Below are 123,741 nucleotides of genomic sequence, written 5' to 3'. Positions count from 1 at the left end.
GCGTCTTCCCAACACTTTCCTTGCTGCAAGAAGCATCATTTAGAGGGAGGAGGTTTTGTTGCAGAAGAGTGCCAAATACACTTTAAATTTCGCAACCCGAATTTGCTACATGCAATCGAATTTCCCCTGCAAAATAGCAAGTCAGGAAGTAAAATACCTTACATGCGACCATGCCAACAGATTTTTTGCATTTTTCTACCAATATTACAATAGTACAATGCATATGTACTTCTTGCTTTTTCTTTGCACAGAAATGCTAGTCTCTCATTAAAGAACACAGGAAGAGCCTGCTGGATGAGGCCAATGGCCCATTTAGTCCAGCATACTGTTTTCACAGAGGCCAACCAGATATCTGCAGGAAGCACGCAAGCAGGATACAAGCCCAAGAGCCATCTCTCCTCCTGCAGTTTCCAGCAACGGGTATTCAAAATAATACTGCTTCTGAACATATAGACAGAGCACAAGTCTATTCTCCATTTGTTCAATTGTCTTTTAAAGGCTTCCAAGTTTGTGGCTATCACTGCCTTTTAAGGGAGAGAGCTCCAGAGCTTAACTATGCGTGAGGTACTTCAATGAGCATCTTTGGATGCCCAGGACTTCTAGTGTTATGAGGGAGAAATTGTTTTCTCAATCCACACTTTCTCCATGCCATGCCTAGTTTTATAAAATTCTATCATGTCACTACTTACTTGCCTTTTCTCTAAACAAAAAAGTCCAAAATGCTTTCCTCACAGGAAAGCTGCTGCAGTTCTTTGATCATTCTAATTGCCTTTTCTGAACCTTCTCCCAACTCTCATCTAGCGCATCATCATTTTTTTTCTGCTCTTCTAAACAAGTTTCAAAAAGGTGTGAAATTATATCACTGCGCCTGTGCACTTAGGCTGCTTTCAGATAGGTGTTTATTGTGGGATGGGTGTTCCTCACGCAGTTTTTTGCACAATGTCACTGGCATCAAAATGCTAGACTGTATGTTCTCCTCCCCTTTTAACCTGCATTTACCCTTCTGGGGGGAGGGCCTCCTTATTTTAAAAAAAATTAAAACTGTTGACAACAACCCAATTGCACCCACACCCTTGCATGCACCTTGGATCAATATGAAAATGGCAGTGTTGTGAGTCTTCCCCTCCATGCCATCTGGTACACCTTATCCTGTATTTTGATGTCATTAAGCTGTGCCTTTCCTTGCTTCACAGGATTGGCTGGTGTGGGCCAGGAAGCACACAGTGTAACAATGTGAGGACGCTGGGCAAATTGTATTATGTACAGTGGTACCTTGGGTTAAGGTCCGTTCTGGAGGTCCGTTCTTAAACTGAAACTGTTCTTAACCTGAAGTACCGGTACCACTTTAGCTAATGCGGCCTCCCGCTGCTGCCGCACCACGGGAGCATGATTTCTGTTCTCATCCTGAAGCAAAGTTCTTAACCCGAGGTAATATTTCTGGGTTAGCGGAGTCTGTAACCTGAAGCATCTGTAACCTGAAGCGCCTGTAACCCGAGGTACCACTGTATTATAAAGCTGGAAGAAAGAGATTCTGATTGGCGGCACCTCCCTTTTTTTGTTTGTAAGATTTAGTTCTGCTTTAGGTGAACAGAGGGCTTCTGGGCGGGGACTTAATGTTGTAAGTAGGTTGTTCAGAAATCACAATTGCACATACACAGCATTGGTTAAGTGAAATGCAAAACCCAGGCCTGAAGTTTCACCAGAAAAAAGAATGTGAGGAACAAGGACTGTGAGTGACAGCAGAGATGGAGAACCTGGGGTCTCCAAGATATGGTTGGACTTCCAACCGTATGGTATGGGGGCATTTGGAGTCCCAATAATATTTGGAGGGGTACCAACCCTGGATCTCTGGGAGTCCCAGTAACGGCTATTCTCTTAGCCGGAATGAGTGCAACTAGAGTCTTCTTCCTCTTCCTCCTCCTCCCATTAAATTCTTTGCCACTCTATCACCCATGAGCACGGCAGGGATTTATTTATTTACATTGCACATCGCTAATTAAACTTGTTGAGAAACTTCTGAAAAGAAATCAAAGTTCGGTGAAGTGCAAGCCAAGTGATTCAGTCTTCCTGGCAAAGCTACACAAGAGAGCAACAGCGTAAGTGTGAAGCAATATCACTTGTAGGCTTCATTACTGGTGCACCTGCATACTTAAATCAATTTTAATCCATGCTATAGTTAAAAAAGGTGTGATAACAAGGCACATAATCAAACAACAGATGACTCCTCAAATTATTTCCTTCACCTTTCAAGAAATAATCTGCATGCTAGCCTTAGGAAGTGGCATATGCATCTTTTAAATGTGCATGATTTTTATTGCCTAGTGCTTGATATTCTGGAAAGACAGCTTATCTTACACAACACAACCGTCACAGGAGATAATGCATGCGCCAGACATCTAAGATGCACAAAGGGACTCTTCCTCGCATGCACCTTGTACCTTTTAACAGTCAGCAGTCATTAAACAATGCTTTCTCACACCCTGAGGATGTTGTCTGATGCCCCGAGCAATCTATCGTGCACACCACTGCACAGTAGATTTCCTAAAGCCAAAACCAGCTCATGATTTATTTTACCACAGACCTTGTTCAAAGTAAATAAAATGGATCAATTTGAGATTCTCACTTCACAGACGACAGTAGCAGTAAGCAGATGCTCAGTGGCAGCCAATCCTGGCATGTGGGAACAGGGAAACACACACAGCATAATGAGATGTGGAGGATGCAAGGCAAGTTCGGCTATCATCAGCCTTCGCCAACCCAGATGTTGTTGGACTCCCAAGTCCCTTCAACTCCAGCCATTATAGCCAACGGTCAGGAATGATGGGAGATGTATTCCAAAGCATCTCAGGCTCACTGTGTCGGGGAAGGCTGAATTAGATATTGCCTGAGGTTGGGGGAACTCTGTACATGGTTGCTGTGTCTAGTAGCCGGCACATGTTTTTCTGTAACATTTAGTAATACCTTGAAAAACTGAGGGAAAGAGGTGTGAAAGAGGCAGAAGACTAATGGAAAGGTGGCTAGAGGTTGTAGGAAACTTAGTAGCCAGAAAAAAAGGAGGAGGTGGTGAAAAAGGACCCTGGGAGAGGAGGGAGAGTAGACAGGCTAATGAGTTAGGGAGGCAGGAGACCCCTGGATCTGCTGAAAGGGGCTCCAGGAAGGAAAAAGAGTATGTTAGCACTAGGAACCTAGAAAGGCAGATAGAAACAACCACCAAATGGTTAGGCCTTTAACTGTAGCTGCCTAGTACCAAAAAGTGTGAAAATGGTAGGAGACTCTCATGTAAATGAATATGAAGCCTGCAATATAATTCCCCACAAGAAAGCAACTACTGAACTAAAATGAAATGCATTTGTTGATAAAGCACTGGAAGATGTTGACTTGAAGCAGTTAGCACCTCATGGCACTTTCTGCACATTCCTGGTTCTTCTTCAAAGGGAGATGTCCCACGAAACAGTGGACTTACTTTTTTCATCCTTTGGGATCTAGAAAAATGAATAAATAGTAAACGGAACGATCAGTCTCAAAGAGTCATTGCTAGGACTTGTTGCTAAATCAGTTTGGATTTCTGTGAAACTGATTCAACAATACCTGAAGGCAACAAGAGGAAGCCACTGGAGGCACAAAAGATTTAGGGTGCCATTAAAGACAGACCAGAAGATGCTACGCTCTGATTTTTAATTTAAGAGTAACCTATTCCTCATCCTGACAGTCACCAGAGAAAGAAGAATTAGGCACCAGATGCATTAAAAATCTTTACCATCTCAGTAAATTGGTCATCACAGGCCATTCGCACTCGTTCAGGAGTCAAGGGGCTGTTCAACACAAAGTCTGCTGACAATCCTCTTTCTTTTCTGGCAGCAGCCACTGCATCCCATATTGCAAAAAAAACAGAGCTCCCCAAGAAAAGTGCCGCTTCACCAAGGCCCTGCCAAAAGCAGAGACAAAAGCAGTGAAATCATGTTGAGGCATTAGCAAATATTTCACATCAAGAATCTTTCAGGGAGCATCTCTGTCTGCACATGAAATGAGTTTTGTTTTCTCATTGTGTGGGAACAAGGTCCAGCATCTGACGCACTCTTAAGAGCTCGGTGGCACCAGCCTTTGTGAACTCACTTGGGCCAGCAGGCAGACCTCACATGAGCCAGCACCTTCGTGTGGTTGATGTGAGAAGCTACAGGAACCTACTGCACAACACCCATGATGAATAATACACTCCTTGCTCTCCCTGTGCTCAGGGCTGGCTCCAAGCTTGAGGGGGCCTTCACGATGGGGTGACTAGCGGGCTTCCTGATTCAATATGTGATGAGTGGATGTTCCAGTCTCATTCTCTGTCCTTCCACTTATTTCCCACTAAGCTCCAAGGGTGGTAGGTGGCCCTGCCTTACTGAGAAGGAGGAGGGGTAGTGATGGTAGCAGAAGCAGCAGCACTCCTCAAATCAGTACTGGGTGGCTTATCAATGTCCACAGTGTTACAATTGCAACGGTGCCCACCTTTCACTTCCTTAGGAGCCTGCCATGCCCTGTCTGTGACTTTTTGTCTGCTTTCGATTAAACCTTGTTCAAGGGGAAAGTGATGCTGTGGAAACAGGTACCGAAATAACTTGGTGTCATCCCGTGACCTCGTGGTTGGAGGATGTGTAAAGGGCACTGTCCAAAATGTATCTGACGGGTTCTGCATATTCTGCCAATAGAAAGAGCCTCTGCCAAGCTCGCCCTCAGCTTGCTTCCGGCACAGCTCACCTGCAACCAGCTCCCGACTATGTGTCCTTCACTTCAATTTAGGCCTTATAGTCACATTCCGTCAAGCTACGTAACTGGCCTAATCTCCCATTAGGCTTTTTGGCCTTGTTTCGCTAGAAGTTTGACATAACTTGTGTTCTGTTTGGCTGCAAGTAGAAAACTGTGCTATGATTGTTTTCAGCTAGTTGGCACAGTTTTTCTAGCTACCACTGCCTCGCTGGGTAGTTAAGAGAGAGGGCTAGGCCACTGTAAAAATTGCATTCCTTATTTCTGATTGTTTGATAGCCTGTTCTGGTATCATGCCTCCAAAAAGGGCTTGGAATGCCTCAAAGTTGACTACTCTTCTCCCGTTAGGGGGACATACTACAGTGAAACAATTGCCTAGCAAGGGTCCCCACTGGAGTATGTCATGTATTTTTCTTTTGGCTCTGCTGCACTGTGGTCTGCAATCAATATTCCAATGTGAAGTTGAGGATTTCAGTCTTAGGGGAGACAACTTGCTCAATAACATGTCACAAAACTGAATGAAACACTCCTGACATTATATCCATGTGGGCAAAAACCCAACCGCTGTTAAGCACATTTAATCACTGTTTATTTCAATTGCACTTATGCCTGAATGGCTGTGGGATGGGTTATAGCCGCATGATTAATAATCCAGTAACAATATATTCATAGTGAAAACAACTTATTATCTCATATCATTTCCATCCCACCCTCAAAGTCTGCAGTTTTTCCTTCAGTAATATGGGTCACTTAGGTTTAGCAGGAGAAAGATGGAAGAACTGCACCTTGGATTTCAATCTTCTTACCTTGGATGAGTAGATTGCTGTTGGGTTTTGGGAAGATGCCAACAAGGAGACACTTATCTGTTCTGGAATGTCACAAACAGCAGGGATTTTATACTGATCTGGGCCCCGTGTGTAGAGGACCCCCTCTGGGGAATATTTGAGTTCCTCTGTTGTGTAAAGTCCAAGGCCCTGGACAAAGGCACCTTCAATCTGCCAAGAGGAAGTATAGCTTACAGTGAGATTTCCACATGCTTTGTTGTGTTAAAGTAATACATACGAGCTCTCATTACATTGTCTGAAAGCGATGCTAGCTTTAAAATTATAATTATTTATTATTAAAATTGAACAAATGAACCATAAAAGCATAAAGATCTAACACCTGAAAGACAACTAGACACCTTACAATTAATATTGTAATTAGACTTTCAGAATTCTATGAATAATGCTGCCCTTCCACAAATATTTCAATTCTTTGCTTTCCTTCTCTTAAATTTCACCATCTAACAAAGCTGAAATGGGTGGGGCATTTTTGCAAGATGCTACGTTTTAATTAACCATTTCTATCACAAGGGTTGGAAGGAGGTCCAACCCCATGCTCAGTGAATTTCTGTATTGTTGGGTTTTGTATCTGTCACTGAACAGGGTGTTGGATCTCCTTCCAAATCTTACGATTCTAATTGAAGTGAATTTAGTACCTCATAGCACAATGAAGAAATTCTCAGGACTTACCTGACCTATATCCATTGCCGGATTGATGCTGCATCCAATATCCATAACAATATCTGTTTTGACATTCTGTTAATGAAAAACAGGTTGTAACTTGGTATTACATTCGGAGGACTGAAGCATGAGGAGATGAGCCAAATATTATGGATAGGATATTGAGAATTTGTACCCAGTGAGATATGACCTATTTGTGGCTCATTTTGGGAAATAAGTCCCAATGAATTTAACAATACTTTATTTGTTATAAGTATCCTTAGGACTACAGTCCTTATCTTGTAATACTTTCTTATACAGTGTCAATGATGCTACTTTCATTTTTAGAAGTAGGTAGAGTGGACATCCCTGTAATGGAAAAATAACAGTAGCCAGGAAAGCTGATGCATTGTATTGGCTAAGAAACCAACAAATACCAGCTTTTGAAACTTCCCAATATATTGATTGAAAATATATTGTATTGTAACTGTACTGTAACTTATAAATAAATGTTTCTGGTTTTTTTAAATAAAATTTTCCTTCAACTATAAATGTACTCGGCAGCCTTTCAGCCTCAAAGCCAGAATCCCATATACCCAAAAGTAATAATACTGCAGGAATCCTGTAAAAATTAGATACACAATATATATTGTATCCCTAATTTTTACAGGATTCCTGCAGTATTATTACTTTTTGGTATATGGGTACCCCCCGCGACCGGGTGAGCTCCCGTTGCTCGGTCCCAGCTCCTGCCCACCTAGCAGTTCGAAAGCATGCCAAAGTGCAAGTAGATACATAGGTACTGCTCCAGTGGGAAGGTAAACGGCGTTTCTGTGCGCTGCTCTGGTTCACTAGAAGCGGCTTAGTCATGCTGGCCACATGACCCGGAAGCTGTACGCCAGCTCCCTTGGCCAGTAACGCGAGATGAGCGCTGCAACCCCAGAGTCAGACACAACTGGAACTAATGGTCAGGGGTCCCTTTACCTTTACCTTTACCATATGGCTATATTGGTGCATAGCATTTATATAGGCTATGTATTCTTATTATCTTTCTGTGGCAATAAACACTATACCACTTCTCTGGGAAAATTCATGTGCAAATGGAATTCATAAATTGTAAAAGTTAAATAAAAAGCTGTCTGGTTCTGCACAAGACTGCCCGTTTTTGCCCAGTCAGCTTTGCTCCTGCTTTGGAAGAAAACAGCTGGGAAAAGGGCAAAGTGGAGGCTGTTGGCTACTTCAACACAAGTGCCAGGATGAATTCACGTTCAAAGTTGCCATGCATGTGCACAGCTCATGGATTTCTGAAGTCACATGAGGAAGGAGGAGAGGTTAAACTCGATCCACACAAGAAACCACTATGTATCCTGCACCCATTTCCAATCAGCTGTGCTTTGTAGAAACCAGCAGGATTTATTGCTGTCCACTGCAAACAGCTGTTAAGACTGAATACAACAAAGAAAACACAAGAGCCTTTCATTAGTTGCACAGGAACTTGACTGTGCTTTTTGCACTAGCTGTTAAGTGACACCTGACAGTTTACCTTGTGGTCTCCAGTCAGGCAGTCTATTTCAACCTCTGTGCAGGCAGCTCCAAAAACAAAATATTCAAATGGGTGGCCTTCCCCTTTCTCCCAGTCCATGTATGCTTCATAACCCCTGCAAGAAGCAACGAAGTATGTTGGGGAGTAAGGGATGCTTGCAGGCATGGGAACGACAATAAAAGAGACAAGGGGAAACATAGCAATAAAGAGCCTCACAATCACAATGATATGCTGGACCCTCAGTTCAGTCAAGACAATCAGTCATGACAGTGGAGCTATGTGAGATTTGCTCTGATGATGCATTATGTTGTTTAAGAACCTAGTAGCAGGCCTGCTGATCAGATCAAATGTTCATCTAATTCAGCATTCTGTTTCTGGAAGTGGCCAAGCCTCCAGGAACCCCACCAACAGGAGATGTAGGTAAAAGCCCCCAACATTCTTCTTCCCCAAAGCCAGTCAATACTGCTTCTGTTACCAACAATGGCTAATACCCATCAATAGATCTATGGTTATGGCTTTTCCTCATTTAAAGCTGTATCATCATTGCCACATTATATTCTCTCTTGATGCAGTCAGAATGCAGTGCTGACCTGAGTTCTCTGATTCGGACTTTTCCTTTACAGAAATATAAAAAACCCTCCAGACTCACTGACAGAACTTTTAACCAACTGTACCAATTTCTAAATGCAACCAATAATTCCTTCCACTTGATCAGTGGGTTGGATCCAACGTTACTGTGAGCAGAATGCAGAAAGCCCGTGGGGTGGGGGAGAACAGGTGAGTTTTGCCCGAAAAAGTTGCTCTGGAGAGTTGGGAGTGTCTCTGGAACCATTTGGGAAGCAGCACAGGGCGGCCTTCCTCTTTCTCCAACTGGTTTTAAAAAATGCATCTTTCTCCAGCAGGATGATCTGCTGGATCTTAGTGCCTTTCACTCCCAGAAGGATCCTCTGGATCCTCCCTGTAATATTTATCGATTTAATGCCATCAGTGTGCATGGTTCATTATAGAGTGCAAAACAGTAGGCCACACTCTGCTGCCAACATTCTCCTTCAGGACCTTCATGTGCAAGACTAGACATGATATGCCCTTTTCTCTGTAAGCTTATGTCTAAGCAGTATATGCAACTACTAAAAGTATCAGCTCAAATCATTCATGATCCCTGCAGTAGCTACCTCGTTAGGCAAGTCATTACAGTAATTCTCTTTTGACAATCACTTCTTGAAGTCATGAGTTAATATCTAGTACCTGAAATAACCTATAGCTGACAGATTGATACTCTGCTCAAAAGCTTCTTTGGCCTGTAAAACAAGCAAGCATAGTAAGTTTATTCCTTCAAAAAGCAATCTTATATTAAAAAAGATACCATGGCCAAGCTAAAACCAAGACATTCCTATTAATATTTCCAGTTGGACGATCAACTCACAAGCAGGATTTGAGCTATGAGTAACAGAAGTAATTAGGCAATAATACTGTGGTTATTATTTAATAGATAGAATATAGGGGGCAGCAGAAGGGGAGAAACTCCTCCATAGAAAATGGGGTGGAAAATCAACAAAAAGACGAAATTGTGTTTTGATTGTATATGTTAAAAATGTTGAAACTTAATAAAATATAATTGAAAATATATATATTTCCAGTTGACTGAATGATGAAATGGAATGTTGCATATACTCTGAGAACTGTGACGAAGGGGCTTTCACTGAGGAAGTAAGACTGCTGGGAGGAGCTCAGGTGGCTGAATACTCCTCTCCAAATAAAACAATCCCATCCATCCAGAAAACTAGTGTTTCAGGGAGAAGAAGTTTGGCCTAGCCTTCTTCCTGACATGATAGTTACAAGCAGTTGTTTTTTTTCTATGCAGAAGCATCCCAGTACATGAGCTCTCACTAACACCACACACAGGTTTACTAGCTCAGCTAAGAGTCAAACTGTACCTGATTCTTAGTCCCCGTATCTTTTCCTCCAGCAAAACAGAAGCTGGTGGTGGCAAAAAGCTGCTTTCTTTATTAGCAGTGTGCACCATAAAGCAGTACCAAGCTTCTGCAAATGTGTCTACTACAGTACTTCATTTCATCTCCTCACTGCTCTTAATTTAAATGTTAATTCATCCGTTCAAACCTTGGACTAATTCCCCCCCTGGAATGTGTCCTTCAGCTGTGGTAACACCCCGTGCTTGCCTAGATGAAGAACAGAGAAATGTGCATGAAATCTGCAGAAATCTGCAGAAATCTGTGCATTTTGTGCGGCTGCAATGTAGTTTCCTTTACAAAGGTAAGAGTCACATCAATTGCTGTGGTGCACACCACTTCCCACAGGGGAAAGCAGTTCTTGGTGTGAAAAAGATTCCTCTCCTCTGCATTAATTTAAGGAACAGTGGGAAAGAAAGAAAGCCCCTTTATGAAAGTGTGAATAACAAATTTGAATGAAGCAACTTGCCAAAGGCAGGGGCAAAGCCCTGCATAAGCGCAAATTCTTCACACTCCATTTTCCTTCTTTAATCATGTTGCGGTAAGCTAGGCAAGTTAAAACAAGAGGTTATGCCTTGGGCTCTAAAGTCATGTAACATTTAATACAAGTCAAATTGTTTGTTGTGGTGCTTCATCCCTTTGTTATGGTCGATAGCGAGTGTTCAAAACAGAAATGTCCAAATATATAAAATGATCCCCGACAAAACAAAGCAAAGACTGATAACACCAAAATTACTAGTAACTGTATCATACTATAGAATACCAGGAATAGAGAGCAGAATTACAAGCTGCTGAAGTTTTACATACAGCAGAACTATAATTAGCCATGCTGCAATAAATGGATGCTTTCTGATCTGAAAGGAGTAAAAAAAAAACACCATAAAATGTGTCCTGGGAATTTCCACATAAAGGGTAATCCATGGAAACCAAAGAACTACTCTTACCCACTCTTTCCATGTGCCCTTAGGGTTCTGTCTAATGATGGGCTCAAGATGTTTCCGGAGGGTCTGGCAGGCATCCTGATGACATTGGGAGGAGCACAAAGAAGAAAAGTTTCTATGTAAGACATTTAAAGGGTTCCATTTTTGCCATACCGCTGCGTTGTTGCTTACACCACAGGAGTCATTAAACACTAGTCTATGGCATTGCCAAGAGGTTATTTCAACAAAAAATCAAGAGCCTTCAGTCCTGAGAAGCTTAAATTTTGCAGCTCAGAAGGGGAAGGGCACCGGTTAAACCTCATTAAGGCTTCCTCCTTTGTTCTACAACCAATTGGGCAAATTTGCACTAACCAGATATTGCATGCTCTGTGCTGTAGCTCACCAGGTAAGGACCATAGCTCAGTGGCGGAGCATCTGCTTTGCATGCAGAACATCCCAGGTTCAATCCCTGGCATTGCCAGGTAGGTCTTACAAAGAGCCTTGCCTGAAAAACCGGAGAACCACTGCCGGTCAGTGTAGACAAATCTAAGTTAAATGGGCCAGATGTCTTACTAGGTATAAGGCAGTTTCCTATGCTGTTCCTGTGCTTCCTACATTCCCACCTAGCTGTTTGAAATCCATTGCAGGATGGCTCAGTCGGTAGAGCATGAGACTCTTAACCTCAGGGTCATGGGTCCAACCCCCACATTGGGTGAAATATTATTGCATTGCAGTGGGTTGGGCTAGATGAACCTCATGATTCCTTCCAGCTTTACAACACATTTCATCATCATCTAACAGAAGTAAGCTCCTATGAATATATTTCAAGAAGCCGGAACCTTGGAATTTTGCATTAATTAGAAGATTAATATCGTATTTTACCTTCACTGCCATTCCATTGACATCCGTTCCCATTGATCCAACTGAAGCACATGCATTAGGGACTGTCTGCGTACTTGTTTCACAGAAGTGAATATTTGACATTGGCATCTTTAATTCTCGGCTTGCAACCTAGAATGAGAAATGAATACGTACGATATTCTGTTTTAAGTACAGCAACCTAGACCTTTACACGCACACACAAAAGGGTTACACTTCATAGTTCTGCTTGAAAAGGTCTTTTTGGGTTCAGTGGCATTCACAAAGATAGTCAACAAATGCTATTGACCCAATTTCCCCCACTTTCAGGAGCTGAATACTGTATGGAAGAATTATATGGTCATGAAGGGGGTATAGCTGAAGAAATCAAATCAAGGTTTAGCTCCTCCACAATGTCTACCATATATAGACCATACAAAGAAGCCAGAGCCTATTTTATGGTGTACATGTATCAGGAGCTGATAACTATTTAATCTGCTTGTGCATAATCACAGCTGTTCTGCATATTAACCAGAGTAAAGCTGAAGATTAATGCTGCAGACAGTCAAAGGAGTCTTCACAAACTTTCACATGTTGGCACCATCTACTTTGACTAACCTTATTGCCCAATGCAGATTAATGTTGAAGCAGAATTAAATTATGGATAAAAGCATGTGAAAGCGATACGGACCAGAAACGGCCAGGTTTGTCTATCCTTTCATCAAGCGTAACTGGCTCATTGTTCCCAATGTGGCTTCCCAACTACAAATAAAAGGGAGTACAGTGGACCCTATGGATACGACTATAATTCATTCCGGGGGTCTATACGCACCCTGAAATTCCGTAAGCAGAGGTGCTGCTTTTGCGCATGTGCGCGCAGCAAAACCCAGAAGAATACACTTCTGGGTTTGCCGCATTCGCAACCCGAAAGTTACATTACCTGAAGGTAATGTAACCTGAGGGTCCACTGTATTATTAGCCACAGCTAGAGGCAGTAATGCATCTGAATGCCAGTTCCTAGAAACCACAGGGGGTTGGGTCCTCAATTAAAACTGGAGTTTGTAATTACCCTTATCTTGAGATCAGACCACTATATTTCATCTGGCATAACTTCACTGGCACTAATAAATAGATGCCAAGAAGTAACATGGATTGCTGCCATCTTTTTAAAGCAGAAAATTAAAGAAGTAAATCAGCAGAAGACAGATCTCATTAAAACAATTTGTTATTCACACACATAAGCAAGAGGTAAGCAATTCCTAGTACCTGGATCATTTTGGTGTGGAGCCCTTGCCCCATTTCTACACCACCGTAAGTCAGAAGCACGGACCCATCGGTATACAAATGAACCAGAGCAGCGCCCTACATTAAAAAAGAACACAAGGTTTGGCTCTGCACTTTGCATGAAATGAGCAGAAATGTTTTCAGTTGGGCTATCTTTATCAATCTAAAAGTGAAGAGCTATATATATTTTAAGGAAACGCTCTGCAGTGAAAGGTTAGGATTGCTGCTACAATCTGCTGCACTAGTGTTAGCAGCAGGACCAGCCCTATTATTAGGTCAGGGATGGGCAACCTCAGGCCAAGGAGTCAAATGCATCCCTCCAGGACTCCAAGTCCAGCCCTCCTGACTCTTCCCAAGCCACACCCAAACACAAGCTCCTAGCTGTCCATGTTTCACACCCTCCATGAGTGCTTCTCCCTTGCTGGAATAGGAATAGGAATAATTTTATTGGCCAAGTATCAATCGTACTTGGAATTTTGCTTCGACTACATTGCATTGTAAAGAAAATGTACCTCATACAAACACTATTCCCCTCACGATACAACAGCCCAACAAAGGAACCCCATACCACCAACTCGCACACAACTACAAATTCAACAGTTTGATGGCACAAGGGGAAAAACTATTCCTGTGCCTAGACGTTTTTGTGTATAGAGTCTTGTAACGACGTCTGGATGGAAGCAAATCAAACAGGTAATGATGACCAGGATGCGAAGGGTCTGCGACAATTCTCTCTGCTCTCTTCCTGGTTCGAGCAGCATAAAGTGTCTCTGTTGGAGGCAAACTAACACCAGTTACCCTCTCTGCAATTCTTACTGCTCGTTGGAGCCTCCTCTTATCCAGCTTAGAGGCTGTGCCATACCAGGCAGTAATAGAATTACAGAGAACAGTTGCAATGGTACCTCTGTAAAATTGGATCAACAATTCTTGGGGCAAATTAAATTTTCTTAGTTGTCGCAAGAAATACAATCTCTGGTGGGCCTTTTTAATAATAATATTGATGTTGCCTGACCAATTTAAGTTTTGAGAAATTATAGAGCCCAGGAAATTAAAGGACTCTACCACTACAACCATGTTACCAAGAATGGAAAGTGGCAGCGAGATGGGAGGGTGCTTTCTAAAATCGAATTATCATTTTCACTGTCTTTTGGGCATTTAGCACCAAGTTATTCCTACTGCACCTCGAAACAACATGGTTTACTTCCCGCCTATATGCAGATTCATCGTCCTCCCGGATAAGCCCAATGACTGCCGTATCACCTGCAAATTTCAAGATCTTAACTGATGGGTCAGTTGAGGTGCAGTCATTTGTGTATAAAGAATATGCCCTTGAATACTGATAACTCCTCTTGCTTGTTTGGATGGAAGATAGAAAAGGGTGTGTAGAAACTAGCCAATGGTCCAAAGATGAAATTCACATTTGTTGCTCTGTCAGCTTCTGCCTTTGGCCCTCCTCACCCGTGAAGGTTGACACAAGGGCTAAAAATTATTTCCTCATCCTTGCATCAGGCAGAGGGAAACAGCTCCCCCAGCCAGCAAATGCTGCAGTGGCAGAGAGAAGTGGTATAGGAGGACAGAGATACACGCAGCCTACCCTGCACCCCTAAACCAGTCTGCGGTCCTCATGTGTGATGGTGGACATTGCCTGCTCAGAAGTGCTGAAGTGAGCTTCCACTGCCAAATTTCTGTATGTGGAATTGGAAACGCACTGTCCTTGTGGACAGCAAAATGTCTCATGGCAGTCTTGAGCATGGTGTTGCTAGTCTGCTGGTGGTACACAGTGCTAGTAAAACTGCCATGTTGATGGTTCACCAGCAATGCAAGGATGATGATGATGATGATAGGAATGTCAAGTTTGCAGTGGGGGAAGAATGGAGCTTAGTGGGAATTCCATGCCTTCTAGGGGGTCAGTTGTAACTTGATAATACACAACTGAAAGCTGCAAAGGAGGCGGCATAAATAAAAAACCACTCCCATTTATGGTCCCCTCCCTGATAATTTATCTCCCTCCTTCCTACCTGCTCCTACAGTCAAAGCACAGGAAAGGATTACCAACTAACGCTGCTGCCAACCATGGCACACCTATCAGGAGCATGTCTGCCCTTGTAAAAGAACGTAGCTCACATTTCAAGTTGTGTGGCCAGGGGGATGCAAGTGGGAACTTGGGTGAAAGGGAGCACTTTTCAAAAACAAAACGGAAAACAAACAGCCAAAAATAATGATAAAATAGAATAAAAACAAGAAAGGCAGGTGAACAATGCTTGTCTTCTAGTACAGTGTCCAGAGAAACTGACCTGACCTAGGGAGCGTAAGCCAAATCCAACAGGAAACGTCATGGGAATAATGGCAATCCCTTTTTTCTTCCAGTAATTTTCCTTATTGAATTTATTCACAGCTTCTTTCCTGGTGTGATACATAGACTTCTCCATGCACTCATCCCAGCATCTGAGGAGGTTCTCCGGCTTGAGCTCTTGTTTATAAGCTGTCTGTCCGGTTTCTTTGTACATGTTTATTTCTCTAATCTGGAAGACAAGTATCTCAACAAACTGCAATACAGTGCCACATTCATAATGAGCTTTGGGAGTTAAGATGTATTTACCCAAAGCCAAACCTTATATAGATTTTTCTCAGCCTAGAGGTAGAATTGGGCCTATTTATATTTTACACCCACACACACTATTACCAGATCATAAAGAAAGTATTGTTAATGCTAGCATCAATACAAGCAAGGAACAATAATATTCAGGACACCTCAAAAACAGGATTCAGTCACACAAGGGTACTTAATTATATGACCAGGATCAATATATTTGAGAAAGCAAATTTTTCAACAGTGGGTTTCATCTACAGAAACCAAACAAGCCCATTTCTTATGCTACATTACAGCTGAAAGGGTCCCAAGAGTGGGGAGCAGGGGGTTGATAGCCTACCCCCCGCTAGAAAGCAAGAGGGCAATTAACCTATTCTGGGTAGTGAAACCAATGTTAGATGCCATGTTCTTATCTTCTACTGACACAGCTACATTTCTCTCAGCCTAACACTCCTTTCTGATAGGCTTTCTGAAAGTTCAGTCTCCCCAAAGTCCTGTGAAAAGTATCTTACAGTCCCTGGTTTATCTGAAATCTTCAAAAGTTAACCCTTTCTCCTCTGTGTACTCACGTCTCGTCTTTCTGGGAGTGCATAAGCTACTTACATCCAGCCTTCACTCTCACACCTCTTCCCAGAATGCCCTTTGCAACCATGTGCACTTTTTCATTCACTCTTAAAATTTCAGAACCATAGGCATGCAATTTCTCTTTCTCCCCACCCCCAATCTACCTGCTCTGGTAATAATCCACATCTGGCTGCAACACACGTTATCCAGGCTTCTGTAATGAGTCCTCCTTGCGGGAAGCCGAAGCCACGGAAAGCAGTGTTCGCTGGCATGTTTGTCTTGCAAGCACGAGCACAAGCTCGGATATTTGGGATCTTGTAAGAATGATTCAGTTTCAGCAGCATTATCTCTGAAACCTTCATTAAGGGAACATTAATAGCTGAGCATGAGAACAACAACAATAAGCGAGATCACTGGGGCCGTTTGCAACATAGGATGACCTTCTTCTAACACGGGCATTGCCCGCTCCCCCTCCCCTCATCAGGAACTCCTGAAGCTGTTGCCTCCATTTCTGCATATTGTTTTTGCAAGGAGAACCTAGCTGAGAAACTAGGATGGTTAGTGCTGTGCTGCTACTAGGTCTCTTGCTGAAACAAGTTCAGCAGAGGTTAAAACAGGCACAAGGAGAAGGACTGAATATAATGCGCAGAAATAAGAATGGGATCAAACAGGCAAGAAAGCAGCTAAGGTGCCACAATCAACTGAAGCAAATCAAAGCTAATGCCTATTGCTAAAGGGAGCCAGCGTATTGCTCCCCAGAGGTTGTTTGGTTGCAACACCCGCCATCTCCGAGAATGTGGAGGGCACCATGTTGACTTCCCCTGGCCTATTGACACTAGCCTCTTTTCACAAATGGGGGATGGGGACCGCACCAGCCATGCCCCAATGATGGCACATGTCTCGGGCCATGCCCCTCCACATGCCTTCAGGTGTATGCACGCTGGAGCTTCTGTTATGAAGATCAGGTAGTGTGTGACTGTAGCTAATGTGTATTCTGGAAAACGCACATTGCCAAAATATCCCAAGTCTGTCTGCACTCAGCTATTTATGGTGAGTGCCATGCCATACATTTATATTAAAAAGCCACTGGGCGAGTTGAACATTTTCACTGGTTTGTATGTGTGTGTATATTTGTTTTGGATTTAATTGTTGACCTTTCTTGTTTTATCTAACCTAATTTACTTGTTGAAACATTGTAAACTGAACTCCTGCAACTGGATGGGTCATAATGTAACATATAGCAACTAAGGAAACAGAGGCTTTTTTTAAAATCACCCTAGATAAGTAAATTGCATTCATCCTCATAAGAGCTGCCCTTTCCCCCACTGTTCTCATAGAAAGGGGGTGTTTTGTTCATTTTCCTATTGTACAACATGAAAAATCATTCCGGTGAAAACATACTCACCAGAACAGAATCATCAGTGGTGCATCCTCCATTCATGTACAAATTGATATCCAAAGCCATGATTCTGCCATCACTCATGAAGCCAACCTAAATTGGATCAATGAAAGGACAGGCTACTTGGAGCTTAATGTCCCGGTACTTTCCACTTATCTATTATTTAAATGGAACTGCAGCAAAATATAGTCTCTTGTGGGAGGGGTGTTGTTCAGGGTTTTTTTTTGGGGGGGGGCTGCTGCACATTTTTTCTATCTTTATTTTAGATCTTGTGATTTACCGTATTTTTCTGTGTATAAGACTGTATTTCCCCCCTATTTTTTCAAGTTTAAAATCGGGGGTCTTCTTATACATGGATAGTGCATATGGGGGATTTCTTTATTTGGAGTCCCAAAAAATAGGGGTCGTGTTATACACAGGGGCGTGTTACATGGAAAAATACGGTATTTTGGTTGTTTTTTTAGTTATGTATTTTTTCATGTTGTAAGCCACCTTGAGCATGGATTGAACTGTGGAAAGGCAGCATACAAATAAAATTATGTATGAACAAAAAAAAACATTCAGTTAAAAGGATAGCTTTCCCTGCAATAAACACAGAAGGTGAGGCCAAATCTCTTCCTATTTTCACTGCAATGTTGACCACAGGCAGATCCAGTTATTTCATTATAATTATATCCTTTTGAAAGTCGCATTGAGAGGTGAGAAGAGGAATATAACATTTTAAAATAGGGCAATATTTAAAGCATTTACATAGCACTTCACAAGGTTCAGAGTGCTTCAAATACATTGAAAGAGTTTGGATGATTAGACTGAGATATGAAACAGCCTTTCGCTGATCCTTCATAGAAGCCACCGAATAAACCTAGAGGTCTTAATTGTCCTCTTTGCAAACACTCTTTGAACACTCCTCATCATACCATTTCAAAAACTGAGTCACATTGAATGTTTGAGCTGAATGTAGCAGCAGCAGCAGAGTCCATCTCTGCCATATGTGGATCATTCACACATCTCCAATGTGACTATGCTTGTAGATGTGCAGTCCCTTCTCCAGGCAACTGGCAAGCATGCCTTTGCAGTTTCTTGTCCGCATGGGAGATATGCTATTTGCAGATGTTGCAAATGAGTGGCAGAACACATGTGGGTAGATACGTTTTCCATAACCGCGTTCCTTGAGTGCAACGAAGAATGCCAACAAAGTTTGAAGAGGACTGAAGGACATCTAGTAATGTGAGCCTGTGACTTTCTACTTTCACAGCTCAGCCTCTGAGGCACTATGCTACATGTGTGGCATTCACAATTGATGCAAGTGCGTTGTTCTATGTACACATTATTTGCAAGATGAGAAGCAGGAAAAATTTCCGGCACACAGGTTAATTCTGCTGCTTACTTTATATTTGCCGATGGTTGGGTGACGGCCTCCGGTGATTAACATGTCAGTGCTTCTGTCTAGAACACAGCGAACTGCATGGCCTGTCCTGAAAACCAAAGAAGAAGAAGAAGAAGAAGAAGAAGAAGAAGAAGAAGAAGAAGAAGAAGAAGAAGAAGAAGAAGAAGAAGAAGCAAAGTAGAGAGTGACAATAGGCACCTCCTGTCTGTTACAAAGAGAGCTGCCCTGACCTGTTAGGCAATTCAAACTACTGCCTCGGGCGGTAAAACTCAATGAGTGCCACTGCAATACTTATGTAATCATCAAACAGATTTCAGGTTTCTGCTAAATGCGGGAGATATCAGAGGAAAGAAGCACAACACTCAGTAGTTTAAAAAGTTAAGCACTTTAACACTCTAGGCTATGGTTACCAGATTTTTTTCAAGGAATCCGGGGACACTTAAAAAAAATAATCTGGTAACCATAGCCTAGAGTGTTCAAGTGCTTAACTTTTTAAATTGCTGAGTGTTGTGCTTTTAAGCTACTGTGCTCCTTTGAGGTTGTATTCACTGGAGTCTGCTGCTGTTTTCACTGTGCTGTTCTTTTTAATCTGGCAAAGTTCCTATCATATTGAATTACACTGCATTTTTTATTTAAATTGTAAACTGCCCTAGGAACTCTATAGTGCTTCTGGTGTGGAATATAAATGCAGCAAATAAATTTATCAGTAATCCTTTGGATGCTTGTCTTTCCAACTTGGAGCATGTTTCAGCATTTTATTCACATGCTACCATCTAAGGAAATAGTTCCAGTACAGATCTTGCACATACCAAGCGCAAACGCACAGAGAATAGCTATTATCATGGCTGCAATCCAGAGGAGATAAAACTTTTAAATTAAATGTGCTTAATAAGTACATTATCTTTTTTAATAAAATGAAAAACTTAATCAGGTAGCAAGCCCCAGTCCCTTAATGTGGCTTCCTTCTCAGTAAACATGAACAGGCTTGCAATGTGAATTCCCAACATTAGCATGCAATGTGAAATCCCAACATTAACTATCATTTATGGTGATGGGAATGGTAGTCCAAAACCTCTGGAAGGTGTACACTGGCTACCCCTGGCCTATGCAGTTAGCAGGCATGGCAAAAAGTATAAATCCCTTTGCTTAAAAAAAGAATAAGGGCAATTGATCTCACCTTGGTAACACGGCTATATTTTATGAGGTACAAAAAAAGTAATCACAACAAAAACGCTAAACATACACAGCTTTTTGAAATTTAATTTTGATCATTAGCTGAGTATGTCCAGTACCAGTGAAATACATCTCTTGCCACTAAAATCTGAAATGGTGGCTTTGTATCCAAAACACAGCCTTTCTTCGAGATATGCACCACTTGCACAACAGCCCATTGCTTTGGGCTACAACAGACATCCTGTCATTACCTATTTCAGTGAGTCACGGTGCTACTGTCTCAACAGAGGCGCTGTTGGTCTCAGCACAGTATGGCAAATCATATATACCTCCTCTACATTTGCCAAGAGTTTTATGACAATTCCTTCCTGGCATTTAAATCCATCCAATGCTACTTTAAGTATCAAAATAGATAAAGTTCAGTTTCTAAAAGCTTGTTGACTGTGTTTCAATTAGCAGCTGAAAATGGGATGGATGTTTCACCCGCCTAATTCATTATTTCATTTCCCATCCCCTCCAATTCCACTGCTTTGACAGACAACTTCATGAGCTATCGTATACACACACACGCACACGCACACGCACACACACACACACACACACACACTTACTTCTTAGCTGCCACAGCTGCAACACACGACAGAATACTTGTTTTCAACAGTTTTCCACCAAAAGCGCCTCCAATTCGTTTCACATGACACATGATCCTATTGCCTGAGATGCCTAAACAGGAGGCCACCATTTCCTGCACAAAACCAAATATTTTATTATGCCGGTACAATCAGAGGTGTCTCAAATTCAGAACAACACATAGGTTAAAAAAGTAAAAGGGGGGAAAAACACCTTTCTAAATCTTGGACCAACAGAAATACTTCAGAGGCTGCTTGTTTTTCTCCTAAATCTTCTCCAAAAGTGACTGAACATTAGCAGAATCAGGCAAGGCACCAGCTTTGGTATAAATGCAAATCAATCATAGCTGAAGGCTTACGTGAGTCTATTGTTTCCTACCTGCGGAAAGCAATTTACCAACCATGATCCAGAAGTCCCAGAGCTTTTAAGAGTCAGGGTTTTGGGGCTTGTTTGGAATTCAATAAATTACTGTGGGTGCCACAAAATACCCATTTCACAGTAGAAAAATCGGCAGTGCTCAGAACACCCCAAAGGCAAAACAACTACCCCTCCAATAAAACATAGGCAAAAGAAGAAGCAAGCAGGCAACCAACAGTTCCTTCCCACCAACAAAAACACGTCTCAAACCCTCAATCAAACAGTACAGTAGTAAACAAACTGGGAGGGCCAGGAGGCCTTAGAAGGTGCCAAGGAGGATGTCTGAGGGTAATATAGTGGCCATGTGCACCACAATGGGGGCCTCAACAGTAACCCTTTGAGCCACCATGGAAAGTAGGCCAGTGTTATTATCTCACAATTACTGTGAGGCAGGCGGGGGGCTGAGAGTGGGTGTGAGAGACTTGCCTAAAGCCACAAAGCGAGTTCATGAGTAAGGCAAGTCCTGAGCAGGCTCACAGCTTGTTCTCGTAACCACTACTCTGTGCTGCAGAATAGCTAAGCTCAGATAAAATGTCAAATCCTCAAGCCCAGCCCTCCCGTATCTATAATAATCATCAGGTGCCAATCTTAACTGGGGAAGGGGGGGGCGGGAAGCTGAAAGTTTCTCAGGCTTAGCCTTTTGCAACTCTCCGGGGGCAAAAGCTGTTGCAGAGTAATGGGGTGCTATCAAGTATGCCTTTCTCAATTCCAGCCTTGATCTGATTTGATCCTTTAGGGTTTCATGATGAAAAAGGCAGTGGCACAACAGCGTTTTCTTTGCTGCTTTGGACTGGTGATGCAGAAATTGCTCTTCCTTCACAAAATGTTAGAAGCCCAGAACCAGGCATAAGAAAGAACCCATTCTGCAGCTCCTCTCCAGGGTAGCATCCTGATTTCCAGGTAGCAGCAAAATATCAGTAGGAGCCCATAAGAGAGGAAGTGATATGCTGAGCCCAATAAATGTAGGGCTTTAAGACACAGAGAACGTAGCTGTCACTTGTGCAACATGTTATGAGATAGCTCTCTTAACCTGTACAAATGCTGGGTGCTGGGTGGACACAAACAAGTTCATTTCTTTATCCTCTCCTGTTGGAACAGCAAGAATGCTCTGAGTCTCCATATAAAAGTGCTCCTGTCCACCAACATGGATCTCGCCTGTTTCAAAAAGAGAACACCTTAAATCAGTACATCCAAAAGTGTGCAGCCTGGCTTTCTTGAGACTGGGAAGAAAGTGGATGAAAAGCCACACTGCATTGTGCATAATTGTAGACAAATGTTCATTTTTGCAATCTTAGAAATGCCAAGCCTAAAACCGCCTAGTATCAAGGGCACCAGTAAGAAAGGATGCAGATGTTGCACTTCTCTATGGCAGAAATTATGAGGCACAGCTAATCAGGTGTGCCTTTAAAAGTTTGCCTGTACGCAGAAGTTAGAAATTAATGCCTGTGTGAGAATTAGCGTTAAGCACCTGCATTCCTAGGAGGTATATATTCAAATCAAACAAATAGCTGTTTCTGACATTATATGGTGCATTAACTATATTTGCAAGTTTGGGAGGCATGGATTTGTATTGTGTTCAGTCCAAGTGCACTGACGAGTGGGGTGTAATAATAATAATAATAATAATAATAATAATAATAATAATAATAATAATAATAATTTATTATTTATACCCCGCCCATCTGGCCGGGTCTCCCCAGCCACTCTGGGCGGCCTCCAACAAATACCAAAATACAATACAAAGTCACCATTTAAAAACTTCCCTAAACAGGGCTGCCTTTAGGTATTTTCTGAATGTCAGGTAGTTGTTTATTCCCTTGACTTCTGAAGGGAGGGCGTTCCACAGGGCGGGCGCCACTACCGAGAAGGCCCTCTGCCTGGTTCCCTGTAGTTTTGCTTCTCACAGTGAGGGAACCGACAGAAGGCCCTCGGCGCTGGATCTCAGTGTCCGGGCTGAATCAGGTACAAGGAGCCTTTAGATTTACAGGTGTTGCTGAACTTCCAGCTCCCATCATCATTGGTAATGCTTGCTGTGGCTGATGGGAGTCTCAGTTCAGCCACATCTGGAGGGCCAAATGTTCCCCACACCTGCTGCAAATGGTGGGGTGTCTGTTCTGTGGCTTTCACAGTAAGGTTTTGAATCAGCAGGCTGCGATTTACCTTCAAGTACATGGTCGACGACTTTAAATGCTTCATCCACATTTCCCCGTTCTAGTTTTCTCTGTGGTTCAAAGAATGAATTGTGCTCTATTGCCTCCTGCAGCAACAGAAGAGACATACACCTAAGCTCAGCACCATACCTGTTTATTTTGAACAAACTACCAGCATCCCTTGATATTTAAACTTTTATGTGTTGTAAATATTTAATATAGACATGCCTGAATAGACAATTTACAGGGCACGCTGTGGTGCAGTAAAATCAGGAGCAACAATGAGTATTGTGACACCTGAAAGATTAACCAAGTCAATTGTGGCATAAGCTTTTGTTTACTAGAGTCTGCTCCATAAAATGCAATCAAGCTTATGGCACAAAACAGGATGTCTCAGTTTTTAAAGTGCCACAGTGTTATAACAGACTGACTACCAATATGGAAATCAGTAAAATCCAAATATCTGGTTGTAAGCCTACTAGGCCCTACAATGGGACTAGATTATCTTAAATCAATGTAATTTGAATTAACTGGGTTGTGGACTGAATCAGACACCTGGAATTTTAATAGAAATAACTAGTAGTACAAATAAATAGCTTTTATCACAGCAGCAATTAAGAAAAGGCTGTTCTTTACCTCTATGGTCAGGATCACAGGTTCTTGAAGTTCATACTGTATTTTCACTTTTGCAGCTGCTTGTTTAGCATGAACATCTGAATCTGCTACCACTGCACAGACAATCTGACCCACACAAGTCACCTGAAAACCAGAGAAAACCAGTGTCTTAACTTTTGGACACGCATATACCACAGAAAGCTGATGAAACTGCAGTAAGCCCACAACTTACACACATTTAACTTGTGTGCATTCAGCTTTACACATGTGGTAATTTTAAAAATAAAAAAGAGGCAGAAATCTGGGGGAAATGACTCTGGCGATCCCACCTGCCACTGAACCCAGGTGGAATCCACACACCCATAAAAATCATTCTGAAAATGCTTTTTAAAAAAGCATTTTTAAAAATACAGTCGTACCTCTGGTTACGATCGCTTCAGGTTGCGTTTGTCACGGGATATGAACACGCTGAACCCAGAAGTACCGGAACGGGTTACTTCCGGGTTCGGCAATTCGTGCATGCGCAGACACACAAAATGACACCACGCACATGCGCAGAAGCGCCAAATCGCACCACACACATGCGCAGATTCAGGTTGCAGACCTTTCAGGTTGCGAACAGGGCTCTGGAACGGAACCCGTTCGCAACCAGAGGTACCACTGTATATTGATTTTTCCACAAGGCTCACCATCGCAATCTAGTGTCACATTTTATATTGCACTTAAGACCATTTTATTTGCAGCTGTATAGCTGAGGCTCCAGTGTGTTAGACTATACATTGTGATTTTGGTTTTAGTCATTATCACCAGAATGTAACCCCTGCATAAGTAGTGGGCTTACTGTACATACATATACAAAGTTATCTCTTTTTATATAAAAAGTGTGTATTCTAAACCTCAGCACAAATATTTAAGTTGGTTCAATATTGGCTCCACAATGATGCACAACTAACTTGTATAATTAACATAGCAAGTCAGTGGTTTGCTGGTTGCACATTGGTGCACAAACCAAACTGTGGGATCTGCATAATTTCAGGAGCTAGTTGAAAGCTGAACTTTCCCCAGCTGTCCCACACTTTATTTTCATTAGCCAGGCATGAAGTGAGAGACAGTGTGAAAATGTACTCTGTGAATGAAGCCCAGTCAAGAAACTGTCACACACTGTCCCTGGCAGGGGAATATTATAGACAAACGAAGATAAAAAGTGAGACAAATCAGTGAACACTTAAATAATAATGAAATAGAAACAAATATTCAAACAAAAAACAAAGTATATATACAATGGAGAATGAGTCAATTCTTATTTAGATAAAGAAAATTAAATTCAATAGTTAAAAAAGAACTGTTGATGATTAAACGTGGCATACCTTTTCTCTGGCAAACACAATATCTGGGACATCATAGTTATAGAACTCATTAGTTGCTGGGACATCCTGAACTGAAACGATATCAACTACACCTGACACCTTGAGAGCTTCTGAAGGATCAATTGATCTGCAAGAAGCAGTGCAAGCAAGTTAACTAACAATAAGAGCAGAAACAATTATTCACAGATTGCTGGGACAAGGGGGGTGGGGAGAAAATGAGGATGAGATGGGCCAAGGGGACATTGGGCTGGCGAAGACTAAAGGGGCTAGGGGACTGGGGTTGGGAAGCAGTGGGATGTGTCACTTCGACACTGAAATGGAGATGGGGCTGGTAAGGAAACTGGGGGGGGGGAGGGAAGGGGGGAGCGTACTCTGTATGTCCCTCATATTTGAGTTACATGCAGCTATTCCACATCATGGTTATTTTGTATTGTTTTTACAGTGTTTTCCGTTTTATTGTACTTGAATTTATTGTTATACACCACACCTTCTTATCTTATAAGACCAGGTGGCATATTGTTGTTGTTTAGTTGTCTTAGTTGTGTTCGACTCTCCATGACCCCATGAACCAGAGCATGCCTTGGAAACTCTCACTTTCTTCTCAAGGCTTCTCCTTTTTTATCTCCATGGAGTTTTCTTGGCAAAATACTGGAGTGGTTTGCCAGTTCCTTCTCCAGGTGGATCACATTTAGTCTAAACTCTCGGCTATGACCTGTCCGTCTTGGGTGGCTCTGTACGGCATAGCTCATAGCTTCTTGGAGTTATTCAAGTCCCTTTGCCACGACAAAGCAGTGATTCAAGAAGGGGCAGGTGGCATACACACACACACACACACACACACACACACACACAACATAGTTTTCTATATTGCAGCACATACAGAATCTTTGCATGGGGTTTAGAACTGGTTACTAAAGCCAAGAAGAGTTCTTCATCAACGGCACGAATGTCATCACAATAAATAGCTTCCCCTGTGGCGTGTTTAGTACCGGCCTGGTGCATGATTGGACGTCCTACGGGATCTTGAGGAAGCTGTCCTGTCTCCACATCCTTTTTAATTAAAAAAAGAAAGAAAAGGAAACCACAAATCAAATACAAAAAAGTCAAGACGACCCTTTGCTTTAGCTTCTTTTTCTTTTTAATGCCAACTACTTCTCCTTTCTGGATCCAGGTGGCACTCTGGGTTAAACCACGGGGTGAGCTCCTGTTGCTCGGTCCCATCTCCTGCCCACCTAGCAGTTTGAAAGTACGTCAAAGTGCAAGTAGATAAATAGGGACTGCTCCAGTGGGAAGGTAAATGGCGTTTCCGTGCGCTGCTCTGGCTCGCCAGAAGCGGCTTTGTCATGCTGGCCACATGACCTAGAAGCTGTCTGCGGACAAACGCCGGCTCCCTTGGCCTATAGAACGAGATGAGCGCCGCAACCCCAGAGTCGGACACGACTGGACCTAATGGTCAGGAGTACCTTTACCTTTTATTTCTCTTTTCTACAATCCAACCCCCCCCCCTCAATTGCAACCACAATGAGATAAACTGCATCCTAAACTGTAAGGAAGAGAAATCAGGGCTTATGCACACTATGTTTTAGTTCAACTCTTTCAGTCAAGCTAGCGCCAAACTTTTACCTAATACTTTTACCATAACATGCAAGTGAATGAGACTTCTACCTAGCACGAAAGTAGACTTGTGTTTCCCTTGGCTTCCATAGTCCTTCAATATATAGACTAAAAAAGCTGAAATCAATGACTCTCTGGAACACCTCTCATTCCACCTTGGAAATAGCTCACTAATCTAACAAAGCTCACTGACCTGACAAAGAAAGCTAAGATAACAAGGATCGAATTCTAAGCAGGCAGAAACAGCTTAACACTTAGAGAAGTCAAAGCCTGGTATTACAAAAACCCCTCAAAATCATTGTTTTGAAATAATGTGTTCTGTGTAATAGAGCAGTACTAAAGTAATTCTACTCACCTGATACTTTTGCATACTCTGTGGCATTTTTGTATGGAAACTTTCAAGGGCACTTGCATAATTTTCTGGGATATCAGGATACTGAGTAGGATACTGTAAGAAGATGATTTGTCACATATTATTTTTTAAAAAGGAGACATTTAATTAAAACCCATTTCTCAAGTTAACATGCACACAGACACGTACCTCCCCACACACATTTACATGTAATTCAGTTAAATAAGTTTTTGAACGTTTAAAAATAAACTATACCACGTTCCTTGTAAAAAGGGACAGAATCCAAAAATGAGGATATGTGCAAGCGTGTGTGGAAGAATAGTGGATTTTCTCTTTTTATAGGCACTTCATTGGTCATTGTGAGAAGATGATGTCAGACTTAGAGGGGCCTTTGGTCTGATCTAGTAGCAGAGACATAGAAATGTAACCTGGGGCAAAACAAAGTCTCAAGACTTCCCCTTCCTCCAAATGCTATCAGAAGAAAATGCAGCATGGAATATCCACAAACTAAATGCCTTATATAGTTTAGTGAATTCCAGGCTCAACATCTATTACATTCACCTTCCAACCTCTAGAAATTATAATTATAAATAAAAAATACTCCCAAGACAACAACAACTAGGCAGATTGGGACGCAACTTCTAAAATAACTTGGCAGGCTGCCCACCCTGAGACTGCTCCCTTCAAATTCCACACAGAAACGGAACTGAATTATGTAAGCATGTAGGCATGCTAATGTCATTTACCTAACACTTTGACTTTATGAATCAGGTTTATGAATCAGGCTGGTCACATATAAACTGCAAAACAGAAATCAATACAAATCAAAATTACCATTATCTTCAGTGACTGCAACACCTCCAAGTAGAATTTGAAGATGAAACTAACAATGAGAGTTCTTCTGTACTCCACTTTACCACCTGGAGCTGAACTTGGGAGAATAATTTCTTGGAGGACCGCTCTGCAAGCTTCATCCAGCATCTGCCCATCCCAAGGTCTGGAAAAATAAATAATTATATATACTCAGTAAGCAGGCAAACTAAACAGTAGTTGTATATCTACTATTAGAACAACAGTAGTTGTATCCTTACTATTCATTTCCTATAGGATCACAGCTCAAATGCACAGGACTGTATTCAGCATAGCACAGTGGTACAATCTCCCACTCTCCATAACTCTGTCCGGGGGGGGGGGGCGTTCACTCAACCCCACAGAGCAGATTTGGAGACAGAGCAAAGCATACATGGGAGGAATAATCGCCTTGCACTAGCACAAAAATAGTGCCCAGGGTTTTGAACATGAAGTTTTTATTCCAATGGGCTATCTCAGTAAAACATAAATTAGATTCTTAATGGGTGGAAGACTTAAAACATGCATCCTGCAGCACACTGTTATTGTACATCAAGGGGAAAAAGCAGATTCACTATTCCAATGGGGATTGATATTTTGGGGTGCTTTAGTTATGAGTATCTTCCTTTGCTATGAAGTAAGTGGATTTGATTTCTGTAATTTGGTGTGTACAATATACAGCTTACAAAAAGGACCCCCATACCAAGTTTCAAACCGTATGAACTCCAGTTTATTTTTTAAAAGACTTTATGTAGCTAGCTCTCCTAAGTACTGTGGTAAATTTGGAGGTCAGAACAATCCTAGAGGGCTAGAACCAAGGAGTCAGGCTGCATATGTTTTTCAACTCTTTTAATTACTGTTTCTTCAGTTCCACTTCAAAATAAGACTAGACTAGAGTAAGTATAGCCTGTCCACCAAATCTAGTTAACGCAAACAGTGACAACTTCATTAACTAAGGATGGTATTCAACTAAGTTTTATTCAGTGTAGACCCACTGAAATTAACGAACTTGACTAGTTAGGTCCATTAATTTCCATGAGTCTACCCCCTAAGAGTGCAGGAAGTAATGGCATATGCTAACTTATATGCACAGATGCAAATTTAGAAATAACTGCTAAGATACTCAAGGCAACTGACAATCATTAAACATTGCATGCATGCATGCATATTTTTTAAAAAAATACATCATAAATTTAAAATGCTTAAAATATGCAGAAAATACAAAATGATTTCACAAGATGGCAGAACTTGTTTAACTCTTGGTACTGAACTGCTTGCCCACTTGTGAGCTTGTGTGATCAAACACGAACAGAATGGAAAAGTAAAGATAGTTCCATTGTGTTGCTTAATCCAAAAGGAATTCTGAAGAACAATAAGGTCTGAAATATTCTTACAACCTATTTTATATAGAGAGTAATTTGTCTATTTAATTGCTGCATGTCAAGCATTTATCCGGCAACAATATGATTTTAGTTTTTGAGAACTCACAGCTTATCTAGACGCATCTTCCTTAGGAAATTGCTACCACTGAGGTGAGCTTTCAGTCTAAAAGGTGTCAATGCTACAGGAAATCATAATAGTACCTTCCAATGAGCGCCTGGCATGTTTGCTTGGCAGCAACTGTAGTGAAGCCAACACCTCCATAACAGATGCGGAAGTCCCTAATGATGTTGCCGTCTTCTTCAAAGACAACCCTCATCCCTGCTGTAACAATAGGTAAAGCATTTTCCCGCCTCGGAGCTTGTCGAAACGCTGCTACAAACTCACCCTGAAAAGGGATAGGAATCAGAATAAAAAAGAGAGATTAAACAAAATAGAAAATTCTTTCCAGTAGCACCTTAGAGACCAGCTGAGTTTGTTCTTGGTATGAGCTTTCGTGTGCATGGAACAAACTCAGCTGGTCTTTAAGGTGCTACTGGAAAGAATTTTCTATTTTGTTTCGACTATGGCAGACCAGCATGGCTACCCACCTGTAAAGAGAGATTAGTTGGGCTACAACATTTTGAAATGCCACCTTTTATTACAGGACATTCCACAGCAGCACTCACAACCTGACCACTGAAAACTGGGAGAAAGGTTTTTCCTAATTCTCCCCTGGATCATATTCAAATCTAAGTTTACAAGGTTGTATTCCTCTTATAGCAGTTGCAGATCGCCTTCGTGCCTTAGATTAAATTTGGAGGCTACTACTATATATTCTCCCCTACATGCTGCAGTCAGTTTGATTCCAATTTTTCACAGCAATCTGGATAGAGTATGGGGAGAGCAGGGTCCACACTACAGATGGTTCAAAGCCCTGGAGCTCTTGAAGCAAGAGGCATAGCCTCTGGGCAAGGATTGGCAAGTCCCATTAAGAAAGCAATTTGCCCTTGCGGTCCCCTTTTAAGACTGTTCACGTATTTATGAATGTATCATGTTCCAGTCCCAAACAAATCTGAATGTTGCAAAGACATTGACATTTGCCAAAATATGCACGTTGTGGATTGTCATCTAATGTGCCCCCCCCCATTACCAATCTTAAAGCAAAATGAAAGTTTGCTGACCTTCCTGGAATGTGGGATTTTAACAGACACTAGGATCTCCTCTGGTTGCAGGGTATTGTTTCCAAGTCCATCAGCAAAAAGGTCACTGAAAGGAACTTGTCGCAGCCTCCCTAACAGAGAACATTAACATCCATATAAATGGAAAATAAATACTAAGCACTTTAAAGAGATTACAGAGTGATCATTTTGGCTTGGCTGGCATGGAAATTTTTGGACTAGTTATGCATGCAGACTGCAGAAACTCAAAGCAATTCCGTTGGGTTTCTTGCTTGGGTGGCAGGAGTGATCACTTTCTCATCACCCCCTATAATTATTAAAGAAGTGTGCCAGAGCTAAGTCAGAATGCTTTTGGGAGTCTCACACCTTTGCATTTTAATATATCTACCTAAACTTGTAAGGGTGCAAAGATGTTACACAGTTAGGGCCGTAGCTCAGTAGTAGAGCATCTGCTTTGCATACAGAAGGCCCCAGATTCTGTCTCTGGCATCTCCTGGTAGAGCTGCAAATGAGCCCTGTCCAAACCCTGAGGAGTCGCTGCCTGTCAGTATTAGCAACATTGAGCTAGCTGGACCAATGTCCTGATTCCGTATAAGGCAACTTCCAATGTTCCCCAGCTGCTTTGCAAATAACATATGCAAAGTACCAGAAACATGTGTGCATACTTGCCACACGTCTTCTCATCATAACAGAAGTGTGCCTTGCCCATGAGATTTTGCAGTCAACCAACTAAGCCTGGTTCGTGAGATAGCACACCTCGGGTTATGTACCGTCCTCCTTACAAACGCTTCAGGTAATGAGCTCTGCTAACCAGGAGGTAGATGGTCCTAGTAGCGAACTTTACCCTGGGATGCAAGCGGAAGTCATACGCCAGTGGCGTGACGGCAGCAGGAGGCCCCATTAGCGAAAGCGCGCCTCAAGAACGGTTTCAGGTTAAGAATGGACCTCTGGAATGAATTAAGTCCGTAACCAGAGGTACCACTGTAATAAGATCTTCATTCCAGTCCTCACTGAGATATCTGCTTATTTGTAAAAAGAATACACTGGCACCTTAGAGTTCCTTATTGAGAAAGGGATTAGAGTGAAAAGAACAAAAATATGATGAAGGCTGCAACTCCATACACATTCACCTGGGGAAAGTCCCATTGAATTCAAAGGGCCTTACTTTTGAGTAGACATGTATAGGATTGCACTACATAGCTTACACTCCCTGTGCCGATTAAAGGAAGAAATATCCTCACAAGCAACTATCATGGCCACAGCCTTATCCCTAGCTCCCTCAAGGGCACAGGCCTGCAGTTGGCTTCCCAGGGACCTACAATGTGTTGCAAATACATAAAAGAGATTTGGAAGGTTTGGATAATACCGAGTGTGATGGTAAATTGAGAATGCATTTGGTCCTACCTTGTGATGCCACAATGAGGATACAGTTGCTAACTGCTAGAATAGGATTGATGTCAGATGTTGAACTTCTGTTTATGATATTTCCTCCAAAGGACTAAAAACAAAAAAGGGGGGGGGGAGGAAAAATGCAGTTTCAAAACAGAAAACCGCAACACTTACAAAATCAACGTTAACAAATTAAACTGGAAAATATTTGTTTCTCAGTTAACAGTAATCCAAGGTAAAATTTGTAAAAATGTTTCAATTAAGGAAACATACAGCCACGTTTCGGATCTGCTGTCCACCCAGAGTTTTTAATTGTTGCAAAAGAGCAGAGAATATCTTGGTTTTCTCTGCTGGAAGTTTTGAGACCGCATCTGTCAGGATGTTTTTCACTGCAGTCAGGCTACAGGCAGCTCCTAGTATTAGTCCTGAAAAGAGTAAAACACAAGAGCAAAACACATGCTGGAACTGCTTTTTCAGAGCTTATCAAGGGACAAAAAAATAACTGTTTAATGGAGCACAGTGTGCACTTTCAAACTGATCCCACTGCTCTTAAAACCATTAGCAGGGCCCAAAGATAGAAAACAAAGTTTACTGACCATCTTCTGTGCGTTCCACAACATACAGATCCAATATTCTAGTGGGCGAGATGATAAGTGGATGAAATACACCTTTAAACTTCATATCAAGTCCTAAAGGGTAGACGATAACAGTGAAAATCAGGAGGAAGGGGAATGTTGCTTGATTGCAATTTAAACCTTTGAAAATATTTGTTTATAAAAATTGTGAACCGCTTTTCCTACTCACAGATTGGATATGCAGTACTCTAAAGCTAGTAACAATCTAGAAAATGTTTTAAAAGTAGAGAAAATCCAGTAACGTAAAAATGCTGCACTTAAAAATATGCCACCGTAAGATTAAAATGTACCACAGTAATCAGAGACTAAACTTGCTTACTGCTGGTAAAAGGTGTTGTGTATGTATAGGTGTGGGTGTATTATGGGCCAAACTGAGTTTCATTGGCACCGTATTTTAAATGAAAAGCTGTCCTCACGAGGGGAAAAATCCCACCATGTGAGTTCGCAGATTTGATCACTGCAAATGAAGGGCCACAAAGCAAAGCTCCTTTGGGGACCTCAAGGTGCGCAGTTATACATATACTGGTATTACAGTAACAGGATATGCCGGTATTCTACAGAAAGAATAAATCACAGCAGCTCCATGAAATCACGGCCTACAGACAGATCACCTGCAAATCATCTAACTTTAACCGAGAGCTGACTTTCAATAGCTCATAGCGGGGGAGCTGCTCCCTTATGTATGGAATCTACATACCCACAGCAGTATTGCCTACTACAAGAGGTGCCTGGGGGTGCTTGGCTTTCAGTTCCAGAAGTTCATTTAGATTTACAGGAGAAATCCATGCAGTCCTTTCTCCATGGTAAACAAGAGTTTGTGGTGTCTGATCTTCAGCCATTTTCTGTAGGGAAAACAGTATCAGATTCAGAGGTCTGATATGCTTTGGAGGAGTGTGTTTGAACTGCACTGACGTTGCCCCTCTCTTTCCCAGGACACTACAGCAACATGGATGGTGGGAGGCCAGTTAAGCACTGCTGCCCTACCGCACAGGTAGCCTTAGGACAACTTTTAGGTATGGGGAGTTGTAGATAAGCTACTGGATGGCCAACCCCAATGTTGGAAAAGCGTTTGGCCAGCTGCTCCAACTCAGGTCAAACGGATGGCTCAGCAGTTGCTAAGTTCAGCCTATCTTCAGAACCTTTATATTAGTAAGGAATTCTACAATCAGGGCACACAGTAAAGCTATCAGAGCTGGTTGTGTATAGAACCAAATGTCCCTGAAGGCCCGTAAACACAATCTTGGTAGTAAATGGTGTGAGCTGTAAAATGAAATCATACATGATTTTCTGTTTGTTATGAAGCTCTGGAACCTTAGTATTGGTTCAGTTAGTTGGGAGAGGGGAGACCCCTCACTCTGCCTGCCTGTCAGCCACCCCCATATCAGAGATGGATGGAAGTCGGGGAATGGGTCTCTAAGCCAGGGATGGTTAATTGGGCTATTGCTGCCAGCTTACATAGCTTGCTTTTTGTATAAGTAACCCATATACAAATGGCCCTTCATGGACAAAGCCATGGTGTTTGCCCCTACAACATCTGCCCTGAGGTGCAGTGGCAAGGAATCTTGCATTGCACTGCTGCAAGTCTCTTGATTTATCTCTATTATAAAACATTAGAGCCGATCGCTCTGGCCTTTTGTGTATCTTTCTTTGGAATCCCTGCAACAGGGTCCTGCGGGGCATCAGTCAAACTTTCGCCCTGGTCTGTATTTGGACCCGTGGGACAGAACTAGGTTGCTTCTTCACAAATTCAGTGTTCACAACTAACCCAGTAGCCCAAATATCACCACATTAAAATGATAGTGGAAATTGGCTCTAAGCTGTAAGACAGCATGCTGTATGTATGCTAATTTTTCTTACTATGAGTTCTGGCGGAAATATTAGTTCTTGGGTGGGATCCAAGGGCTGGAATTCTTCTGCAGAAAACAGTGCTGTACAAATCTTTTAAATAAAAAAAGAGAAAGACAGTACACACATGTGAATTTCCATTGAAATCAACAAGAGTGTGTATTTTAAAAACTGAATATTAGGTTGGGTAGATTTCAGACTTTGCCCCGAAGTCACTGTGATTGTGTTATGCTATCATCTCATATTGTTATTGGCCTTTATTGGCATAAGGCTATCATCTCATATTAGGGTGGCTATGGTTCATTCAATTATACAGTGGCAGGAAAAAAATGCTATGGGTCTTTGCATATTCCATCTACTTACTTTCTCTGGGTCTTGGGTTTAACCTCAACCATTCTCTTCCACGTGAACAGTGGCCTTTGTTTAGCTCCGTCCACCTGAAAAGCTTGTGAAGAGGCTAACAATTGCTGCAGCTTAGCCACATGGTTCTAACAAGCCTGTGTTCCTATACCAATAATTCAGGAACTTTCACCACTGTAACTAAGCCAAGTTTCACTGCCTGTGATTTCTGACAGATGTATGAAAAAGTCATGGCTACTAGCCAGGGTGGCTGTGCTCTGCCCCCACTGTCAGAAGCGCTATGCTTCTGAGTACCAGTTGCTTTTAAAAATATTTATAATTTATTGAGTGAAAGATAGGTGTGCCCGGCGTGCTGTGGTCCATGGGGTCACGAAAAAGTACATGAACCTGATCTTTGGAGAGTTTGTAAGTAAACCATTTAACTTACCAAATTTGTAGTCTTTTTATATGATGGGGAAGAGGGCAACTATGGAAGGAACTCACAAGGGCATATTTTAAAGGTCTAACAACATATATTTCCCTGCTTTGCTACATATTTTGTGATTTTCAATCTCTGCTGGGGTTCTGTCTCCAAATAGTACCTGCCTCAAACGTGAATCTTGGCATCCAGAAATTCTCTTTTTATACCGATTTTGTTCTTGCCACCAACAATTGTTATAATCAAACAAACAAAAATAGGAAAGGGGGAGTGCATTAATCAGGTAACTTACCTTTCTTTCATTACTTGGTGAAGATAAATAATCTTTTTGATTCAGGCAACAATCCCCATAAACTTTATTTTGGCAACAAGAAGATTCCTAAATACAAAATTCAGTAAAGAGAAATATGGATATTAACAAAAAGTGGAATGGCTTCCATTGATCCAAAAAGGCCATAGACTGAACTTTTATTTTAGCTAATAATGGAACTGCCCCCCCAAATTGTATTCACATATCTATGTACAGGTATATATTAATATTTCTGCAATTGAACTGCCAGAAACAATTTTGGTATTGGGCAAGGAATTCAGCACCACAACCACCTCAATTCTCTTTTCTTTTTATAAAGAAAAAAGAAAAGGCACAATACATTTTCAGTTAAAACCTTTTAAATCCCACTGGTGTCAATGGGAGCAATTTAAGCATGTACAATGAAACCACTGAGAGAGGGTCAGAACCATGCCCAAGGTCAGTTTGAATCCCAGGTTGAATTCAAAAGCAAGACTTTCTTGAAGTGTAATGCTGGGAGCCCCTCCATTGTAACCTCAAGGTTGCATATATGTGTCAATATGCCATATGTCATAAAGACCCCACAGTCTACACCGTGCCTAATTTCCAAAAGCAAACATGGATCCAGGGTAAGTGCCTGGAACCCTTGGAATCTTGCACCACTAGGAAATTGGGGTGGCATGTAACAATACATTCGTTTTATAATCAGCAATCCATCTCATAGTTGTGCATGGCATTTTTTTATGTAGATCATAGGAAGCTGTGTCAGATCATTGTTCCATCTAGACTACACTAATTGGCAGCATCTCTCCAGGATTTTGAACAAGAGTCCTTCCTAGCACAACCTAGAAATGCTGAGGATTGAACCTGATACCTTCTGCATAAAATGCAACTGCTTTACCACTAAGCTAGGCCCTTTATCCCAAAATCTGTGAATGCAGAATTATGTCACAGACACACACACACCCTTACCTTACAGAAGGTTTTACAACAGTCAATAATAGGTCTGTAACCTGTGCAGCGACATAAATTACCTAATTAAACAATAAAACAGATAAGGTTATTTCTTCAAGATAAGAAGACCCAAACCACGAATGTAGTTTTTTTTAAAAAAATCACTATTTTCTATGTACTTAACAGATTTTTATGCTACCCTTAAAAAAAAAATCTACAGGGCAACTTACACATGAAACAGCAGCAATGAAATGTTGAGATTTTTTTTTTAATCCAGTATAAATACAAGTTAAGAAGCAGTGGATAAAAGCAGCATAAAACAATTCAGACTTTAAAATTATCTTCGAACTATTTACCAGCTAGAGCTTCCATCATTTCATCCGATGTGGGTTCCATCTGGTTGCGCAGTAAGGAGTAGATCGACATCACCATTCCAGGTGTGCAGAAGCCACACTGAGAGCCATGACTTTTAGCAATCCGTTCCTGGGACAATGGAAAACCTGCTGCAGGGTTACCACATTCTCTTATTCAGATATTTTAAATGAAAGCCTGCTCATGATTCATGCAGGAGCTGAACCTGAAATGTTATAAAGGTCACCATAGCTTGGCTTATTGCTTATGGAACTGCATGTGTTGCTGCGACAGCAAATGAGTCGATTACTGTGTAAAACACGAGTAGGCGATGTGGTACCTTCCAGACCTTATTGGACTACAGCTCCCATCATTCCTGACTACTGGCCAAGCTGGCCTGGGCTAATGGGAGTTGGGAGTTTCAACGATATCTGGAAGGCACCATGTTGGCTTTGTTTATTCTAAAACAGGGAGCCAACCTGCAACACGAGTGGCCTCAAGTGGCAGATGCAGTGGGAAAAAAGGGGAAAGCACAGGAGGGCTGCATATGTATTGGACATGAGAGTAGTCATGTCTGATACTTGGGCCTGGCTTACTTATAGTTTGCCACATCAGACCCATGAATCCCCTCAAGGCAGCCTACGTCAGAAAAGCAATTTGAAACAGGCAACATGAGTTTAAATCCCACATTAAAAAAACTACAACCCCATAATAAAATCACAAAGCTAGAGATAAAATACAGAAATTGTAGTCGTCCACCATTGGTCTTATGAATGTCCCTGGGCATGGTTTGAGGGGGGAAGATTGCAGCCACCTTACTTCATTTAAGTAGGTCAGTTCAGAGCCTGTAGAGCAGGCTGCCTGGATAAACTTTATGTATGCTGCCTTGAGCTTAATGATGGAAAAAAGGTTCTCGAAGCGACTGGCATGAGTTTGGCCAAACTGCGGGAGGCAGTGGAGGATAGGGGTGCCTGGCGTGCTCTGGTCTATGGGGTCACGAAGAGTCGGACACGACTGAACGACTGAACAACAACAAAAAGTTACTGATTAAACAAAATTAAAGTAAAATAAAACAAAAACATTTTTACCCATCTCTGGAAGGACAAAAAGTTCAGCCACAAGTTATTTTAAATTAGCAAAATGACCATTATTTTGTGTGTGTGTACACACACATGTGTGTACACATGAATGCACTCTCAGGGGAGACTTGTATATTGTGAGGATCTCTCAATGGTATGTTTGCCTTCACTGCAACATTGTAATAAAACACAATGTTTTCTTTTTCTTCTTTTTCTTCGTGAATGAATGGCCAGAGCTTCTGTAACCTACAAAGCTGGATGTTTTTCTGGATTGGTGCCATGGCCTGATGTATTAAAATGTACTTAGCTATGATACAACTGGAATGGCTGTAGCCATTTTCACATGTGCATGTGCTCTTATAGTCTGGATGCAGGTTTCAACTGCACCATACTCAGCCCTCTGCAACTGTGTTCATGGATTGGACAGTTCCCAATACATATTCACAGCACTGCTGGTTGCTGAAATGTACAAGGATTAAATAAAAAATCTTGCACAAGTTACAGCATGCATTTACCTGAACTGGATGAATCCTGGTTTCTGTATTTCCAATTCCTTCTACAGTGATGACCGCACTGCCATGCAACAAACATATGGGAATCAAGCAAGCATTGGCTGAATAATGACTTGGATCGTAAAGGAAAATATATTTAGCATTTATTATAAGTACTGGTATAATATTTGCCTCTATTATTTGCGTGCATTATAAATATATTTAAATATATTTAAAATTAAACACTTCAGTTGGAACTGCCTAAAATGGTCACCGCCTGTATTTATGCACTAAGCTACTGTAGCTCAATTGTTTCTGGGTTTTTTGTTTCGTATTATGCTTTTGTCACTTTACCATAAACAGCCTCCAGCCTCCAGCAATACGGAAAAGTAGTATGTAAATAACACTGAAGTTGAAACTGACGGTCACCTATATAGAGTCATGAGCTTTCACTTTCCATTGACAATACTGGCCTGGGGCTGATGGGAGTTGGGAGCCCAATGACACCAGGAGGGCTACAGGTTTCAAGTCCCTGACATGGAGATCATGGCACAGTTATAAACATGCTTAACCAACAATATCCCTCATCCGAGGAAGAGAGTTACAGTGTGCAATTTACCAGTCTCTTGGCTAAAAAGGATACACAATCTTCTTAGTGACAGGCTCATATCTTGAGATCATCACAGTGCATGCACCACATCCGCCTCCACCACAGCCATACTTGGTACCTGTAAGACGGACTGGAAAAGTTGCAGTTAAGGAGGAAAAGTTTCATGCTGGAGCACAACTACACATATTTTCTGTCTGCTTTAACCTGGAACACCATTGCTCCTGGGACAAGCTTGTTTTGCCCCATCCACATATAACAAGACATGGACAGGGACCCATTGGTCCTCCAGATGTTCCTGGACTACACAACACTCATCAGCCCTGAACACTGGCAATGCTGGCTGGTGCTGATGTGACTTGTAGTCCACCAACATCCTGAGGGTCACAGTTTCCCCACCCCTGTCCTATGGCAATACACATTAAAAGGTACAAGCATATTATCTGGGAATCCTTATGGCTATGAAGGGAGGTTGCTTGAAAAAATGGGGGCAATAGCCAGTTAACTATCCAAAGTTGGGATGTGGGACTCAGTAGGACTGTAGTCAGTAGCGAGGGACTTTAGTGTTCTCTATTTCCCCACTACTAGAGCAGAATAAATAACACAATAAAAGTAATTATAAGTTTCATTTGTGCAACTGCATAATTTAGCTTTCATTGGTGCAGAAATTCTGCCTTGAAGCAGAATTTCAAAAATCCAGATTACATACATCCCCACCCATAGATTATTTCAAGATTAGAAGCCTGGGGGCACACTCTCAGATTGCAATACTGACCTTTACTAGGCCTAAACAGGGTATCTGTTTTGGGTTGGTTGATTGCACTTTTATTTCGCCATTCCTCCCAGAAGCTCAGGGTGTCATATGACCCAGTCCTAATGCTATTTTCTCACAACAAACTTGCCACATAGGCTAGGTTGAGAGATGATGATGAGTCCAAAGGAACTCTCTGAGATTCATGGGTTACTTTTGTGACAAGCAGAAGTTTATGTTTTCCAAACTAAGGATGTAATATCATGCACTTACTTGGAAGTAAACGTCACAGAACTAAGAAAAACTTACTGCAGAGTAAACATGCACTTCATGGACTGCAAGGTTTTCAAACTGTGTTGGATAGGGGAAAATCACTCCTGAAAACAAGTGTTTCCAAAGTGATGATTCAATGGATTCCTCCCTCAAGTTTATTCTGTGCAAGTCAGTGCTAAAGAGTTAAATGAGGTACCAATTAAAATAATAGAAGTGCAAAAGTTGATTTGTTGCAGGAAAGATTATCGGTAGGCTACAAACTAATGAGCGCTACAGAACAAAAAGAAGCAGTTCCATTTTCATAACAGAGGCTTATATGTTGTTCAAAATCATTAATCCAAGCATAAAATCCTATTACCGGTATCATCAGACTTAAGAAAATGACTAGCAGTCCAAAACAGATGCAACATCTCCAGCACTAAAAACAAACGGAAAGTTTATGTTAAATATCACTGGCCTTCCTAGCATAAACCGTGCATAATTTGAAGCAGTCTAAATCAATTTGAAGTGACTGAGCAATGTTATAACATGGAAATTTTCACATTTATATAACTGACAAAAATTCTGAAGGCACTTTAATTACTACTGCGCATTGCTCAGTGCTTCATGTTCTTGACTTGTGATATAGTAAGGACTTCATGTAATGCACAAAGCATCCTCCCCTCCGTTTCCTTTCTATGCTTATTGTGTGGTTCACAGGCTGGTCACAAACTAGCCACAAAACTTTACAGACAGACAGTACAAAACCGCATAAATTTAATGCCACATCAACAACTGAATTAAGCCAAAGAACTGGGATACAAAATTATCTAAATGCATGTACAGTAATCTTCCATTATTCTTTCAAGCTGCTAAATGATAGACCCTCAGAAAACTGAATTAACCCATTTTCTCCCCTCCCCTTTTAAATATGGTACTACAAAATATATAGGCGGATGCAGTTGACAGTGTTCAAATGAAGCTAGTTCCAGTAGCCCTGTGCAGCCAATGCAATAGTCCTATGTGAGTATGTTTTGCTCACTTGTCTCATGCCTCCAAGGAAGGAACCTTTTGTGTTTACAGTTGTGTGCACAGGGTGCTCAGAGTTCCAGATCATGTCTCCATGTTCTGCCTGTAGGCACAGAGGACAAGGTGTTCCTTGGCACATGTGATGCGGGGAAGCAAGATTACTTGGTATAGTGCCGATCCCTTCGCATGCACTGGAACATGTGACTAGAACACCTGCATTGGCTGGGCTCTCTAACCACCGGAATGTCTTTTAAATGTGAACATTCAACAACGCCAATAGATCTTCCCTTGGGAGAGAAAGCAGCACCAGGGAGCGGGATTCTGAGCCCCCAAACAGCCAGTGAGGAAGAGGTTAACCACCCCCCTTTCTCAGCCTTGCTTTGGAAAGCAAATATGCAGACTCCTTTCCCTGAGCCTGCATTTTGGTTTTAAAAAAAAGCAAGCACTGGGAGACTTAATGACAGATTTGTTTGGTGTGTGTGAAGAAGTGTGAGAGAGTGAGAAAGAACAGGAGATGAGTGAGAATCGGGGTAGAAACAGTTGACTTGATTCCGGGCTGCCACAAGTGAAGAAAGGATACGAATCTTCCTTAGATAAGGCAGCAGTGTCTGCTCAGGTTCAGCATTCTTCTCCACTATCTGCAGGGGGGGGGGAATGAAAACCAGATCGTCATACCCACAGCACACATTTAAAGCATTCCTGTACCACATTTAATAGTCAAGGCTACTCCAAAAGAATCCTGGGAACTGTAGTTAAGTTAAGGCTTCTGGGAAATGTAGGCATATAGGTAAGCTCAGGTCTGGACCAAGGTTGGAGAACCTATGGCCCTCCAGATGTTGCTGAACTACAACTCCCATCAGCCCCAGGAAGCACCATCAATGAGTCAGGGATGATGCGAATCGTAGTTCAGCGTCAAAGGTTCCCTGACACAGAGGATAGGTTTTTTTGTTTTTGTTTTGTTTTCCATATGGGGTAGCTAAACTGCTTTTTTAAATTTTTTGTAAAGGAAATCAGATGAGTAGTGATGGCTTGAGAGAACAGCACTGGCAGTGAGGAAATGCTTTTAAAAATCAAGATCGAAAGGCAGTGCTTTTAAAATTAAAACCAGCAAACTAGTCCACACTGTGGTAGTACGTTGCAGAAGTGTACAGAAGGGTCTTTTTTAAAAAAGAAATTAAAATGACAAAGTTAATAAAATGGAAGGAAGATATAGGGGTGAAACTAGTATGAGCACTATCCAAGAATGCCCTTGAAACTTAAGAGCCTTTTGGATCAGGCCAATGGCCCATTTAAGTCACAGGGGCTGAGCAGATGCCCGTGGGAAGCCTGTAATCTGAACATGAGCACAATAGCACTCTCCCCTCCCAAGAGTCCAAAAATCTCGGATGTAGTCCAAAAATCTGGGATTTAGAGGCAGCGGAGTTGTAATATTTATTTATTGAACTCCCACCAGCCAGTATGTTAAAAGTCTCCATATCTAAATGCCCTTATTTGCTTCCAGCGAGTAAATATGCACACCCTTGGCACTGTGTTTATTGTGCTGGAGAATGTGTGTATGTGTGTGTGTGAATTTCCTGCAATATTCCAACACTCGAAAGGATATATGTACAGTATAGCTATTATACCCTACACATTATAACCTGGCATTTTATAAATAGGATTGACTGCCGAGAGTTTTGACTTGCTTTTCTTCATATCAACGAGACTCTTATGGCTGCAATTGTCTGCACACTTGCTTAGCAGTAACTTCTACCGTAGCCAGGGGAATTTACTTCTGAGCAAAGGTGTCTAGTTTCAACCTGCAAAGCACGGGAAATGCAAACCTTCCAGGGTTTTTAATTTGCCGCTGCGTTTTTCGCTAGGGCCGCAGGCAGGGAAGCAATTCTGCAGTTTGCGTAATACGCAAACACCTTGTTGGAAGAGGAGTAAGGGAGGGCTATCTACTATACTGGGACCCTCTAATCGGAAGCAGAGGGCAGTACAGTACAGGCAGTTTCCTTTTGCTACACTTCAAGCTGCGCTGTGAGAGCAAAAAAAATACCCCCAAGCCCCTCTTCCTGCGTCCTCGGGGAGCTCGATTCCCACTTACCCTTTTGCCGTTCACGTAGAAAATCAGATCGTCTGAAGCCCTTCCTGCTGTTGCTGCTGCTGGGACAGACATCGCAGCACGAAGGGATACCAACTGGGCGAGAAAACAGCAGCAGCAGCAGGTTGTGAAGGAGAGTTAAGGACTTATCGTGAATTCAACAACATGAAACATGAGTGTGAGGCGTGGCTTTGAGGCTTCAGCCCTAGCCTCCTCCTTCCGCCTTAGAGGGGGGCGTGTAGGACATTTTTCTCTTGCAGAGGAAAAGTTTTGTGGTCGCTGCTTAGCCATCCAGTTAATCCAGTCCAGGACACTTCGTTTCGAAAGAAAAATCGAGCGAAGCTCAAATTCCTGAAATTAAATTCCTAACAACCCTTCTCCTTAACTCTGGATGTGGGACGACATCGTCTTTGCTTTTTCACAGACCACAGTAGATAAACGCATGCTTCGTGGCACTTCCTTGCTAATTAGTTGCATGCCCCAATCCTCCAAATTGCAGCCTGATAAATTTAGCCATCGAAGAAGCCTCATGCAATTCTATCTGGGATATGATATTCCTAATATCTGTCTTCAAGATAGTGGGTGATATTCAACTTTCGTCATCCTACAGTAGACCCAATGAAATCCATAGAATTAAATTATTTTAACTGAAGGCCAACCCACACTAAGTTTTTTAAAACCAGTATGATCATGAGCAACGCATGTGATGATACTCACTCCCACGTGTGATATGGCTGACCCCTTAATCCTAGGATTTCTAGGACTAGTTTATGCTGATTTATTGGTTACTGTGTTTTGCTATCACCGTCACATGTGCACTGCTCCTCTAACATGCCTTCTCTGTGTTTCTCAGCCACTTTCACACACATCTCTTCCCTACCCCATCCAGGACTGTATATTTCTCTGGACAAATTAAGATGGTGGATGGGTGGGTATCCCCAGCTATGTGGTTTCCAGTGTGTCCAGCTGCCCTGTCATCAAAGTTTTTTGGGTTTTTTTAAATAAGTTTTTTAACGGGACAGGAGATCTAGGGTCTGGCAGAAAAGGCTCAGAAAAGCTTTCTCAGAAAACAACTGTGTTATTAACACCTATTGCATAGTGCCTGAAACATCAGTATGATGAGCACTACATTTTCCTCCTGATACCTATGTTATTTTGAGACACTTAAGGCACACTTTTTGGCCTTCTTACTCTTTTTTTGTGGTGCTGTGGTCTAAACCACTGAGCCTCTTGGGCTTCCGATCAGAAGGTTGGCGGTTTGAATCTCTGCGACAGGGTGAGCTCCCGTTGCTCGGTCCTGCTCCTGCCAACCTAGCAGTTCAAAAGCATGCCCAAAAGTGCAAGTAGATAAATAGATACCACTCTGGCGGGAAGGTAAACGGCGTTTCCGTGCGCTGCTCTGGTTTCGGTGTTCCGTTGTCCAGAAGCGGCTTAGTCATGCTGGCCATATGACCCAGGAAAACTCTCTGCGGACAAACGCCGGCTCCCTTGGCCTGTAAAGCAAGATGAGCGCCGCAATCCCAGAGTTGTCTGCGAGTGGACTTAACTGTCAGGTGTCCTTTACCTTTACCTAGTGGCACCTGCTATTATGTAGGGGACAGGAATACAGGATTATTGGTACTTGATGATGATGATGATGATGATGATTTTATTATTTATACCCTGTTGTTGTTGTTGCTGTTGTTGTTGTTGTTGTACTTGGGGATTGCCCTTAATATTAAGATAATGTTTCAAATGAATTGGAAGCACAGCGAATCACAGGAGTGATTAGAAAACAAGGTTAATTAAATGTAAAGACAAAAGTAGACAATATGAAGTTGACCAACCTGGCTCCTCCATTATTGTCACATTTTATTTATATACTTTTCGATGGCTAAGTATTTCTCCAGGTAGAAGGTTCTCTTGAGTATTTTCTCATTGTCATGGAGGGTGGACATATTTTGTGAGAAGCCAAAAGTGTTCTTGCTTGTTGTGCCATATCCAAATATTGTTAATGCTAGGGGAAACGTTGAATGGATATAAAATGTATGTTACTGTCAATGTAGGTTTCACATTTCTTGATAAAGGAAAATTTAAACCTCGCAAGCAGCTCAGTCTTACATATGCACAGGAATAGGCTTGGGTTCCCAGTCTATACAACGAATCCTCTGCCTGCTTGCTTTGTCATCAGGAGCTAACTCAACTTCTTGCAGAAGTGCTTTTGTGCAAAGGAAAATTCATGAGGAACACTCACCTCATGGTGCAATCACAAGGCTTTTGTACAGTAGAATAAAGAGAGAGCAGACAGATGGTAAGAAGGGGAGAACACAATCCATTTAGGAAGAGATCCCAAACTCCTAGCAAAATCATATCAATGCAGGGAACTGTATGTAGCAGAGGGTTTTCTTCTTTTTGGAAGCAAGCAAGAGGAAGGCATCTATTCTACACCAACATTCCTTATCTTGGATAAGAACCCTGTCCTCACTTGCCATTTGGTCACCCCATGTTTTTATATAGGCCTCTACATACAAGACACAACAGCTATAACTCAGAATTGGTTCAGGTTGTGAGAATGGCTATTTTCCCAAGTAAAATGGAAAACTTGTAATCCTCTGAAATAATTATATTCACTTTACATTGTGTGCAAAACTTTGAAACTTTAATTCAACAGTTTTAAAGTAGAATATGCTATGCAAAGATGCTACGAAATGCTTAAACTTACTGACATAAATTATCAACACTAAAGTTTTGTCTGTGTAGATATACTTTTGCTCACCTCATTCATTCTGATTAAAAAGAGAGTGGAAGAAAGCAATCTAGTTCAAATCAAAATTGAGTCAGTGGAATTTAGTAAAGAAGAAATAATAAAATTTGTTTAAAAAGTAGATACAACATACTCGTAGGCACTTTTCTGTATATCCTCTTTAGAGTAATCTTGGTTTACTTTTAAAGCTTTGTTTATTTCTGACTTTGAAGACTGGAACATTAAGAAACTCTGTATCTGTGAATTTATCTCCTCTCCTCAATTTGCTGAAAGACAAAAATAATTAAATCACTAGTGGCACTGAGAATAGAACTAGTGAGCTTTTCTGGCAAATATCATTCATAAATTTTACTTAGTATAAACATTTGTACAGAATAGTCATTCCTCTAATTAAGACACTTTGGCTGCAATCCTAACTCTACTTACCTGGGAGTAAAAAACCCATGCTCCCCCTTTAAAGCCCTAAAAATATGTAAGTAAATTCCTTGTATTTTGTAATAATCTGCAGTTGATTGAAAGATTGTATTGAACTTTTTTCTAATGGGGTACACTGTACTTGAAATTATGTGATATAGTCACTATACTAGATTATCTTAGATTCACACAAGAAGCCCTTCAAAATTGTGTACATTTAGAAAAGTCAGCAGCTGTTTGATTCCAGAAAGATGTACTAATTGTGCTCGTGCTCCACTTGCAAAACATCAGCACCCATGTTTCTTTTTATGAGGCAATGAAATGACTAATACAGATCTATCTCCTTCATGTTTACTCAAAAATATGGGTTTAATAGGATTTAGGTGGGATCACACACATAAAAAATGCTGTGAAAATGCTTTTAATTTTTTTTTGGGGGGGGAAATACCTCGAATTTGGAATAGCTTACTGTTGCCATCTAGTGTCACATTTGTATATTACACTTTACAACACATTTAAAACATTATTTATTTGCAGCTGTATAGCTGAGTCCCAAGTCCTAGGAAGTGTGAGGATAGGATTGCACTATTAGACTAGTTTGAGTATGGATTGTAGCTTTGCCTCTGTGTGTATGTGTTTATCCTTAAAATCAAACCTAAATTTTAGGTATTATTAGTATCAACTATCATGATTATGGAAATTGTTTCAATAAACAATCACAAAGTAATTATTCTACTCTCCTAAAATGTTTCTGGGTCACTTTTGGATTCTTTTTTGTACAACTGTATGTTTCCATAAAGTATGTGCTTGATAAATGCCAACTGCAGAATAAGGTGTCAAGCATACTTTGAAAAATATTTAAATATAACAAAACAAAAAGAAGCCATCTGTCCAAAACTAACCTGTTGATTTTGGGTTCTTTGTAGCAAACTGTAGCTCGCCTGCGTCTAACAGGTGATGTGGAATTTTCTTCTAAGTCTTTATTGGGTTTTGGAAGGGAAGGTGCTTTGATATTTGTCAGTTCTTGGAGAGGCTTACGCCCTGAAATTACAGCTATTATTGAATCAAAAATATCTGGAACGTTAATAAACTTGAAAAAAATATTAAATATATATTTTTGGAGACACAGTACAGGTAGTGTGGTTGATTGCATGCCAAACTTAAATTGGGGAGACCTGAGTTCAGATTTTGTTCAACCATGATACTTGGTGGCTTTGGGACAGTCACTCTCTCTAAAACTAATTTATCTCACAGAATTGTTGTGAGGATAAAATATTGGTCGGCAACATAGCTCTCTCTGGAAGACCAATAGGATGAAACTGTAATTAAATAATCAAACAAATACAAGTTAAGCCATGGTATTTGAAATGAACTTCATGATTTGTAAAAAGTAAATGCTGTAATATTCCCAGTTTTAGCAACTGAAACATAGCTGAAGTGAGAACTCTAAATGTTATTTCCTCACCTACCGCATCAGGCAATACAACTGGTAGCACAGAAGTACAATTCTCATTACACTAAAGACAAACTTACGGTATATAGAGAGTGAAGGGGTGTTGCACATTTGTGAACACGGAGGGACAGATACTTGTGAGCTGTAATCAATCGCATAACTGTAGTGCATGTTCACCATATTTTACCACTATGTCTCCCTTTAATTATTATTATTAAAGTTTATCAGTCAACTGGATAGCTCACTTGGTTACAGCATGGTGCTGATAACACCAAGGTTGCAGGTTCAATCCCTGTATGGGATAGCTGCATATTCCTGCATTGCAGGGGGTTTGACTAGATGATTCTTAGGGTCTCTTCCAACTCCCCAATTCTATGATTAATTTTTTGCCACAGCAACTTAAAATGACTTACAATATTTTAAGCAAGCCCTGTATACATACATTAAAACCAACACTTTCTTTAAAAAACAACAACAACCTATACACTAAAACATCCCACCCATGTAAAAAAGAAGCCATAGATGATTAAAAGCCAAAGAGCTGATTAAAAATGAAATATTTTGCCTGGTATAAATATATGTAAAAAAATGTGCCAGGCAAGCTTCCCTAGGGAAAACATTCTACAAGTGGGGAGCCACCACTGAAAAGACCTGTTCTTGTGTTGCTACCCTCCAGACCTCTCATGGAGGTGGGCATACAAAGAAGGGCCTCAGATGACAGTTGCAAGGTCTGAAGGGGAGAGGTGGTCCTTGAGGTATTAGGTAATGATATGTGTAAGGCTTTATAGGTCAAAACCAGCACTTTAAATTGGACCTGAAAACTAACTGGTATCCAGTGCAATCAGACCAGGATTGGCTGAGACCGTCTTGCTCCAGTGAGCAACCTGGCCACTGAATCAGCTGCAGTTTTCAAATCATCTTTAAAGGGAGCCCCACGTATAATGTATTGTAGTAATCTAACCTAGAGGTTACTAGAGCGTAGACAACAAAATTTAGGCTAACCTATAATTTAGGGGTGTAACTGGGCCACCTATTTTAGCTGATGGAAGGCACTCCGTGTTACTGAGGCCACTTGAACTTCAAAGAACAGCAATAGATCCAGAAGTACCGCCAACCTATGTATCTTCTCCTTCAGAGGAAGTGTAACTCCATAAAGAGCAGTCAGCTTTCTGTCATCAGGTCTAGGGAACCACCCATTAACAAATTTATTCTATGGGATAAATGTTCAAGGACTATTATAGCTCACTTTATCAGATATATGAAGCGGGCTAGAAGGCCATGAATAAGAGGCAACAATCATTAGATTTTTAAATATAGCTCAAAAGTTTCTGCATACCCTTGTAGGATACCACTGATGGACATATAAGCATCACTTCATACCAGAAAAGCAGTTAGTACCACATGCAGTGGCATAGGAAGGGGGGATGGAGAGGGCAGGCCGCCCTGGGTGCTACTCTGGGAGGGGCGACAAGATGGCCCCTGCCCCCCCCAGCTACAGAGCGGCCGAGGGTGCGGCGTCCGTATGGGCTGCCACTCTTGCACACTGTCCGTACGGGATGCCACTTGCTGCACATGCGCAGTCTGTGCGGGCTGCCGCACATGTGCACTCCGTACAGGATGCCGCCACACGCGAGTGGCAGCCTGTATGGACTGCGCACATGCGGGATGCCACACATGCACAGTCCATACGGGCTGCACCACCCCAGGTGCCGGAGAGGGTTCCTCCGCCAATGGCTACATGCGCTTCCAGGTACTAACTAGAGCATAGTACATGATCCCTAATCACCCAGAGCACACTACCTGATCCATAATTGCTATGGTCCAGGTCTATTCAATTGCATATACTGTATTCTAGTTTTTTCGTACAGGGATGTATATCTGAAGAATTTAAATCAAGTATTATTAAAATCACAATACCCACCCAATTAAATTGGGGAATGGGGGCAGAAATTGACAGAGTCAAACTAATACCTAGGGTGCCTTTCCTAACATCCAAAGTAAGGCTACACATACCAAAGTTTGATTCTGATCTTTTGCTGTAAGACTCTTCACAAATTATGTTCACATTCTCTGTGGAAGCATGGTAATTTTCTTCTTGGTAAATTCTTGAGAATTGCAATGTTTCAGGGTTTTTCAGAACTGGAATGTTTTTTGGAATTTTATGGAACTCAGTAGCTATTTCAGTATTGTTAGAAATTACTTTCTCTACACTTTTACCTTGATCACATGAACAAACACTATAGGTCTTCTTGCTTGGGTTTGGTGTAGAATCTACCCTTTCTTCGGATGTTTCAACACAACATTCAGCTGCTTTCTTTGGGTAACATGAAATTGTAACATGCTGAACAGTGGAATTTCTTTGAATGTTTTCATTTCCTTCATGGATATTATCAGTATACACATTTTCATCATGTAATTTTTGTTTCACAAAAGTTTTTTTCTGAGAGCTTGGGTATATAATGTATGTCTTCCTACTAGCTTTTGCAAAAATTATTCTTTTATCACCATGTGAAAACTGTTCATTAATTTGATCTGTTTTAAGAATACCTAAAGCATGAGCAGATCTCTCTGTTGTTGTTCCGAAATTGGAAGACACTTCTCTCTTATTAAAGCCACTTTTTATATTAGTCTTTTCATCGTGTATAGTCTGGCTATTAGAATTGCATCCCTTTGATCTAGGCCCTTTCAAAAACTGCCCATTTTCCATTTCACTGTAATCTGATTTTTTTATTTTGGAAACAACAGGATAGGTCTCGTTTATGTCTAAATCCTGTATTGAAACCACAGAGCTTTGTACTGGTGGCAAGCTTTCACTAGAATAACCGTTTAATGGTACTTCACTACCAGGTACATTAAAATCATGTTCTAGGACGTGGTTGTCTGAATTCTGAGCTGTTTCAAAAATTGTATCTTTCATTTTTTCTGTTTCTAAAACATGAGTTGTTTGCCGTAGGTCTACAAGTCTGTCATTCTTGCTACTGTTCTTGAAATCTTCTCCAGGTTTATTGGTTTTCTTCAGTTTCGTTTTCTGATTTTTTCTCATTTGAAACAATCCTTTTTCTGGTGGTAGAACATTTTTAGATTCAACAATATTAATATCTTTAACTTTTCCATTACTAGGAACTTTCTCGTTACATTTTTTAGGTTTAATGTTATATTTGTCCTCAATCTGTTTTTCTGTACTTTTAGTTTTCACTTTTCTCAAATTTGCTGAAATTTTATCAGTTTTTACTATTTTAGCATTCTCAACCCTAGCTTTTGATTTGATTAAGAGTATCTCACCTAGTTCACTAGCAGTCAATTCCATGTCAGCATCATATACAGTTTCTTCTGGCTTTTTACCATTTATAAAACATAGTTTATCGGTGTGATCAGGCTCCTTTCTAGGTTGAGATGATTTAGTGCATGAAACATCTTTTGGGGCCATCTGACCAATAGTGTGGACTTTGTCAGTGTCACAATGCAATATGCTATTTTGCTCTGTTTTACTCTCAAAATTGTTTATAGTAGACTGAATATTTGATGTGCAGGACAGTCCTCGTTTCTTCCGTTCAGTCACATATCTATGGATTAGAAAAGGACTATTGTGTGCTTTTGATTGTCTTTCATATTTTTCTACAGAAGATGCATTATCCAGATCCGGATTAAAGGTCCTACTAGACATCTGATCCATACATGATGGATTTTCTGCAAACAAAGCAAAACCAGGTTCATTTACACTGCATAAACAGGAAAAGTTTGTTTTTCCATTTAGAACATGCTTTATTCTAATCTTCAAAAACAATTTCAGCTTGCCAGATGGAACATTCTCCCCTTGCCTACACCTGTGCTGTTCTGATGGATCTCCAGACACCCAAGAGCCATTTGGAGAGAAGCATGTAGGAGGCACACAAGGAGAAGAGAAAACAGGGCTTCAGCTGACAGGGCTCGTCAGGGGAATCCCACCCATTATTATTAACAATTTATATACCAGTATCAACAACATGCATCTGTTTAACTGAAACTGTTAACAGTGTTTTTATAAATATCAGATGGAGACCTGAACAAACCTAGTGATACTGGAGCTATTTTAGTCAAATTGGTCTGTAACCTACGATAGTGTTTTAAATAGCTTACATAAAAGCATCTTATGTGCCTGTTTAAAATATAATGAAAAAACATTTGGAGTAACATTATGCATTTCTGTGTTGGTGTGTCCCAACATAAATGTTAATTTATTTTCTAAGACTCGAAAGAGACATGAGTCATACATATAGCCCTATTGTCCCTGATTTTATAAACATAGATTGCCAGCATGAAACACACACACATACACCCACACCCAAACTGAATTAAGACCCTGGCATGGAGTGGGAAGTAAGGGGGTTTAGTCCTTTGTCCCCTGCGGACCTGATGCAATGTGCACTGGGGTGAAATTCCTCCAGTGGGTGTATTTTTCCTTTACAAATTGCATGCAACAGAGACCCAATATGGACAGGAACTACAATGAAGAGAAAGGGCTGAAGACATCTACCCACCATGCCGGGGTCCAATCCATACCTCTCCTGCTGACAATTTATATTTTACAAGTCCTGTATTGAGACTCCTGCTTTCTGCAACATTTGGTGGGGGGAAAGGACCCTAGAAAATGAAGTGAATGCAATAAAATATGCTGTATACCTTTTGTAAATTTATTTGTGATAAATACTGTTTCTATTTTATTTGTTTCACTTGATTTTGATATATTTTTTTCAGACACAAATAACTCTGCATTGATTTGAGCTGCTGCAGTTTCCTTTGATGTAACAAGATCATCAGCTATGCAGACCGATATGTTACTTTGCTGATTTCCATCATGTTCTTCAGTCTGAGTGCTCACATGTTTCCTGATAGTTCTGAAAGAACAATTTATTATGAAAGAGAGTTAATAAAGTGGGATTCACTTCAGCATTTAACTCATAAGTAAACTTCACTTTGTTCAGTGGGACACTACCAGATAACAACGCACAGATTTGTAATCTAATAATGAATCACATTCTGTGTTATTAAAAAAACAAAAATAAGTAGGAAACAAGATCTAACTGTAAAACAGAAGTGTATGAAATTACATCTAAAGAGAAATGGAGAAAAGACTGCTAGCACATGTAGTATTATAAACTACCTTAACCTAAGGTATAAATAGCTATTGCTAATAGCCTGCAAACAATAATTACCATGTATAGGTATAAATTATGTTTTTTGTTGGCAGAATACACATAAATGACAGTTCATAAAAGACCAGAGTCTTTGTCATGTATTTTTCCAGCAAAGACTATAATCCTGCATGTATACTAGTAAAATCCTATTAACCTCAGCAGGATTAGCAGTGCAATCCTATACATGTCTACTCAAAAGTAAATCCTGCTGACATTATTGAAGTTTACTTCTGGGTGTGAGTATAGAGTTGCAGCCTCAAGCAGTCAAACTGTACATATGATTGCAGCCTAAAACACAGTTTATGCATGACACTATTAATGAATTGTGTTTAATTATATCTAGTTCTTTTTATTTATAAGTACAAAAACTAAACTCTAAATAAGTCTTTAAAGCAGCCCTTAGGAACCTGTGGATTGTAGCCCTGATTGATACAATCTTTCAGCAGGTTTTATTTAAGTTTCACATTTTGATTTCCATCTAGATTAATAAATCAATTCAAATATTACCTAATTGGTTGATCAGAAAACTCAGGCTGTTGACCAGAACTGTTGCAGTGGTCTGTTTCCAGTTCTAAGGGTTTTTGAATGTGCTATTTAAAAAGAGGAAAACGCTCAGAACACTTAAAGATAAATTTTATGTATGTCTATAGAGAAATAATTCCCAGTTGAAGGGGGCTTGCTCCCAGTTTTGTGAGTATAGAATTGCATCCATACCAATATATTAAGATTTTGAGTATTAAACTATTTCAATGGGAACATTAATTAAAGAACAACTTTAATACAGTAAAGTGTAAAGATTAGCAGCTGTAAACTAGGAATATATGTATAAAGCACGAATATGCAGGTCAAGAAAATATTTGCTCCCATAATATAGTTATTTCATTGAAATGCCGCTCTTCTTGTGCACATATTGAGCATTTATAACAGAAAGAGTTTATTAATACACCATTGGTTTTGTACATGGGTACAATTTTACTGCTAGAAAGTACAGCAATATTGTGTATTATGTTAGTTGAAGTCATCTAGTTGTATGTTTAAATCTATATGAATGTCAACAATACAATTGGATTTCCATTGTTTTGATCAACATGTTTGTTCTGCTGTACCTGTACTTTAATCAAACCTCAAAAGTAAATCCACAACTAACTTCTGAAAAACCAAAGGAATATTGATCACCAAATCAGTTTTTATACTGATTTTCTAAACATGAAGGGATACAGTAGCAATTCCCTCTTCACCCTATAATATGGGTCACAAAGCAGAAGCATACCTCTGAAAGAGTGCTCATTTCAATTGCAGTTGAAATGTTATTATTCATGAATGCTTCCAGTTCTATGAGAATTTTATTCTGCATACAAAAAATTAAATATAAACATAATCAAAACTTTTTGTTTAATGCAGTTAGAAAGTTAGAGAAAAACAATGATAAAAAGATTTATATTTCTCCTCTGCTCTTCTATATATATAAAACCAAGTGTCTCTGCATCCAGTCCCTGTGTCTCTGGGTTTGTGCTACTGAGCATGTGCCCCACGGACACAAGGATTGGAGCAGAGATCGGGCCGGGAGCAGCGGCGGCAGTTGAAATGGAACGCTGGGTTTTGTGTCAGAAATGTTCTAGCGCCCGTTATTTTAACGGGTTTAAACCACTAGTTTACACATAAAGCAATGTACCTTATACAGAACAGATTAAGGTTCAGCAGTATACCAGTGTTTACCTGATGAAGAAGATGTGTGACACAAATGGCTGATTGTGTGATTGTTCATTGTTTAAGAGGAACTTTGAGTGCACAGCTCCAGTTGCTGGGTGTGCATGTACACACAGGGTCTGAGTGTGACCAAGAGCTAATAAACATTTTGCCCTGATATAACAGGAAATATATGTGTATACTCATGGACATAGCCGGGGCGGGGGAGGCAGGGAGGCAACTACCCCCCCCCCCCCCCGTAAATCAAGTAAATAAATAAAAGTAGTGAACTAACTGATCAATCACATTGCAGATAGCTCAGTTCAGCCCGCCTCCTGCAAAATCCTGGCTATGCCCATGTGCATACCGCTGGTGTAATTCCCATTATGATATATCATTTGCATCATAATGCTGATGAAAATCCCACTGAATAGGATCTTTGAAACAGATGGATGCTACTAGCTGCTTACACTGCACTAAGGTGAGCATTCCACCAGGACAAGCATTCCCTCTCCTCCCACATGCACTCTTCTGGGGGTTATTCCAACCTGATCCACCCCCAGCCAATTTGGGGAGTATGGTGGTTGTGGGGATGCCCTGTTGCATTAGCTGAAGTCCTATTGCAGGGCTTCCACCGATGGGACTCATTAGGTGAATCCCTCCCCATAAGTTTTATTTTCACAATATAGGAATAATGTAATAGCTCAAATAGTATTTTTCAGAACATACCAGACGATTCAGCTTTTGGCGCAGTAAGACATTCTGCAAATGCAGCTCATCCACTTCTTTCTGCAAAAAGAGCTTTTCATTTTTTAGCTTCCTAGAATTTTCTTTCTCTGAACTGAGGGCCATGGCCAGAGCCTTATTATTGTGTTTCAAAGAAATCTTAAAAAGTGAGGAGTTGCCTGCATAAAATATGAAATAATAATTTGGGATTTTAAAAAACATCTATGTATCAGTGTGTTTAAAAATGTATCTATTCTATTTCTGTATGTTTAAAAAAATGTTTTGTATTTATTTTAAACCTGCATCCAGACTCATATCCACAACCTTGGAATAGTTATACAGAAGACAAACAAACAAACAAACAAACAAATATTGATATTGCTGATACTCTTGCACTTTACACAAAACATTAATTTGGAGGTGCCAAAACTTCTGTTTCTTCACTATTAAAAATTGATTGAAAGGAATTGTTTTTATTTATTTAAAACCTTTCAATATCACATATTCAAATATAGTAAAAAATAATAATAAATCATTCTGGCCTATATACTTGGGGGTAGCTAATATGGTGCCCCCCAAATGTTATTGGACTACTTGTTGGGCTTATACTTACATGGGAGTGAATGCTATTGCATTCAAAGGAACTTACATCTGAGTAAACATATTGAAGACTGCACAGTTAAACAATTACAATTTTCTAGTTAAAATGCTTGGATGACAAAGATTGTGCTCTTTTCTTGTGTACAGTTCTTGTAATCTTGCCTCACCAGATTTTCTAATTTCTATAAAAAAAAAATCTGTAATTTCTAATTTCAGTCAGAATGCAAGCACCACCCCTCATATACTATATTACTGAGTGATAAGGGAATATTTATTATCAGGATTTGATACTGAATTAAATTCTACAGTATACCAAAATGGCCTTGCCTTAAGGCACGGCAGTTGCCTGCCCCTTTGCATTTCACAGTGCTTTCCCCACTAGCTGTTCACATCAGCGACAGCAAGGTCAGATTTGTTTACCTTTCTGCACATATTAGGAGACATTTACGGGGAAGGGTTGTCTTTACCCTGTGCAAAGATGTCCACAACTTGGCTAGAGACAACTTAGAAATGGCTTAAGAATTCCACTCAGTGTGAAGCTGGTTTGAGAAGCAATGCTTTTAGGACAGTGTTTTTCAACCACTGTTCCGCGGCACACTAGTGTGCCGCGAGATGTTGCCTGGTGTGCCGTGGGAAAAATCGAAAAATTACTTTATATATAGTCAATATAGGCACAGAGTTAATTTTTTTCACATTTTCTAATGGTGGTGTGCCTCGTGATTTTTTTCATGAAACAAGTGTGCCTTTGCCCAAAAAAGGTTGAAAAACACTGTTTTAGGATATGTGAACACAGATTAGAAACCTAGCACTGGAAACTGTGAGTACACAATAAACAGCTGTGTGGATACAGGTCTGAGAGACAGTAATATCACAGGGGATGCCAACCATTTGGGGTCCCTGAGTGAAACTGAACCTTTGAGGAACACCAGCCACTCTGGTGGCCAATCTCCTAACCTCCTCCCTGTTTCCTTCTCCCCTCTTGCTTGCTCCATTTTCTGTCAGCTGCCAATCTGAATCTTGACAACCACATAAAGCTGAAAGAGGGAGGAAATGGGAAGTACAGTGGTACCTTGGTTCTCAAGCGCCTTGGGACTTAAACAACTTGGAACCCAAACACTGCCAACCTGGAAGTAAGTGTTCCGGTTTGCAAACTTTTTCAGAAGCCGAATGTGCTCCGTTTTGAGTGTTACGCTTCTGTGCTCCATTTTGAGTGTTACGCTTCCAGTTTGAGTGCCACACTTCCATTTTGAGTGTTAGGCTGAGGTCTGTTTTTGCTATTTATTTTGCGTTTTTGTTTCTGCGGCTCTTTTTGTTTTGTTTTTGTGACTGTGTGGAACCCAGTTCAGCTACTGATTGATTGTGTGACTGCAGTACTGTACATTGTTTATTGCTTTCATTTTATGGATCAATAGTCTTGTTAGATAGTAAAATTCATGTTAAATTGCTGTTTTAGGGGTTGTTTTTAAAAGTCTGGAATGGATTAATCTATTTTGCATTAGTTTCTATGGGAAAGCACGCCTTGGTTTTGGAATGCTTTTGTTTTGGAACTGACTTCTGGGACGGATTAAGTTTGAGAACCAAGGTACCACTGTATGCTACTTTTCCAGTTTCCTCCCCTTCAGTTCCATGCACTTTTTGGGGGAGCCACCCTTGCCAGCCCATGAAGAAAAGGACAGTAAGGAGTAGCAGTAGGAGGGGCAGATCCTCAAGGTCATTGTGCCCACATGCATAACATTATTAAGTTTATCCTAGTGGTTTATTTATTTAGAAGCATTTATAAACCACTTAATATTTTAAAATCAAGAACTGTACAATATAAAAACAATAAACAGTATCTTTTTAAAAAACAGCAACATAAACACCAGTAAAAAAAAAAGTATAATTATGCTAAGGGGGTTTGACTGGCCCAAAATTGCTGGATATAATTTGAATAAAGCTTTCATGAAACATTGGCTCTTTTTTCATTTTGGATGAACTTATTTTTGTAGACATATTACACTGGATATTTTAAAAAATGCTATTACTAAGGAGGTCTACAAGTATTTTATTTTTCTGAGAGTTACATATATTACCAAAATTTTAGTTGACACTCACTTCTTATCTTAGTTTTGATTTTACATGCAAGAGAAGCATTCAGCTTCCCAGCTTTTAGAGATCCGTTCTTCTTCCCCCCAACACGTCTTTTAATATCTCCAAAGATCAACGAGGAAGAAGCTTCTGGAAATGGATTGCTTTCCATTTTAAAGGATTCAGTTCATTACCCAGTAGAAATCTAACAATGGATAACACAGAGAAAGATATATTAATGTTTTGTGGATATTTTTAGTTCCATAGTTTCAGTTAAGGGTTATCATACTCTATTATTCATCATTTGGGCCTTGTATTCATTCTTAAACAAACAAACAAATTTTAATATATCTTTAACCAACTCTCTCTCCAGAATCCCAAGTTATTCCACACATTCCCAAAGTATGTAAAGAACATAAGAAAAAAAGTAGGAGCCATATACTGAAATTACTATTTAACAGTCTCCAGAGCTGGCCATGTGCGAGACTCCTTTTGGTCAGAACTATTAACATATTGAATAAAAGAAATCAGTCAGTAAGGAAACGACTCTTGTTGGACTGTCCTTAAGTCTTTTTTGAACACACTAGTTAAATAATCTACTTCAGATTTTGCTAACAGCACTTCCTTAATTATTCAATTCACACATCAAATTCAAAGCTGCATGTGAGCTACTATTATTACATCCCATTTGTATCCCGTTCTTCCCCTGCAGAGAGCTCAGGGCAGCGTTTCTAGGCCACAAACAGGAATTACAGTATTGGGGGAATTATTTTCGAGCCCTTGCTGTTGGGAAAAATGTGTGTAAACCACAGTAGAAAGATGCAGAGGAAGCCCTGTTTTTTTATGTGACTGAGGTAAATGATCAGGGCCGGATTTAAGTTTGTTGAGGCCCTAAGCTGCTGTAGGCAATGGGACCCTTTATATGGCCAGCTGGCATTTGTCAACAACAAATTGTCACTTTTTTGTGTTGAATATATGCTATATGGTAATTTATGGACCTAACAGGTATCTAAAGCCATTTGCACATAATAAATAGGAGCCTACACAACACAAAACACTGTTGCTGTAGGTTTTATTTGTGTTTTTTTTAATCTTATATTTTGGAAATGTACATAGGTTTTTCTCCCCTATACATTTTTTGCGGGGGCCCAAGAGAGTGGGGCCCTAAGCTATAGCTTGTTAAGCTTATATGTAAATCCTGCACTGTAAATGATATTTCCCGTTTATTATTTACATGAGGAAAGGGACTCGAGCTCACAGGCTGCCCATTCCCCGGGGTCGGTTTTAAAAAGCGACCCCTTTTTTTAAAGCAAAGTTTGAGGTAAAAGGACGCAACACTGGGTCGTTTCTCCACACAGCTCCCCGACCGCTCTAGTTCCCATCAAAGCAGCGGCTGGCGGGGCGCTGATTGGATAGCCCGTCCCTCGCGCCTGAGCTGTTGAAACCGTTGAAGGAGGGCACGCGCGCAGCTGCGGCGTTCCCGCCATCAGCTGCACGCAACCCAGCCGAGGGCGACCCGGACGGCTTTGCCTCTCGCGAGCCACGTGGGCGCGCGCGGGGCGCGTTGCATAGCTTTGTAGCCCGGATCCATTCTTACCTACGTGTTTGCTGAAAAACCAAGTCCCATGGGGTTCAATGGGTAAACGCTGCGTGGGAGCCTTGGTGTTTGCTCTCTCACGCTCAGCAGTGCATACCCAAGTTCAAATTAAGCCCTGGAAAAACGGAAGGATGTCGCTGTCCTTGCTCTGCCCGTGTGTCTTAAAAACCGAACAGAACCAGAATTTGGAAACGTTTTGGGAGAGCTGCTTTCTCCCCAAACGGTAGAATAGTTTTACTAGTTGAGGCTGCACTCCTATACTGTATACATGCTTACCTGGGGGCAAATCATATTGCTGACCAATTGTTTTTGTAGGATTGCGCTGCCATTTCTTTTCCAGTTACAGGCAGGTAGCCCTGTTGGTCTGCCATAGTCAAAACAATATAAAATAAAAAATTCCTTCCAGTAGCACCTTAGAGACCAACTAAGAGTGCATGCACACGAAAGCTCATACAAAGAACAAACTTAGTTGGTCTCTTAAGGTGCTACTGGAAGGAATTTTTTATTTTATTTTATTTCTTTTCCATTTTTTTTTTACTGATTTTCCAAATTATTACAAATCAACCCAAATTAAATAAATCTAATACAGTTTCTTAAAATCAGGTTCCCCGCTCCTGCTCCGATCATATGATCATCGTTTCCTCACGTTGCTGCATCGTTTCTTATTTAGGGTTCAGTTGACATCCTTCACTGTACTGCCATTTCTAAACAGAAGCTGGTACTTGAGAGTAGTCCTGAACCTCTCACTTTGAGACTACTGCTCCAGCTTCCTAACTATCCAGCACAAATTATATATGCTTGTAAAGTGTGTCCCACCTATTGTAAAAACAATTTACAGCCCAATTCCATGCATCTTTGCTTGGAAGTTCATGCTTAGTCTTATGCATGCATAGGATCGTAGCTTTAGACATAGATTTTGAACATAAATGGAGGTATTAGGGCAAGTAGGATTCCAAAAGGATGGTCATTTGCTTCTGTGGGAGAATATCTGCTAGCAGAAGGTTCCTAGTTCAATTTCTGGCATCTCCTGACGGATGGAAAATACTTTTACCTGACGCCCTGGAGAACTGCCAGTCACAGCAGACAAGACTGGGCTAGATGGGCACATAGTTTTATCTATGCTCCTCTGTTCCCAACAACAAATGTAATTATATTCCAGGTTTCACCATGAGGTTCTTAGTTAACGTTTACCTCTTAGTTAATCTCTAAACAGTTGTTACCACTACCACAGATAATTGACCAGGCATAAAACCCATGTTGCAATGAGTTACTGTGTGTAGCTAATGCGTAACTGGTGGTCTTGTACAATCACTGTGAAAAAAATGTACCGGTAATTGAAACACTCAGAGCTACTTTATTTACTTACCGTTATATATTTGCTGCGTCATAGCAATCTCTTTTGCTGAGCCTTTCTAATTTATGTCAAAGTTTATGCCATCTTAGTATTCTATTGGGGGGGAAATTATTATAGGGCCAGTCATGGCCTCGTGTTATTGGTGTGATAGAAGGCTTGCCTAGTGCCTGGAGCCACACCAATTGTTGGGACCAACAACGTGAGGATCACGATGAATCATCTGAACAGTGATTTGAACCCTAGTCAGCATGAGCAGTGTAAGGGATCAAACATGCCACGCCAGGCACTCACTGGAAGGAATTATAAGATTTCCTGTTAAATTATGGGGCTTGTCAACCTGGGAACATAGCCCATCTAAGAGAAGGAAAACTGATCCTAAACCCCTGCTTCCTTGTGGGATATCTTCAGGAGAAAAATGGCTAAGGAGTAAGCCCTACACAAATCTGAAGCAGAGTCCCTAAGTTGGATGGATTGTGCCTTGCACGCACAGTACACCTCTTCTCCGGCAACTCCTGCAGCCAAGCTGGTGCCAAACATGTTGCTCTGCTTTCCTTTGGGCCACATCAACGAGACCAAGGGCAGCCCAGAACCTCCCAGAACCTCCATGCACGCTGCCCAGGCTTGCACCCTGAGGAGGTCACTTCAGTGCTGCTAACACAGTGGTTTCACTTCACCCTTCGAGGTGCATTCCATTGTCTCTTGAGACAAACGGAGGCCAACAATATATAATTACCGTCGTTCCTTGGAAGTCGAACAGCCTAGTTCTCAAACTTTTTGGTTCCCAAACAATCAAAACCTGGAAGTGACTGTTCCGGTTTTCGAACGTTCTTTTGGAAACCGGACGTCTGACAGGGCTTCCACAGCTTCTGATTGGCTGATTATTCTTGCCTGAACATGTGACAGTAGTAGTCAGGATACATTATTATATCAACAATGTATTTTAAAAAAATGTCTCAGGAAAGGTTAAGCTTGAGAGACAGACTATGATCCTATCTATTCAAAATGACATGTAAATTCACTGGGAAATGATTTATAATGAAATGAAAAGGATGAAATGAAAAGGATTTATAATGAAATGAAATAATGTTTGTAAAAAAAAAAAAACCCAGAAGCTTTTCTTTGGGGAATTATAGGGACAGAACTACCTAAACTGTATAGAAACTTACTCATGTACAGTATGCCACTACAGCGGCAAGAATGTTACTTGCCCACAAATGGAAAGAAGCAGAAGTCTCGGCAAAGGAAGAATGGATACAAAAACTTATGGAATATGCAGAAATTGCAAAACCTACCGGAAGAAAAAGAAATCAAGATAACAAACTTTTGATAAAAGAATGGTTTATTGAATATTTACAGATAAATTGTAAACAGATAAGAACATTGGCAGGATCATTGTAATGACCTGCAGTTTTATGAGTATATATTTAAAATAGATGAATAAATGAGCAAATTAAGTTAATTTGGATATGCAGAAGATATTAAAAATAAATTTAAGGAACTGCAGAAAGGGGGAAAGAAGTCAAGTTTTGAAATATTAAAACGATTGCAAAGTTAGTGAAATGTATAAACCCAATAACCATAAATAAAATTAAAAAACAAAACAAAATCACATGTAAATGCCTCCTTAAGAAGGGATTCCCTCAGAGTCTATAGAACAATAAATACTTCCAGCAAGAAATAAAAAGAACCGTTGAGCTTACCTGTAAAAGGTTTCTTTCTGAGAGTGAAAAGATGCTCCCAGGTGGGTTGTGGGCTCCTTCTAGTGCTTGCAGGCAGGATCGCAGCATTTTTATCCTCGCTTGTTTACACGGCTGTCAAAACTTCAGCCATCGATCCTCAACACAAGAACATTATTTTTAACACACCTCCTGCATCTGGGCTGGACCGATCTGCCTGCGTGGTCCCAGGTGCCTCTCTGGCCGGGCACAGCCTTCTCTTCAAAAGCCCCAGGGTGGTGCAGCCCCTTTGTGGGGCAGGGATTCCCTCCCTCCTGGACGCATGCCTTTGCCATTTGTCTTGGAATCAGAGCAAATGAATTACGTTTATACAAATCCACACAGAAGAACCCATCCGGTTCTGGAGATCTACCCTCGGGGTCCCCGCCGACTCTACAATAAATAGCCTCGAAACTAGGAATTAGCTTTCAAATGCAATCCTATCCTATCCGAGGAGCTGAGCAGCCTGCAAACCCTTCATCCCTGGTGCTTGGCGGGAGTTTAGGGCAGCCTTTCTCCACCTTGCGTCTCCAAGCGGTAGTTGGACTACAACTCCCATCACCCAAGACCGCTGGTCTTGCTAGCTAGGGAATGATGGGAGTTGTAGTCCCAACATGGGGAGAAGGGACCCAATGTTTAGAAAAGAAGGCAACATCTTGGAGGGCTGCAAGTTTCGCCGCCTCTGCGAATAGGTTGGCTAGTTATTTGTGTGCTTGTTTCGGATACTGCTGGCCTTTTAACCCCGTGGTGGTGGTGGTGTCTTGCTTCAACGATCGGGCTACATCTAGTCCAGCCCCCTGCAGCGGACGAATCTCAACGTCAGCGTCACTGACAGATTCATTCGTTATTCCGTTCACTCCATCGCGCTGTTTCCCTCAGTGTCCGTCTCCCCGCCCCTCCCAGAGGATGATGGGAGTTGTAGTCCAACAACCTTCCCTCCCCTTGACGCAGGCGCCTCTGCGCGCGCGCCGCAGAGTCTCTCTCTCTCTCTCTCCCTCCCCCCCCCCGCTCCCGCGACGCCACAGAAAATGGCGGGACCCGCTCGGAACGCGACTGGTGGGCCGTGACGACAGCGGTGACGAAGAAGTGGGCGGAGCCGGCGGCTTCGAACTGGGAAAGGTAATGTCGCCGTCGGGGCTGCGCGGTTGTCCCCCCCCCCTTCTCTCCCGGCTCCCCACTCGCGCCTCTATCCCCACACGCCCCACACCCGGCTCTTCCACGGCGAGGGGCTGGGCGGGGAAGCAACCGGAGGCGTAGGCCCCTCCTCTCCTCCACCCCCTTGCTGCGGCCTGGCTGCTTTGCTTCGACCCCTTTGCCTCTGGCGGCTCAAGAACCTTGGCGGTGTCGGGGCCACGAAGTCGTTTGGAAAGGGAGCGGAGGAGGCGCGTTCCTCTGACTCAAAAGAGTCTTGAGATGCCTTCATTGCACGGGGTTGGGCTAGATCAGGCATAGGCAAACTCGGCCCTTCCAGATGTTTTGGGACTACAACTCCCATCATCCCTAGTTTACAGGACCAGTGGTCAGGGATGATGGGAGTTGTAGTCCCAAAACATCTGGAGGGCCGAGTTTGCCTATGCCTGGGCTAGATGACCCCTGGGCTCCCTTGCAATTCTGTTGCAGGGCTGAGGAGCCTGCAACCCCCTAGGTGTTTATGGGTTCCTGACCCCCATCATCCCTGGGGCTGGTGGGATTTGGGGGTCCATGGGCATAGGCAGGGGGGAGATAGCTGCCTCCCAAGTGAATAAAAATCAATTAAAATACTTATCTGAGTTTCTCCGCCACCTAACAAAAGCCTCCCCCCGAAAAAAAATACTGGCTACACCCATATGGGGGTCCCGGCAACATCTGGAGGGTTGCAAGATTAGCCACCTCTGCTGCAGTGGGTATATATGTTGGTTAGTTGTCTGCTTGTTTCGGATGCTGGTGGCTTTTTAACCCAGTGGTGGTGGTGGGGTCTTGCTTCTATGATTGGGCTGCATATTGGTTCAGTGCTTCAGTTCAGTCTAGATCCGTGGTTCTCAAACTTTTTTTCTCCTGGCCACAGTTTCAGAAAAACGATTTCCTTGTGTCACAACGAATTTTTTTTTTTTTGATAAGAAATACATTGATGAATACAACTAGGAATGTCCTCAAGTATCACTTGATGGCCTTGGCTCTCATTTTGAAAATATATCCATATTCTGCAAATAAAAAAGATTATTTTGATACTAGACTAGACTACCCTGAAATGCTTAAATGTTTCTTTGTCCTTGAATCTTCCTGCCACACACTGGCAGAGGAAGAGGAGTGCAGGGGGAGTGCACCACACCTGGCAGCGCGATCCTGGCAGGGTGCCATCGCGGCTGCCCCCGTGCTGGGCGCCCTGCCCCCGCAGACAGCGCTCCCTGCCCCCACGGACAGTGCACTCTGCCCACGCCTGCTCTCCGCCTCCCCGGTGCCGGAGCATGAAGCTCCACCACTGCTGCCACACTTCCCATCCTCTCCTGCCACCAGTGTGGATGCAGGTGGTGCTGTGGTCTAAACCACTGAGCCTCTTGGGCTTGCCGATCAGAAGGTCGGTGGTTCAAATCCATTCGTCGGTGGTGAGCCTCTGTTGCTCTGTCCCAGTTTCTGCCAACCTAGCAGTTCAAAAGTACACCAGTGCAAGTAGATAAATAGATACTGCTGTGGCGGGAAGGTACCCGGCATTTCCGTGCGCTCTGGTTTCCATCATGGTGTTCCGTTGCACCAGAAGCGGTTTCGTAATGCTGGCCACATGACCCAGAAAGCTGCCAGTGGACAAACGCCGGCTCCCTCAGCCTGAAGCCAGATGAGCGCCACAACCACGTAGTTGCCTTTGACTGGACTTAACCGTCCAGGGGTCCTTTACCTTTTTTACCTTTACACCAGTGTGGCATGCCACACCCTTTGAGAACCACTGATCTAGACAGCCTTCACCATGTGAGGCAATAGTTGTTTCTCCTCTTCTTTTTGTTTGATTGACACCCAGCAATACGCTTAGCGTGGCAGAGACAGGAAGGGTTTTCATCAGCTCCAAAGTGCTCTTGCTGCTTTGTTGGTTGTCTGTATAGTCCAGACACTGGAGTTATTCAGCTGGTGGTTTTACTTTGAGACTGGTTCTGTGTCGTGGCACCTAACTGTGTTTCACTCAGAAGTGACTCTCACCAAACTTAGTGGGCCTCATTCCCAACTGTGCATGGTATTCCAGCCTTAAATTCTGGCAGCTGTGTTTTGGATTGTAAACAGTGCTGTTACTTCACAGGTTCCTTCCAGAGAACATTGGAGAAAGAAACAAGTTTGTGGGCTAGCATGATAAGCACTGGCACGGTTTCTGGTTGCGTGCACAGTCCTGTTTACTTTGTGTCCAATGAAGCTTTCTGCACATGATGTTAGCCACGATTCACATCTATCCTGCAGTTTATTGAGAAATGCTCAATTTTGATGTGGTCCTCCCCACCAGCTAACTTTGGTCCAATTTGAAAACGTAAGCTGTATGAAGACATCCACACACTTTCTCTGCCCCACTGTGGTAGGTGGCTTGGTAACACATCCAAACATACTGTTTGAGTTGTGTGCCTGTATTACAAAGCTGACAGGCAACATAATCCAGTGCAGCGTTCACCAGCCTGATCTTTTCCAGTTATTTTGGACTACAACTCCCATCAGCCCTAGCCAGCATGGTCAGTTATGATGGGAGTTGTAGTTGAAATATCTGAGGGAGGGGCACTAAGTTAGTGAAGGCTGGTCTAGTGGTTTGACTATTGGACTGGTTAAACGGGTGGCATGTGGTCACATAGTTGCTGTTCCTCCACTTGACATTTTTCAGAAGTCGAGGTGATGCCATCCAGTTCTGTCCTGCTTACTTGCAAAAACAATGCAGATGTTCTTATAGAGGAGACGCATTAGCCTAGCAGTGCCCTTTCATGTTCCATTGCCGATATAACTGGGTCATTTACATCCAGTCCTTTTGAGTGGTTGTGTAAACTGATCCTGGGAGACTCTGGATTGCCCTGGGCAAGATAAAGCGACTAAGAAATTAAATAAATAAATAAACCCACCTCTGTCCTTATGCTGGGCTTCAAATATATGCTGCCTTTAATGGAGGAAAGGCAACTTAAAAATGTTATAAATGCTTTTTATCTGCCTTTTCAGGAGCATAAATTATTGATCTTCATGGAGAAGCCAAGTTATTCACTAAGTACAATTTTTACTCTTTTTACAGCTTTGAAAGCACACCACCCAGCCTGCAACGTTGGCTTCAAATGCGATGGAAGATAGCAAGAGCGAAAAGGTGGCAGATATTATTCGGCTTAATGTTGGTGGATGCATGTATGCTGCTAGGCGTAAATCTTTATGCCGCTTTAAGGACTCAATGCTAGCATCTATGTTCAGTGGGCGATTTCCTCTGAAAATGGATGACTCAGGTAAAAAAAAGTTGATTGTAAAGTAATTACGAATTCAGTTTTCTAATATTCTTCCAGCTTCGGCCAAGGGATAATGAACGTGGGTCAACTGTAATTTTTATTATGTACAGTGTAATGAGCAACTTATTTAATACTTTAAAGGTTAGCGATTTCCAATAAAGGGTGGTAGAAGAGAAACATCAAGTATCATAGGGTGTGTTATAGGGCTGGAAAGAGCTAAAATGTCACCAAATCTCTGTGCTTGAAAATAGGATTGGCAACATCATAAATCATTTGGTTCATCTGGGTTATAATGTTGCACGAGATATTTGTGTGGTATACAGGTATAGTTTGAAGAATATTTTGTTTTGCTCTCAGTATATTTAGAATTTGACAGATTTCCCTCAGGCAAAAATTACAGTGTGACACCAGCCGTTTTGTCTGACTGGTCCCAAATTAAGTAGAAAGAGAGATAATTTTGAACAATAAAGGAGAATATTATAATAGAGGAAAGGGCTGAAAAATTCCTACCTGAAACCCTGGAAAGTGTATTCTCCCTCAAGGCTTATGGCAAGAAAGAACTTAGCATATGAAGTTGAATGTATGTAATTATAACAAAACCTTGAGGGAGAATGCTCTGAAGAAGAAAATTAAATGTTGTAGCTTAAGCCAAGATGAGATGTAACATATGAATTTGAATGTTTGTAAATACTTTAAAACCTTGAAAGAGAATTTACTGAAGAAGCCCAAAACTCTTCATGGGCGAAACAGGTGACAAATGCCAGCACCCTGTCTAACTTTTGTACGTAACATCCTTGACATTTCATCTGATCGGACTTCATTGATATCCACAGGAGCCTGGCTAAAGGAACTTTAAAGACTGAAATTGTCCCTTTGTACTAATTTGAATGAGTTTTCTGTTTGTGGCTTCTGTACAAGATTTTGCACATAGTTCTCTCAATTCTTGGATTACAAATAGAAGATTTAGAACGTGGAATGGTCTGGTAGATTTCCGTGTGCCGTTTTTGTGCTGCTTACTGTATACCGGTCTACTACGAGTATTGGCAGCATAGGTTTATTTTTCCAACACTGGGTGATCTTGGGCCATCTTTATCAGCCAAACCTACTTTTCAGGGTTGCTTGGAAGAATAAAAGAGGGTGAAGAAGCCTATGTGTTGCCTTCAACTCCTTGGAGGATAGGCTCGTTATAAATGTTGTACATATTTTTATTTGCCTTTACAGGAGCTTGCCTTATTGATCGAGATGGCAGTCTCTTTAAATACCTCTTGGATTATCTTCACGGAGAGGTTCAGCTACCAGAAGATGAGCAGACGCGAATTGCATTGCACGAAGAAGCTGATTACTTCGGCATTCCTTACCCTTACAATATTGCTGACCATTTGGCCAATGAAATGGAGACCTATTCTTTAAGATCAAACACAGAACTCAAAAAGGTACGGGAATTTTCCTGTGCCTTTAAATTAAAATTAAATTAAAAACGTCATTAGCAGTTGAAGCACAGGGGTGGCATTGTTCTGAACCTGGGATACCCAGGATTGCCCTGGGCAAGGTAAAGTTGACTCAGAAATTGAAAAAAATAAAAACCCAAACACAGTGAAACCAGGGTGCCATAAGGGTGCCCTTGAGGCTTATTAAAAACCACAAGGCTCACATTCATTCATTCATGAATGCGTGGATGAATGGACCAGGTAGATGCAAAGCAAGTGGCTTATATGGGTGGGAGATAGGGGGCAGGAGACATTTGTGAGGCCAATGGGCTCTAATGGGGCAACAGCCCACTGTCCTAAAAGAAAATGTCTCCATTGTTTATTAGTCAGAGTAAAAGTAAGGCTGCAGTCCTTTGCACACTTGCAAGTAAGTACAATTGAACTTACTGGGATTTATAAGTAAACATGTACAGGTTTAGTCTGAACACATTTTTTGTGCTCTCTTATAGTCCCTCAGACACAGAGAAAATAATAAAATTGTTTGTATGTATTTGTATATTTCCTCCCCAGGCACTTCTAGATTTTTGTGAGTCTTACGGCTTGATATGCACTAAGCCTACAGTGTGGGTCTTACACTACCTCAGCACTTCCGGTGCAAGTTGTGAGAGTAGAATAATGGGTGTGTATGCCACAAGAGCGGATGGAGAAGCAGCAATTGAAAAGAAGCTGGAAGGAAGAAAACACAACAGAAATATTTACAAGAGGTAAGAATCTTTATAGTCATGTGATTACATCAAAGTGTGCTTGTAAAATTATATTGAGAATCTTGTACAGTCAAACCTCGGTTGTCAATCGTAATCCATTCAGGAAGACCGTTCGGCTTGCAAAATGTTCAAAAACTGAGGCGCAGCGTCCAGTTGGCTGCAGGAGCTTCCTGCACTCAAGCGGAAGCCACATCGAACGTTCGGCTCCCGAAAAACATTCGAAAACCGGAACACTTCAGGAGCCAAAACGTTCCAAAACGGAGGCGTTTGGGAACTCAGGTTTGACTGTATCTACAGTGGTGCCCCGCTAGACGAAAATAATTCGTTCTGCGAAAATTTTCGTCTAGCGGGTTTTTCGTCTTGCGGAGCGGCAATGACAGCCGCGCTCCGCAAAACGAAAAAAAAAAAAGACGAAAATTTTTCGTCTTGCGAGGCAGCCCCATAGACTTTTTCGTCTTGCGGGGCAGCCTTCCGCTAGACAAATGCCTTCGTCTAGCGAGTTTTTCGTCTTGCGAGGCATTCGTCTAGCGGGGTACCACTGTACTTTAGAGATGGCAGTATCAGATGTGTAAAGACATGCACATCTCTTCCATGCCTATGGAATTTAAAGAGATGCTTAGTTGCACAAATTGCCTTCATTATATTAATATTGGTGGATTACTGTTAAATACTTTGGACCCCAACTGATCATAAACAGAAGCAAAGGCTGGAAAATCTAAATGCTTCTCCTCCAGATATAAACAAATAATAGTCAACCTGAATGTGGGAAACGCTAGACCAGTGTTTTTCAACCTTTTTGGGGCAAAGGCACACTTGTTTCATGAAAAAAATCACGAGGCACACCACCATTAGAAAATGTTAAAAAATTTAACTCTGTGCCTATATTGACTATATATAAAGTAATTTTCCCACGGCACACCAGGCAACATCTCGCGGCACACTAGTGTGCCGCGGAACAGTGGTTGAAAAACACTGCGCTAGACTTACTAGAATATTCATAAGACAATACTCAAGAGAGTTGTTTCTGAGTATCAGAAGAGGTCAGCGGTACCTGTTGTTTATTTTGTGTATTCCCCCCCCCCCCTAGACAGTTAGGTGAGAGTGTTGCTTTAATCTTGGTGCAGTGAAAGCAAGAAAAGGAGAATCTTGCAATCTGCAAACCATTTGATCAGGAGTCTTGTTTAAAGCCAGTTGCTGCAAGCCGTTGTCCAAATGGCAACACTGAAGCTTGATGGACCCATTAAGACTAACCTTAGTGCCATTGGTTGAGTGATTCAGTAATTGCTGTCAACATTCCCATTTGTTGCGGGGGAAAGTTGTCATTAGTATTTTTTAAGTTTGCATACCACCATTCATCAGAAGATCCCAGGGCAGTTCACAACATAAAAATACAACATGAGAACACATAATAAAACAAAAACGAACCAGTAACTCCTCTCAAAAGCACATTTAAAAGGCCATAGAATGTTAATCAGCCAAAGGCTTCACTTGGCACCTCAAGATGTGTAATGAAGGTGCCAGGCAAGCCTCCCTGGGGAGAGCGTTCCACAAATGGGCAGTCGCCACAGAAATGGAAACCATTTACAGTCGTGAGAATTCAAAAGAATTGTGGTTTTTGACAATGAAGGTATATTACAAAATTGGGGAAACTGCATTTTTATGGCATCATTTTTAAACATCTTTGCTCTTAAACTTTAGCCATTTTTTTTAAATTCAGCTTGTAAAGCAGCATAATTTTTTCTCTTTTCCTACATTTTTTTCTCCAGGGAAGCCGGAAATAATGTCCAATATATCTGGAGCTATTATTCAGGGTCCGAATTGGAAAAGATGTTGGATGCATTTAAGGCTTGGGAAGGGAGAGGTATCTCATTTTTCTGACAGGATTTTCCGTAAAGAATAAATGTTTATCCTGCAACTGTTTGTCCTGAATTAGTGTTGATTTGTGAAGGGCAGGCAGAGTATATTTTCAACTATCCTTTAATAAGGAAAGGGAATAATTGAATTGGCTGTGTTTGGTGGGGAAACCTTGTGATTGGCAGAATGCTAGGTTATGAATGTGTTAATGTATTTAAAAGTCTGTGCTTGGCTCTCAAAACAGCCAATTTATTTTTCATTGCAGTTGTGCACTGCTTTAAGTTTTAAGCGTTAAGTTTACAGACATGCTTTTGGAATATCAGTAGAAGATTGTGTGGACAACCTCTCCTGGTGGTTGGTTGTTTTTGATTAACCTGGGTGAAAATTCGTAGACATCTAGCTCGTAGCCTAGATAAATTCATGTTTCTTGGACATTAATGTCACTTGGCTTCAAATACTTGTCCACTACTTTGATTAATAATGCCGAAGGCAAATGTGAAATACGTGGAAGTATCAGATATTTTGGGAGAGCTTTCAGCCTTCTGTACATGATGTATGTTAGCTTAAATTGGAGTGTTTGCTCTGTCTGAAGAATACACCTGTGAGTTCTGAACACTTGCACATTCTTACAAGCAGGATTTAACTCCACCGAGTATCAGATTCTCCCTCCCCTCTCTTTTCTGGAACCAACATGACAGCACTGTCACAGTTTTTTGAGAGAAGGAAAAAAGACTGTAAATAAAACATTTAGCTTTGTAAATAGGGGAAAAAAACACGATTGAAGGTGGGAGTACATTGTGCCGAGTTCCCCAAAGAGAGCATTATAGTTGAGCACTCGGGAGATATATTGTGTCTGAGTTGCCAGTGATCCCTGGTTGCCTATCATTGGGCATATCACTTGACAGATCTTGAATATTGTTTTAAAACTGCATTTGAAATTACAGGTGTCAGTTATTGGCGAGTCCCGCAGGAACTGATAGAATGTTGGACTCTTGAAGAACGCCCTTTGAAAGGAAGTCTCGAAAGCATGCCTCCAATTCATAGACGGTACGTCTTACTAATCATGCTTCATTTTATTGAAGAATGCTTCATATGGAACAGGGACTTTTTCAAAAATAGCGTTATCTCCATGTTAATGCTTGTGTATCCCCTGGTTATAAGGGTGTAAAATCAAAAGATGATGATGTAGGAAGGTTTCATATAGAGTCTGTTAATAGTCAGTGTATTACAAAAGCTGGTATGATGCTAATTACATAACTAAATTAATGTAACAAAACTATAATTGTACACATTTTAAGGACTGCATCTGCAAATGCATACCCTAAAACAGGAAAATATGTAATTGTAAGTTACGCATTCCACAGATATCTGTGTGGTGGGCCATTCGCTATATATTACAAACCCAGCCACTAGCCCGTGCCATAATAATTTAATCAGGAGCATAAGACTCAGTACTTAGAAATATCCTGCAATCCATGTTAGATAATAAAATAATATTATTTCCCTGTTATTTGTGTTGAATCCAACTGGTTCATTCCAGTATGTTGGCCTAGTTATTTTTGGCTGAATATACATGTGTATTGTTTTGTATACTTGTTTTATACTTTTATATTTTTTCTTGCTGTAGCCTGCTCTGGGTAAGTCCAATATAAAAAATAAATTTGAATGCATACACCTACTGCAGTTTTAAACAGCTCCTGGAATAAGGAATATTGTATCCAGAGGTGAATGTACGAAGCACCCTTAGTTGCATCTGAGTTATGATCTGCGCATAATTTCCCAAAGCAATAGAGTCAGTAATTTTATTCTCTGTGTTTACAGACAATTAATAGATCTTTCTGAAGAAGAAGAAGAGGAAGAAAGTCACTTGAGCAGTAGAACAGGCCGAAAGCCAATTCAGTTTTCTGGTCCATCAACAAGTACTCACATCACAATTAAGAATTCTGCTTTTGTAAAGGTAGCAGTAGGCCCTACATCTTCCTGTTCCCAGAAGACTCTTAAGCGACCTAGCGGAGACAGTTCATTACTGTGCAAAGATGTACCAAAACCGGCAGCACCCACACCATTGACTAAAAATTCTCAGGAATCTGTTAGGAGCACCGAAAATGGGGCAGACTGCTGCAGGATGCTAAATGCCCCGTTCTCGAAGAAGCCTGCAACCAGTCGTGCGGTAAAACTCAAGCGGACTCCACTCTGTAACGACCGGTTAACTCAACACACTTCCCAGGTGCTAAGTACAGTAGCTGAGCACCAAGTTCCATCTGTTGCAGTTGACTCCGCTCCCGGTTCCCAAAACTTCGGCCAGGAGGAATTTGGACACTCCGGGGAAAACGTTACTGCTGAAAATAATTTACAGGAAGACCAACTGAACGATGTAGGATCTTTTGGGAGTCCAAATAAATGTGATGCATTTGGTAGGGGGGAACATTCGCATTTATAATCAGATTTAGAATGATTTTTCTCTTTGTGTGGCGAAAGAGGTATATGGATGCTTGTTCAGAAATATTATGTGCTTTTTTGTCGTTCACTCATTCTAGAATAGAGATTGTACCAGGCTTTGTGTAACACCTCACCCTTCCCCCCCAAAAAACCCAATTTTTCCACTCCATATAATTTTTGTGTAACTTATTCTGCATCTCTTTCCATATTGTGTGTAGCTTATTCTACTTCTGCTCCTCCTGAACAGCATCAAGGGCCTACAGAGGTCAGTGAAAACTCTGTCCCCCCGGAATTTTGTACTCCGCAATTCTTCTAGCTTCTCAGCAGGCATTGCCCGCATTTTTTCCAAGCGCATCTTTGTAGCTCTTTGGGCTATATGGCATACTTTATAATCCGCACCACGGGATCTTTCAGTAGACCTTGAAAATTAGGCTACATTTTTAGAACAAGCCTTTGGCTTACATACTGTCCCCCTTCTCTGGCACATCTAAGAGGAGACTGGAAACTCTCTGCTTGTATGTGAGTGTCTGTTGAACTCTAAAAACAGTAGCTAATGTTAGCTAGACTTGGTTGAAACATGCCAGTTAAATAAACTAGGATTTGAAATTGGGTCCATTGTTACAATGAACTAGTGTGCTTGAAGAGCATGACTAGTTGTAGTTAATATAAAACAGAAGTGAGATTTTCGAGTATTTAGAAGAGTGTCAGAAGAGGAAGGAGGAATGCGTCGGCCCAGGGCTTGGCGTAGCTTGTATTTGTAATAATACTGTTATGACCAATGTTTTGGTGTAGATTAGGAGCTCAGAGCTATGAACCATGGTGTCTGGTTTGAATTTCCACTCTTCTCTCATCCTTAGTCCTCCACCTGCGATATGGGGATAATAATGTAGCCATTCCTTGCAAGCTCAACGTGTAAAGATTATTGACAAATCAGGAGCTGCTACATTATTAAAATCAACTTGAAGTTTTGTGCCATGCATACTGGTTTGAAATCAGTGCGTTCAGTCAGATGAGAATATGCCTGCTGGATTTTTTTTAGTTTATTTTTTTTAAATCTGTGTTAAGAAAACTCTTGTCTACAGTAGCAGGAGAAATCGACTTTCACAAATTGGAAAATGCTGAACCCTGGAAAAGTGATTAATGTGATGAAATTTCTATTGAGCCATTAACTTGATTGAGAGTAGCTCATCAGTCTTCTAGTGCTTAGTGTTTGATTTGAATTGAGTGCTCTGGCCTCATTTGTAACATTAAAATCCGTTTTAAGTGGATCTCTGTTTATTATTAACTTTTGTCAATGACATCACAAGAAACATGTTTCTGCAAAGCTTGGTAAAAAAAAAACTTCTACAAAAGCGATAAGCTTATGTTAACTAAAAGAGATCATTAACTAAAAGAAACCAAGGGTTGTAGAACAAAGCTTTGTCCTTTGTTCTGTTTTATTAAATTTATTGCCTTTCCTCCCAAAAGAACTTTTAAGCCTGCAAATATATTTGGTGTGCTGTGTTCTTTCCACTATAATACTTTTATAAGTACTCCTACATTTCACATAATCTATAATATGACTTTACTTAATGATTATTTATTACAAAGTGCATTCTGAGCCTAAAATGACATTTTAAAAAAATACCGTTTATACCTAGAGTTGGCAATAGAGCTGGGTAGGTAAGGAAGAAGAATACAGGACACCCAGTTTCTTTTTCTAGTTTCTTATATGAGAAACACGGTGGAGTAATTCCCCGCCCCAGCCCTCCACTTGAGAGGATTTGCAATACAGTACAAGGAGTCCAGATGTAAAATTCAGTATGACAAAATCATTTGCATGTGACAGAGCATGGGTTAGTCAGCCTGTTAACTGTCCTTAGGAGATGCCGTTCATATGGCTTTCATTAAAATAGCTGTAGGGTGGAATGTGAAAACTAATGATCATTTCATATGACAAGCACATGGTTGTTTTAGAATCCTTTTGAACAATGAATCCGGGGAGATGCAAAGCTGTCATAAATTAAGTGAAAACATAATGTTAAGAATTTGTAGGATTCTCCAAGGGGAGGGAATGTGGGGGTGTCTTTATTGAATCTTTACTGCTTGCCATTTTGGACTTACCCCCCTGACTATCATTTGGAACTTGGAAGGGTCAGTAGATCTCCTCTTCCTAAGGAAGGCCATTTGCTTCCCAACCAAGGAAGACATTCCCTGTCATGCAAGGCAGAAAAAGAACAACAACTCTCAGATTTTATTCCCAGATCTAATAAAAGTGATTGATTGATGACAAGACTTTTCAGGAGTATGTCAAATGGCATGCACTCAGTACTTCCATGGTACTTCCAGTCTCAGACGCATGGACCAATGATGGCAGAGCATTTCTCAGCAAGCTTGGATCCATCACAGGCATAGCCGACTGAGGCATGAAGAACACTGCTGGCATGTTGAATTTCCTCAAATTGGTGACTGCTCATTATTAACTTCATGTCTACAGTGTTCCACCCCTGTCTCCTTTCATTACCACTTGCTGTCCTTAGGGCAAGTTGTTGCCAAGTTATTTTTTCAGTGATTGTGATAAAGCTCGGGTGAGTATGTTACTCCCAACAAATGGAGGCAGATGTAGAAGCTTAAAAATGGAAAACAGAAATTGCCTTCATTTCAGAGGCTCATATTCCAAAGGTGGATGCAGAATAGTGCAACACCTTTTTCTAGTGACGGTACCTCCTTTCCCTGCTCTACCCCCCTAAAAAAATATTCTCAGCTGAATGAACAGAATTTAGGGAAGAAGAGGAATCTTTCGCTTTGCATTAGGATTTTGAAAGGTAAAAAGCAGGACGGCTTGGGAAGCTTCAAATACTAGTTACTAATGCAGGCCAACATTTGTGGACCCCTGTCATAGAACAGTGAGCCCAACGTCTTCCTTTTTGTCACTAGGGACGGCTGATTTTGGGAAAAGGTAATAAGGTAACAACAGAATCCAGATGGTTTGGTTGTTGCAAAATAAAACACTGCATTTTGTAAAATGGTTTGGTTTTTTTAATAAAAAGGAAATAATTTTTCTGAAGTACAGTCTTGGGCTATTTAAAGCTGTGAGCTTTTTTTAAAATATAAGCCTGGGATTTTGCATGTGCTCAGGTATTATATACCGTACATGGTAATCCTGTCAGATTTGCAAGACACAGGACATAATTCAACAATCAGTTGTATAAGATGAAACCCAAAGAAATCAAGTGCATACAACTCCGTACAGGTTTGTGGCCAATAGTGCTTAAATAATGAAGGGATGTCTACAGTGATGAACAAGGAAATAAAATAATCCCAGACTGAAACATGTCTGATCTTTAGTCTGCAAAGATAATCGAAAAGGATTTAAGAGGCTGGAAAACTTACTCTTACTTTTTCAGTTCAAAATTTATATCCTACCCAATCTTGTACGAGTGGCACAGCACAGAAAAATATTAATATGCCCTTTGTTAGCTAGTATTTGTGACTCATCTTGACAATCATTCAGGCTATGAAATTTAGTTACATCAAACCGAACCATGAGGTTTGTTCTGCACCAACAATTTGGGGTCCATATAAAATGGAAATAGCTAAGAGCAATTTTATATGAACACAAGTATCTTGATTGCAGACCAACAATAGGAATGCCAGGATTACCCTAATTCCAACCTTTGGGACAGTAACAAACACATCTATATTGACATCCTCCTGCCAGGGGCGTAGCAAGGTAAATTGGTACCCGGGGGCAAAAAAAAAATTGTCACACACCCCCAGGCATGGGAAGGTCAGTTGGTACCCTGTGCGGAAAATTTCTTGTCAACCCCCCCATTGATTCCCCCCCCCCCCGGCAAAAATAGTTTTACGTTATTTCATATTTTCTTACAAAGGAATAATAAGTAATAATAAAAAACTTTTATTTATATCCCACCCTCCCCGGCCGAAGTCGCGCTCAGGGTGGCTAACATCAGATACATAACATTGGTATAAAAATCAAACAATAATTAAATTACCTCCTAAAAACATCTCAGAATCAAATTAAAGTCTAATTAGATGGCTCAAATTAAAGTCTAATTAGATGGCTTTCCACAGGGTTAGGGTTGGGAACAGTAAGTGCTCCACTGAACTGAAATTTCAGCCTTCGTGACATAGGAAAACAGCCAAGTGAACAGCTATTTTGGTGGAGGAGGGTCAAGATATTAACCGATATGCATGAAATTTCATATATAGCTATATAATCCCTAGTATAGTAAGATAAGACCTTCGGAGCAGGCATTTAAAAAAAAAAAATTCAAAATGTTTTTTTCCCCAAATTTGTCACCACCTCCATTACGGAACCCGGGGCGACCCACCCCCTCGCCCCCCTTGCTACGCCCCTGCCTCCTGCCATTTATTTTTAACAACAATTTCATTGTTTTACTAGGCACTGGGCTAGCTAAAAGCTGCATTGTTATGAGAAAAAACAATATTGAGTATACTGAGCGAAGCCTTTATAGTATGAAATGAGATATGGCAGATTACTGTGATTTAGGGGGGAAAAACCACAGCAAGTTTGGTTAACCACAATTGTAGTATTCTACACAAGCTAATTTTTTTTTTTTGGGACAGTATTTGGAATAAAAAGAAAGCACCTTTAGTGAGAAACTTAAATATGAAAATGCATTACATTTGCTAGTCGCCTGTCTTTCCAACCTCATGCCACCAGTGTCACAGCTGGCACCGAAAGGACAGGGGCCTCTGTGGAGGTTACTATTCTTGCAGGACTTAAGTTGCACTGAGAAACCCTTGTAATATTGCTGCATAAAGGCCTGGGCTCCGTGGGGCCTGGCATAGGATGCTTTCGTCTTGTTTTCTCTGGATACATTAGAGTTTCCATGCTTTTCACTGCTGCAGAATGCTCTTGGGTTTTAAAAGTGCCTTTGTTTTTTGACCGAAAACTATTATGCTGCTGTCTTCTGTATTCATGTCGAGAGCTGCCTTTTGTGCTGTTCTGGTCTGACTCATTAACGGCACTTTGAGACTTAAGCGGTCCATTGAGCCGAATTCCATGATACTGCGTGTGAAATCTCCGCCTGTGGCTAGAAGCTGCATTCTGTCAAGGAACAAAACGAAGGGTTATGGCAATGGTGGATTTTGGGCTCTCAAGCTTCAGAGACGCCCTGTGCAATGCTAAAATGTGGTGTTTGGTTTCCCCCTCCCTTGCGCTCCATTTTACAGCAATGTTGTGGCACCCCCTGCAGCACGGCCACACCAGTTGCGCTTTTTAAAAATGCCTCTGCCAATGGATGTGGTTGCATCTTTCCTGTGGCCATTTTTGGTGAAAGCTGAGTAGAATCATTTTCATTATACCTGTATACCTGAAGGAGCGTCCCCACCCCCGTCGTTCAGCCCAGACACTGAGGTCCAGCTCCGAGGGCCTTCTGGTGGTTCCCTCCCTGCAAGAAGTGAGGTTACAGGGAACCAAGCAGAGGGCCTTCTCAGTAGTGGCTCCCGCCCTGTGGAACGCCCTCCCATCAGATGTCAAGGAAATAAACAACTATCTGACTTTTAGAAGACACTTGAAGGCAGCCCTGTTTAGGGAAGTTTTTAATGTTTGATGTTTTATCATGTTTTTAATATTCTGTCGGCAGCCGCCCAGGGTGGCTGGCAAAACACAGCCAGATGGGCAGGATATAAATAAATTATTATTATTATTATTATTATTATTATTATTATTATTATTATTACATTTCCATTCATACTTATTAAACATACAGTTATGGTCAAGACCATTGCTGGCTACTGTGGCCTGTGTGCAATTAAACATGGGAAGGCTGGAAGAAGAGCACCAGGGTGTTTGGGTGTCTGACGCTCTCTTGCTGCCCCCGCCCGCATCCAAACAAAGAGGAGATTGGAGAACAATGAAGGAGACACTGCAGGAGCACTTTCTCAGAGTAGACAGGAATGTTATTGGCAGAACCAAGAAGGAGGGATAACTGAGATTCAGGTGGTGAGTTGTGGCAAGAGGGGAATAAGGAGTTGCTAAAGAGGCCTGAGAATTAGTGTGAAAGCCTCCTCATTGTGTGCTTATAGTTTTCTGGAGGACCCCTTTGTCGAGCTGACTACTGGACTATGTTGAAAGGGATAAAGAGCTGCCATGCCTTCTCCAAAGAGTTTGGTTGGTGCTTTCCTATTCACCATGAACCATATCTTCCCAGGTACTTTTGACCGTGGAACATGTGAGGAGTGAGCTGAAAGGGTTACACTCAGCTCGCAGCTGCGTCCAGCTCACAGGAAGTGATGCTCTGTTATTCTGTGTATGTGTTAGAACTGTTGCTTTTCCCAGTTCTCCGTTGCTGTTTCACCGAAGGCAGACATGCCTGCTCTTTCTCCGGGAATGTGATTTATGCTTTGCTGTAATAAAACTGCTTTGATAAAAGAAGCAGGAGTCGTTTGAGTTCGTTACAGACTGTTTTCGCCAGACGCTTTTTGCAGGAGGTTTTAGCTTCCAGGAAGGCTGCAACTCTGCTGAATCAAAAGGAATTTTCGAACTGCGCAACAGAAGCCTACCGGGCCGAGATTTATGGTTTCTGGATGCGGGGGTTTTACTGCTATGAACCCCTCGCAACTTCAAAGAACAACAACAGCGATGACAACAACATTACAAGGTCCTTTCTCTGAAATAATCAAGAGTACAATTTGCAAGACCAAATCAAATTAATTCTAGTGGGTGTTGTGCTGCAGGAATGAAAGGAGAGTGTTTCTAGGTAAGGTAAAAATAAAAAAGGTAAAGGACCCCTGGATGGTTAAGTCCAGTCAAAGGCAACAATGGGGTTGCAGTGCTCATCTCACTTTCAGGCAGAAGGAGCCAGCATTTGTCCACAGATCCAGCTTTCTGGATCATGTGGCCAGCAGGAATAAACCGCTTCTGGCGCAATGGAACACCATGACGGAAACCAGAGGGAACGGAAACGCAGGGATTCGAACCGCTGACCTTCTGATCAGCAAGCCCAAGAGACTCAGTGGTTTAGACCACAGCGCCACCCATGTCCCTGTTTCTACCCAGTGCAGGACTGATAATGTGAAAGTAGGAGATAGCCTGATATTACTGAGTTTCTGATTCCAGGGTAGTTAAGGGCAGTGGATAATAAATTACAAACTATGAGAAACGTTTTGGTTTTTTCTTAAAACAAAAACAAGATATGAGATATTGGTAGGGATTGAAAGCCACTATTATTTTCTGTACCTTACCTGTTTGTTTGTTGGAATCGCCTGAGGAGAGGATTCTGTGGTGTTTGTGCTAACTTGGCTGGAGACTTTAGGTGTTGCTGCTTTCCCATCAGGAGTCTTGGCACGAATTCGATTTGAAGATTTTTGGATGTATGCGCTTGGTATGTTGGTTGCCGTGCGCAAAGATGTCGACTGCAGCAGTGGGCCGGACGGCGTTCTTGAGGAATAATTGTTCTTTGGGTGGGAAACTACAAGGAAGAAAAATGCCCAACGCTCACAATCACAAAAGAGAGCTTTTGGTTCCAAAATGGCAACAGTTTAACTGAGGGCAGAAAGGAGTCCGTTTTTTTGTTGCTGTGCGCTGTGATTTGGCAGCAAACAGTCGTCCAAGATAATAAAAATAATATTTGAGTAAAGTTTTGGATATGTTTAAATACAACACTTAAAACCATATTAACTGTGCTTTATTGAATGTTTCCAATTGGATACTTCAGTGTCGATATAAAACTAACATGGCTCACTTTTAAAAGTTTTGTTTCCTAAATATAAGCCAAATAAGTCAGATCTCAATCAATTTAAGAGAATTTATTTCAGGAAACCAGTAGTGAGTGACATCTGCTGGCCCTCGGACTTGATTTTTACCACATATTTTTCTGTTCAGTTTCATTTGGACTTAAATACAGGTTCATATTCCTTTGGGTTATTCAGGCATGGCGTTTACCAGCCTCTGTAATAGGTGCAATGCACAGAATAAAAGAACAGCTGGATTCCTTCAATCATATTTTCAAATTATCCATTCTGTTTTAGAAGCAGGTCATTTGGTCATCTTCTACCTTGCCAAGTGACCAACCATCAAGGCAGAAGCTTGTGAAATGAATGAAAGCCTTGATAGTTGAATGAGGAAGAGACTATAGTGTGCACAAACTCTGTCCACCTAGCTTCCCAAGAAGAAATGAAGTCAGAAAGGTACAAGCTGTACAAGGCAATCTAAAATATCCGCTTGATGAAGTTAAACAACAGATCAACAGAGCCAGACTGATACCCAGAGAGAACTTGCTGCAAGACAGACCCAAAAAAGAAAGCAACAAAACACCACTAGTAATCACATACAGCTCACAAGTTAAAACAGTACAACGCATCATCAGAGAGCTACAACCTCTCCTAGACAATGACAGTTCTCTTTCTCAAGCTCTGGGAGGAAGACCTTTCATCGCCTACAGACAGATACCCAATCTTAAACAACTCCTTACCCACAATAATACAACAACAGGACTCAACATGGACACTGGTACCAGAGCCTGCAATAAACCCAGATGCCAACTTTGCTGCCACATAAACCCGGACAACACCATCACTGGCCCCAACAACATCAAACATACCATCTCAGGACTATTTAATTGCTCATCTTCTAACATTGTGTATGCAATCAAATGCCAACAGTGCCCTTCAGCTCTCTATATTGGACAAACAGGCCAAACCCTACGCCAAAGGATAAATGGACATAAATCTGATATCAGGAATCACAAGACAGAGAAACCAGTAGGAGAACACTTCAATCTCCCAGGACATTCTATACATTCTATTCTATATCTCAAAGTAGCTGTCTTAATATAAAGGAACTTCAGAAATAGACTGGAAAGAGAAGTTGCTGAATCGCAACTCATTACCAAACTTAAAACCATGGAGAGACCTGGTCTGAACAAAGACATTGGATTCTTATCTCATTATACATGACAAAGCTATCTTTAGCCATCTCACCCCTTGCTTTTTCCTTTAAGACTAATTGCAGTCGTTAACAGTCACCAACAGGTTTTCCACACCCATCAGCCAATCACCCGTTCCCACCACCCTTCTGAGTAATACCCCTCCCCACCCTCTCACTATATATAAGGGTCTGGTGACTTCTGTTTCAGTGTATCTGAAGAAGTGTGCATGCACACGAAAGCTCATACCAAGAACAAACTTACTTGGTCTCTAAGGTGCTACTGGAAGGATTTTTTTATTTTTTATTTTGTTAAGGCAATCAAGAATCTACACGAGGCTTGGCCAGAAGCACCATGACTTACGCTCTCCGCACTGCAGAATCTCAGTCTTCAGCTGTTCTATGTCACAGGAAAAGCGGGCAGATCTTCCCAATTCTTCATCATATTTACGTTCGCTTACAAAGTGCTGCAAGGTAGTGGGGGGGGGTGACTTAAGTTATAAACTGCACCAGGTAATAGGAATAGGAATAGGAATAGGAATAATTTATTATTGGCCAAGTACATTTTCCAACATACTTGGAATTTGTTTCGGCTACATTGCAATGTAAACATACAGACACTGTTCCTCTCACAATACAAAGAAGCAAAGAAACCCCACCCATAATTTACCTCCCCTTCAGCTATACAACTACGAATTTAACAATTTAACAGCACAAGGGGAAAAAACTATTCTTGTGCCTGGCCGATTTTGTATATGAAGTCCTGTGGCGACGTCCAGATGGAAGTAAATCAAGCAGAAGATGACCGGGATGTAAAGGATCTGCTACAATTCTCTCTGCTCTCTTCCTAACTCGGGTACCATAAATTGTCTCTATTGAAGGCAAGCTAACACCAGTTACCCTTTCTGCAATTCTTACAGCTCGTTGGAGCCTTTTCTTGTCTCTCTTGGAGACTGTGCCGTACCAAGCTGTTACAGAATTACAGAGAACAGTTTCAATGATGCCTCTGTACAATTGGATCAACACTTCCTGGGACAATTTAAATTTCCTTAGTTGACGCAGGAAAGGATAATAAAGGAGATATCAAAGAAGCCTGTCCAATACAAAATAATTATAAAGCCTCATCTGCTGAATCTCGAGCATTTTGGAGAGTTGCACACTCCGGTCTTAAAGCGTCGGGGTACATTTTAGGCTTTGTGAAATGTCCCCATACCTATTGATGCGGCACGAAAAGAACACCAACCACCCTTTCATCTCATGATCTGGGAAATGCTTGTCAGTTATTAAAAGAAAAAAAAAGTGGATTGAAGGCAGGGCTGGATTTAGGTCTGATGAGGCCCTAAGCTACTGAAGGTAACGGGGCCCTTTATATGTGATATTTTAGGGAGCAGGTGAACAAGCGGGGCCCATCCTAGGAGCCTACACAACACAAAACACTGTTGCTGTATGTAGGTTTTATTTTATTTGTTTCTTTATCTTATATTTTGGAAATGTACATTTAGGTTTTTTCCCCTTTAAATATTTTGGGGGACCCCAAGAGAGTGGGGCCCTAAGCTATAGTTTGTTTAGCTTATACGTAAATCCGGCACTGATTGAAGGATTATCCTGTGCTCTAGCACAGAGAAGGTTGAGCACAAACCTCAAAAGAATATCCAAAACTTTCACAACACTGGGAGGGAAACTATGAATGGCATTTTGTTGTTGTTGCTCATCACTAATGTATTCACAAGCAGTATCCAATGTCTGTGATGTGATGGTCCTGCAATCCCACTCCACATGTCTTGTTCTGATTAGCACTCCATGCTCATACACACATCAGAATGTGTGCATCTATCTATATCCATATCCACATCCACATGCATTTCAATAGCCAGCATAATAACAATTCTAATTCCAGTAGGCAATCTGTAAACAGCAGCATAGATGCATAATTAGGGACAGATAATTAGGGACCGGAAATAAAATGAAATTTTAAGAACTGCAGCGGAGTTATTGCAGTACATGCACAGTTCAGGGAATATTTCTCTAAGGGCAAAAGACCAGAAGGAAGAGTTTAAATCTTGCTTTTAAATTCTCTGGGTTCAATAGAGACCAACCTTTTAATTTCATGACATTAAGTGAAATTCAGGGATGCTTTAGCTGAGTTTCCTGCATTGCAGGGGGTTGGACTTGACTCTTAGAGTCCCTTCCAGCTCTACAATTCAATGACTCTATGACCTACCTAGGAAGTCAGAAATGCACTTTGTTTTGGGGGGAGAAACCAGCCCCGAATTTGAGGAATGAATTATTGTCTGGTTCGTATGCTACAAGAAAGGAGGCACGGACTACCTCAAAAGAAATGGCCACACTAACCTTAATTTCAGCCCTCAGTTCAGCCAACTGAGTCTCTGCCATTTGGCTAGCCAAATCTGTTAACCTCTTCAATTCTTCAGCTTTTTTCTGACGAGCGGTTAAGATTTCCACTGCCAAACAAGAAGGTGATGCCAACAAAAGTTTAACGTGCATTTAATGTCAGAACAGGAACTTTATCTTGCCTGCAGGCCAGATCTACAATCTCTGCACCCTCCACAGGCCAACTTCGACAGTTTGGTGAGAATACCCACTTCTCGGTCACTTGCTTTCCTTGTGGCACCTGCAGCACCTGCAAGTTCCTTGAAAAAGCTCTCCTGGAGGCAACAACACTCTCAGGAAAAACCTGAGATGCGGTGTGAGGAAGATTGCCCAAATCCACTTGTGTGATACTGGGTGCAATCTTACGCAAAGGGGTGTGCAAGACAACCCTGGCTTTGAACACTACAAATCCCACTGTGACCCCACCCTTCTCTGTCTGTGCCTTTGGCTTGTGAGAATTCACCCAATTCCATTAAAGCGATTGTAAAGACGCTTAGTGGTTGCTCATGAGTAACAGTCCAAGGCAAAGAACTTCTAAAAACTAAGTTCTTTATTGTGCCAGCTATGTACAGAAATGCAAAGTCTCAAGCGTCCTCTCCATACTCATCAGTGTCCAGGAATGAACTCTTTCGGTTTCTCTTCCAGCAGAGAAGCCTCGGAAGCCTGAAACCCCTCCTTCTTCCCTCCTGTGACCGGCCACGTAGCCTGGGAACCTGACCTCTATCTCTGCTTTCCCTGTGGTGTTTATGCTCTCCGACCCCTTCTAAGCCTTTGCATCGCCTTCTGGTCTCCCCCTCTCCTTCCCCGCCTGAGGAATGCGAAGCATGAGAGCTCCTACTGGAAGAGGGGGAGGAGGAGCTCGTAAACAGCGGACGGACGTGGATCCCTGTACTCTAAATGCTCCTGCAACGCCGGCCGTAGTGGGGAGGGGGCTTTCCTGACAGCGCTACTTTCATAGTTAGAAACTTGCTTTTTTTGGAGAGAGGGGGGTTAACATTTCAAACCTTACTCTCAATCCAATAACCATTTGTAGCCTTATGATGGTTGAATGCACAGCGCCCCTCATTACTCTTAAAAGTGCAATTTCAGGCCAGAACATCCGGCAGAAAACCTAGGTGCGATTCTATCTGCAATCCAAAAACTCTATGTGGTGAAACACACAACGCTGCTTCTGAATTGATGAATGATTGCTTTTATTTCTGCAAAAGCAGCTATAAACACGCCTTCCCAATTGTTTCAAAGCATACAACATTCCCCATTTACTTTCATCTCTACTTACTGGCTTCCTCTTTAACTTTGTCAACTTCTGCCATTAAAGAGACTTCTTTGTCTATGATACTGAAAATTGAAAACATGAGATTTAAAATAATTATATTCTTTCGAAGGACATACGGACAGTACCTTGGCAGTTTTGGCACATGTTATAAGCGATTCCTGGGAAGATATATAAAGCATGGGCAAATTTCTGAGTGCCGTGATAGTAATTCATCATATGTCTTTACTTTATTAAATTCAAGCCTGTGCAATTAATCTTAAGAGAATTACTTGGCTTTAACCAACAGAATACAGTGATTACAAATGCCACAATTTGGCTAGCGGTGATGGTATTTTGCCCCGTTTCCCATGCAAGTCCTACATATATCAACTCAGAAGCAAGCATCACTGAACACACAGGAAAGTGTGTCCAGGACTGCAGCCTTACAGAGCAAGCTACAGCCACATCATACCAGGAATGGTTAGATTTTGATGCTATGGCTGCTGTAACCAATGTGGGGTTAGCTCAGAGGGAGGGGATACTGATATGGATTGGTGTGTGTTTCAGCATGAAACCTTGAGGTCACTCCATCTAAAGGAGGAATACAAATAATCAGAAACATGGAATATGCACACCCCATAGTCACCTTTGACTGGACTTAACCATCCAGAGGTCATTTACCTTTACCTGTTAATTTTAATCAGCTTCTTCACCAAATAAATATTTTAAGAATGGCTAAAGAAGAAGAGTTTGGAAGAAGAGTTTGGATTTGATATCCCGCTTTTCACTACCCGAAGGAGTCTCAAAGCGGCTAACATTCTCCTTTCCCTTCCTCCCCCACAACAAACACTCTGTGAGGTGAGTGGGGCTGAGAGACTTCAAAGAAGTGTGACTAGCCCAAGGTCACCCGGCAGCTGCATGTGGAGGAGCGGAGACGCGAACCCGGTTCACCAGATTACGAGTCTACCACTCTTAACCACTACACCACGCTGGCTAAATCACAAAGGAGATGTTCCAAATAGGTGTAGGAAACAGTCTCATTAAACATCCCCCAATGCATTTTGACAAAAGATGTTCCTCGTGGGCAGCATCTTAGAATTCTTCTCTTGTAAAGGAGCTTCGAATTTGAGCTCCTGCAGAGCTTTCATGTCTTGGTACTTGAAGAACGTTTCTATGCATGGGGCCGTACAACCCAAATGTGGAATGTGCAATATGGAGCGGCCTATCCAGACAATAAGGCAGTTCATTCTACCCTATATATATGTGTTTGCTTCTGTCCTCCTATTTCAGCAACGCAGTTCTATTCTGCTTTTTTGAGAATCTGCAAAACTTGGGGTTACAGAGAGCCTGCCAATACCTTTCCCTTCTGTGTGGGTGGTGCAATTTTTGCCGCCCCCCTCCTGGTTCTGCAAGCATGACTCAAATTAGGATTAGTGCATATTATTTCCTGCACCTATTGGGAAAATCGTTTTGTGGTCTGGATTTGATTTAGGAATTCTGTTTTGGGCGCAGCTGAGATTGCAATTCCCAGCAGATGGCGCCCTATGCATAGATTCTCTTGGTGCTGCTGCTCAGAATGTTGGTCCAGTATCAGGAAGGAACATCTGTAAAAATGAAGAGGTCTGGCAGCTGGGGCAGCACCAATTCCCCCCTCCCCATGTTACTTGCCCACGACGGATCCCAGTGACCCAGTTACAAACACCCCCATCTTCCTGTTGACGACTCTTAACGGCTGTAATTAGTCTTGCAGGGAAAGGCAAGTGGTGAGATGGCTAAAGATAGCTTTGTTATGTATAATGAGATAAGAATCCAATGTCTTTGTTCAGACCAGGTTTCTCCGTGGTTTTAAGTTTGGTGATTAGTTGTAAGAGTCGTCAACAGGTTTTCCACACCTATCAGCTGATCACCCATTCCCACCACCCTTCTGAGCAATACCCCTCCCCACTCCCTCACTATATTTAAGGATCTGGTGACTTCTGTTTCAGTGTATCTGAAGAAGTGTGCATGCACACGAAAGCTCATACCAGGAACAAACTCAGTTGGTCTCTAAGGTGCTACTAGAAAGAATTTTCGATTTTGTTTTGACTATGGCAGACCAACACGGCTACCCACCTGTAACTGAACTCAAAATTAGTTTCTTACAGACCTGACTTCTGAACTGCAGACCTCTGTCCTATCAGAAACAGCAAGAAGCGTCTCAAGAGGCCCAATCGGGCTTGAATAATTTCCCTTGTATGTTTGTTTGTTGATGGCGCAGTTAGTCTTCGCTCTGACACTATGTGGTATTAATATTGACAGAGCCTGAGCAAAATGTTGGACTGAAAGCAAACATTAGCCACCCCATTTTCCTTACCCAGCAGAACTAAGCGGTTCTGGTGTTTATACAGCTAATACCACACCCCTTGCCTCATGTATGTAAGTACCGGTAAAAGAATGCTATCAGTGCTGACTTTGGCTTTCCACCCACTTCCTGCTTTTTATTGCTCATGGATTCATTCTATATAAGTTTTCTTAGGATTGATAATAATGTCTGGAGTTCCCGGTACTCCTCTCTCTGCCTCCCTCCTGTACCCACAGCGTTACTCTGGAACCAATTTCTAGAAAGCATCTGGTGAAGCTGTGAAAGCACTCTCTGCACATTTCCAAATATTTAAACACGCTGAACTTAATGCTTGGCCTAAGCCACTTGGCGCATGGAAACGTTTGAGAGGCAAAAGGAGGCGAGCTGTTTCTCTGGTCAGCTCCGCGCATAACACAATGACATCTAGGTAATTTCTTTCCCCCAGTTTGCTTTGACAATAAGAACTCCAACTTCTTTTACGATTGCTTTGCAGCGGTGGCAAACGACAGACCAAACGGTCCTAGGAACAGATGTTTACTTTTCATCGGTAGCAAAGCAGTAATTTGGGGCAGAACTGTCTTCTTGATTCCTGTGTTGCTGCGGCTTACCTGAAAGGCACTTGGCAGGTGAGCTCAGGGCTGTGCTGATACACTCATGCGAGCGCATGTTTAACTCTGAAACTACCGGTAAGCCCTGCTGTGTCCAATGGGACCACTCCAGATCGTGCAATGAATCTCTTGGACCCTCGTACTTATGGGACCGCCTCTCCTGAGATGTCCCGCAAAGGACTCTTAAGGTCCATGAATAATAATAGCTTAAAGATCCCGGGCCCCAAAGAAGCCAGACTATCCTCCACCAGGGCCAGGGCTTTTTCAGTGATGGCTCCGACCTGGTGGAATGCTCTGTCCCACGAGACTAGGGCCCTACAGGACTCGATCTCCTTCCGCAGGGCCTGTAAGACAAGAGCTATTCCGCCTGGCCTTCAATTTGAATTAGCCTGATCCTCCATTCCCTCTTCCCTTTCCTTTTCCTATGAAGAAACCCTTCGGGGACCCCACATTTAAATTCTACAGAGAGGCTTTTCACTGCTAAACACAACACACTTGATCCTTCCGACAGAGTCGCTGAAGGGTCCTACTAGTCAGCAGAGCAAACATCTGCATCGCATCCGTATGCAATCATCCAGGGACAGCAGAGAGCAGAGGGACAGCTTCCATGTTGCAGGTGCGGTGAAAACTCTATCGCATGCAAATATGTGTGTGTGTGTGTGTACACATATGCATATCCCATCCTGGCATATTTAGACCAGTGTTTTTCAACCACTGTTCCGCGGCACACTAGTGTGCCGCGAGATGTTGCCTGGTGTGCCGTGGGAAAAATTGAAAAATTCGAATATCAGCTTTGTGTTCAGCCAAACAGACCCAGGTTGCGCACCGAATAAAGTATTTTATAATTTTTCATATTTCTGTTTACTTACTATTTCATAATAAAGTAATTATAAAATACTTTCTTTGTGTTTATTTGATTCCTATTCAAGAGAATTACCTCTTTATATATAGTCAAGATAGGCACAGAGTTAAATTTTTAAACATTTTCTAATGGTGGTGTGCCTCGTGATTTTTTTCATGAAACAAGTGTGCCTTTGCCCCAAAAAGGTTGAAAAACACTGATTTAGACAACATTTTCTCTCTCTCTCTCTCTCTTTAATATATCTGGCTCCTTTAAAGCTATATTAGGAAATAAGTCCTCCCCAACTTCTGTTTCATTACTGCAGTACATGCCACCCAAGTGTTCTACACACGTATGCTAAAAGGACAGGAAGAGCATCGTTTCTTGATTAGGTGACTATTTGGAGCAGGGAAGAGGAGGGAGGCAGCAGTGGGAATCTGCTCATTCCGAATCAGTGTCCTCCTATTTATTAGAAGCATGGTGAGAATTAGAAAGTCAGGCGTAGATAGAAGACTTCCTTTTGGAGCTGCTATCATTGGCCTTGTGCCCTCTGCTGCTAAAGATGAAACTAGATAGCAGGGCGTTGTGTGTTTCTTCGCCTGGAACATTTCTATAAGCAAAAGCAGCTGCGGGAGTCTGCAACCTTGTAAAAATGGCTGGAGTGAGAAAGGGTTCAGCAGCTCCCATTCTCTGTACTTACTGCTTTGCTTAAAAAAACACAACAAAAACCTGCAGCCCCCCCTCCCCAACTGCTCTTGATCTCTCTCAGGAGAGACATCATCATCATCATCATTCTCATTTGCTAGTTGTTTTCTACAAAAAATAAATAAATAAATCTGAAAGCAATTGAACAAGTTGAAATACAGAGAAAATAAATTAAAAGTCATGTACAGTACAAATTGGCGTGGGTGGCGCTGTGGGTTAAACCACAGAGCCTAGGGCTTGGTGATCAGAAGGTTGGCGGTTCGAATCCCCGCGACAGGGTGAGCTCCCGTTGCTCGGTCCCTGCTCCTGCCAACCTAGCAGTTCGAAAGCACATCAAAGTGCAAGTAGATAAATAGGTACCGCTCTGACGGGAAGCTAAACGGCGTTTCCGTGCACTGCTCTGGTTCGCCAGAAGCGGCTCAAGTCATGCTGGCCACATGACCCGGAAGCTGTACACCGGCTCCCTCAGCCAGTAACGCGAGATGAGCGCTGCAACCCCAGAGCTGGACATGACTGGACCTAATGGTCAGGGGTCCCTTTACCTTTACCTTACAGTATAAATTAGGTGTGTCAGGTGTAGTTTCAGCCTCAAAATACTTGTGACACTTGGGATTATTATTACCCACCCTGGGACCGGTTGGTGAAAGGAAAGCAATAAATTATTAATTACAATCCCTTTTATTCTAGTGATGAAATTGGCCCACCACCCACAATGTAGTACCGTAGTTACATGGGGTAGGGGGCTAGCCAGGTTTTTTTTTTTGCCCTGGGTGAAACCTCCAGAGGGGTGCCAATGAGGCTCCCAGCCTGTGTGTGTTTGTATGCGTGTGTGTGTGTGTGTGTGTGTGTGTGCCAAACTGGGTCTTTGACCCAGATGAAATAAAGACTAGTTTTGCCACTGCACAATGGCAAGGGGTAAGGTTCAGAAGAAAAAAATATTTGTACATCAGGTTAGACAGGACAGTAGAAGTTACCGGTACATATTTATAAAACAGAACTGCCCTAGTTACATAGAAAGAATGGGTGCGATCTGATTTTGGCAGCAAAAGGGGAAAAGAGGGCAGAATCATCTCCCCACCCCCATATGTGGTTTATCTCCCCAAATGCTTTTCACGGCTTCATTAACTATCAACCCCATAATCTGGCAACACCTCCAAATCTGCACCAGAATTTTGCAGTGTACACCTGCTATGTTGCAAAACTTTGACACAGGTTCGGATGGGATCCCAAATTTGTTTCGTTGCTGCTGTGCTACAGGAAAACATTTCAGAAATAACAAGAACATAATTTATATTGACAGAGATGCCTTTCCCCCAATGTGGCATGAAAAATAACTAAGCTGCATTCACCTGCTTGGGTAAAATCTTGGTTAATAGGTCCTTGCGGTTCTTACCTCTGACACCAGCAACCAAAGAACATAAAATGTGCTAAGGTGTCTCAAGTGCTCTTATTTTCTTTGTGGAGTAAGTCCAGTGAGACTGGAAGGATCCTCTAACGGAATGGACTTCTGAAATATCTCACCTGACTTCCTTGTCCCTCACCTACTTACCAGCTGTGTAGTTCTGCAAAGGCAGCTTTGATCTTCTTCACAGAATTATCCACCTCCTCTTTAATCATCATGCGGTATCTTGTCAGTGAAACGGTGCATCGCTGAAGATCTTTTACAGATTTTTCAATGTTCGGACCTGGAACAGCAAACAAACGTCAGCTATCTTTCTGCTGTCAAATTTAATCTGAAGGTGAGAAAAAATTGTACTAAGCAGCACCAGATGTGTTGGGCTGCAATTCGACGTAGTGCCAACGAGAGCTTTGTGCAAGCAGAACGACACACGCTTGTAAAGAAACCGTCATTTGCAAAATGTCAATTCCATTATAAAATAGACAGGGCTTCCCTGCTGCAACTTGTGGAGGAGGATAGAAGAAGGCAGAGACTGTGAACTCTCTCTCACCCTCATTATGCCATACTGACCTGATTATCGCATCACTTTAAACCACAGCCAAACAAAACTATAGTTTTGTATGTGTGCACCAGCATGCTGCTGAAATCACAGGTGCTTTGCCCCTTCTCATCTCCTGCTGAGCTGCTGCAAGCGAAACCATGGTTTGGCCTAATATTACATCAGAACATGGACTCACGGGTTCCCCTACCACTCCAAACAACCATGAGCAGTAAGCAAAGAGCAAACCTTGGTTGCATCTCAACAGTTTATTTGCACTTGATACGTTCCATGAAATACCAGAGTGATAATGCATAGCACAGTTCGTAACATACATTTCTGTCTGAGCTGTGAAAATGGTGGTCTTCATGGATAAAGAGGCGGAATGAAGTTAATCACCAAGGACACTTGGGCTGCCTTAAGGCAGGTCTGGGGAACCTGTGGCTCTCTAGTTATCGCTGGACCCCAAATCTCACTACACCCAGTGCAACCCGGTCAGACCCCTCAACTGTCCCGATTTAAATGGAACATCCTGTTTTGGGTGTTGTGCTCTTGTGCGAGTCACCTGGCTCCTATGAGCTCACAGCCCTGAAAGACGCATGTGTTCACACAGGAGCAGCAGCAGAGCATGTTGTCATGGCGCCCAGGGAGCACATGTGTGCATACCAGGTGGGCGAATGAAGCCCGCTGCACACCAACCCAGCCCTTGTCGCCACTTGAGCAACACTTCGCAAGGCTGGAATGCAAGGCTGCTTTGCAAGGCTGGGATCTGATCAGATCCCAGCCTTGCAAAACGGCTCGGGGAGGGTGGCATGAGAAGGATGCAACAGCCATGCGCCCTTCGATCCCAAGGGCAAGGCTGGGATCGAAGGGCGCATGGCATCCTTCTCATGCCGCCTTCCCTGAGCTGCTTTGCAAGGCTGAGATCTGATCAGATTCCAGCCTTGCCAAGCAGCGCAGGGCTGACTTGGGGTGGGCAGCGTTAACAGTGCCCCCCCCAAAAAATGTGCCTGGGGCGATTGTCCTGGCAGCCTCCCAATGCTACAGCCCTGCACAGGAACACGGCCCCAAAAGACATTCATTTCGGTTTTGCCCTGGGGCATGTTGGAGTGCATGTCAGCATGGCCAATGATCAGGATGTTTTGAGATGTAGTCTAACCACATCTGGAGGGCCACAGGTTCCCCAGTCCTACTTTACAGAGTAGACAAAAACAGCACTGACATACGATGCTTCTTTTAAAGATTACTAAAACTGAATGGCTACACAGAATTTTTGGGAAGGTTAATAAAAGCTTTGGAAATAAGAAAAAAAATGCATTGGATTGCACTTCAGAGCAAACAAATCTCTTGTACCTCTTTTCTTGACTGAATCCTCTGGTTTTATTTCAAGATGGGCTGTGGGGACAGACGGCTTAACCGTGGATGTCTTTGACTTCGTCCTACCAGCACTGCACTGAGATGGGTGGGAGGACTGGAAAGGATCAGGCAGCTGTGTGCTATTTACATATTTTCGGCCTGCTTCTATAGGTATGGTTTTTTGGTCTGCCTTTTGGTCTGCAAAAACCCAAAAACAACAAGTTGGAAGATCAATGGCGGAGTTTCAGAGGCTCTTTCTCATGGGGGAAAAATTCTAAAGCTACAGAGGAGAGGAATTACAAAAGGTCCATGATTAGAAATGGCACCCTCCTGCTTACTTTTCCCATACTCTCTTACAACTTCTAGTGCTGGGGTCACCAACTCAGTGCCCCCGGGGCCACATGATGCCCATAAAGACTTTTACTGGGCAGGTGCCTCAGACTTTGAGCTTTCGTTCAAAATAAGTAAGTCTCTAGCCCTCCTAGAAGCAAGTTATGGGGCAAATGATGCAGGTTCTAAGTTATTTCTGTGAAATCAGAGGCAGTGTGGTATGACCACCTTGTATGTTTTCCCTGGTGCTGAGGCATAAAGGTAAAGGCAAAGGGACCCCTGACCATTAGGTCCAGTCACGGACGACTCTGGGGTTGCGGTGCTCATCTCGCTTTACTGGCTGAGGGAGTCGGCGTACAGCTTCCGGGTCATGTGGCCAGCATGACTAAGCTGCTTCTGGCAAACCAGAGCAGCACACGGAAATGCCATTTACCTTCCCGCCGGATCAGTACCTATTTATCTACTTGCACGTTGACATGCTTTCAAACTGCTAGGTTGGCAGGAGCCGGGACCGAGCAACAGGAGCTCACCCCGTCATGGGGATTCGAACCGCCGACCTTCTGGTTGGCAAGCCCTAGGCTCCGTGGTTTAGACCACAGCGCCACCTGCATCCCTTGAGGTGCTGAGGATTACTCTCTGCTATTAGACAGCAACAGTGTGTGTGTACAATCAATATTGTGTGATCTCCACAGTCAGGACCATCAGGACATAGCTGGCTTCCCATGGTGAGCATAAGGTTGCCAGGCACTGCAGCTTATCTAATTTTGTGTTATGCCATTCTCCCCATTGCAGCCATATTGTGTGTGTGCCACACAAACCCCAGCACTTATTTTGTGCCTGGCATCTCCAGCACTCTCAAAATTCCAAGAAGTTTGGCAATCCCTGTTCTAGTGAGATGTATCTCATCACGACAGAATTTCACCATGAGCTTTCAAACATCTCCCTACGTCAGTCAATGATGCTGAATGGAGGTGGCCTGTTGGCATGATCGGATGCACCAAGATTCATTAGAACCAGATACAGGGAGATGCCACTTTTTGACAGCAGTGATGTCTAAGGTTTCCAAGGCAGTTTTTTCTGTTTTCATGACATTTCCCTGTTAGTTTCCCTGTTATTTTTCACATTGAGCTTTTGTATGACATACAAGGCACTTCTGGAAATATAGTGCATGCTTAGCATAGCTGTCAACTTTCCCTTTTTTGCGGGAAATTCCCTTATTCCAGCGCCGTTTCCCATTGCAAAAAAGAGGGAAAGTTGACAGCTGTGATGCTTAGTGCTAATTTCCATGTTATTTGCAAACAGACCTTTTCTGTTTGCAAAGAAAAGGGGTGCTAAACTTGAGCAGCAGTCTACTATATTCGAAGAGCATTCAAACATAATGCAGAAGTTAACTGTTATAAAAACATTGGGAAAACAGAACTGCCACTGTACACACAGCAAACAGCACATCACTCCTGGCAGTCATGATAGCTCCTGCCTGCATTCTAGACAGGTTGCAACCCAAGACAGATCAAAGAACAGATGTGCAGTGCACTGTCTTGCCTCCAGCACAGATCTGCTTTAAAAGTGGTGGCTGGAGGAGATGCACCTATATTCACTTCCTGTTGGTGTGAGGACTTCCATCCTTGGGGGGGGGGGGGCTGAAAAGGAAGCTGTTTATACATCTTGCAAAAGCCACCTTGCGTACAGTGCACTGACCTTCAGTTTCTGGTTTTGCTTCTCCCCTGTCCTTGCCTTCAAAGCTCTTTGCTTCTTGAGGAATTCCTTTTGATTTTTCACTGGCAGGTTCGCTGGGGGAAATCTCCTTATTACAGCCATTCGGGTGGCAGCCATATAATCCTTGGGATTCCAGAGATGGCAACTTTTCTCTCCCATCCTCTTTACCTTTCATATCTCTGCTATGGAAGTGCTGCTTAGAGTTGCTTCTTTTCCTTTTGCTATTCTGCAGGGCGGGAGGAAATAACTCAAAGATAACAATGCCATGAAATATACATCACATTGTCCCAATGTTTTCGTTTTCCAAAGCGTGGCATAAATTTTACTAATTGTACTAGAATTTGACTAACTGCGATGAACTACATCATAAGCTTTGTCTTTGCTCCTTAAAATGCAAAAATTGTGAGAGACAAATATATACAGGTATATATTGGATCTGGACAAATATATACGGATCTGGACAAATATATACAGGTATATATTGGATATGGTGCTGGAGGAGACTCTTAAGAGTCCCATGGACTGCAAAAAGATCAAACTTATCCATCCTTAAAGAAATCAGCCCTGAGTGCTCACTGGCAGGGCAGATCCTGAAGTTGAGGCTCCAGGACTTTGGCCACCTCATGAGAAGAGAAGACTCCCTAGAAAAGACCCTGATGTCGGGAAAGATGGAGGGCACAAGTAGGAGGGGACGACAGAGGACGAGATGGTTGGACAGTGTTCTCGAAGCGACTGGCATGAGTTTGGCCAAACTGCGGGAGGCAGTGGAGGATAGGGGTGCCTGGTGTGCTCTGGTCCATGGGGTCACGAAGAGTCAGACACGACTGAACAACTGAACAATAACAACAACATATTGGATCTTGGATCTACAGAAGCTGTTCAATCTAAGTTCCTAGGGCAATTCCCCCCCCCCCCCCGGTCCATCCTGTGTTCCAAATGCTTCATTGCGCTTGGAGGCTAATCTCCCCTCTGTTGAATTACAGATTTGGTGCAGGAAATTTAATTATTGGCTTCGGCTAAATTTAAACCCCCCTGGTCTACTACCCTTAGAATCGCAAGGTTGTCATGGGAGTGCTTAGACTAAAATTGTCAACCAAAAGATTTACTTTTCTGGTTCATCACCACAACAGTTATTAACACTGGGCTTCAGTAAAGCAAATAATTTAATTAGACAGCGCCTATATGATACTGAGCGACAGAACAATTTGGCCACGATAAGAATTTTTTCCCCATGGTATGATTCTTTTCCACCTAGTCATTTTGACACCCTCTTTGCAAAATTTAACAATTCCAAAATACAGACATGCTTTCACTTTCACAAGATTGACTATACTTTGGCTGTATTTGGGGGTCAATTTCGAGAAATTTCACTGGAAAAACATGTGGAGATGGCAGTATTGAGACAGTGGCTGGTGTGCTTCTGGCTTGCACTCTTTATAAGGATTTGAGGAGTGAAATTATTATTACCCCTCTATCATTCTCCATGCCGGGTCCCTCAACCATTGCTACTGTGTCCTTCCTTTTAGCATATCAAGATGATCAAGTGACAGCAAAAACTGCACGGTTATTTTAGCATTATTGATGTAAACTTCTAAAATGTATTTTGTATAGTTAAACTTTTACCTCTGTCTTCAGTACATTTTATTTTATTTTATTGCTATGGCTAGTGGCTGATGCAAATAAAGATTCTTCTGATTATATATATTCTCTCTCTCTCTCTCTCTCTCTAATATACCATAATATCTGGCTTCTTTCTGAGTTGCTATTTTGAACATGAATGTCTGCTCATTTAAACCACAGTAGCTCATAAGTATCAAGTATGCATAAAAAAGGGAATTTGAGGACAACATTCATTCACAGCAAGGGGGGGGGGGAAATACTGGCACCCAAAGAATTCCAGAACACATATTTCTTTTGGTGCCATCTGAAGATCACGTGGGATGGAAGTAGAACCCGTGTTTCCTATATTTTTTCAAAAGTATACAATCTGTTCTTTTCGGAGCAGCAATCAACATCCATAGCAACTGAATTTTGGACTCCGTTGGATGCTATATTCAGATGGGTTTTATTTCTTTCTGCCAAACACCTGCCATTTGGCACAGTCAGGATAATTCGTAGGACAGTAATTTAAAGTGCTTTCCATAGCTGAAAATTATATATTATGTTTGCCCTGGCAGTAATTGCTTGTAGATTCTCTCTAATTCTTCCTTGTTTCACAGAAGATATCTGTGAGCTGGCACTAGGAGTCTGGCATAATGTTTCTGAAGAACAGAATTTATTTATTTTTATAATTATTATTATTATTGGGGATCATTAGATAAATAAGTGCTATTGTCTCTGTGCACCACATTCAGTGCCTACATGCTGTCAGAGTTACGTCCGTATCAATAAAAATGACGAGCACTTTCTAGAACCTGCTGAATCCATCGCTTAACAGAGCTAAACAGACATCACTTGCTAACAGAGAGTTCAATACCAATTTGTTTCCCATATCAGAAATCTTAGAAAGGGACCCTCAAATTAGAGGCACACTATGTCACACCTTTGATTCCATCCCGGAGTCAGTGAGCACTATAGAAAAATGCAGTTTTACTGGACTGCTGTCAACTACTGTCTAGAGTTGTGAGGAAGGGGGGGGGAGACCCAATTTAGCACAGCACCCTTGTGGCCTCTTAGTATGCTTGCTTTGGGCAGGTGTATGTACATATATTAAGGGACCCAGGTGGCGCTGTGGGTTAAACCACAGAGTCTAGGGCTTGCTGATCAGAAGGTCGGCGGTTCGAATCCCTGCCACAGGGTGAGCTCCCGTTGCTCGGTCCCAGCTCCTGCCCACCTAGCAGTTCGAAAGCACATCAAAGTGCAAGTATATAAATAGGGACCGCTCCAGCGGGAAGGTAAACGGCGTTTCCATGCGCTGCTCTGGTTCGCCAGAAGCGGCTTTGTCATGCTGGCCACATGACCCGGAAGCTGTCTGCGGACAAACGCCGGCTCCCTTGGCCTATAAAGCGAGATGAGCGCCGCAACCCCAGAGTCGGACATGACTGGACCTGATGGTCAGGGGTGCCTTTACCTTTACTTTTATGTACATATATATGCAAAGTTCTTCTCCTTATACGGAGAACAAGCCCTTCTGGGTGTAGCTCACACATCTGCAGAACCTTTCCCCAATTGTGGCCCTGACGCCAGCGGCGGAGGAAGAGGGTGCAGTGGGTACGGGCCGCCCCAGGTGTCACCACTTAGGGGGGAGACAAGATGCTGGGCGGCACTCACCACAAGGCCTGTGGAGTGCCCAAGCCACGCGTATCTCCTAGGAGAGACGCAGTGACTTGGCCACATGCAGGCTCCGCGCTGCCAAAACGGTCCTCCTGCTGCCTCCCCCCCCCAGCTGTAGGGCGGCTGAGTGGGAGGAGGCAGGCAGACTCCGGAGGCCCCGCAATGCGTCCCGCCCCTATGGGTGGCCCGCCTGCCCTGGGCGCGCCGCCCCAGGTGCCCAAGCGGCTTCCTCCGCCGCTGCCTGATGCTACTCAAGAACAGTGTCCACATAAGGTCCTCAGGAGAGAACAACACGGTAAAGGCCAGAGCTTTCCCAGATATGGGATTTTATTAAGAAGCTAGCTGCCCCAGAGAAGGGGGTGGTAAAAGGGGAGGAACAGATGCAGGTAAACCAAAGACAGACAATTCAAACGAGGACCAAAGTGCAGGAAAGGGTGTTACCCAAAAGTATATTTTCCTTAACGGGGCAAGGTGGGGTGTGTGTGTGTGTTTATATGCTTTGCATCAGAAAAAGTGTGGGGGAAAGGGAGAACCCTTCCCTCAGGGCTGCAGTCCTGATCTGAATTAGGGAAAGCTGCTTATATATATATATATATAGAGAGAGAGAGAGAGAGAGAGAGAGATGGAAGAAACAATTCTGGATTTTCAAGGTCTCTTCTGTTCTTCGGTCCTATTGTCATCACTTGCATATCGTTACAGTCGAGTCCCACATAGTTATTACCCTTAGTGTAAAGGAGAACATCCTTCCTTTTATCATTCAAGGGTCAGTTGCCAGAGAAACAGCTCCGGTGCTGATTAGAGCTGCTCATAGCATCTTGAAGAACACTTTTGCAATCTCCATATGAATACCTTAATTATTCTGACAATTCTGTCAGAACAGCAAGCTCAACCTGCTGGTATAAGAACAGCAACAGCAAAGCAGGGTCGAAAACTTTAAAAAGCACCAATTTGTTTTGAAGTCTCTCTTGAACGCAGGCTTGGAACAAACAGTTCACAGTTGTTTAAAAGAAAGAAAAGTGCATCTGTGCATTTGTGTGTTTGTGTGCGCACAAAAGCCTTGGCAACAAATATGCTGTTGTGCTCCAGCGAACTATGATGATAAAATGGACTTAATGACAACTTTCACAGGAAACGCCTTACCTTCTTTTTCCCTGACATATTCCATTCCTTCAGAACTTGAAGTGCACTGCCTAGAGGGGAGAGAGAGATTTCAGCAAGTCAACAATAGCCCCCTTCCAGGCTGGTGACCATTTGCTGAATTTATTTTCATTTGTTTTGGTCAAAGTGTCCCAAGAGTCAGGGGAAATGGTATTTCAGTTCCTTTAGTTCCCTTGTCTTGAAACAAGAGAATGCTACCCGTTACCTGTTCCCGTCCCTTGCAGGCTGCTTTGAATAACGGCAGCTTAGCAACTCAGCTGAGCCCAGAATTTAAGCAGGTGCTTAGACTTAAGCACCCGAGTGGAGAGGCTTTCATGTGCCTTTCTCTAGGTATCTTTGCCTTCTGGTGAGATCAACAACAAGAAACAACAAGGACTTTCCTTAAAAGTGCATCTTTCCTTTGAGGTCACCCTTAGAGATGTGAAGGCCCGGGGGGAAAAAAACAGAAAAATTCCGGACGGAAGCCGTTTCCCCCCGTTTTTTTCCTGAAGCCTTTTTTGTTTCCCCCCCCCCCCGAAAAACTGAAAAAAATGAAAAAATAGATTATGGAATGTTTTATTTTAACATGATGAATAAAATATTTTAAGATAAGGGGTTCAAATATTTTATAAATCATTTCTTAAAAAAATATGTATGGTATATCAAATTATTCTAATTTCTGTGAGGACAAGCAAGTCCTAGGTTACAAACTGAACTCTCCAATGCAAGAACACGATACATTTCTTCCTTTAGGAGGCGCTGTTGTCTCCAGAAAAGTAAAAGGTTTCAGTTTTGTTTTTGCATGTTTGTGGTATGCATTGGTTCTGTTCCTCTTCACTAGGCCTCAAAGTACTGGAAGAAAATATAGAGCAACAAAAAGGGCCTGAAAGTATGTACTTGATTACAGCTCAGAAAATGATTCTGATTAAATTTCATGCCCATGCTTTGAAACTTAGTCCCACTTCCTTCTTCAGTTCTTTTTATGAGAATGTTTTTTAAAATACTGTGGAGAGGAAATATGAATAATTGTTACTTCTGGATTTTTTAAAAAAATGTTTTGTGGAGGTTTTTTTTTTGTTCCACATAAACTAGTGAACAGTTCAGGAGATTGTTGCTCCATTTGTTACAAATACAAATAAATATTATTTTAAAAGTAAATTCTGTTTGTAATACCGGGTAATTGTTTGGACACACTATATTTTTAATATGCTCGATGTGGTAATTTTATAACCCATTAAAATTGTCCATAGTTATATTTTATGTTTCTAAAGTAACAGAATGACTTTCAATCTGGAAAAGAAAAAAAGAAGTGCTAATGTAGCTTTTTTTTTTTCAATTTTTCCGAAAATTTCCGTTTCCCCCCGGGAAAAAAACGGTGTTTTTTTTCTGAGCTTCAAAATTTCCGGAAATTTTACATCTCTAGTCACCCTTCTACATAGTGGGTGGGTTTAGTCACCACAAACATTTCTGCTCGCCCCAGCAGAACTATCTTTCTCCCCTCTCCTCCCCACGGCACATGGTTTCAGGGTGTTCTCCTGACCCTCCACAGCAGATTTGGGGGAGGTCTAGGAGGCGCAAGCAGAGGGGAGGCAATGGAGAAATGACACAGCGCACTAGCAGGAGTCATTGCACCCACTTCTACTAACAGCACCCGATAGCTGAATCCAGCCCCGTGTCCAATTGTTTCTCAACCTACACTGGCTAGTCCTCAAGCTCACAATGCATGCATGATCAGTAACAGATAAAATGCAACATGGTGAAATCTCAGGAGCTGGAGTTCGGCTGAGTAAGGATTCCAGCTGCCAGGTAGTGTGGAGTCAGTGCTCTACATAGCTCTTTGCGTTGGCTCCTGGCAACGGCAAACACAATCCTCTTTAAAACTAAAGGGGTAAATTATGCAGAGCATGCATTGCACAGTGATAGTTAAAATAATAGCGTTACTGAGAACCATACCACACATATGGACCACCAAAGTCATTTTGCTCGCTTTAGAATAGCCTAAGGATTTGAATTAAGTCTTAAAAGCAAATTTAATGCTTGTTCTGGGCCTCCTGTGGTTTAACAGGATTTCCTTCTTCCGTGAGAAAACACAGTGTAAAGGGTTTGTTTTTGACAAATGAAAGGGGCAGGGATTTTAAATAAGGAATAACTACCCATGTGAAACTTGCAGTAATGAAATGTTTCCTACATTCAGCTTTTCTACCAGACTTCGTCATTTCCCCAAGAATCTAAACTGGCTTGAGTATGTTTTTTAACTATTTTGATTTGGTCCTTTAAGAAATATGCAAAGTTGAAAATGAACCTCAGTACGTTTTCCCTTGTTTGTTATCCATTGCCATCTCCCGCTAGGTAACATCTTCTGACATCTATTGAAAGGGAGGCAGCCAGCAAATAACACTAATAAACAATTTGCATTCACACATGCCCTCTCCAAATATGAACAAGACAAACTGCAGTCTGGAAGGGGAAGGTTTGCACAATTTTAAAAAGCAACCTCCCAGCGTTCTACACAGGCCAATTAAGCCCAGATTTAAGCTTGGTTCGCTGCTCTGGTTTGCCAGAAGCGGCTTTGTCATGCTAGCCACATGACCCAGAAGCTGTACGCTGGCTCCCTCGGCCAGTGACGCGAGATGAGCGCCGCAACCCCAGAGTCGGACACGACTGGACCTAACGGTCAGGGGTCCCTTTACCTTTAAGCTTGGTTAGTTCATGGACACCGAATGTGCTATGAAAACGTATAAAAATGAGCAGATGTGGGAAGTGGAAGCTGGTCTATTAAGCCAAAGGTGCCCAAACTTTTTGCAAAGAGGGCCAGATTTGATGAAGTGAACATGCGTGGTGAGGGCCGACCAAAATTGTTGACCTTGGGGCAATGTATGTCGTTAATGCCTGTTGTCTTTGTCCATGGAGTTTTCTTGGCAGGGATACTGGAGTGGCTTGCCAGTTCCTGCTCCAGGTGGATCACGTTTAGTCAAAATTCTCCACTATAACCTGTGCATCTTGGGTAGCCCTGCACGGCATAGCTCATAGCTTCTCTTAGTTATTCAAGCCCCTTTGCCACGACAAGGCAGTGATCCATGAAAGTGATCCTGAAGCTGAGGCTCCAATACTTTGGCCACCTCATGAGAAGAGAAGACTCCCTGGAAAAGACCCTGGTGTTGGGAAAGGTTGAGGGCACAAGGAGAAGGGGATGACAGAGGACGAAATGGCTGGACAGTGTTCTCGAAGCTACCAACACGAGCCTGACCAAACTGCGGGAGGCAGTGGAAGACAGGAGAGCCTGCCGTGCTCTGGTCCATGGGGTCATGAAGAGTCAGACACGACTAAACAACAATGTCCTTAATGAGCACTTTAGCAGCTGATGCAGCCAATGATCTCAGCTTCTCAACCATGTGAAGTTAAGGCGCAAGTTCCTTTCCTCCGCTGGGGGTCGGTACCAACCTTAGCTGCAGTTAATGCCTAGTAAGCTTTCCCTGTGCCCAGGGCTTCCTACCATCTTAAGAACCTAATTTCAAATCCTCATTTTCCAAAAGGAAACATGGACACTGCATAAAGCATGCCTGGAACCCATGGAATCTCACAACGCTGGGGTGATATGTGATGTTATCTACACAGGGATTTTTATACAGGGCATACATGTTGGCTGATTCTTGACTTTTTAGAACGGTCTCTCAGGTTGCTAAGAAAGACATCATAATATCTTAGGAAATTCTGAATGTTCACTTTTCAGCGGCATACACCTGTGGACTTCATTTTGGACAGCGATACTTTTCACAGTGTCCGTGAAATAGGAAAAAAAAAAGGGTACAGACCATCCACAAAAGCTTGTACAGCTTTGTCTACGTTGTTATCAAACTGCTGTAACACCAGCACTATTTCATTGTTGCTTTTGTTGGGAACAATTGATCGCACCGCATTGATCTGCAAGCAAAGAGAGATGAACACAGGCATCTTAAAACACAGAAAAGGCACACCAGAAGGCAAGTAGGTATTTTTTCACATGAATGCCCCACAGTTCTGCAAAGGGCTGTTTGTGCTATGTAGTCAGAGAGCCTTAACTACGCCATGCCGGTGCAATTACATCCAAAAAACGTAAAATAACAAACGAAAACCATTCCCATTCCTTCCCACGCACTTCTGATGATTCCCTGAATGCTGATCTAGGTTGCAGTATATTATTTCTTTAGCAACATCTTCCCCCAATGGCACATGAAATTGGTGCTGATATTCAGTGGCGGAGGAAGTGAGGGGCGTGTGACAAGAAGGCAACCCATGGGGGGCTCGCCCCGCCACCATCACACCGACGTAGCCGCGTGCTGAGGATCCTCTGCTCACTGCTGCAACCTCTGCCGCCGTCCGTACGGCGCTCAAGCAGCGCAGTAGGCAAACCACCCAGGGGCGTGTGCGTCGTTTGGGTGGCGCACGCGCGGTGCTGCTCAAGCTCTGTACGGAGGCTGCAGGATTCCTCTGCCGCCACCGATATTTTCCATTTATTTGCATCCTGTAGACAGCTTGGTAAGTCTTAACTGATTTTCAGCCAATGGTACAGAAGCACAGCTGTATGGATGAATATGTATGCATGTATGTATTCAAACACACACACACACACACACTTTGCCAGCCTGGATATGCTTTTGACATTTAAGACGGTTGGAGCATCACTTTAACGCTGTACAATCTCAACAAAATGAGACGCACTACAAGCCCCGTTTCCCTGGTTTAATTCAGCTGCCCCCACTGTGCTGGCTTTTATGCTTCTCCTAGCATGCTGCTGCGTAGAATCATAGAACTGCAGAGTTGGAAGGGACCCCAAGGGTCATTTAGTCCAACCCCCTGCAATGCAGGAATCTCAACTAAATCATACACAGCAGATGGCGACCCAACCTCTGCTAATAAAACAAACAAAAAAACCTTCAAGGAAGGAGACCTTTTGTTCCCAGCTTGTCAATATCCCTATTAAACTGTGGTGCCCAGAACTGGACACACTACTCCAGGTGTGGTCTGGTCAAGGCAGAATTGAGTGGGAGTATGATTTCCCTTGATCTGGATACTATATTTCTGTTGATGCAGCCTAGGATAGCATTTACTTTTTTTTGCTGCTGCATCACACCGTTGACTCATGTTAAGCTTGTGGTCTACTAAGACCCCTAGATCCTTTTACATGAGGTGCAAGGTATGGGCAGAGTGCACCTAGAAGACCTCGTCTCGTCTTGAGAGGCAACCTCTTCAGGATGTGCCCTTTGATAACCTACTGCTGACTCATCAGAAGGCAGCAACAGACAGGCAGAGAATAGACGGGTGGTCGAGTAGGGATAAAGAAGGACGCAGAATTGTACTGTTGGATTCTAAATCCCATCAGCCCCAGCGAGTGCGGCCAATGGCCAGGGATGATGGGTGTTGTAGTCCCCCCCAAAATATGGAAGGTCATGGGCTTATCGACCGTCTTTTTATATTATTGTTCTATAACACAGAATGAGCGTTCCCCACATCAAACGGGGTGCGCATGTTGCAAGGTTGCGAGGAGGCCCGTTGAATCATAGTGGCAGCTCCTGGCAGTTGGTCTGGCTTCACCTTCCCAGGTAGGGATACCTGTGGACTCCACCTACTCTAGCAGCCGCCCAATCCTGGCTGGGGAGGTGTTGCCAGGGGGATTGGCCAGGTAGAGGGAGGGATTATGCAGTACACACAATAGAACTTGAGTCATACCTGGGAAGCGGTCGTTGGATTCAGATTAGTCGTTATTCTTTTTATAATCAATATTAGATAGTTTTTTTTTTTTTAAGGCAGCCAAATGCCCTCAGTCAATAACCATAGTCTCAGCACATTTCCCCCCTTTTTTGCTAAGGCAAAAAAATATTAAAAAGCCCTATATCATTATCACTGTGGTATTTAATGGAATGCATCAAGGCCCTCAGATAAATGACATGATTTTATCATTTTCATAATTTGATGGGAAAAGTCAGCATTTATCAAGCTACGCCAGGAAATGTCTAGAACTGTAGAGAGATTAAATCCTTTTCGGATATTTTCTTGTGCACAGAATTATCATTTTTATGGGCAGGGTAATAATAAAATTATTATTATTATTATTATTATTACTATTATTATTATTAATAGTTTGATTAACTATTTTCTTTTGAATTTGGCATCTTCTTATTCCCTTAAAACTCCTTATTAAGAGATTTGGGCAATAATAATAATAATAATGGGGAAATGGAGACAGAGATCAGTAACCAAAAGAAACAGGTCCAAATAAGCTTTACTGAGGCAGGAATGCAGAGCAGGGTCGCAACTTTCCAAATAGCCCAGTGGTGCCTGCCAAGAACCAGAGGAGTTGATTAAATATTTCATCTCCAGTGGGAAGGCAGCTGTGGCCAGTGTATTTTTTAAACATCTGAAGGTTCTGGACCTATATGCTGTGTATGTGGAGTAGTATGATAATTAGAGATTTTACCTTTTCCTTGATGTTTGCTTGCGAGCCAATTTCTGCCATCTCCAATTTGATATGGATAAGACCTGCAGGTTACAATAAGTTAAATAAAGATTATTATTTTACTAATTCAAATGCTTTCCTTTTTTAAACTGATTTGAATCACGATTTGAATCAAACTGATTTATATAAAGCTGATTTAAAACAAACTGATTTAAACCAAATTGATTTAGAGCACGATTTGAATCAAGCTGTTTTAAATCAAACTGATTTGAATCAAGCTGATTTGAATCAAACCGATTTAGATCATGATTTGAATCAAACTGATTTAAATCACGATTTGAGTCAAACTGATCTATATCAAACCGATTTAAATCAAGCTTATTTAAATCAAACTGATTTAAATCACAATCTAAATCATTAGTCGGTGAGGGTCAGGGTGGATTTAAATAGAATAAAATCTGATTTAAATTTTAAAAAAGATCTGATTTAAATCCGATTTTTTCTTTTATTTAAATCTACCCTAAGCCTTACTGACCAATGATTTGAATCATGATTTAACTCGTGATTTAAATCAGTTTGATTTAAATCAAATCCACCCTGATTTAATCTGAACGTAATGGGATAGATTCTGCAATAAAGTTTCAATCCTAGGAATTATCACAAAATTGTCAACTTTTTGTCAGCCCTTGGTTTTAACCAAACTTGACTGTCAGGCATTAGGGCAGGAGTGGGAAATCTCTGGCCCTGCAGACGATGTCAGAGTACAATTCCCATCATGCCTGGCAATTGGCCATGTTGGAAGGAGCTGATGGGAACTGGAGCCCCACAATATATGGAGGGCCACTGATCTCCTTTCCCTGCAGCATAGTGAGAATACTCAGAAGGGATCAGTACTTCACAACCAAACATAGGTGTAGCCAAGGGGGGGCAGGGAGGGATAGCTGCCCCCCTAAATCAATAAAAATCAATAAAAATACATAGGTAACTGAGGTTATGCTCCCCCCACTATCAAAAGGCCTGCCCCCCAAAAAAATCCTGGTTATGCCCATGTAACTAAAGCACTTCTGTTGGGTGGGGGATAATTCCTCTGGCAGCCCTACCTGAAGTATCATAATAATTTATAATAATAATTTATTATTTATACCCCGCCCATCTGGCTGGGTTTCCCCAGCCACTCTAGGCAGCTCCCAACCAAATGTTAAAAACACAATACAGCATTAAACATTAAAAACTTCCCTAAACAGGGCTGCCTTCAGATGTCTTTTAAAAGTAAGATAGTTGCTTATTTCCTTGACATCTGAAGGGAGGGCGTTCCACAAGGAGGGCGCCACCACCGAAAAGGCCCCTCTGCCTGGTTCCCTGTAACTTCACTTCTCGCAGTGAGGGAACTGCCAGAAGGCCCTCGGAGCTGGACCTCAGTGTCTGGGCTGAACGGTAGGGGTGGAGATGCTCCTTCAGGTATACTGGACCGAGGCCGTTTAGGGCCTTAAAGGTCAGCACCAACACTTTGAATTGTGCTCGGAAATGTACTGGGATCCAATGCAGGTCTCTCTGGACCTGTTTCTAAGCATTTTAACAAAACAGGAAACTAGTTCAGCATCTCTGTAAACATGTTTGCTATTATAAGTGCAAGCAGCCAAGGTAATTCGGTGGATTTCTTGGAGATGAGTGAAAAGACAGTGACCTGCGGTTGTTTCCCATTAAATAGTCATATAATATGACTTCCTTTCCCAAAAGTATACACAAAGTCCAGCAAATCCTTAACTGGGATACTGCAGGCACAGCAGAATCAGGACCTTAAAAATTAGACCCACCGGACTGACAGCAATAGTGGAGATAGAAGGACCTTTTAAGCTAAAGATTCTTCTTCTGAGAATGAGCAAGAGAGAGGAAGGTCTCTACCATTCCAGTGAATTTAAGCCCTGAATACTAAATGGGCTGAACACAGGGTATGTCTAGAAAGCCTGCTAGGGAAAGCTTTTCAAGTCTGAATGTCAGCTTTAATATTATGCCTCTTTCTTTTGCACCATCTCATTCACATTTCTGATACTGAAATGTCATTGCATGATCAGTCTTGTAAAAAGGAGAGAGAGAGAGAGAGAGAAGAACTGGAGGGGTGAGAGATTAAATAAAAGAAATAAAGGATCTCTTATTTAAAGAAGGTCTCACCTTCTGAAACTGGTTTCCAAGCGCATGTTTCTTGAGACAGTAAAATGCTTCTCCATTTATTCCTTACACAGCAAGGGACAGGAGGGCAGCCTCTGTTCTCATTCAAACTACACACCCTTTCCTTGCAAAACTGAGCAAGTTAAATATAACAGCCGTACACTGGGGGGTGGGGGGTGGGAAGCAACAGAAAGCCTTTCCATTTTGATGGCGCTTTTCTCCCATATGGAAAGTAGCTGTGACTTTCTCATGAAAGAAGAACAAAGAGACATTCAATGAACTAAGAAGCGCCAAATTCTATAACGGAAAGCAACAACCCTGACACACTGTATTGGAATTTAGAGGCTCAAAAAAAGGGCATTTTTATTTTAAGGAAGATGTATTTATGGCTGTCTTTCCTATTTAAAGATGGAAGTTACAGGTAGGTAGCCGTGTGGGTCTGCCATAGTCAAAACAAAATAAAAAATAAAAAAATTCCTTCCAGTAGCACCCTGGAGACCAACTAAGTTTGTTCTTTGGTATGAGCTTTTGTGTGCATGCACACTTCTTCAGATGGAAGTGTTGACAATTCTACTTTTCCATGGCTTATAGAGCTCATTGCAAATTTTGATGAGATACGGAACTTTGAGAAATCGTGCATTAACCTCCAAGCTAGGGTTGCTCGATTTCAAAAAGCGAATAAAGTTTTTGAGCTTTTTTTTTTTTTTAAGGAAATCCCCCCCAAACCCCCAAAACTTCCATTATGGGCTGCCAGGTTTTCCTGGAAATCTCAACCGATTACAGAAAATTTTCGACCGGACACAAATATGATCTGAGCATTTCCCCCACCCAAGATAGCACAAGGACACTCTTTTCTTATTTCCATCTGAGCAGTGTTCGCATGCTGCAGCAAAACCAAAAGAACTGTTGCATCTGATACAGTGGGGTGCTGCTAAGACAGTGATGACCAAACTTGGCCCTCCAGCTGTTTTGGGACTACAATTCCCATCATCCCTGACCACTGGTCCTATTAACTAGGGATGATGGGAGTTGTAGTCCCAGAAAAGCTGGAGGGCCGAGTTTGGGTATCACTGTGCTAAGAGGTGACCATAGAAACATAAGCAGAGCCTGAAAGCTGGATCAGGTCAAAGGCCCACCTAGCGCAGCACTTTGCTATTACAGTGACCAACCTATGCTGCCTTATGGGGAGCCTGTAAGCAGAGCCCAAGCACGACATCACTCTCCCCACCTACGACTCCAGCAAATAGTATTTAGAGGCATATACAGTGGTCAGGAATTACTCGACATACGAATTTTTCGACTTACGAATGAAAAAAGTGCCTGCACGCCTAGGAATTTTTCGACATCCAAAGGATATCCATTGGTGGTTTTAGATGGGGTTTACTCGACTTACAAATTTTAGATGCGGTTTACTCGACTTACGAATTTTTTCGAATTTTTCATTTCCAATGCATTCCTATGGGGAAATCGCTTTTTTCAACTTACGAATTTTTCAACCTACGAATGTGCATTCGGAGCGGATTAAATTCGTAAGTCGAGGTACCACTGTACCACCTTTGACAGCGGATGTAGAGCAGTGGAGGTAAAAACATAGCCTCTGTGTCTAGAAGCGATTGGCAACCTTGTCCTGCAATAATTTGTCTAATCCTCTTCTGAAGCCATCCAAGTTGGGTGGTTGCCATTGCCTCTTGCGGGAGCAAATTATATAATATGTGCTGTGTAAAAGAAGTACTTTCTTTTGTCTCTCCTGAATCTTCCAACATTCAATTTCATTGAATGTATTTTTTGGGGAGGAGGTTCCACCTAACAACTTTCACCACACCATGCATGATTATACACCCACATCACATCTAAAGAGATCCAAATGTTGCAAACTCATTTTTGCCCCCCCCCAACTCTACAAGATCCTTTTCTAGATGAGGCAACTAGAACTGTACGCACCGTTCCAAATGTGGTTGTACCACAGATTCGTGCAATGTAATCATGCTACCGGCAGTCTTATTTTCAACCCCATTTCTTAATTATCCCTAGCATGGAATCAGGAGCATAGGAAGAGGGGCAGGGGGTAGACCGCCCCGGGTGCCCTCACTGAGGGGGGTGACATTCGGCACACCGCCCGCCCACGACTCACAAGCCTACCCCAAGCCGTTGGGGTAAGGGGGAACCTGCGCCGCTTTGTTTTGACAACTTGGGGGAGGCTTGGGAGTCGTGGGTGGGCGGTGTACCAAATTTCCGCCATGGGCGTCTCGTTCCGCCCCCAGATGCAGGGCGCACGCGCCGCTCCGGGCACCCGAGTGGCTATCCCGCGCCTGGGAGGGCACCCTCTGCGCCACGTCCCCCTTGCGAGCATGCCCACCCTGGGCAGCACGGGCATATGCTCCACCGCTGCATGGAATCCACAGCTGCCACATATTTGAGAATTCTTTATGCTTTTAGATACTACAAGTCTCTTGGTTGTTGTTGTTTTGGTCTTTTCCTATTGTATATACATTTGAGCTCTGTAAAGAAATGTTACAATTGACTGTGGCCATTTCATAGCCGTTTGCCCCCCCCCCGCGCGCGATCACTACCCCCGCCTTATGCAATATCCTTTGTCACACAAAGGACAACTGTGCAAAAACTTCCAATTGTTTTTCCACAATACAAACCATTGTGTTTATTTTTGCATTAGCGTGTTTAATTTGAGAACCACCTTGAAAAATACTTTTATTAGGAGAGGTTTTCTTAAACCGACCAATAAAATAGTCTTTTCATTTGTGACAGGATATTTCACTCTGCATATGTAATATTCTTGCTTGTTCAAACAGAAAATTGCCAAATCCTAGAAACAAAGAACTAAGCTTTGTACTACTTTACATAGTCATGTTTAGGAGACTTTTCATCTCAGATCACAGGTAATTGTCATTTACGATTTCTGGATTTTCAATTTTCAAATTGCTAAATGAGAGGCTTTGCCCACAATGCAACCTGCTTTTAATCATGTACGTGTAAATGGATTTGGAAATTTGTCACGCAATAGCTTTGCTTAAGCCTGTCAAACAGCATTTGCAAGGAAAAACATCACTGCAAAGCACCATGGGTGATCTCCTTTTATGGCATAATCAACATTTGTCAGGCTTATTTAACCGTTGAAGGAAACGAATATGTTGGCAAACATGCCAGACAAGCAAAAGCTGAATGCGACTTAAGACAATTAGGACCATGAGCTTAACCATGATCTTAACGTGCCAATGTTAGACATATAATTATAAAATATGCAGTTCAAATCTATAAACTTATAGAATGTTCAACAGGGCTTACTCCCGAGTAAATCTATATGGAATTGCAGCCTTAGTTGCAAATAGGGTGTCACAAGACAAAGACCAATTGCAGTTGTTAACAGTTGTCAACAGGTTTTCCACACCCATCAGCCAATCACCCATTCCCACCACCCTTCTGAGTAATACCCCACCCCACCCTCTCACTATATATAAGGGTCTGGTGACTTCTGTTTCAGTGCATCTGAAGAAGTGTGCATGCATACGAAAGCTCATACCAAGAACTAACTTAGTTGGTCTCTAAGGTGCTACTGGAAGGAATTTTTTATTTTTATTTTGTTTTGACTATGGCAGACCAACACAGCTACCTGCCTGTAACAAAACAAAATGAAAAATGAAAAAAATCCTTCCAGTAGCACCTTAGAGACCAACTAAGTTTGTCCTTGGTATGAGCTTTCGTGTGCATGCACACTTCTTCAGATACCTACCTGTACCTGTAACAAGACAAAGACCTACGTGGTAGAAATGAATTTCACATTCTGAGTTGTAATTCCAAGGTTCTGGACTAAACATGCTGAAAATCATGCTTTTTGCTGATGGCGGGTATAGCAAAACATCTCATCCATAGATATGAACACAGTCTCTAGTTCTCTCTCTCATTATCAATTGGGTACATAGTGAATGCCTTAGACTTGAAGTGGCTCTCTGACTCCAAATCTGACACTAAAACCTCAACACCACACTGATTATGGTGGGGGACTTACTCCTTGACAGACGGCCAATCACTTGCAGTTATCCAGTGAAATGTTTTCCATCAGATTCCCTTTAACAGACACACACTTCTCCTCCCCCCACCGGAAAACCCTGCCCATGAGACTTGTACTCTCCTGAGTAAATACAGTTTATCGATGAGTGGCATTCATAGATTTGCATGGCTGAAAGACAAATGAGTTCACTGATCAACACCACATGGCCAACTGTATTATATTCTTGTAATTTCGAGTGCAGCGGACAGCAGGAGACAATAGGGCAAGACTGAAGAGGAGGTTCGGCACCTTTCAGCAAGAAGGGAGCATTTAGCTGTTGTAATTAAATGGATAAGGTGATTTGTGCGTAGGAACATGAATAGAACTCCATCACAATCTGGATATATAATTGCAGCAGCGGAAAACAGTATTAGCAATTCAAATGCAGCATATGCACTTTAAAAATATGTCATTTTACAAAATCACATGTATCAAAAGGGTTATTTTAAGAGTGCTTATGTTGCACAGAGGGCAGCGCTGCAAGATTACAGCAATTGAATTTTAAATTATTACGGTATGTTTTTGGTCGTGGTTTTGCACTTTGCATTAGAGCCCCAGTTTTGATCTTTTGTGACCCAACCTTAACATGGAAAGAAAGGGCATTCCTTTCAACCTGCTTAGTCAAGAGAGTTTTAAATGGACTTGAAAAAAAACAAACCAGCAAGATCCAGCATTGTCCCAGCAGATGGAAAGGAACTCAACCTTCCTCTCCACCCACTGTGACGCCTCCTCATCTGCTCTGAAGGCTCCGCCAATCCTCCAGAGCAGATTTTGGGGGCACACAGGGGACTCCAGGGGGGAACAGAGGATGTCCTTTTGTGTAAGCAAGCTGTCAGAATTGGCATGTTGGCGCCATGTTTTTAAAGCAACCAAAATACTTGGGGCGCTAAGTACCACTGGAAGAACGAAATACTTGATTTCACTTTTGGAAAATGTTTTTGTGTGTGTGTGTGTGTAAACTAAAGTGCAGGGATGTGGGTGGCACCGTGGGTTAAACCACAGAGCCAAGGGCTTGCTGATCAGAAGGTCGGCGGTTCGAATCCCCACGACGGGGTGAGCTCCCGTTGCTCAGTCCTAGCTCCTGCCCACCTAGCAGTTCGAAAGCTCGTCAAAGTGCAAGTAGATAAATAGGTACCGCTCCAGCGGGAAGGTAAACGGCGTTTCCGTGCGCTGCTCTGGTTCACCAGAAGCAGCTTAGTCATGCTGGCCACATGACCCGGAAGCTGTACGCCGGCTCCCTTGGCCAGTAATGCGAGATGAGCGCCACAACCCCAGAGTTGTCCACGACTGGACCTAATGGTCAGGGGTCCCTTTACCTTTACTAAACTAAATGCCATCTAATCCCAGTAAACTTTATTAGAGCACCTAGCCTCTTGAACACTAAAAGTACTTTGGCCTAGACAGATCTTTTCAAGTATTATCATTTCTCATTTCACTAGTTAATGTTGTTAGAGCGTTCACACGATGATAGAGCAAGGCTGCCTCCGAATGAAAACTGCGAGGCAAGATTTCTTACAGAGGTTTCCTATTACCAGCTTTCCTTCCTGCGCATATCACAGGTGTGTTTTGAAAGCTCTCAGAGAACGCTGTATGCAAATATATAGAAATCAATATTGTCAAGTCCGAAAATGTTCCTTTGGGAAGCATGAGACATTATGCTAAGTGGTCCATCAAAAAGTTGCCATTTAGGGGTCAGTTGGTAATGGATCAAACTCATAGGGTAATGACCAATGATAATCATACTCTGAGTCGATCCACTGAAATCAATGGACTGAAGTTCATTGGTTTTCCTGGATCTACTCCAAGTACGAATTACTGGGTATCTTCCACAGAGAATCTGTGATAGAATGCATTCCAATAGGTTTTAGCTTGTTTTTCAAAAGAAGAGCAGAAAGGCTATTTTACTCTCAAGATCTGTCTGGTAAATGCTGTGGTCAGTGTTCGAAACTACCATTGTTCTAGGCGCATCTTGTGACAGTGGATTTCATTGGCGCGAGCAGTTTTTGAGCTCCGGGCACAGTACTGCGCCTAAGATTTCAGTTTAAAATTGCGGAGTAGAAGGAAAAGAGGACCTTTTTCTGCCTCCCCACTTCCAGCTACTCTCTGAAGACTGGAGAAGAGACCCTCTTAAAAAATATTAGGGGTGGGCAGGGAAAGGACTAGACCATGTGAAAAATGAACATAATATTTCAACCGCAGTTCATTCATTTTCAGCTTTGTCTTCTTGTTATTAAAAATGTGTGCCTAGACATTCCGTTTTTGCACACATAACCTAGTTTTAAGGCGCCATTTAGCTTCATATCTCAGTTTCTAACAATGGCTGGTGTGAGGAACTATGAGAGAATGGGTCAGTTCACACCTGATTAGAAAGTGTTAATTTGTTTTCTGTTTTTTGTTTTGAACATAGTTATCTCTGTTAGCTGTAACTCACAGCATAACTTGCTGGGATGGACCTTCTAAATCACATTATTCAAGCCCTCTTAAACCAAATAGCTGAACACAACGTATTAATCAAACAGACTCCCTAAAGAAAGCGCCTGAGAAAAGCTCATTATTGTCATTTGGTTGACTGAAAACCATTAAGACATTCTTGGGGATAAATAGTTGAGGGAATACGGCAGAATGTGACCTAATTCCACCTCAGCAGTTAAATAAAAGATGAAGCAAAAGCTTACTAATGTTGGTGTGCAAAAGGATAGGAAAAAGAAATATTGCCTCAGTGCACCCCCCCTTTTTTTAAAAAAAAATGTGAACCATCCTAGTTGGATTGGAATTTTTTTTTATACAAATAATGTATACATACACAAGTTAAAGCAAGCCTTCATCAAGGTATGTTTTACTCAGCGGACGCTATTAGGGAATAAAAATAACCAGGGAGAAGAAAATGCTGGTGTGGAATGAACAGAGTAGAAGATCCGAACAATTACTTAAAAAGCTGCCTGTTATATTTAATACTTGCATGTTATTGGGGGGTAGGGAAGGAGAGAGGGGGGGGGAGAAAGGAAGGAAGGAAGGAAGGAAGGAAAACACTGCCTTTTAAATTCCTATGGTTGCATCATAAACCCTCAGTTCCCAGTAGTGCAGTAGCTAAGTTAGAAAATATTTCACAACCTCTCAGCCAGCTTCATTCTGGAAAGAAAGGAAAAAAACACCACCACCAGGAAAAAATATGACTTGAGGTTTGTTTTTTTCCTAGACTTGTCCTGTTGGTGTCTCTAAATCAATTGTATTTGAGAGATACAGGAAGAAGAAAAAAGTTTCTGTATATTGGGATGATTCCACCCCATTTCAGTTTGGTGCTCAATTATAGGTACATTCTGTCTCATTTTTTGCAGATCCCCCCCCCAAAAAAAACCCACACACACACACACAAAATGTCTGCTTTTAAATAGCATACATTTTGTCAGGGCTTTTTTTTTTAGGGGGAACTCACCAGAATTTTGGAATTATCTAGTGCTACCCTTTGCAAGGGACGCGGGTGGCACTGTGGGTTAAACCACAGAGCCTAGGGCTTGCTGATCAGAAGGTTGGCGGTTCGAATCCCCGCGATGGGGTGAGCTCCCATTGTTCGGTCCCTGCTCCATGCACTGCTCTGGTTTGCCAGAAGCGGCTTAGTCATGCTGGCCACATGACCCGGAAGCTCTATGCCGGCTCCCTCGGCCAGTAATGCGAGATGAGCGCCGCAACCCCAGAGTCAGACACGACTGGACCTAATGGGGGTGTACACTGTAAAACTACACTTGTGATGCAAAGTGCTCAAGTCAGGGAAGCCAAATACTTCTTGACTTTCATTTCTATGTTATCCTTTTCCATGGCAAGGTTAAATATATTTGTATGAATCAGGTAGTAAGGAAATCACACGATAATATATCTTGGTTTTTCCCTGTCAGTGTGGGTCTTGGGGGTAGGGAGAGTTCTGTGAATTTTGTCAACGTCTCATTCTAGGAGTTCCAGTTGGTCAGGTAGCTCTGATAAACCTTTTACATATGACTTCTATCTTCTACGTCAACTAAGAGTTTAATCTGTTGTTACGTTTAAGGAATAGAAGTGATAGATGGGTAACTATGCATACCTAAATTCCAAAGTTAAAAAGCGCAACCCTTTTATTATCATCTTTTATAACTACTCTTCTGATAAGTCATTCCTAATTTTTTCCAGCATTCTGGTAAGAATTTATAATTCTCTTTAATGTCACTGTGTTTTGGATGTCATTGCAGAGCCACCAGGTTTGTCAATGAAGGCTGCAAAGAAGATAAAGTGCTGCAAGTCAAAATAGATCTTTAGAGATCTTTCTTGGAATCCATGGACTTCCTGGGACATACCCTTTTCAGATGCAGTATTATAAATATTTATTTTATGTGTTTTGGTCAGTTACCGGTAACTGCTATTTATCCAGATGAGGAGGGAAACTCAAATCAGCTCAAACTCACAGGGACAGAGGAAGGGTGTGTGGAGGGGGTGGGCTGCCCCGGATGTCACCACTGAGGGGGTGACAAAATGCCGGGCGGCACTCACAGCGGGGCCTGCAGCATGCCCCGGCCACGTGTCTCTCCTGGGAGTGACGCGGTGGCTTGGGCGTCCGCAGGCTCCGCACTGTCCCAAACAGTCCACCCACTGCCTCCCACTCAGCCACCCTACAGCAGACTCCTTGGAGGCCCTGCAGAGCATCCTGCCCTAGCTTGCCCTGTCCTGCAGGCAGCTGGCCTGGCCCCACCCATGGGCACAGGGCACGCACACCGCCCCAGGCACCCAGTCGGCTTGCTCCGCCGCTGCAGCTTCATCAATGATGTCCCTGCTCCTTGTGCATTAGGTTTTTTTCCTCATCCCACACGCCTTCACAGTAAACACCATCAATCCATGACATAAGGATGTAAAGCTATAAATCACAACACAGATAATTTGATGTCATAAATTGGTTTATTTTCTCCTGTCTAGCAATTTAAAATAAAAAAGCAAGCATTTTTAAAGCAGTGAAAGAGAAATAAGGCTGGTACGAATAAGATTTATCTGATATAAAAGCCTCTTCCAGAACAATAGCAAATATGTCATGTTCGATCAAATGAAATATAATTCCTTGAAAATAATAATAAACGGTTTCATATGGGACTTTTCTCTGTAATATAATTACTTCCTTGACTGTTTTGTTCACTAGCTAAATGTTCCATGGCAGATCGTCAAAGAAAACACTGTAAGAAATAATGACTCAAGGGAGGGAAGAAGAAAGGAGTAAAGGTACTCACAAATGATTTTTGGTAAATAGTAAACACAGCGGGTGGCGCTGTGGTCTAAACCACTGAGCATAGGGCTTGCTGATCAGAAGGTCGACGGTTTGAATCCCCACAACGGGGTGAGTTCCCGTTCGGTCCCTGCTCCTGCCCACCTAGCAGTTCAAAAGCACATCAAGTGCAAGCAGATAAATAGGTACCACTCCGGCAGGAAGGTAAACGACGTCTCCGTGTGCTCCTCTGGTTCACCAGAAGCAGCTTAGTCATGCTGACCACATGACCCGGAAGCTGTACGCCGGCTCCCTCAGCCAGTAAAGCGAGATGAGTGCCGCAAACCCAGAGTCATCTGCGACTGGACCTAATGGTCAGGGGTCCCTTTACCTATACCTTTAAACATTATAAAAGCAATCCTCCGGCCCATTCCAGAGTTATAGTGATGTCAACAGGATGTACAAATAACTGATAACAGAAAAGCATGCTCTGCTAGGTTGGAGGCAAGGTATTAGTTGCACTCATGTGTAACAATAAGTTAGAAGCTTAGCTTGATAAACTATACTGTACATGAAAGCAGCCTTCAATCCTCCTTTCACACAGGTGGGTAAAAGCAAACCTGCAAAGAAACAGGTTAGCATTACTGAACCCAGGGTTGTGGTTTGCTCCCCCCTAGCAAGACAGGTTTTGTATGTCAAGACCAAACTTTGGTTTAAACCTGGTTGTCAAAGAGTCTTTGCTTGTCAGAGAGAAACAAACCATGATCCTGGGTTCAGCTATCCCTCCTCCTGGTTTGTTTACCTGCTCACACAGATGAAGAAGCTAAATAGGAGCAACCCCAAATTTATTGGTTTATTGTTATGTGCAAACACAGAAAATTGGATGTGGCACAATGTAAGTTATTGTTGCTTTCACAGAGTACCCGTATTTCTTTGGTGTCATTATCCCCTCTAGTTAAACAGGTTTTGTAAATTTTTGAAGCACCACAAAACTCTGTTAGCTAGTAGATAGATAGTAGAACAAGTGCATACAGTGCAAACAACAATGTCTCTTTCATACCACCCTCAATACTGGAGAGAAGAAAAAAACTATTCTCCTTCTCTAGCCCTAGGTACTTTCCCAAGCTTGACAATAAAAGACCAGGCTCAGTAACAGCTTCACAGTTCAAATCTTTTCATGAGCTGGTAGGTAACATATTTCAGCTGGTTTACATGCTCTGTGCTCAGATGGCACATATATAATTGCTTGCAAGTTGACAGTGTCTGTCTGCCTGGAATTAAATATGCTTATCGAAAAGAAAAGAAAAGAAAAAGTTTAGGATATGTCTAGTGAGATTTAAGGTCTTTCTCCCAGGTGCAACAAATCCTAGATCCCTCGTACTCCGGCCACAGCAAACCTTTCCGGACTTTCCTACACAATCAGAATATTTATTTTTTGTACAACAAGAGTCTATTTGTTTATGATATTTTGCAGACAGTCCGCATGCCCCCCCTTCAAGGTATAGTTTATTGTATACCTGGGGAAATGGCAATACCTCCCACAAGATATTCATTGCCTTTATAACCATAGTGTGAAACATGGCACTGTGGTTGGTACATGGAAATATTACTGCTGCTACTAATATCCCTTCCCCCAAATCATCCCAGGGCAGCTTACAGAAATATCAGAATTAAAAACAAAATCAATAAAATCAATAAAAATCACAAAACTGCCATATTTTGTAACATATCTTGTGAACAGGGACATAAGATTCCTACTGTACTGGCTTTCATTAGTTGTTCAAACATGCGGTGCCACTTTTCCTGCTTAAAAAAAGATACATGGATTTGACATTTACAATACACCTTGTATTATTTTGGAAGCTGTTCTGCCACAATTTCTGTGTGGGAATGGGATGAGGTAGCGTGATTTTTATTTAATTTTTTTTTTTTAAGGTGGCAAACGAGAGCTCCTTACACACACCACAAACCGCTGCAAGAGCAACTGAGGGTGTTGGTTGTACGGCAGATGTGACAATACCTTAAACTGTGGCTGAAGCGTATTTTGAATGATCTTTCAAAAAGGACTTATGTGTTCCTACAGAGTCCAGAAAATGATCTGTTATGGCACAAAATGAAATAAAATGTTAGCTACGAGTTATGCTTGAAATGTTGCAATACAGCATTAAGAAGAAGAAGATTCTGAAAGAGGTTTAGTTTTCTTTATATTTAATTTTGTTTGTATTGTATAATATTTCTGGCCATAAATAGAAATAGTTTATTAGGTTTGCATTTCTGTCTGTTTGAAAGATGTGCAAATGATGGTTTGAACAAGGAACACGAGAAAGCTTGAAAGACCTGAAAGAATTAACGGGTAACAAGATTAATTAAACGTACTATGTGCCCCACTCCTTATGGGTATCCATAGGAGATTCATCATTTTTTAGGATCAAACCAGTTTCAATCCTTGGCAAAAGCAACTTAGTACAAGTATGGTTGACATATTTTAAAAACTGCTATGGCCAATTGTGATCTGTTTACTCTTAGCAGATACCACCTGTATCTGTCAAAATGCTATTACTGTAAGTGAATGTTAGAAAGAATGATCCGAAGGATGGAAAGTCATCTCATGACTTAGAAAACATTATTGTTGTTGTTGTAGTCAGAATACCCAGACCACTGTATTTGACTGGAGAGTAAATAAAACATTTTGGCAACTTCATCTATATATATAAAATTGTTCAAGTTGGATGTTTGTTAACGATCGCCTTTCTCTGTAACCCCTTGATCAATTCCGTTCAAATTTGGACACAACATTCCATGGCCATATGGGAGTGATCATATGTACTTACATTGTACAAGTACCACACCTTTCCCAGGTAAAAATGTGATTTTGTGCAAAAAATATAGCGCCCTCCAGTGGATGTTAAGCAGCACAGCACACCATACCCGTTTCTGACCCCTCCTCCTCCTCCTCTCCCGATGTCAATGCCACCATCCAATCGACAGGCAGACTGGCCGCAAACGCTGCCACTGCCTCCACCGGCGGGTATAGAGCCACGACGGGCGGAATCGCCATTTTCACGGTTTGCGGCGCTGCCTCGACCGGGTGTAGAGAGAGGCCGGACAACAACACCGCTACTCACATTTGGGGCCTTGCCTCGCCCGGCTCCAGAGCAAGCCCTCCACTACACGTCAACAATATCGAAGAAGGCCATTGACAAAATCAGGACAAAGAACCTCATAGACTAAAATAGTAGTAATAATAAGTTGTAGAAATAAAGACTAAAACAGGAGTGGCAAACGGAGGAACACGCAGACTGAACTTCAACGAGATCAGGTGCTTTCTCTTTCATACTGTATCTTACTTTTCCATTCACCAAATCAGCCACAGCAAGGTGTGGCCGGGTCAGCTAGTTTTTAAATAAAAGTCCCCAACAATAAACAACTTGGGAGGAAATTGCAAAAAAACAAACAAACACCATGTTATATTCATTATTGGCATTGCGCCGCAAGCTTCAAAATTTACTATCTCATCAGTCTCTAGCAAGTCAGAACAATTAGCCATTTTATATCGAGTGTGATTAATGACCATGGCTGCCCCCCCCACATGAAGCAAGGTGTGGTGACTGCCTCGGGTGGCAGGATCACCAGGGACAGCAGATCTGGCCTCCAACGAATGCATTGTCTGCCGCCGCTGCAGAAAAAGCAACAATGGCTGCATCATGCACCTTGGAGACTGGATCTGCCACCTGTTCAGCAATAGCACCCCATGCCACCTCTACAGCAGCCTCTTGGCGAATAGGAGGTGCTGCTGGTCTCCTTCCACCCCTAAGGAGGAATGGCAGGGGCTGCCCTCTGGGGGTGTCCTGGGCTCTGCACTCACCCAGCCTGATTCAGACTGAGCGCCTTTCTTCCCCATGACAACCTTTGATTCCTTCTTCAACTGCCAGGTAAGGTTGATTTTTGGGACGCGGGTGGCGCTGTGGGTTAAACCACTGAGCCTAGGGCTCACCGATCAGAAGGTTGGCGGTTCGAATCCCCACGACGGGGTGAGCTCCCGTTGTTCGGTCCCTGCTCCTGCTCACCTAGCAGTTCGAAAGCACTTCAAAGTGCAAGTACAGTGGCACCTCTGGTTACGTACTTAATTCGTTCCGGAGGTCCGTTCTGAACCTGAAACTGTTCTTAACCTGAAGCACCACTTTAGCTAATGGGACCTCCCACTGCCGCTGCGCCGCCAGAGCACGATTTCTGTTCTTATCCTGAAGCAAAGTTTTTAACCTGAAGCATTATTTCTGGGTTAGCGGAGTATGTAACCTGAAGCGTATGTAACCCAAGGTACCACTGTAGATAAATAGGTACCACTCTGGCAGGAAGGTAAACGGTGTTTCCGTGCGCTGCTCTGATTCGCCAGAAGCGGCTTAGTCATGCTGGCCACATGACCCGGAAGCTGTAGGCCGGCTCCCTCGGTCAGTAACGCGAGATGAGTGCCGCAACCTCAGAGTCGTCCGCGACTGGACCTAATGGTCAGGGGTCACTTTACCTTCAAGATTGATTTGATTCCCCCTCCCTTGTTGCAGTTGTAGATCTTTACTCAACCCCTTGTTCCCAGTGTAGGATTTTACGCCCCCCCTCCCCCCTTGTTTCCAATGCAGATCTTCCCTCACCCCTTGATCCCTGGCAAGGGGAGGAGTCATTTTGTGGTTTGCCTCAGGTGCCAAAAATGTCTTGGGCCAGCCCTGTTGATGACAGCTGGAATACTGTACCTCACATTTCCTTTACAAATGTGATTATAACTGCAGCTCTCTCTCTCTAAACATTCCTTTGGCATTCCTCAATTTAGATTCTATTATGTTTTCAAATTAAGGTAAGTCTGTGCTGCTGCCTATTCTTTGTTGTTTGAAAAAGGCTGTCAAAGTTACACACTGACTGTTTCTGCTGTTCTGCCATCACTTTCTTGAGAACTGTCCCCAAAGGCTTTTCTTTTTTTAAAAAAGAGAGAATTAAACTGCACCTTGAAGTGAATACTGAAAGCAACCTTTTGATGTCAGACCATGAATTTTACACTACTCTTTTTAAACTGAAAAACGAATTGCTAATCAAACGAAATTCTAAACAAGAAAGAACAGGGTGGAATGTACAAACAGGTTTATTTCTAGACAGAGGCTTCTTCAGATCACCCCCAATACCCTCAAGCCACACAAGGACCAATGTTATCCTTTGATTATCATTATTAGTCCAAATGGAAGACTGGGGACTAGCTGGATTAGTATGGGTGGTACTGCACAAATACAGAGAAAACCAAGAAGCAGTTGTAGCCATTTATACACTGTTTAACGTAAGAAGTTTCTGAGTGGTATGCAGTAGGATTGCAAAAAAAAAAAAAAGTATGCAGTGGATAAAATAAAATAAATCATAAAAAATAGAAAGCTTCCTTAAACATGTGTCTTCATCAAGCACCTGAAGTTTTGCGGGGGGGGGGGTGCTATCCGATTTCAAGCCCGCAGTACTAAATTGCTTCTGGCAGATATAAGCTATGCATCTGAGCTATGGGAAACCACAGAGGCTTCCCCAAAGATCTCAGCCATAGGCAGGGATATAAGGAATATGAAGGTTCTTAAGGTATCCTGGACCCAAATTTTTAAGGGCCTGGTAACATGGCACTATGGGTTAAACCACA

At 42.1% G+C, this 123,741-nt stretch overlaps 4 protein-coding genes across 4 annotated transcripts; 1 reads left to right on the top strand and 3 right to left on the bottom strand.

The window, feature by feature from the left end:
• Positions 1 to 2,146: 2,146 nt before the first annotated feature.
• On the bottom strand, positions 2,147 to 43,111 carry AOX1 (aldehyde oxidase 1). Its single transcript, XM_033169366.1, has 35 exons — positions 42,989 to 43,111; positions 41,480 to 41,537; positions 38,904 to 39,000; positions 38,285 to 38,393; positions 36,696 to 36,822; positions 36,358 to 36,419; positions 35,389 to 35,475; positions 34,331 to 34,411; positions 33,171 to 33,315; positions 32,435 to 32,527; positions 32,112 to 32,263; positions 31,854 to 31,947; positions 30,453 to 30,562; positions 29,493 to 29,677; positions 27,895 to 28,057; positions 27,064 to 27,156; positions 25,975 to 26,144; positions 25,095 to 25,221; positions 23,749 to 23,871; positions 23,123 to 23,219; positions 21,993 to 22,117; positions 20,527 to 20,660; positions 18,743 to 18,830; positions 17,362 to 17,448; positions 16,121 to 16,312; positions 15,097 to 15,324; positions 12,785 to 12,880; positions 11,543 to 11,671; positions 10,685 to 10,759; positions 9,019 to 9,071; positions 7,774 to 7,888; positions 6,261 to 6,326; positions 5,553 to 5,741; positions 3,758 to 3,925; positions 2,147 to 3,482 (listed from the first exon to the last, which is right to left on the bottom strand). The coding sequence occupies exons 1-35, from the start codon at positions 43,058 to 43,060 to the stop codon at positions 3,429 to 3,431; spliced, it is 4,044 nt and encodes a 1,347-aa protein (XP_033025257.1). The 5' UTR covers positions 43,061 to 43,111; the 3' UTR covers positions 2,147 to 3,428.
• Positions 43,112 to 45,601: 2,490 nt separating this feature from the next.
• On the bottom strand, positions 45,602 to 59,146 carry SGO2 (shugoshin 2). The gene is made up of 9 exons (XM_033169353.1): positions 59,083 to 59,146; positions 57,876 to 58,053; positions 55,185 to 55,360; positions 54,040 to 54,117; positions 53,277 to 53,359; positions 52,255 to 52,469; positions 49,609 to 51,282; positions 47,045 to 47,183; positions 45,602 to 45,994 (listed from the first exon to the last, which is right to left on the bottom strand). Exons 2-9 carry the CDS (start codon positions 58,018 to 58,020, stop codon positions 45,889 to 45,891), a joined length of 2,616 nt encoding a protein of 871 aa, XP_033025244.1. The 5' UTR covers positions 58,021 to 58,053; positions 59,083 to 59,146; the 3' UTR covers positions 45,602 to 45,888.
• A 4,424-nt stretch (positions 59,147 to 63,570) lies between these two features.
• Positions 63,571 to 73,521, top strand: KCTD18 (potassium channel tetramerization domain containing 18). The gene is made up of 7 exons (XM_033169341.1): positions 63,571 to 63,633; positions 66,737 to 66,938; positions 68,160 to 68,371; positions 68,936 to 69,129; positions 70,896 to 70,990; positions 71,928 to 72,030; positions 72,805 to 73,521. The coding sequence occupies exons 2-7, from the start codon at positions 66,782 to 66,784 to the stop codon at positions 73,421 to 73,423; spliced, it is 1,380 nt and encodes a 459-aa protein (XP_033025232.1). The 5' UTR covers positions 63,571 to 63,633; positions 66,737 to 66,781; the 3' UTR covers positions 73,424 to 73,521.
• Positions 73,522 to 78,008: 4,487 nt separating this feature from the next.
• SPATS2L (spermatogenesis associated serine rich 2 like) lies at positions 78,009 to 106,721 on the bottom strand. The gene is made up of 11 exons (XM_033169329.1): positions 106,660 to 106,721; positions 104,018 to 104,126; positions 100,209 to 100,258; positions 95,778 to 96,021; positions 93,747 to 93,947; positions 92,006 to 92,141; positions 85,986 to 86,044; positions 84,668 to 84,777; positions 82,680 to 82,782; positions 80,635 to 80,861; positions 78,009 to 78,496 (listed from the first exon to the last, which is right to left on the bottom strand). The coding sequence occupies exons 1-11, from the start codon at positions 106,696 to 106,698 to the stop codon at positions 78,098 to 78,100; spliced, it is 1,677 nt and encodes a 558-aa protein (XP_033025220.1). The 5' UTR covers positions 106,699 to 106,721; the 3' UTR covers positions 78,009 to 78,097.
• Between the last annotated feature and the right edge of the window lie 17,020 nt (positions 106,722 to 123,741).

The sequence above is a fragment of the Lacerta agilis genome, chromosome 1 (assembly GCF_009819535.1).
Source record: "Lacerta agilis isolate rLacAgi1 chromosome 1, rLacAgi1.pri, whole genome shotgun sequence".
NCBI classification, from domain to species: domain Eukaryota; kingdom Metazoa; phylum Chordata; class Lepidosauria; order Squamata; family Lacertidae; genus Lacerta; species Lacerta agilis.
Note: the sequence above shows the minus strand (reverse complement) of the source record. Positions and strands in the feature narration are given on the sequence as shown.

Excerpts from the sequence above, each read along its gene's own strand:
- SPATS2L (XM_033169329.1), bottom strand. The coding sequence starts at position 106,698 with ATGGCAGAAATTGGCTCGCAAGCAAACATCAAGGAAAAG. Across the intron at positions 96,022-100,208 it reads ATATGTCAGGGAAAAAGAAG|AATAGCAAAAGGAAAAGAAG; the intron begins GTAAGGCGTTTC and ends CCCGCCCTGCAG. Across the intron at positions 78,497-80,634 it reads CGATTCCAACAAACAAACAG|AATGCAGCTTCTAGCCACAG; the intron begins GTAAGGTACAGA and ends GTTCCTTGACAG.
- SGO2 (XM_033169353.1), bottom strand. The coding sequence starts at position 58,020 with ATGGAAAGCAATCCATTTCCAGAAGCTTCTTCCTCGTTGATCTTTGGA. Across the intron at positions 53,360-54,039 it reads AAATGAGCACTCTTTCAGAG|CACATTCAAAAACCCTTAGA; the intron begins GTATGCTTCTGC and ends CTTTTTAAATAG. Across the intron at positions 52,470-53,276 it reads TTTTCTGATCAACCAATTAG|AACTATCAGGAAACATGTGA; the intron begins GTAATATTTGAA and ends TTGTTCTTTCAG.
- KCTD18 (XM_033169341.1), top strand. The coding sequence starts at position 66,782 with ATGGAAGATAGCAAGAGCGAAAAGGTGGCAGATATTATTCGGCTTAAT. Across the intron at positions 66,939-68,159 it reads TCTGAAAATGGATGACTCAG|GAGCTTGCCTTATTGATCGA; the intron begins GTAAAAAAAAGT and ends TTGCCTTTACAG. Across the intron at positions 69,130-70,895 it reads AACAGAAATATTTACAAGAG|GGAAGCCGGAAATAATGTCC; the intron begins GTAAGAATCTTT and ends TTTTTTCTCCAG.
- AOX1 (XM_033169366.1), bottom strand. The coding sequence starts at position 43,060 with ATGTCTGTCCCAGCAGCAGCAACAGCAGGAAGGGCTTCAGACGATCTG. Across the intron at positions 12,881-15,096 it reads GCTTACGCTCCCTAGGTCAG|GGCGCTGCTCTGGTTCATTT; the intron begins GTCAGTTTCTCT and ends TTTTTAATGTAG. Across the intron at positions 11,672-12,784 it reads TCCACACCAAAATGATCCAG|GTTGCAAGCCGAGAATTAAA; the intron begins GTACTAGGAATT and ends TTCTCATTCTAG.